This window comes from Microtus oregoni, unplaced genomic scaffold, assembly GCF_018167655.1.
Source record: "Microtus oregoni isolate MIOR12 unplaced genomic scaffold, Mior012 000004F_ref0000308, whole genome shotgun sequence".
Lineage (NCBI taxonomy): Eukaryota > Metazoa > Chordata > Mammalia > Rodentia > Cricetidae > Microtus > Microtus oregoni.
In genome coordinates, this window is record NW_024543063.1 from 62,738,167 (window position 1) to 62,860,062 (window position 121,896).

Here is a 121,896-nt window from a genome sequence, read left to right on the forward strand (position 1 = left end):
CCAACCAAGACTAGAGAAGAAGAGTGGGACATAAGCAGTGGTCAGCATCCTAACCCGGAAGAAGGGCAGGTACCAAATCTAGGGGGAGTGGGGAGAAAAGGGAAGAGGGGCAGGAAAAGTCGTCATCATTGGTGGTCCAGGTAAGCAGTAAAGAATGGACAGACAGAGGAGCCAGGGCTCTCTTTGCTGAAGTTGGGGGAATAGGGGAGTCACCCACAGGTGAGCAGCCACTTGCCACTGCCCGGGACATGCAATCCCACCAACCCAGCTGCCAGAGGGGAGTCCCCATGCCCCCTATTCATTACCTGACATAACTAATTGCCTGGTGACATTTCCCATATTATAGACAAATGTGAGTTATGGGCCCAGCTGCTCCCTCTCTCATCACCAGGAATCGGTTGATAAATATGTTTATTCGAGGTCAGCCTGGCCTCATCCATTAGAAATATTGTTTTTCTAAACATTACATTGATTTAATTTAACTCTAATCAATTTAAAATGGTTCTGACAATTAACAAAAGCTTCAAATATGACCTTAAAGTAATAGGATTCATTAGCTATGTTTAGGATTAAACTTACCCTAATAGGGCAATTTTTCTTCCAAGGGTATTTGGTAAGCGACTAGTGGTCAGTCAAAATGAAATCAATTATTATAAATTATACAGTTAAAGTTGATTATGTATCCCCTGCTAATTTGTATAAATAAGGGTCTCTGACAATGGGAGTAATTTATTAATAACTATCTCTCCCCCAGCCTGGATCACACTTCATGTTCCAGCTGCCAGGGCATCTGTAACACATGAAGTATTATTTTCAGGGCTGCTCTTGATGTATGCTAATTAAACCATAATTAATTGGAGCAGTTATAGTTAAAGACAATGCTGGTGCCCTTTGCTCTGTTATTCATGACAGTTAACTCATTCAAAAGGCAACCTGATCAAAAATGCATATGCTATGCTGGCCTCCAGTCAACTCACAAAGAGTCCCGGTGACATGACAGCTGGCAAACCAGAAGGGTGACACACAGGCAGAACTCTAACCTGCGTGGGTCTAGATTTCACACCCTGCTGCCACCAGTCTGGGCCTGGATAGGAGATGTGACCTCTCAGAGTGGCAGAGATCGTGTGAAGATCACACATCGCTGGTCCATCAGTTCAGGAGAAAATGACTGTCGGAACCTGACAAATGGGGAACTCTCTGGAAAACTGTATTTGGAAAAGCAGAGCAGAAAGACTGTGCTTGCTCCCTCTAACTGCACAAACCCCATTCCTTCACTACAGCATCAGCCTGGCCCTCACGGGCACCCGAAGTTTAAGAGTCATGAGCTAGGGTGCCTTGCTTAACAGCGGAAGGTCAGCATGCGGCCAGCCTAGCCCTGTCACTCAGGCAACACCCAGCATGCACCCCAGGAAGAAGTCCATCTGGGGGGAGGAGCCTCAGAGTCTGAGCTTCACAGCAATGCCTATGCTTCTCTGCAAACACAGGGTGGGAGGGCTCACCTACTAAATCCTGCTCCAGCCCTGCCTCTGACTCACCGGAGGTCCTGGGTGTGCTCACCCCAGGTGAAGGGGTGCCTGTTCAACAGAGCCCTGCCAGCAAGGAAGGAGAGCTTCTGGCAGAATGTGACCAGTCCAGTGACAACCACAGACTCCACCTCAGCGTGCAAGACCACAGACTTCCACACAATGACATACATTTGGTTGTGACAGGAGCCAGAATGGTGGCTGTGGTGTGCTGGGATTGACACTCGCCTGCAGGAGCAAAGGAACCTGGTCTCAGAGTGGATGTCCCCAGGATGCCGTGTGACCTGAATTCAGGACAGGGGGATGCAGAAACCCCATATAGAAGACTTGCTCTGGCCAGTGACATGCCATTAACAGAGAAGAGACAAAACCACCCTGTGTGTCCCTGTGGCCCAAGGCTGGAGCCACACAAGGGGCCTTCCCTTCCCATGGCCTTTCTACAAGTAGATCCTGCCGAAACCACCATGACCAAGCACTTCTCTCCTATTTTAGAGTCAAGGCCAAGCCTCTAGAGCCAAGTTCAAGTCTCATGGCTTTGTCAATGCCTCTATTTCCCCATCTGAGAAAAGGGGACGAGAGCTTGAGCCAGAGACTGATGTTTTCCCCTGCTTTCTCATTTGCTTCTCCTCTGTCAGCTTTTGCCCTAGCTCCTTCATCCTTAGCATCCTTCAAAACATGTAGCCTAGCCAGGCGGTGGTGGCACAGGCCTTTAATTCCAGCATCAGGAGGCAGAGACAGGCAGATCTCTGTGAGTTTGAGGCCAGTCTGGTCTACAAGAGTTAGTTCCAGGACAGGCTCCAAAACAGAGAAACCCTGTCTCAAAAAACAAAAACAACAACAACCCCCCCCCCCCCCACACACACACAAAGCACATATCCTGAATCCCTAGTGTGTCTATCTGGTCAGTCCTTCCCTGTCCCTATCTGTCCCTATCTCAGGTGTCCAGGTTATACATGTCTACGCACAGGCGTCCTTTTTCCGCCCACACTGTCTGTGTCTCAGCACTTCCTCTATCCACACAGTGTGCTCAGCCTCGTTCTGCTCCTCCTGGGTACCCCTTGTCCATGTCGACCTTCTCTCCAGAACCCCAACACCGTTGGCTGGGAAAGAGAAAGACATTTAGGTAAGGCAGCAGACCCATAGTGTCTCCTCTCCAGGCTCCCAGATAAATGTGGCCACAGATTGACCCTCTTGGACTATGGATGGTTTCAGTCACAAAGACAGTACCCCAGAGTCCTGGCACCACACACATGAGGTCAACGGACTTCTCCTCTCCACAAGGCCACACAACCCACCCTCCATCCCACTATTGCTTTTCACGGGCATGGGCCTCTTTCATTGCAAACCTGAGGGCTCGCTGGAAACCTGAGGGAAACGTGCCCAGGCCTTGCCATCCCAGTGGCCTCCAGAATTCCTGTCGTGCATTCCCCAGCATCTGGAGTATCATGTAGCACGTGATCTACAGTTGACAAGGTTTCTGTTACCTCCGCTGCCACACCCTGCCACACTCCCTGAACTCCTGCTGCTCAGTTCAGATGAGCTGGATGAGAGAAGAGCAAACTCACACACCATCCACAGCCAATGAGAGCTCTGGAGACAGTGCGGTGTCAGAGGCCTATTCGACACACATGCGTGCATGTGCAAGTGTGCACACACACACACATTCTTATAAGCAAAATGAGGCCCATTGTGATATGTGAGCTTTTATAACCCACTTCTTTCACCAAATATTTTATGAACCTTGGCTTGTATCCTTCAGAATAACTGTCCATAGGCTGGGGAGATGGCTCAGTTGGTAGAGTGTACCCTGTACAAAAATAACAAGCTGGGTATGGAGATGCACCCCTGTAATTCCAGTGCCGGGGAGGCTGAGACAGGAGGATCCTTGTGGCTTGCTGCAGCCAGCCTAGCCAAGACACTCAGAGTCAACCTCTGAGCTACACACACACACACACACACACACACACACACACACACTTCAGAAGAATCATCAGACATTGCACCATACTCCAGGGTCTACTTCTACCATAAAGTATCCAGATCCTGAACATGCAAACTTCTCCAAGTTCTCATTATAAACAATGTTACCAGGGTTTCCATCCTACCTTAGGGCAGATGTGTAACCGCCAATCCCCTCAAAAGGGTTCCCAGTGATATACTTGCTGACGACAAAGTTTGCAGGACACGAAGACCTTTGATCCGTGACTCCCAGTTTGTGAACTATTATCTAGGAGCAGGGAGCTGAAGAAGAATCAAAACACAGAAAAGCCAGTAGCCCGAGGAGAACTAGACCCCCAAGCCACCAGAGAGGTACCTGGAGCTCACTAATGGAGACCTCCAATGCCAGAACTGGACGGGACAGTGCAGAATGTGGTCCAGTTCCCGTGTGCAGGGTGTGTACAGATGCTCTGGGAGAAGCCGTGAGGAAGGGCATGAGATCGTAAGAGGATTTTTCCAGCAAAGCCCTGTCTATTGTTTATAGTGAGCCCTGCTCAGGGCCCCCACAAATGGAGCTGCATGCTATCCTTTCCAGTCCCAAGCCAAGTAGGAGTGGGAGGAGGCTGGCGCAAACTGGGCAGTCCATGGTGGCCAAACACAGGGACTGGAGCAGCCGTTACGTGTAGGAACTCCTGTGGCATGTCAAGCCTGAACCAAGGGTCACTTATCACTTGATGCATGTCATAAAATGAACACGGAGGAGCACCGTGGCTCTCCAAGGGCTGCCTGTTCACACACACACACAGAAAGCAGTGCCTCAGCGTCTTTTCCACGTCTAAACTTTGGGTTTCTTGGGAGATAAAAAGTGTTCTCCATCCTAGCAGGAATTAGCTAGCACACAGCCTACCTGGTGAGGAGGAGAGGGCTGGTTCTGTCTGTCAGTTCTGCGCGGGACCTCCACCCCTGCCTTCCGTAATCTCTCACAGGCAGGCGGCCCACAGACTACTCTAGACTCTGATGAAGTACACTGTGGGGACATTAGTGCAACTGATAGCTTCAGGCTGAAGTCTAGAGGCAGAGGCAGGCGGATCTCTGGGAGTTGAGACCAGCCTGGTCTACAAGAGCTAGTTCCAGGACAGGCCCCAAAGTTACAGAGAAACCCTGTCTCGAAAAACCAAAAAAAAAAAGAAAAATTTTACCTCTAAGCTGTTATACTTAGTAGCATACACTAAGAACTGGGAATCTTGTGGGTACTATCACAAGATAGTTGACAATTTTTTAAGTGTTTATAATTACAATTGGCAGTGTTAACGTTTAATATAGGAAACTTAAAATCTTCTAAGATATGAAGTCCAGAATAATGACTTGTAAGTTTCTACCGTAAGAGATAACTTTTTAAAGTTTTCAAGAATTGTCTTTATATCCTCTCAATTTATCATTAAATAAATTTGGGGGCTGGACTATAGCTCAGAGGCAGAGGGTCCTGAGGTCCATCCTGAGAACTGTACTAAAAACAAACAAACATAAAACACAAATCTTATAAAGGGGAAAATATGTGCTCGTGGTCTCTCGCTCACGCGCACACTCGCTTTCTCATACGCTCTCTCTCTCTCCTTCTCTCTCTCAAATGTCCTAGCAAACTTACCAGCAATTCTACTCCAAAGAAAATCCCTGACACTGTCCTGTCCGCTAATAACGGTCCTCTGAAGCGCACAACTCCTGGAAATTTCTCTTCCCCAGATCGCAGCTGTACTTTCACAGGGCTGCCCACATCTACCTGGAGGCCTTTAGTTAGTCGAATTCTGTTTCTAAATAGGCTGAGCCTCTCCTCACAGTTGGTAATTGCCAACAGTAACTCTGTAAATTTCTCAGTGATTTCTACAACATCCTTTTCATCAACAAATAGAACTGCGTGTGATTGCTCTAAGATTTTTAATCCAATCTGATTTTTCTTGCCTTTTGCAGAAGGAACTCTTGAATGACCCACAGAACGGTCTTGGATGTACTGTCCTATACTTCCTTTGGGTACTTTTAGGAGTTTCTGTGTCTGTTTGTCTGTTACACTGCATTCTTGAAGAAGCAGATAAAAAAATCCGTTCTTCGCAGTAAGGTGAAGTAACTTTCTCTTGGCTCCATAGGCCTGAACTCATTGTGACAGTAACTTCAGAACATCAACTCACAAAAAGGAGCCACTAGCAAATCTGTCATAAAATCCCCAAAAATGAAGTTACTGGAATCCTAAAGCAAGTTGTTAACAACCTGGTGTCCATGCTGTAAAAAGACAGCAATTCAAAGTGCCTGGCAAACAAGCAAAACAAACTTTAGACTCTACTCAATACAATCTTAAAATAAAACTAAAGATGTTTTTAAAATCTCATTTGACTATATAAATATCTCAGAGCTAAACGACCCATAGGACTTGTGTCCACTGTTTCTGCGTTTTTAAAGAACTCCAGCTACAAAGCATCCATAGAAACAATAACGACTTTTCCAAAATTATAAAATTAGATAGAATCTAACAAAAACTTTAAGATTACCCTAATATACAGACTCTGAGACTTTTTTAAACTTTACAAAGTAGCCTTTCTGTCTAACATGAATGAATAAGATACAATATTTGAGAAAATGCACATAATCTTATAAATTAAAAAGGCTATTTCTAAACATGTAACTTAGAAAGTAACACATTACAGTATCGAACATCTTTTATCATTTAAAAATATGACAATATTACATTCTGAAACTTTATCCACAATTCATTTATCTATATGCTTCATTCTGGTAATGGAACATTATCTCCTCAATTTTATTTTTTAGACATTTTATTTTTATTTACATATATATGTTGTATCTCTGTGACTGTATGGCACATGTGTGTACTCCCAGAGGCCAAAAGGGGGTGGTTAGATCCTCTGCAGCTGGAGTTATAGGCAGTTGTGAGCCACCCACCATGGGTGAAGAGAACTGAATTCAGGTCCTCTGGAAGAGCAGTACACACTTTTAAGTGCTGACCAATCCCTTTAGCCACTCAATTTCATTTTCACATACCTTTTGTGCTTAGACAAGGAGATATTAACTATACTAGTTATAACTACTATTTTATTTCTACAATCACAAGCATTAAATATAATCTTGAGTGTATATATATATACACATATATATGTTAGGAAATGATTTGTAGATCAAAAGTTGGATAGTGCAATAATGACATATGACTATATTACATTGCTCTAAGATTTTTAGTCCCATCTGATTTTGATGTTTATGTCTATAAATTATACTGAATTATAGATGCTTATATATATAAATTGTGGGCTTTATACCACAATTTTAACTATGTATAAAGGGAAAAACATACAAGTGATTATTTTTCAGCTCTAACATGCATTTAAAACTGTTAGAAAAATAATTTTACAATTTGTAGCCTCATTTTTAAAGACAACTTTAAATAATGATTTAAAACAACATAACTTCAAGTGCTGTAAATGACATGCTCATTGTCAACACCAGGCTAAATGGAGAAAAGTTTGAAGCTATCCCACTAAATCAGGAGCAAGGCAATGTTGTCCACTCTTGTAACACAGAAATACCACAGTTCACATGTAAAGGTACAAGGACAACACAGGAATTGGTTCTCTCTGTCTACCATGTAAGCTCCAGGAATCGAATTCAGGCTTGGCAGCAAGCACCTTTACCTGCTAAGCCACTTTTCCAGTCAAATATATACTCTTTCATAAGGCAATTTAGAAATATAAGTTAAAAGAAAATTAGCTTCATAAGGGAGATATCCTGCTTGACTAAATAATGCTACCCCTGGAAGTCATGGTTATTAAACGAAAATTCCACCCAGTGCCAGATGTAGGAATACCTTCTTAAGAATTGTTAGGCAGGGAGCTTCCAAATGCCCCCAAGACAGTCCAGACTCTTGCCAGTCCTCTTGGTTGCCCACCAGAACTAGATGATGAGATTCTATTACTTAAGACACCATATTCCTTAGCTGTAAGATACAGAGAAACCAAGAAACGAGGCTAGAGCTGGGATGGACACGTCTTCCTCTTGCTAGCTTTCACAGTGCTGAAAGGTGCTATGCAGGCTGGGTAGGCAGAGTGGGACGTCAGTGGTCTTGGCCAGCTGGGAATCCTATGGACTACAATACTAACCAAGCAGGCAAGACTATGATGGACTCAGTCAACCATGCTCTATTGAATGTGAGGCCTGCTCTGGTAGAGGGAATCCATGCCAGGTATTATAAACCAGTTTAGAAACCCATGGCATAGAGGCTAACTGCCAAAGGAAAATTTTAAAAACTCAATTTCATTCCTTAAAATTAAGGACTTATTTAATTATCTCCATGAAAAGAATGGTTTCCATGTATCTCTGCCATAAGATTATAGCTACTTGATTCACAAATACAGTTCATGTTTGTTTCATCCTTCTTTGAGACAGAGATATCCTTCTCCAGCCCTGTGCTTATAGGCAGAAATTAATAACATTATACTATGTAAGAATTTTATTCTTGTAATTCAAATCAAATAAACTTAAAACTAAAGCATCAAACTGTATTATTTAACTCAATGATTAAGCAACCTGGCAATTCAACACACAGTAACAGTTCCCTTAGAAAACACTTTTAGGTGATGAAGTGTCCCATCACGGTAACATTTTCACAAGTCTGTCCCTCTGTAAGCCCAAATGAGAGACACAAATCACCCGAGACAGGCTAAAGTCAGCACTCCTCCAATCCACCATCACTTAAAGCATCTGTGCGATATTTGGTGAAGATGGATGAAGGCCATGGCAGCTTGAGCGGCTCCTCTTTCTGCTTCCTTTTGTAATGTGTCTTTAACTCCACTTGAGGGCACTGTCTACTTCAACAGAAATGGAATCAATCTATAGCTGCCACTTACACAACACACCTGTGGACACCTCAATCTTAGCCCCACATAAACAAAATCCCTCAAAAAAAGCACCAAAGAAGCTACACAACCCTTTAATGTGGCTCTGTGCCTCCAAGATAAAGTGTTTGGTCTTTTGTTGTTGTTTTGTTTTACTAAAATGCTATTAATATGTCAGCATTTTTCAAGAAAGAAAATTACTTTTTTCTCAATCGCTAAGAATCATTAGGAATATAAATTATTATTAGTGAGCCTCAAAATATATGTCTGTTTATTATTTCATTAAAAAGCTTTCCATCCTGTCCTCTGACTCCCTTTCCTGTGTTCTACAAATCATACTCTATAGTATACTGTCCCTCTTGCAATCAGCCATTTTCTGTGGTTTCCTGCAGTCTGTCTTTGACTCTTTTTGTGGCCTCCTTGCTTTCCAATTTACTATTTCTAATCAGTTCTAAGAAGTGAGGTGATGAGGTATGTTTCTGTGTCTGAAAAAGCAAAGCAACAAAAACAAAAGGGACAGACAAATTCTAGAAGGGTCTTGAAAAATAAGGGGCATAAAGCCTTATTACAAAGATATTCTTGAGACTGTTCCCAGAGGTTGAGGCAGTCAAAAAGCAGTGACTTATTGTTTGAGGATCTCTTTAAAATGCAAAATTTTTGGCCAAAACCATTTCACAGCTATTTTATTTTTAAAGTATTTTTTTCTAAAACCAGGTATCTTTAAAGAGTAAGCTGGAAACTGCATATTCTATTGATTCTCTAACTTAACAACTAATGCTGCAACTTGAAATAAAAATATAAGTGTTAATGAAGCATTATCAAATCAAAACAAATCATTTTATTTGTTTTACGATATTATATTTTAAATGAATTTGGTTACAGAATTGCCTTTTGCAACTCATTAATGGAGGTAGTCCACAGTTTTAAAAAAAAAAAAGGAAAAAGATAGTTTCTTGGTTAGTAAAAAGGTTCCTGGAAACAGAAGTTTTAAAACACCATTTTTAAAGTGAACTAGCAGAGAGTGACGAAGTCGGCCAACTTGTTGCACAAGTGAACCTGAGTTTATCCTCAGTAATGGGGGAGGTCACAACTAGAATAGTCAAAGCAAACAAAACAAAATACTTTTTAAGGTATTATCCAAATATAAGAAACACGCGTGACCTTCCCTCTTTACAAGATTCATTCTTCAGACCTGGGCTGGGACTCCCCAACCTGTCTTCCTGGGTTCTCCCAGTAGATGGCGCTAACTCATTTCAAATGCGGCTTTAGAGGCGCCAGAAAACTCCAGCTGGAGTCAGAACTAGGGCAGAGCCAATTAGGAAAGAGGACAGAGGCAGCAGAAACGGCCAGAACCACCATCTGCCTTTAAGTCACACGGGGGAAGCTTAAGACTTCCTGCGTGTCATTTAGGATGTGTCACATAGCCCCCAAGGCCAGGTTTGCTTCCAACATCACCTGCTCCCTCCACACCTACAGTCTGACTACTTGGGAGCGATCATGTATTTTTGTCATAACCTAATGTAACCACAAGATGGTGCTGCTGCCGCAGGACAAGATGCTTAGGGAATCCGAATTTTACCAAGCAGCATGAAGACTTGCTGAGGCAGTAGAGGGGAAAGGCGGGGGCGGGGGGGGGGGGGCGTTAAATAATCTTGCAAGGCTAAGTTCGTGTTTGTATTTCCATTATGTTCGACTGCTACTAGTGAGGAGTTTCTAAGCACCAGGCATCGATCGCGCTCACTTTATAAACATGGCTTCATTCAATGTCTGCTTCAGAAAGCCTTCTGGGGAAGATCTGCGATGTCTCCAAGAAATGTGTCATGGGGCAGCTGGCGATGGGAGCCTCTTGCACTTTCTCAGAAGGACTGAAAGTGATCCTCTGACTGTGTCCACAATAGTGAATAGAACGGCTTATCTTGATAAGCGGCTAACTGCTCCGTGCCCCCATTCAAGCCTCTGAGGGTCTGCTTTGTGTCAGGCTAGCAGGAAAGGGACCACAAAACCAGAGAAAGCCCTGCTGCCAGTTCTGAGACCGCAGCAAACAACAGGTCAGAGCAAATGTTCTAGGAGGGTGAAGAGGGCAGGGAGAACGTTCCTTCCGTGCAGGGCATCGGAGGAGTCCGTGGTAAACAAGAATGCACGCAAGGGGCCCCTGAGAAGCGAGAGTTAAATCTTCAGGGATGGACAGCAGTGGGCTATGTCTTTAACACATCTATTATGGAAGTTAAACCGAGGCAGGTTTAACTTGATTCACACCTGTAATCCCAGTACTCAGAAAACCGAGGCAGGAGGATTATGGCAAATTCCAGTTCACCCTAGGCTATTTAATGAGACCTTGCCTCAAAGAGAGAGAGAGAGAGAGAGAGAGAGAGAGAGAGAGAGAGAGAGAGAGAGAGGAACAGAGGAGAGAGATGCATAATTAATTACATGTACAAGACGACCAGCCTTTAGAGACTCAACCCTTCCTTTACGTATCTGTCTTACCAAAGCCGTAGCAGCAGCGGGTAGATTTTTCTGGAACTATCCAGAGAGTAAATACTTTAGGCTGTGCGGGCTTCAAGTTTTCTGTAAAAGTTCCACAATTCGGCTGTTGCCAGACCCACGCAGAATAGGTGAGTGGGTATGATCGTGCCCCACCACACTGCCACTTGGGAAAACGGTATTGGGCTAGGCCCGCTTCCCAGGCAGTGTGCAGAGCCCTGGTCCAGACCCTAGCATTTGGAGTGGACATGCTCTGCACTTTTCTGAAGAACCCTTCTGTGCCCATTTCCAGTTCCAGCTGCTGAGCTCTGATAGCTTGCAATGGCCACGGTATGGAGTCTGCCACAAAACAAGCAGAGGAAACCATCAGGGTTGCTCCCATGTCCCCCACACTCTGAGCTCAGCTTCCCATCCTCCAGGCCCGCAGTCGCTGTCTTCAAGACCTCCCGTAATGCTTCTCTGGGGGAACCTCTGACTTAGCAGGTCTGCCTGCTGTGTCACACCTCATGACAACCCCTAACAGCCTTGATCCTCTGTGGCTAGTGGAGCACAGAGCTGGGAAGCGTATATTCCACAGGCTGGTGAGACCAACCGGCCACCAAGCAGAGCCCACCACAGTGACATACAGTCTTGAGAAGCGGTAGTGTCGACTGATAAAATCCTTGCAGATTTTAGTCCCTCTTGTAACAAGAGCTCCTTGCTAAGTGAAATCACCCAGTTCCCATAATTTGCAGGTCAGTCTTCAATCACCTCCCGGCTGTAATCAGATCCCAGGAACAACCCCTTCCATCAAAACTGAACACTGTAAAGCTGTTCCCCACCATGGCTGGCAGGCCACTGAGATCTGCTGTTTACCAACAGGTGAAGACAGGCAGGGAACTGTCACAAACTGTTGCTCCCTATAACTGGTGGGTTGTTCTTTTGAATGACATCAGAAACAACACGTGGAATTCACACACACTTTGGAATGTTTCCCAAACAAAACACATAGCATCCTCACAGTGCCCATATTGGCATTCTAAATTTTTTAATCTTTGCTTTTATGTGCATAGGTGTTTGCCTCCATGTATTTCTGTGCACCGATGTTGCCTTCAGAGTCCAGAAAATTCCTCTGGGAATGGAACTTCCAATGGCTGTGAGCCACCATGTGGGTGTAGGGGGTTTGAACTCAGGTCCTGGGGAAGAGCAGCCAGTGCTCTTAACCACTGAACCATCTCTCCTGCCCCAACAGTATTCTTTATTCAAACTAAACTCAACTCTCCTACATCCAACACACACCTCCCCTACCTTTCTTCAAAGGCTGAGTCAGCAGCTTTCCCATACTTTTCTACTTCCCTCCGGAACTTTCACCCACAGCCTGTCTTCCACTGGAGCAGAAGGTTCCCAGAAGGGATGATGTGAGGATTGCTTCCCTTGAAAAACTCTGTCCATAAGTGGTTCCTACTTGGCTGCACAAGAGACAAATACCTCTGAGTCACCTTTGGATATTCCCATGGGCCTACGTCCAGCCATGAGCACCATGGGAAAACATCCTTGTGCAGACCCGACCTCTAGCCAGGATGGAAACCCCTTACTGACAGTGTGTCCCATTCTTCAGACTGTGTCAGGGAGCCTGGTCATAAGTCAAGGGTAGATTCGGAGTTCCTCTGGCTAGGTCAGCTTTCTTCATCAAAGACTGGATCTTCACTTGACTGTTCGTATACACAGATGGGCAGTGCAATGCCTGTCACATCAATATGCCCAAATGCAAGAGTAAAATCTCTGAAAGTGTTTGCCAACCTCTGAATTCAGCAGGAAAAAGTAGAGCTGCGGCATGCTGTTACCAGCATGGTCATGTTGTAAGCTGTGTGTTTTCTAAACAGAAACCTTGACATACTACAGCAGCAATAAAACTCAGATCAGTCTAGTGTCCCTTCCTGTACGCAGTGAGGGGCTTAGTCTCCAAGGAAGGAGGACTTCTCATGCATTTTATTATCTAAAAGAAGCCTGGAGTAAAAACCAGTTCCTAAAATGTCATGGGATCATTCCCTGGGCATTACAGAGAAGCAGCCACATCCTTGGCAGTTCTTAGGCCCAGCACGCACCCTGTGAAACACACAGCTCTGGACCACATACCTGCAGGTGAAATAGCATCTTGGGAGGAGTAAGCTGTGTCTGGAGGCTTAGAGATGGTGGTGATGAGCCATAGCCAGCACATATTCAGAGTGGGTAGAGGCCATGCTATGGCCCAGAGTCAAATGGCGACACCCTAAAACATGCCCTAGACACAATGTGTGCCTGGAAGCTTGATGAAGAACCAACTTCTATGTTCCCCCAACCCAAGACCCTTCCGCTAAAGAAATCAAAGAGAAAGAACCATAAAAACTGCGTTTTAATGATACAGAAATAGTACATGGTACATATCTTTCCATAACAGCACTTCAATCGTCTCGTTTAACAAAGTTAAGGCTACATTGGAGCATTCTGACAGAAAGGGACTGTTTTATACAATGTTATTTATGTTTTCACAAACAAAAGAATATTCTTCAGGCAAAAAATTTTTAACAAGATACAAGTAAAGGAAACGGAATACAAAATGTGTTCCTTTGGGTCAGCCTGATAATAGCCACACACCCCTAGGGAGTATCAGGGGATTTTTTTTTAATGAATACTTTGAGTATGAGGGCGACTCTCCAGAGTTAACATCCCACAATACAAGGCTATTTCATAATATAAAACCAAAGAAGCTGCGTCTCCCGCATAATCCCTTTAGACTGAATAACTAGTGAACATCAACAGTAGTTAAAAGCACAAGAGAACTGTGCAGAGGCCTACAGTGCCTGGAAGGACCATCCCTACATCAACAGACCTTCTCCCTCAAATCCGTTAGGAAGAAAATAAGAAACCAAAATCTGATGACACTAAACGGTCAGCACTGCCAGGAGAGTGGCCAGGACCCTGCGGTACTCTTGAGGATAAATTAACGCCATTTAAGGCCACCCACCAGCAAGGGTTTATCCCCAGTATTTCCACTGTTCACTACTCCTGGCCATCTCTGCTTCAGCTTGTCACCACATTTGGGCCCAAGAGAAACCCTTTAGGATCTAGAATAAGACAAAGCATAGACCCTCAACAACTCCAGCCAGTCCCCCACCTGAGACAACAGCTCACACAGGAGCCTAATTCCTTGCCAGGAAGTCACACTTTGACATCTTGATAAGAGGGCCAAGGCCCAAAGCCACAGAAGTTTGCCTCCACAAGTCCTGCCCTCTGCTGTGATGGGCGGCTCACTGCCTCCTCAGGCCACTTTCTGCTCCCCAGTTTCCACCATTCCATCTTCTCCGCCTATCCCAGCTGCATTAGGGAACTAAACAACCATCTCCCTGGTGAAGCACTGGGAGTGGTGCCGGTCTCATGACCTATCTACTCTGAGAAGGATATACTTGGTCCATAAGAAGAAATATTTACTTACATCCTCAATGGACTACAAGATTTTAGACGTCACAATTAAAATTGTATCTTTCCAAAAATATTATATTATCAATGCAATAAACTCAATAAACTTAAAGAAAACAAAACAACTTCATTTAAACTAAACTTCATTTAAACTTTTAAAAAACAAACAAAACATACTTCCTAGAGTGCAAAATGCTTATTAAATACTTCAAGAACACAAAAGTAATTTGTTTAAAAAGACAGAAATCCTTTGCTAAAGGGCCATCAACACAAAAGACACCCATTGCCGGCAATGGGTGCCAGCTGGACGAAACATGGTGTTAAGCTTTGTGCTTGGCCTCTGCCCCTTTCTGATGACATGTTATTTGTACAAGCTCATGGTTGGACTCTGGTACATGCACATGTACGCATCACAAAGAAGTCTGCGTGCACAGCCTCGAATCCTTCTGGAATCCAAGGAGTGTAGCTCCTCCAGAGACATCTTCAAGTACTCTCCCACTTCGGGGCAGGGTGTCACTTGTGGGATGTTGAAGCCATTTTCACCCCCTAGGGAGAGAGAGAGAGCTCTCATTAGGGCAGCGAACTTCTAAGTCCTCTTCGCAGCCTGTCCAACCAGAACAATTTTACTATCCTAGAATTTAGTGTAGACTGACTCCCAGAATCAAAAACAAAACAAAACAAACAAACAAAACTTTGTTTGACTTTCAGTTTCTAGAATTACGGTCTCCTTTTATTGGCTTCTGAGAGGGCTCAAGCAGAGAAAAGTGAAAAAAAAAAAACAAAACAAAACCTGGTAAAAGGACAGGCACTTAGGAAAAGCTGCAGTCCCGATTTGCAGACTGCTACTCTAGGCCCCTCAGGCTTTTCTGTCCTTCCCAGACACTAGCAGCCTGACTCTTTTCCACTAGAAGCCAATTGTGAGCACTACTGTTTCCCTATGTTTTAAGAACATACTTGCATACCTCTAGCGCGGCTGATTTAGATACTAATAATCAGAACGCGCATGTGCTCTGATGATCAGATTTGCTCTCCCAGGTGCGTTCCCAAAAGTCATGCTGCTAATGCTGAGTGAAGCGCACACGGGTGGGCTGTGCCCTCAGGCATCAGAGCTATGCAGAAATGAAGAACTGTTGGTCTACAGCTTGGGCCTCTGGTCAAGAAGCTGTCACTCGGTGCCTCTGGTTATTAAAGTGTCACACCTGAAGACCTGGGGAACTAGGGCTTGGAAAAAGAGCTGTAGAGTAAATGGGGTATGGACAGGTACTGTGACAAGTACCTTACTACCAAGACCCCTGTCACTCAAGTGTGTACTAAGTAATGACTAAGCTTCCTAAAAACATCTCAATGAGTAAAGGTGTCTTCCTGAAATAAAATGCATGAGATCAGGAAGACTGAGTTAAATACAAACCATGCAACCTTCACCACCTTTAACGTTAGCTTAGACAATAGAAAAACAGGCATGATTTCCATGACCAAAGGATTCCCACAGAGTTTGGCATTTATGTCCTCAATAAATGGCTACTCTACTGTATATAAAAATGCAAAGAAGAAGATGGTAAAATCAGCTCTAAATAAATTTTAGAATTTTTTTTTTCTTTTGAGGTGGGACAAATTGAAACAGGTTCTCACTATGCAATACAAACTGACCTCTGATTCACAATCCTCTACTTCCCAAGTCTGGGATTATGGCTAGGATTCTTTAACAAATCCACGTAAAAACCAAGATGGCACAACATTATTGCTCCTTAGTTTGAGGAGCAGAATTAGTAATACCCTTTGAAGAATAAAGTCCGTCCCACTGTGGTATTCTTTCAAGAATCTGCTCACAAAATACCCTATTACCACAAACACATGCTCTCACTAGGAAGCATCTCCCTCCAAAAGACAAGTTTTAAATACCATCTCGATCAGCCATGCTGTCAAAGAAGAGCCAGGCTGAATCATCCTTCCCATACTTCACAAAAGCAACATAGTGGCTCGTTTCTATGCAGAGAACAGCAAATAACTCCATCTTCTGGCAGGGGATGCATCCGTGTCTCCAGTCCCAGTCAGGCAAGTCTTTGGGAAGTGATACTGGGTGATAGGTATGATTCATTCTCTTCGGATGGAGGTGAACCTAAAATGGACCATGAAGAAAATACAAGCGAGCTAAATGCCATGTTTCAAGGGCAGACTCTAATCACTTTCATTGACCACCACAGCCAAGTTCTACACACACACACACACACCGGCAGAAGAGACATGAGCAATAACATTTACTGTGAATGTTTAAAATGCCCTTTGACTCTGACTGGTGCAGTGAGTGTGGATTACCTGAGTGCAGCAGGTCTTACAGAACTGCTTGATCTTCCCTGCTGTGATGTCGGGGTCTTCATAGCAATCTCTACATTCGAACATCGCAAGTCCTCCACAGATGCGACACTCCCTGGGAGCTAGGCAAAGAGGGAAGGAAGAAGCCTTTTTAAAAGACATTCTGTCGTTAAAAGTAAAAGCTATACTTTGAAAACAAGAATGCTTGGGGGTTGGGGAGAAGAAAGGCCTAGTCCTCTCTGACCCTCTTAAAATTTCATTTGGATTTTTTTTTTTGTACCTGAAGTATTTTTAAGGACTTTTTTTCATATAGCCATTTTTGTTAACCTATTCTAGAATTGTTCTTCTGGTCATGAAATGTTCAAAGATATAAAGTAAGTATTTAAGACTAATAGCACATATGATCTTAAGTCAGTAACAATCACTGGCATTATGAACTTTCTGTAACAATTTTCTGTCTGAATATTTATAAAAGTATGTGCACCCAGGTACATGTGTATCTCAAGCTTCTCTCATCTAGTCTCTCAATGCTTTCCCTTCCACTATAACTACCACACACTGTTTTCACATAGGTCTATTGTTTAGACATATGATCCAGTTAACCACTTCCCTCTTATTAACATTTCTTGTCAGATAGTAAGTAAATTTGCATTTAAATTATTTATTTTTACCTCTTTTTTTTTAAGAATAAATTCTAGCAGTCAAATTATTGAGTTAGTATGTTTAAGCTCTTCAAATACTGAATTACCTGTCAGAAGTACTATACCCATAACTAATGAAAAGTCCAGGCCAACTATTTCTAAAACAAAACAAAACAAAAAACAAAGAAAGGACTATATACTTACTGTCTTCAAGCAAATCCGTTATATTTAATTCTAGAGAAGGGAAAATTTTTTTGAACATTTTGAAGTCTTTTCCAAACCGAGGCATCTGAATAATCAAGCATGATGGTGCCTTAAAAAAGAAAAAAAAAAGGCACATCGCTTTAGAAACCAAAATCTTAAGGAGCTGGGGACTTAGCTCAATATACTGCTTACTTAGCATGTCCAAAGCCTTGAGTCCTAACCCCTGGACTAACGAGTTTCCCTATGAAACTGAAATAGTCATAGCTGTCAAACCCAGTAGTGGTTTCAGCAGGGCTGTTGGCCCATGAAGCAGAGCCCACTTGTGAATGTGCAGTGTGGATGCAGAGCAGCAATAAGCTACAGATTTTCCAGACTCCCCCAAAGACGAACATGATAAAACAGACCACGGCATGCACTGCAGAGATCACAAATTCTGACAGTCAAAGAGACGTTTCTATTGCATTCATTAGCAAACCCATACACAAGAATTTATTGGTATTTTCTCTCTTAACAGAGGGAGAAAAAATAACATTACCTTTGACATGTTTAGATACTATGCATGGGAAAAATGACAACTGAAAACGTAAACATGTATGTACACATATCTTTGCATTAAGCTACTTTAAACTTAAAAATTAGCTTTTGTTCCCTTTGCAAACCAAATCCAAAACATTCCAATTTCAGCTAAGCGGATATCTTTAAAAAGAAACAAAGTTAGAATACCTTTTTTTTTTTTAAAAAAAAAGTGTCTTCTTAACTATTTCTTCAAACTATTCTTGGTTAAAGCACAGTGATAGCTAGGTGTGGTTCAGTGGGGCAGCACTTGGGGTAGTGTGTACAAAAGGCCTGAGTTTAATATCTAGCATTGATAAGAAACAAAATAAAGTAGCAGTACAAGTCCAGTTAGAATCACTAACCTCTGCAAATTTCAGGTTACTGTTGAAAAAAGACCATTCTAGTAACTGTTGAGTTGTAGGAACTCCAACTTTCTCATTTTTTTCCACAAAGATCTGATAGAAGTCGCAGTCTTGGACTTTCTGACCTGCTGATCTGGGAGCACACAGGAAGAAATGCATATAAGCCGTCTACCAAATGCCTGAATCGAGTATGAAGCGTCTGACAGACCTGAGGACACAGCATCATGATGCTCGTGTCCAGCTTTGGATTGTCCACACACCAGGTGAAAGACAATGATTCGGATGAGATAATTAAATGTGCTTATGCAGAAGACCTCATAAATTAGTTCTTCTGCCTTCTTCATAAATTATTTGAAAGATCTCTTGCCATCAAAAGAAAAATGTAGAATAATATTCCAGACAAGAAACACTATATGAACAATAATCAGTTCTTCTCCCTCCAAATCTAGAAAGTAGCAGATACTCTTTTTTAAAAAATTAATTTTTATTTTATGTACATTGGTGTTTGACCACGGATGTCAGGTCCCCAGGAACTGAACTTACAGACAATTGTGAGCACTGCTTTTACTGACTAGAGCAAATGCTACAATGCCTCAGTGACGGATTCTTAGACCTTCTAAATCAAACTTCTTTACTTCTTAAAATAAAAGCCCTGGGAGGGAGGGAGAGAGGGAGGGAGGGAGGGAGGGAGGGAGGGAGGGAGGGAGGGAGGGATACTTTTCTAGCAAGTCAAAGCAGGGCAAGGTGTGACTCCCAGGAACCCTAACAACTATCCTCTAGGCTTTCAGCTACCAGCAGCTCTTTAGATGCTCACCCACCGACTTGACAAACACCAGGTAAATGGTCACGGTGAAACATGAGGTGTCCAACATCTCCCTTCCCTTATCAGCTTACTAGTAACCATTAAAACTAACTCTACTGAGAAAAATTGATTTTCATCTTTCAGCTTACCGCTTATCTTTTTAGCCAAGTTTCTGGGTTTAGAATCAGATTATTTAAATGTATGTCTAGATTTCAAGAGTTTTAGAAAAAAAAACTATCAGCAGTTCTTATCACAAAACTTCTGTAATTCAGGGAGCAGCTTATTGTGATCTTCAGCTGCTCCAAGCAAATTATGTCCTGAATTTACAAAACATAAAATCTGGTAACTAGCTACAGCACTCTTGAGAACTCAAAGCTAATAAGAACAGATTATAATTCAAGAAACTAGTAGTTATTCTAGAATAACATTTTAATTGGTTGTTGACTACAAAAAATCATAGAAAAAGTCATAGAAAAAAGTCATAGAAAAAATTCATAGTTAAAAATAGCATAGAAGAGAAAACAAAAATAATGGAGGTAAAAAAAAATCACACCCAGAAAAATCAAGGATGGCCAGGAGGAGGCATGGCAGCTAGTTAATGGAGGAAAGATACATAGTGTCCTAACACTGTAGCAGAAAACTGGGAGGAACAACAGCCACTCGAAACTCACTTCCAGGGCCAGGCATGGTGGTGCACACTTTTAATCCCAGCACTCAGGAGACCGAGGCAGGTGGATCTCTGTAAGTTCGAGGCCAGCCTGATCTATAAAGCAAGTTTCAGGACAGTCAGGGCTATATAGAGAAACCTGTCTCAAAAAATCAAACCAAATCTAAAATGAAAAACAAAACAACAAAAATCACTCCTCAAATCATATGCACAGGGGAGTCCTTTTAACCATAAAGAACAAAGTATGTCAGTAATAAAAAATGGATACAACTGGAAATAAACATACTAAACAAATTAAACCAGTCCCATAAAGAGAAACAATGTATGTTTTCTCCCATTTATGGCTCCTAGATCTTCTACAGATAGACAAAAAGCATTAATTTGTATATGACATGAAAGTAGACGTGATGCTGCCTAAGGAACAAAGGAACTATGAGGAGGGAGACATGGAAAGGGATAGAAAGTATGGAGGTACAGGGGAAACATACTCAATATACAATATGGGGTTTATGAAAATTTTAGAAAATGATAAAAATAATTAAATAACCCCACGGCTAGTGTTTTAGAAGTTTGGAAACCTACAGAATCATAACCAAGTTGTGAAACTGTACCAATCCATGATAGTTGGGTTGTATTTTCCACCAGGGACAATCCAAGGGCACAAGAATACAAATTTGATGAATTTTAAAAAGTGGATATTGACATTTTACAAACATGAATATAAAAACATTCACGGATTGGTGTGGTCTGGACCATAATAGGTGAGTCCTGAGGTCCTATACTCATTCCAAAATCCTGCAGCTCCATGATGAGCTTGTGAAGCTTGTGACGTCACTGCCCAGCCACAAGGAGCCTGGGTCGCCCTGCCTTCATGCTCTTGTTACTCTTGTTTGGTCTGACCTTTCTTTGCTTGCTTTGCCCCCAACTCCTTTCTTTTGGGATGAGAACCAACCCTGTGCCACTGTAAGCTGGAAGTATAAAATTTGTTTATTGGTTTTTCAGGAACTCATGGTTAAAAAGACTATTTTTGAACAGTGTTGGAACATTAAAAATTATGGAAACTTCTGAAGTTAGAATGAATGTATTCTGCATTAAAGATGATCAAGAACCTATCGGGACAAAAAGTAGAAAGTAATAGCTTTAAAATCATATGTTTAAGTCGGGTGTGGTGAAGCATGCACTTAATTTGAGCACTCAGGGGACAGAGGCAAGCGGATCTCTGTGAGTTTGAGGTCAGTCTGGTCTACAAAGTGAATTCCAGGACAGCCAGTAGCCAAGACTGTTACACAAAGAAATCCTGTCTCAAAAAACTTGGGGCCTAAGAGAGAGAGAGAGTTCAGCCATGAAAAAAAAACCCAAAAACAAAAACAAAAAAAAAAAAAAAAACTAAGGCTCTTAACCAAAAGTGGTAGGAAATGTCTCAGCTATCAAGAGGTTAAGACAGCACACTGCCCTTACAGAGAACCAAAGCTCAGTCCCCAGAACCCACAACAGGTAGTTCGCAACTGCCTGTAATTCCAGCTTAAGGAAATCTGACATCCTCTTCTGGCCTCTGTTGGGACTGAACTCATACACACAATTAAAAATAAAATTAAATGTATTTTTATTTTTTTTATTTTTTAAATTTGTTTATTAAGGATTTCTGCCTCCTCCCCGCTACCGCCTCCCATTTCCCTCCCCCTCCCCCGATCAAGCCCCCCTCCCTCATCTGCTCAAAGAGCAATCAGGGTTCCCTGACCTGTGGGAAGCCCAAGGACCGTATATTTGGGTATCAAGTTGACAATAAGTGGTCTTGTGATGTTAACATTGTTAACTTGACAGGATCTGGAATCATCTATGAGATAAACCTCTAAACATAACTGTAAAAAGTTTGGTGATTGGGTTGAGGTGAGAAGATCCACCCTAAATGTGGGCAGCACAATTTCACAAGTTTGGGCCCCAGAATGAGAAGGAGAAAGTGAGCTGAGCACCTGCATTCATCTCCATCTGCTTCCCTTGCAGAAGCAGGGACACCGGCTGAGGTACAGTCCCACTACAAATGCACCAAGATGGACCGCACCTCACACTCTCAGCCTCAACCCAACCAGAAAACTTTTTTACAGATATGTTTAGAGGTTTATCTCACAACAAAACTAAGAAGAAGAAAAAAAGAAAAGAAAAATAAACCAACCCCCAAAAAACTGACCTTTTCTTCCCAAACTAACTACCATATATCCTATATCATGCTATTTTTTCTTTCAATGCTATTGAGTTTTCTACTCAAGTCTACTGATAAATACTTCTAATTATATACTGTTTTAATGTTTATTGCTTTGCCTTTACAAATTACAGTAGAATTCTTTTTTTAAATAAAAGAACCCGCCAACATTTTTACCCACTTCATTTTGTAGAAAACTCTAAAATCATTTTTTTTTTGAGTTTTTAGAAAAGGTAAAGACAATAGGTTAAGATTCTGTCAATATACATTCCTATCAGTGGGAGTAGGGGCTGTCTCTGACTCTTCTGCCAGTTTTGGGAACTCTATTGGATTGCCTTTTCCAGCCTTAATACAAGGGAGGTGTCTAGTCTTGATATGCAACTTGATGTTCCATGTTTGCTTTATCTCCATGGGAGGCCTGCCCTCTTCTGAATAGAAATGAAAGAGGAGAGGATGGGGGGAGAGGGAGAAGGTGGGAGGGAAGGACTAGGAAGAGAGAAAGGAGGGGAAACTGGAGTTGGAATGTAAAAATCATTAAAAGAATAAAACAAACCAAAATATTAACATATTTAATTATTTACTTTTTCTCACTAATTAATCAAATCTGCCTTGTAGCTCAGCATAAATCTTTTTTAACTCTGTCTTTGAAACCAATGATTGCTTATCTTTCTTTCCTAAAACATAAAATATTCCTTTTTCTATATGCTTGAAGGAATAAAAAATGTTGTTGGTTTTCCATGATTAATTTTTACATGGCTAGACTATAATAAATTCTTTTCTTAAATCTTTGTAGATAATTCTCTAGGATTTTCTAGGTACATAGAAAGCGATTCCCAACTTGGACTTGCTAATAAGTTTGCACACCCAATGCTTATGCATTATGCCAGTTCACTAGTTAGAGATTTCTGAAGAGAACCAAATTTAACTGTGATACTTTCCTTGCTCCCACAATCAGTTTAATCCTGGTTCAAACTGCATTGCTTAGACACAAGAGGAAAGAGAACTCATCAGTGTGGGTTCTTAAGGAAGTAGGCAGCACACTCCTAAGATTTTCACCAGAGACAGCAAGACTGAAATCAAGAGGGGCCCACCATTCAAATGACCTGGGAAGCACAGACATTTCAAACATCCCACTAAGAACTGTATCGCAGTAAACTCAGGTGTTCTTTCAATATGGGGAGAAGGAAGATCTAAACTGAGAACGAAAGAGCTAACTTAAGGCTAACTATAAGTTATGGGAAGCAAAAACAATGCTCTCCCTGTTTTTTTTCTTTTTTCTTTTTTTAAATTCAGTTAAAGTAAGATTCCTTTTAAAAGTTCACTAACTGAACTTTCAAAAATATTACTATTCAGTTTCATAAGTAATTAAATTGTGGGCACATCTGTCACTAGGGCTAATTAAAAGGACAGGTTCACTTGTGCCCTGGAAGTTAAGTGTAGCTAGAGAGAGGACAGCAGCTAGTGAAACCCACATCTATGCTAGCAACATTTAGCTACTGGGCAATGGCAGTGTAAAAGAAGGTCTACTTCTGAAATGCTTCTAGACAGCTTGAGACCTACCTTATTTTTAACAATGGCTCAACCCTTAAAATATCATGAAACAGGATATTTAGAAATTCCTCAGGATCTAGGAGAAAACAAAAAAAAAAACCTAAGTGAATCACAGAGAATATTTAAAAACCATTCAATTCTTTAAGAGTGACATATTAATTCAAAGTTTAGTTATTTCAGGTTCTCTTGAGAAGGGAAAACTTATAATAAAATATTACTTTTTCATTTGTTGTCATGATGCCCTATTTAACAGAATATACTCATTCACACACAGTGAAATCATTTTTGTCTTTTGGGGGGTTCAGTAGAATATACCTGGTATATGTCCTATTTTTTCTTCTATTTTAGTAATAGCCATGTGTATAAATGCCACAGCTGGTTATAGTATACAGTTAACAAACTAATTCAGGAGTTGAATCTGAGCAAATTCTTCAGTTGTAAGCAGACAGAAGTGCTGGCCAACTGCTCCACAGCCCCTTTCAACAGGGAGCACAGTGAGAAACTGAGTGCTGGGGACGCTCCCTATCACAGGAAGAGAAGCAGCTCCGAACAGCACTGCTGAGGACAAGGACAGCTCTTTACTTGGTCATCTTCTGTAGAGCCAGCCGGCTGGCCTCTTAAAGACTTCTTCCACATCACATCACTTCAGAAGATTCACAAAATCAGGAGAAATATGCATGTCACATAGAAAAAAAACTTTTCATATTTTTGCAGTGCTGGGAATCAAACCCAAGGCCTCTTACATACTCCACCACTGAGTATACTCCTAGCCCTCTCAAATAATTCTAACTTAAATTTAATCCTCTAAACTAAATAGGTATATTTCAGGAAATAATTTAGCATATTACTAGATGATAAACTTTCAAGTTATTTTCAATGCATATATTATAAATTAAAAGGGTCACCTTTTTCTTCAGAGGTAAATCCTGATGCAGCAGGAACTTTTTCAAGTATTTTCCTCAGTTTCATAATTTTTGTGGCACACACATATCCATATCTGTTGATAAAAGTGAATTAACTGACACTGGCACAGTGAGTCATATGGCACATCTTAATAATCAAGTACTTTTCATACAATTCTAACATGTTAAAAAACAATAGACAAGGCATTTATTTTTAAGAAACAACTGTAGGCTTCTTACAGAACTTTGAAAAGTGAAAGTCTGAGAATCAGAGTTGTTTCCAGATACTAGTAAACACCTTAAAAATAACTACCATGTACTAATACAATTCTCAACTCTTTATGAAGCCTGGGTGAAGCAATTTTTAAATGGCATTTGCTTATTATATTAAAACACTTATTTTATAAAATAGGATATCCAACTTTGAGAAAGCCCTTCTTATACACAGGATAAGAGACATGGAAAAGGGCACTGATGAGATACTAAAAATCTAAAGTCTGAAATCAAACAGTCAACATAATTATGACATTCTCTTTGTTTGACTATAGGAGACCATGGGCTTACAAGAACAAGTCAGAGCCAGCTAATCATACTGTGTACCTGCTTTTTAGAGCGACTATCCACTTACTTGGTAGCTCTTTGCAGTCAGCAAACACTAAACACCTACCACTTGTGTAATGCTATATATAGGGCACCAAAAATACAAAAGGAGACTAAAGAAACCTAACAACAACAACAAAAAAAAAACAAATAAACAAAACAGGATCTCTGCCTGTGGGAGCTTCCAATACAGAAAGCAAAACCTCTGTCCAAACAACAGATATGACATTTGCAGACACAAGAAATATATCTCAAATTTCTGAGCTACTGATCTTGCCTTAACCTCTTGAGCTATCAAGTGCTGGGATTACAGGTATATCCCACCATGCCTGACAAGATGCACCTTGGTCTCATAGGCCATGCAGCAAGTGTTTTCTATAGACTGGTGACAAAATTAGAATAACTATGATTCTGGACTAGTTGGGCAATCGTATGCAAAAAACGTTTGCTGATGGATTGACAGTATTTTAAAAAGAAGGAAGGTTGTGATAATATGCCTTGTGGTTAAGATTTGACCTGTGCTGTTCTAGTGTCATTTACATAGGGAAAGAAAAATCTGAGAGTTTAAAATTTGTGTAAGACTAAATAATTAATATTAAAATCAAAGCACATAATTAAAGGATAAGATGATTAGAAAAGTAAGGCAAACAAGTATCTAGAGAAATTTGTTTCACTTTTCATTTACTTTCTTAGCTATGTGACACAGTACGTCGTTTGGAATACTCCTTATAGTTTCATATTTTGTTATTTTTAAATATATTGTGTTAATTTTTATTTTCACTGTTGAGAAAAGTGCATCACAAACTTTAAATTGATCACAGTTGGACTTTAAATTGTATAGTTTGTTCTCTATGTCCCTGAGCTATCTGTTTCCTGATCACTGGCTAACCTAACTCTTCATCACATAAACGCCTTGTGAAGTCATCACACATCACCATCATGTATCAAAGTCTTCCTACATGGTCTTCTGCACATTTACAACTACCTTAGTAAAGGAGTAAAAGAAGACCTAAATAAATTCTTTTAAACAAACAAAATACCATGTCACTTTAATATACCTCACTTGTTTCTAGTGCAATGTCATTGCTACCTTGTAGTGCATGACTCCAAATGAGTCCCATCATTTTACAGAATGCACTGCCCAGACTAAACAACACATAAACAGAGGACAAAAAATAAAGGTTTTAAAAAGTAAGTATTTCATGAGAACTAAATTCTTTCTTTTTTACTACATGAGTCCAGAGCATAAATTAGTTACTATACAAGAAAACAGTAAACAGAACACCAACTAAAGACAAAACACATGTCTCTACTTACATTCTCAGAGGATTGACTATTGCTGTCCTCAGTAGCTCCTGGGTCTCACTATAATACTCAATATCATTCTTTCCTTTGGGTCTCAGCAACACAGTATCCAGGACAGAACTAAAAGCAAATAAGCTGCAAAATAAAAGAATATTTTCCTCATGTTATAAAAACAATAATATTTGAGAAAGATTCATATTTTTTTATTTTTTTATATTTTATTTTTCGAGACAGGGTTTCTCTGTAGCTTTTGTTTCCTGTCCTGGAACTAGCTCTTGTAGACCACGCTGGCCTCGAACTCACAGAAATCCGACTGCCTCTGCCTCCCGAGTGCTGGGATTAAAGGCATGTGCCACCAATGCCCGGCTGATAAAGATTCTTAAAGGAGTAGGAAGAGGCAAAGCGATAAAGTGTAGGGAACCACTGGTCTAAGAACTCATGGACAGACCACACAGGCCCTGTGCTCAGTACCCAGAGACCCTGCAGATCCAGAACAGAAACACCAAGACTGCACCATACAAGTGAAGGTTGAAAACACGCCAGAGAACATTATGAAAGAAGCTTGTTTACATAAACCAAGAGAGGCCTGGAAATCGGTCACACACACACAGACAACATAGGGCGAAAGTCAGAGACTGGTCAAGACCAGATCAGACTAGTCAGGACAAATTCATCTCATTATCATAAGATAGGCATTTCCTTATAATAACTTGTGAGAGATTAGCAATAAAAATTTGCTGGTATCAAAGAAAATAAATTTAGTTAAAATAAATTTTTATCAGCAAATCTAAGGAATATTATAGTAATGCTTGCTTGTTTGTTTAATCAAAAGTATTCCAGCAACGACAAGACCCACCTTTATTGTGCTCTCTCCTTTAAAATTCTAACTTCCATACTAACTTCCTAACTCTTGTGGCACAGCCTACGGAGTGGCAGATCCACTTCACTGGCAGTGCACAACCCTTACGGCTACAGATTCAGTCTTCATAGCCTAATGATCCTTGCTGTTCAACTTGATCCACTTTAGGGAAAACTACACAAAGGAGGGCAACAGTGATCCCATGGAAAGTAATTTTTAATATTAAGAATTTTTATGATCATCTCGATATTCCAGAACACACGCAGCACGCAATGCCAATAGCTTGCTGCAGGTTACTTGGCACACGTGCCATCATCTACACTGGAGGCAGATGTCCTCAGAGTATCTGTTCACTCAATATTCACTGCAGTATTTTTATATTAGTGCTTTGGATCTAGGAATAGGATATGAAATTCTTTAGTCACTAAGGACCAAATCTCATGATCTTTCCTAACTCTGTCAGTTTCTCTACTCAAAGGCAACTGGCACCTTCTTCCATATACACACACACACACACACATACCTGTCTCCCCTCTCCCCCACACAGCACTATTTACACTTACTGCAGAAAATAGGAACTTACCTGAATAAAGTTGAGTCCAAGTAACAAGAATTGTAATAGCCCTGGATGCCTTTCTTCTTTCCAACCATTATCTCTAAACCTTCTTTTTCCATCTTTGGTGGAGTATTTTCTTCTACTACTTCACTTAAGTAGCCTCCAAATACTGAAAAGATAAAAAATAAAGATAATTCTTTTAAATCATGACAGTATATATTCATATGCATGTACATATATATCATTTAAAGTATATTTTGGCATCTTCTGCATTTTTTTTACTTTAGTTTACTGATATTTATCTGCACTTATAAAAATTCAATTATTCACTTTCAACATCATTCCTGTCATATAGAGTTTAGAAAATTAAGTCAATTAAGCATCTGTCAAAGAATATTTTGTTACTTGTCCAAAATGTTTCATTTTCAAGTATAAAAACAAAACAAGTTTCCAAAATACTCTTCAACATTAAGAAAAATGTTTTTCATAAAGATGTTTTCCCTATTTCCCCCTGCTTGACTCTCACTATTGTTAAGGGTAAGGCCAGCATCAGCAAGCTAGTGACAATGAGAAGAATTGTCCTCCATCTGTCAAGCCAACTGCATCCCCAGACTGTATCAGATTTCTTCATAAGGACATCCGAAATGAGGTACTTAAAAAGATGCGGAGGGGGAAGTTATTGCTAAAGGGACCACATTTTCATTTCTACCACCCACACTGCCAAAAATTTAATGTCTATAATCAATAAAAGAGAAGAAAAAACACCGCCTTTCAGTCTTTAGACCCTAAACACTTTTCCTAACTCTTCTTTCAACATATCTCCTCTTAGGACAACTCTCTTATGCACCAAGTAAGAATCTTTACCAACTTCGAAACTTCATGAACACTGGCAAGTAAATAAAACATTTAAACACTGTCACCCTCAGATGCTAAAATGTAGCAAGAAACAGTCATTCCAGATGGGTAAATAAATTAAAAGTATCCAATTACCTAAAGAATTACACCTTTCAATCTGATTATAAACAGGCTCCAGAAAATCAAACCTAGAGTCCGGTCTGCAGCTCTTCAATTTCACAAACAGAGCCTTCTTCACGTCGCAGGTGAAATAGCGCGTGCCCCTGAACGTGCCATCTGTACAGCCCGCACATTCATCCTCCTGAAAAAGAAAGGTTTTGGTATGTGTTACACCGGGAAGAGCTATGGAGTTTTCACTTTTTCTGAATTTCTCTTTCAAATCTTTTCTGAACAGATCAGCACGAAGGAAAAGGGACTGACTAACTGGTGCTTTGGCCCTCAGCTGGTGGTTTAAGAAAATAATTCTTTAGCCCTCCAGGAAGTATTTGATGCATTTCCTTTCAAAATACATGCTTAGAACTTCCTTGGTTTACTGAGTTTCCCTGAGCCATTTCAAAAGTATTAAAATCAAGGGGCAGGAGTAGATAAATTGCCTAGTTCCTCAACAGCAAGAAGACAAGTGAAAAAAAGTTAAAAACTATATTTAGGCAATAGCTAAATTTATTCAAATTCTCCCTCCTGGTTATGAAATATCACACAATATACTTTTTTTAGAGCCAAAAATAAAACCTTCCCCTCTCCCAAAGACTCCAAACATGATTAATTTTAAAGTCAGTCACATCCCTGAACTGACTGCAATGGGAGGAGGCTAAAGAATAAGAAGGAGAACTGGTCACTGAACTGCTTTCTTTGCTGCATTCTGTTTGTATGTGGAGATTACATGTTCTAGCCTAAAAATCAATCTATTCCTTGATCACAAACAAACATGAGGAATAAGTGAGTGAGAAGCCTTAGCAATGGCAAAGGGTGAAGGCAAGCAATACTATATTTCCTCTACTACTGAATTTTTTTTGAGAAAAAATAACTACCCAATAAATTATCTAATAGAGGAAAACGTAGTTTTAAAACCCATGAAGAAAAGTTGTAGATTTCAAGCCAAAACAAATTACCAGTTCCAGCCCAGCTAGCACGTCACTGAGCCCAGGCGGCTGGCCAATCCAACGGATAACCCCATAGAACGGGGGATTCTTTTTCACTTCAGCCAGTGAGCCCACCTCTAGGCCGTATGCATTACCAGAAGAGATGGGCAAAGGTGGACTCTTCTGGACAGGCAAGCTGTTCAGCTCGCCCATCACACACTGCACTGACAATGACAGTGGGCTGTGAGCAATGCTGCCGTTAGTATTGGGCATCTTGGTCAGGCTGAACGGTAGAGAGTGCAATCTGTTCTCGCTGGATAAGGAGTTCATGGAAGGAGGTTGTGGTGGAGGTGATGAATGTCCAAAGTCTGGAGACAGCTCTGTAAGTGACTTTGCAGGATCTTCTGCAACTATGAAAAATTGTCCTTAATTAGAAAAGGCTGTTCAAGAACATTAAATATGACTGCATCTTCTAAAAACAATACAAAGTTCTAGTCTAACTGATCACATGATCCCTTTGCAAGTCTGCTTGAAAGCACTGTAAACTCATTGGCTCTGAATAATATTTTTGCTCCTCTTCTCGACCTCCACAGATTCCTGTCTCAGTAATCTGGCATTGGTATCTAAGTCTAGTCAGTATCACATGGATTATATTCTTTCCCATAATGTGATTAAATTAGAAATTAGTATAAAGAGATATAAAAATTAAATAATAATTCTAAATAACCTCTGGAAGAACAGACAGTGCTCTTAATCTCTGAGCCATCTCTCCGGCCCAGGATGAATGAATTCTTGAGAGAGGCAGGTCATGCTGCCTATGCTCACAAAACCCCACTCAGTGCGAGAATCAGATGTGGCAAATACCCACTCAGGTCACTTTCTGTGTAAGTATATATGTAACCTATAGTATCCAACTGTAGACTGTACTGTGTGTTTTAGCTTATAACTGAATCCATGTCATAAGCAGTCATCATAGAGACTTAGAACACTATATTTTCATTTAGTTTACTGAATCTCCTGAATACAAAGCACTGTAGAAGCACTAGGAACTTATAGAAAATCAGGCAAAAAACCAAAACAACTTCAGGGACACTTAACCTAACCTAAGAGAGTGAGTGAGTACAGCGGGAGGAAAGGTTTCAGTTTAAGAGGTGAAGAGCAGTCAGCCAGACCATTGAACTGGAAGAACTAGAAGGATTTCCAGGTAATTAACTTGCACAGATGAAGGAAATAAATACATGAAAGGAGAATGATATCTAGGAAACAAGGAAAGGTAGTGTGTTTTGAAGAAAGTAAGATAGGCAAGGCTTTAAATGAGTCACTTCATTTCTAGAAACAGTTGAATCTAAGCAGAGGTATTAAGAGATAAGAACAAACTGCTCAGCATAGTGGTGTACACTTTTAATCTCAACACTCAGAAACCAGAAGCAGGTGAGTCTCTGTGAGTTCGAGGCCAGTCTGCTCAACAGAGCAAGTTCTAGGACAGCCAGGACTTTTTATACAGAGAAACTCTGTCTTGGGTAAAAAAAACAAAGCAAAACAAAACCCAGACTACTAACATATTTCAAATGTATCCTCAACCCTAATAACAGTGTAGTTGAAACTATGTTTAATATTTTAGTTCAGCAATATTGTCATATTAGCTATGATCTATTCACTGTTTCCAAAATTAACAAATATTGATGAAAAAGTCATTTCCCCTTACATATTAAACAGAGGGTACCATTATAAAGAGGACTAAAATTATAGATTACCTTCATCTATATACAATGAATTTTTGGATTTGGATTGTTGTTGTGAATCAACAGATGACCCACTTAAGGTATAAAATAATTCAGAACTGGTTCTACTTCCAGGGTCTGAGGTAGATCCTATGGAACAAGAAAAGTTCCTTTTTTAAAAAGCCAATATGTTATAAAAAGAAATTTTATAAATAAATTAACATGCGTATGGTAGAACAACTGCTCACACAACTAATATACATATACATAGTATTGTATTGTCTTTGGCTTTAAAAGTTTGGTAATTAGTCAACACAGAAGAGAGTAGGAGCTATAAAATTAATATAAAAGTTAGCCGTTTATATTAAAGCTCTAAGAAACCATTCTGGTGGTCAGTGGTGACACGAGCCTTTAATCCCAGAACTTAGTAGAGGCAGACACATCTGAGTTTGAGGCCATCCTGGCCTATTGAGCAAGTTCCAGGACACTACAGACTATCTAAAGAAATCTGGACAAAAAAAAAATCATTCCATGTAGTCTATTTTTCAATGTCACCTCTACTTTGATGAAATTACTGGCTCACGAATATCACCTCTATCATTCATACCATATAACAGTGGTTTTCCACCTTCCTAATTCTGCCATCCTTTATATATACCTCAAACTGTGGCAAACCCCAACCAGAAAATTATTTTCGTTGTTACTTTATAACTGCAATTTTACCACTGTTATGAATTGCAATATAAATATCTTTCTTTTCCAAAGGTCTTAAACGACCCCAATAAAAGGGTCATTCAAACCCCAAAGGGGTCACGATCCACAGGATGAAACCCCGTTGCAGTCAACAAAAGAACATCCAGCAGTGTTATAGAGCCTAGACATACACAAAGTTCTTTCACCAAGGTTTGTGAAGTGCATTCTATGATGGTCACATGATGTGGGATTCTCCTCCGCATGCTGTGAATACCATTGGTTAATAAAGAAATTGGCATGGCCTGATAGAGTAGAACAGAGCTAGGTGGGGAAAACTGAATGCTGGGAGGAAGAAGGGCAGAGTCAATGAGAAGTCATATAGCCCCACAGGAGATGCCAGAACTATACCTGGTCAGCCACAGCCTAGTAGCAATACACAGATTAATGGAGATGGATTAATTTTAGATGAGTTAGCCAGAAATATGCTTAAGCTATTGGCCAAACAGTATTGCAAATAATATGGTTTCTGTGTGATTATTTTGGGGCTGAGCAGCTGGGAACAAACAAGAGGTCTCGTAAAAAAAAAAGTCACACAAGAAAACAAACTGCTGAATGATGCACTTATCAGAACTCATCCCAGTAATAAGTGACTCATCATTATAATTTCCCTTCATAAACTTCAAATGTGATCATACAAGCTGATGAACAAATTAAGTTAAAAAACATTCAGGTTTTGGGTGGATATATGGCTCAGGAGTAGAGTCCTATTTTAGTTTGTGTAAGATGCCAGATTTGATGCAAGCACCAAAAAATAAAAATAAAAAAGTAATCTCACTGTCTGGAACAATACCTGAGTAAAAAAGGACTTACCTAGCTTATAAGTTTCTGTTGACTTTGATCCCCAACATTACAAAAGAAATAATATATTTTTTTTAGATTTACAATATAAACATCTTAGAATTTTATTAACACAATTTCTTGTTCTTTGTAGTTTAGGAGGATGGACCTCCGAGGCTCTGTGCCCTCATTAGGGATGTGGTGGAATATTCGGCCTGTGCCTGTCAATGGCCTGACAATGCAGCCCACGACCCATATGACCAGGGGTACTTTCCTCCTTTCAGGAGAAGGCCAGGATCAGCTCAAGCACCAAGACTAGGAAGCCTGATGACGACAAGAAGACATGACTTCGAGTCTAGCATCTCTCATGCACTGCTTGAGCTGGAGATGAACTCAGATCTCAAGGCACAGCTTAGAAACTCAGTATCACCCACCACAGCCAAGGAAACTGAAGCTGCTGATGGTCAGAAAGCAATCCTCATTTTAGCACCAGTTTCTCAGAAGAAATCTTTCCAGAAAATCCAAGTCCGGATGGTTCATGAATTAGAGAAAAAGGTTAGTGGCAAGCATGCAGTCTTCACTGCTCAAAGAAGATTCTGCCCAAGCCAACTCAGAAAAGCTGTACAAAAAAATAAGCAAAAGCACCAAAAGCTGCACCCTGGCAGCTGTACATGACACCATCCTTGGGGACTTGTTCTTCCCAAGTGAAACTGTGGATACTCCGTGTGAATGCATGGCAGTCAGCTCCTAAAGGTTCATTTAGACAAAGCTCAGCAGAACAAGCAGAACACAGGCTGAAACTTTTTCTGGTGTGCATTAGAAGCTCCCTCCCTTCCTCTCTCTCTCTCTCTCTCTCTCCCCCTCTAGTGTTTTTCGCTGGAACTTGCTCTGTCAACCAGGCTGTCCTCAAACACAGAGATCCACCTGCCTTTGCCTCCTGAGAGCTGGGATTGAAGGCGTGTAACACCGCCAGCTGTTCTCTCTCTTATCCAAATAAAAAGCTCCCTCCACAGCTCATAGGCTGGCCATTTCAGTGGTTTCTTTACTACATCCTCACTTAAAATCATGTACATAAAGGATAGGCACAAACTATATGTATACATATATATACATATATACAAATACACACACACATTAACATATAGCTTATTTAACATCTTGGAGAATCATATTATCATATTGTAAACTACCAAGAATGGGCTCCATACCTGTAACCTTTGGTTCATTAATACTAGATGAACCTTTGTCACCATCATCTCTTGACATAAAGGCAAGTTTGGGAGGCCTCATTTCCGGTGTCATGCTCTCTGAAATAGTAAACATACTTTTTAACTATATATGGAAGAAACATAGTTTAGCATAAAAAACAAAGAAATCCTTTCCAACAAAAAAGGCACAATCTTTATAGTCTTACAGATTCTCTTTAAAGACTCCACAGTACTGAAAGGTAATTTCTCAGGTGAAAAAAAATCAACACTGTACTTAAAAATATAATTTCTGTAAGAAAATATAATCATCAGTTATCTAAATGCTTTAATTTTTGAAAAGTTAGTCAGAAGCAGTCAATTTTATTTGAAGTTTTTAAAAGCTTTAAAGAACACCTTATTCATACTTTTCGTCACATTTTCCAGATCAGCATGACCAAAACAACCCTACACATTACAGTGTTTTATATTCAAGAATTTATGGAGGGTTTCAAGATAAATATGGACAATCTTGTTTACTGTAAAAACCGGAGCCTTTACATGCCCACGTGCCTGGATAACCTCTAACCAATGTGCTGCACTAAACTGACTTGATAAAACTTTCTCAGCCACCCAAGTATGCTGGATCAGTGTATTTCACAGAACACAGCTTGATAAAAACCTGGGTAGGAGACAAATCAGAGTTAGGAATGGACTCAGTACTAGTATGATTCCACTTTTAAGCATAACATGCATTAAGAATAATAGATATGTATACAAACAAATGCAAACAGGAAAAGCAGAGAATTACACACAAATCAATAATGCAAGTTCTAGGACAGCAAGGACTTTCTATACAGAGAAACTCTGTCTCGGGTAAAAAAACAAAGCAAAACAAAACCCAGACTACTAACATATTTCAAATGTATCCTCAACCCTAATAACAGTGTAGTTCAAACTATGTTTAATATTTTAGTTCAGCAATATTGTCAAATTAGCTATGATCTATTCACTGTTTCCAAAATTAACAAATATTGATGAAAAAGTCATTTCCCCTTACATATTAAAAAGAGGGTACCATTATAAAGAGGACTAAAATTATAGATTACCTTCATCTATATACAATGAATTTTTGGATTTGGATTGTTGTTGTGAGTCAACAGATGACCCACTTAAGGTATAAAATAATTCAGAACTGGTTCTACTTCCAGGGTCTGAGGTAGATCCTATGGAACAAGAAAAGTTCCTTTTTTAAAAAGCCAATATGTTATAAAAAGAAATTTTATAAATAAATTAACATGGGTATGGTAGAACAACTGCTCACACAACTAATATACATATACATAGTATTGTATTGTCTTCGGCTTTAAAAGTTTGGTAATTAGTCAACAAGAAGAGAGTAGGAGCTATAAAATTAATATAAAAGTTAGCCGTTTATATTAAAGCTCTAAGAAACCATTCTGGTGGTCAGTGGTGACACGAGCCTTTAATCCCAGAAATTAGTAGAGGCAGACACATCTGAGTTTGAGGCCATCCTGGCCTATTGAGCAAGTTCCAGGACACTACAGACTATCTAAAGAAATCTGGACAAAAAAAAATCATTCCATGTAGTCTATTTTTCAATGTCACCTCTACTTTGATGAAATTACTGGCTCACGAATATCACCTCTATCATTCATACCATATAACAGTGGTTTTCCACCTTCCTAATTCTGCCATCCTTTATATATACCTCAAACTGTGGCAAACCCCAACCAGAAAATTATTTTCATTGTTACTTTATAACTGCAATTTTACCACTGTTATGAATTGCAATATAAATATCTTTCTTTTCCAAAGGACTTAAACGACCCCAATAAAAGGGTCATTCAAACCCCAAAGGGGTCACGATCCACACGATGAAACCCCTTGCAGTCAACAAAAGAACATCCAGCAGTGTTATAGAGCCTAGACATACACAAAGTTCTTTCACCAAGGTTTGTGAAGTGCATTCTATGATGGTCACATGATGTGGGATTCTCCTCCGCATGCTGTGAATACCATTGGTTAATAAAGAAATTGGCATGGCCTGATAGAGTAGAACAGAGCTAGGTGGGGAAAACTGAATGCTGGGAGGAAGAAGGGCAGAGTCAGTGAGAAGTCATATAGCCCCACAGGAGATGCCAGAACTATACCTGGTCAGCCACAGCCTAGTAGCAATACACAGATTAATGGAGATGGATTAATTTTAGATGAGTTAGCCAGAAATATGCTTAAGCTATTGGCCAAACAGTATTGCAAATAATATGGTTTCTGTGTGATTATTTTGGGGCTGAGCAGCTGGGAACAAACAAGAGGTCTCGTAAAAAAAAGTCACACAAGAAAACAAACTGCTGAATGATGCACTTATCAGAACTCATCCCAGTAATAAGTGGCTCATCATTATAATTTCCCTTCATAAACTTCAAATGTGATCATACAAGCTGATGAACAAATTAAGTTAAAAAACATTCAGGTTTTGGGTGGATATATGGCTCAGGAGTAGAGTCCTATTTTAGTTTGTGTAAGATGCCAGATTTGATGCAAGCACCAAAAAATAAAAATAAAAAAGTAATCTCACTGTCTGGAACAATACCTGAGTAAAAAAGGACTTACCTAGCTTATAAGTTTCTGTTGACTTTGATCCCCAACATTACAAAAGAAATAATATATTTTTTTTAGATTTACAATATAAACATCTTAGAATTTTATTAACACAATTTCTTGTTCTTTGTAGTTTAGGAGGATGGACCTCCGAGGCTCTGTGCCCTCATTAGGGATGTGGTGGAATATTCGGCCTGTGCCTGTCAATGGCCTGACAATGCAGCCCACGACCCATATGACCAGGGGTACTTTCCTCCTTTCAGGAGAAGGCCAGGATCAGCTCAAGCACCAAGACTAGGAAGCCTGATGACGACAAGAAGACATGACTTCGAGTCTAGCATCTCTCATGCACTGCTTGAGCTGGAGATGAACTCAGATCTCAAGGCACAGCTTAGAAACTCAGTATCACCCACCACAGCCAAGGAAACTGAAGCTGCTGATGGTCAGAAAGCAATCCTCATTTTAGCACCAGTTTCTCAGAAGAAATCTTTCCAGAAAATCCAAGTCCGGATGGTTCATGAATTAGAGAAAAAGGTTAGTGGCAAGCATGCAGTCTTCACTGCTCAAAGAAGATTCTGCCCAAGCCAACTCAGAAAAGCTGTACAAAAAAATAAGCAAAAGCACCAAAAGCTGCACCCTGGCAGCTGTACATGACACCATCCTTGGGGACTTGTTCTTCCCAAGTGAAACTGTGGATACTCCGTGTGAATGCATGGCAGTCAGCTCCTAAAGGTTCATTTAGACAAAGCTCAGCAGAACAAGCAGAACACAGGCTGAAACTTTTTCTGGTGTGCATTAGAAGCTCCCTCCCTTCCTCTCTCTCTCTCTCTCTCTCTCCCCCTCTAGTGTTTTTCGCTGGAACTTGCTCTGTCAACCAGGCTGTCCTCAAACACAGAGATCCACCTGCCTTTGCCTCCTGAGAGCTGGGATTGAAGGCGTGTAACACCGCCAGCTGTTCTCTCTCTTATCCAAATAAAAAGCTCCCTCCACAGCTCATAGGCTGGCCATTTCAGTGGTTTCTTTACTACATCCTCACTTAAAATCATGTACATAAAGGATAGGCACAAACTATATGTATACATATATATACATATATACAAATACACACACACATTAACATATAGCTTATTTAACATCTTGGAGAATCATATTATCATATTGTAAACTACCAAGAATGGGCTCCATACCTGTAACCTTTGGTTCATTAATACTAGATGAACCTTTGTCACCATCATCTCTTGACATAAAGGCAAGTTTGGGAGGCCTCATTTCCGGTGTCATGCTCTCTGAAATAGTAAACATACTTTTTAACTATATATGGAAGAAACATAGTTTAGCATAAAAAACAAAGAAATCCTTTCCAACAAAAAAGGCACAATCTTTATAGTCTTACAGATTCTCTTTAAAGACTCCACAGTACTGAAAGGTAATTTCTCAGGTGAAAAAAAATCAACACTGTACTTAAAAATATAATTTCTGTAAGAAAATATAATCATCAGTTATCTAAATGCTTTAATTTTTGAAAAGTTAGTCAGAAGCAGTCAATTTTATTTGAAGTTTTTAAAAGCTTTAAAGAACACCTTATTCATACTTTTCGTCACATTTTCCAGATCAGCATGACCAAAACAACCCTACACATTACAGTGTTTTATATTCAAGAATTTATGGAGGGTTTCAAGATAAATATGGACAATCTTGTTTACTGTAAAAACCGGAGCCTTTACATGCCCACGTGCCTGGATAACCTCTAACCAATGTGCTGCACTAAACTGACTTGATAAAACTTTCTCAGCCACCCAAGTATGCTGGATCAGTGTATTTCACAGAACACAGCTTGATAAAAACCTGGGTAGGAGACAAATCAGAGTTAGGAATGGACTCAGTACTAGTATGATTCCACTTTTAAGCATAACATGCATTAAGAATAATAGATATGTATACAAACAAATGCAAACAGGAAAAGCAGAGAATTACACACAAATCAATAATGCAAGTTCTAGGACAGCAAGGACTTTCTATACAGAGAAACTCTGTCTCGGGTAAAAAAACAAAGCAAAACAAAACCCAGACTACTAACATATTTCAAATGTATCCTCAACCCTAATAACAGTGTAGTTCAAACTATGTTTAATATTTTAGTTCAGCAATATTGTCAAATTAGCTATGATCTATTCACTGTTTCCAAAATTAACAAATATTGATGAAAAAGTCATTTCCCCTTACATATTAAAAAGAGGGTACCATTATAAAGAGGACTAAAATTATAGATTACCTTCATCTATATACAATGAATTTTTGGATTTGGATTGTTGTTGTGAGTCAACAGATGACCCACTTAAGGTATAAAATAATTCAGAACTGGTTCTACTTCCAGGGTCTGAGGTAGATCCTATGGAACAAGAAAAGTTCCTTTTTTAAAAAGCCAATATGTTATAAAAAGAAATTTTATAAATAAATTAACATGGGTATGGTAGAACAACTGCTCACACAACTAATATACATATACATAGTATTGTATTGTCTTCGGCTTTAAAAGTTTGGTAATTAGTCAACAAGAAGAGAGTAGGAGCTATAAAATTAATATAAAAGTTAGCCGTTTATATTAAAGCTCTAAGAAACCATTCTGGTGGTCAGTGGTGACACGAGCCTTTAATCCCAGAAATTAGTAGAGGCAGACACATCTGAGTTTGAGGCCATCCTGGCCTATTGAGCAAGTTCCAGGACACTACAGACTATCTAAAGAAATCTGGACAAAAAAAAATCATTCCATGTAGTCTATTTTTCAATGTCACCTCTACTTTGATGAAATTACTGGCTCACGAATATCACCTCTATCATTCATACCATATAACAGTGGTTTTCCACCTTCCTAATTCTGCCATCCTTTATATATACCTCAAACTGTGGCAAACCCCAACCAGAAAATTATTTTCATTGTTACTTTATAACTGCAATTTTACCACTGTTATGAATTGCAATATAAATATCTTTCTTTTCCAAAGGACTTAAACGACCCCAATAAAAGGGTCATTCAAACCCCAAAGGGGTCACGATCCACACGATGAAACCCCTTGCAGTCAACAAAAGAACATCCAGCAGTGTTATAGAGCCTAGACATACACAAAGTTCTTTCACCAAGGTTTGTGAAGTGCATTCTATGATGGTCACATGATGTGGGATTCTCCTCCGCATGCTGTGAATACCATTGGTTAATAAAGAAATTGGCATGGCCTGATAGAGTAGAACAGAGCTAGGTGGGGAAAACTGAATGCTGGGAGGAAGAAGGGCAGAGTCAGTGAGAAGTCATATAGCCCCACAGGAGATGCCAGAACTATACCTGGTCAGCCACAGCCTAGTAGCAATACACAGATTAATGGAGATGGATTAATTTTAGATGAGTTAGCCAGAAATATGCTTAAGCTATTGGCCAAACAGTATTGCAAATAATATGGTTTCTGTGTGATTATTTTGGGGCTGAGCAGCTGGGAACAAACAAGAGGTCTCGTAAAAAAAAGTCACACAAGAAAACAAACTGCTGAATGATGCACTTATCAGAACTCATCCCAGTAATAAGTGGCTCATCATTATAATTTCCCTTCATAAACTTCAAATGTGATCATACAAGCTGATGAACAAATTAAGTTAAAAAACATTCAGGTTTTGGGTGGATATATGGCTCAGGAGTAGAGTCCTATTTTAGTTTGTGTAAGATGCCAGATTTGATGCAAGCACCAAAAAATAAAAATAAAAAAGTAATCTCACTGTCTGGAACAATACCTGAGTAAAAAAGGACTTACCTAGCTTATAAGGTTCTGTTGACTTTGATCCCCAACATTACAAAAGAAATAATATATTTTTTTAGATTTACAATATAAACATCTTAGAATTTTATTAACACAATTTCTTGTTCTTTGTAGTTTAGGAGGATGGACCTCCGAGGCTCTGTGCCCTCATTAGGGATGTGGTGGAATATTCAGCCTGTGCCTGTCAATGGCCTGACAATGCAGCCCACGACCCATATGACCAGGGGTACTTTCCTCCTTTCAGGAGAAGGCCAGGATCAGCTCAAGCACCAAGACTAGGAAGCCTGATGACGACAAGAAGACATGACTTCGAGTCTAGCATCTCTCATGCACTGCTTGAGCTGGAGATGAACTCAGATCTCAAGGCACAGCTTAGAAACTCAGTATCACCCACCACAGCCAAGGAAACTGAAGCTGCTGATGGTCAGAAAGCAATCCTTATTTTAGCACCAGTTTCTCAGAAGAAATCTTTCCAGAAAATCCAAGTCCGGATGGTTCATGAATTAGAGAAAAAGGTTAGTGGCAAGCATGCAGTCTTCACTGCTCAAAGAAGATTCTGCCCAAGCCAACTCAGAAAAGCTGTACAAAAAGATAAGCAAAAGCACCAAAAGCTGCACCCTGGCAGCTGTACATGACACCATCCTTGGGGACTTGTTCTTCCCAAGTGAAACTGTGGATACTCCGTGTGAATGCATGGCAGTCAGCTCCTAAAGGTTCATTTAGACAAAGCTCAGCAGAACAAGCAGAACACAGGCTGAAACTTTTTCTGGTGTGCATTAGAAGCTCCCTCCCTTCCTCTCTCTCTCTCTCTCTCTCTCCCCCTCTAGTGTTTTTCGCTGGAACTTGCTCTGTCAACCAGGCTGTCCTCAAACACAGAGATCCACCTGCCTTTGCCTCCTGAGAGCTGGGATTGAAGGCATGTAACACCGCCAGCTGTTCTCTCTCTTATCCAAATAAAAAGCTCCCTCCACAGCTCATAGGCTGGCCATTTCAGTGGTTTCTTTACTACATCCTCACTTAAAATCATGTACATAAAGGATAGGCACAAACTATATGTATACATATATATACACATATATACAAATACACACACACATTAACATATAGCTTATTTAACATCTTGGAGAATCATATTATCATATTGTAAACTACCAAGAATGGGCTCCATACCTGTAACCTTTGGTTCATTAATACTAGATGAACCTTTGTCACCATCATCTCTTGACATAAAGGCAAGTTTGGGAGGCCTCATTTCCGGTGTCATGCTCTCTGAAATAGTAAACATACTTTTTAACTATATATGGAAGAAACATAGTTTAGCATAAAAAACAAAGAAATCCTTTCCAACAAAAAAGGCACAATCTTTATAGTCTTACAGATTCTCTTTAAAGACTCCACAGTACTGAAAGGTAATTTCTCAGGTGAAAAAAAATCAACACTGTACTTAAAAATATAATTTCTGTAAGAAAATATAATCATCAGTTATCTAAATGCTTTAATTTTTGAAAAGTTAGTCAGAAGCAGTCAATTTTATTTGAAGTTTTTAAAAGCTTTAAAGAACACCTTATTCATACTTTTCGTCACATTTTCCAGATCAGCATGACCAAAACAACCCTACACATTACAGTGTTTTATATTCAAGAATTTATGGAGGGTTTCAAGATAAATATGGACAATCTTGTTTACTGTAAAAACCGGAGCCTTTACATGCCCACGTGCCTGGATAACCTCTAACCAATGTGCTGCACTAAACTGACTTGATAAAACTTTCTCAGCCACCCAAGTATGCTGGATCAGTGTATTTCACAGAACACAGCTTGATAAAAACCTGGGTAGGAGACAAATCAGAGTTAGGAATGGACTCAGTACTAGTATGATTCCACTTTTAAGCATAACATGCATTAAGAATAATAGATATGTATACAAACAAATGCAAACAGGAAAAGCAGAGAATTACACACAAATCAATAATGCAAGTTCTAGGACAGCAAGGACTTTCTATACAGAGAAACTCTGTCTCGGGTAAAAAAACAAAGCAAAACAAAACCCAGACTACTAACATATTTCAAATGTATCCTCAACCCTAATAACAGTGTAGTTCAAACTATGTTTAATATTTTAGTTCAGCAATATTGTCAAATTAGCTATGATCTATTCACTGTTTCCAAAATTAACAAATATTGATGAAAAAGTCATTTCCCCTTACATATTAAAAAGAGGGTACCATTATAAAGAGGACTAAAATTATAGATTACCTTCATCTATATACAATGAATTTTTGGATTTGGATTGTTGTTGTGAGTCAACAGATGACCCACTTAAGGTATAAAATAATTCAGAACTGGTTCTACTTCCAGGGTCTGAGGTAGATCCTATGGAACAAGAAAAGTTCCTTTTTTAAAAAGCCAATATGTTATAAAAAGAAATTTTATAAATAAATTAACATGGGTATGGTAGAACAACTGCTCACACAACTAATATACATATACATAGTATTGTATTGTCTTCGGCTTTAAAAGTTTGGTAATTAGTCAACAAGAAGAGAGTAGGAGCTATAAAATTAATATAAAAGTTAGCCGTTTATATTAAAGCTCTAAGAAACCATTCTGGTGGTCAGTGGTGACACGAGCCTTTAATCCCAGAAATTAGTAGAGGCAGACACATCTGAGTTTGAGGCCATCCTGGCCTATTGAGCAAGTTCCAGGACACTACAGACTATCTAAAGAAATCTGGACAAAAAAAAATCATTCCATGTAGTCTATTTTTCAATGTCACCTCTACTTTGATGAAATTACTGGCTCACGAATATCACCTCTATCATTCATACCATATAACAGTGGTTTTCCACCTTCCTAATTCTGCCATCCTTTATATATACCTCAAACTGTGGCAAACCCCAACCAGAAAATTATTTTCATTGTTACTTTATAACTGCAATTTTACCACTGTTATGAATTGCAATATAAATATCTTTCTTTTCCAAAGGACTTAAACGACCCCAATAAAAGGGTCATTCAAACCCCAAAGGGGTCACGATCCACACGATGAAACCCCTTGCAGTCAACAAAAGAACATCCAGCAGTGTTATAGAGCCTAGACATACACAAAGTTCTTTCACCAAGGTTTGTGAAGTGCATTCTATGATGGTCACATGATGTGGGATTCTCCTCCGCATGCTGTGAATACCATTGGTTAATAAAGAAATTGGCATGGCCTGATAGAGTAGAACAGAGCTAGGTGGGGAAAACTGAATGCTGGGAGGAAGAAGGGCAGAGTCAGTGAGAAGTCATATAGCCCCACAGGAGATGCCAGAACTATACCTGGTCAGCCACAGCCTAGTAGCAATACACAGATTAATGGAGATGGATTAATTTTAGATGAGTTAGCCAGAAATATGCTTAAGCTATTGGCCAAACAGTATTGCAAATAATATGGTTTCTGTGTGATTATTTTGGGGCTGAGCAGCTGGGAACAAACAAGAGGTCTCGTAAAAAAAAGTCACACAAGAAAACAAACTGCTGAATGATGCACTTATCAGAACTCATCCCAGTAATAAGTGGCTCATCATTATAATTTCCCTTCATAAACTTCAAATGTGATCATACAAGCTGATGAACAAATTAAGTTAAAAAACATTCAGGTTTTGGGTGGATATATGGCTCAGGAGTAGAGTCCTATTTTAGTTTGTGTAAGATGCCAGATTTGATGCAAGCACCAAAAAATAAAAATAAAAAAGTAATCTCACTGTCTGGAACAATACCTGAGTAAAAAAGGACTTACCTAGCTTATAAGGTTCTGTTGACTTTGATCCCCAACATTACAAAAGAAATAATATATTTTTTTAGATTTACAATATAAACATCTTAGAATTTTATTAACACAATTTCTTGTTCTTTGTAGTTTAGGAGGATGGACCTCCGAGGCTCTGTGCCCTCATTAGGGATGTGGTGGAATATTCAGCCTGTGCCTGTCAATGGCCTGACAATGCAGCCCACGACCCATATGACCAGGGGTACTTTCCTCCTTTCAGGAGAAGGCCAGGATCAGCTCAAGCACCAAGACTAGGAAGCCTGATGACGACAAGAAGACATGACTTCGAGTCTAGCATCTCTCATGCACTGCTTGAGCTGGAGATGAACTCAGATCTCAAGGCACAGCTTAGAAACTCAGTATCACCCACCACAGCCAAGGAAACTGAAGCTGCTGATGGTCAGAAAGCAATCCTTATTTTAGCACCAGTTTCTCAGAAGAAATCTTTCCAGAAAATCCAAGTCCGGATGGTTCATGAATTAGAGAAAAAGGTTAGTGGCAAGCATGCAGTCTTCACTGCTCAAAGAAGATTCTGCCCAAGCCAACTCAGAAAAGCTGTACAAAAAGATAAGCAAAAGCACCAAAAGCTGCACCCTGGCAGCTGTACATGACACCATCCTTGGGGACTTGTTCTTCCCAAGTGAAACTGTGGATACTCCGTGTGAATGCATGGCAGTCAGCTCCTAAAGGTTCATTTAGACAAAGCTCAGCAGAACAAGCAGAACACAGGCTGAAACTTTTTCTGGTGTGCATTAGAAGCTCCCTCCCTTCCTCTCTCTCTCTCTCTCTCTCTCTCTCTCTCTCTCTCTCCCCCTCTAGTGTTTTTCGCTGGAACTTGCTCTGTCAACCAGGCTGTCCTCAAACACAGAGATCCACCTGCCTTTGCCTCCTGAGAGCTGGGATTGAAGGCATGTAACACCGCCAGCTGTTCTCTCTCTTATCCAAATAAAAAGCTCCCTCCACAGCTCATAGGCTGGCCATTTCAGTGGTTTCTTTACTACATCCTCACTTAAAATCATGTACATAAAGGATAGGCACAAACTATATGTATACATATATATACACATATATACAAATACACACACACATTAACATATAGCTTATTTAACATCTTGGAGAATCATATTATCATATTGTAAACTACCAAGAATGGGCTCCATACCTGTAACCTTTGGTTCATTAATACTAGATGAACCTTTGTCACCATCATCTCTTGACATAAAGGCAAGTTTGGGAGGCCTCATTTCCGGTGTCATGCTCTCTGAAATAGTAAACATACTTTTTAACTATATATGGAAGAAACATAGTTTAGCATAAAAAACAAAGAAATCCTTTCCAACAAAAAAAGCACAATCTTTATAATCTTACAGATTATCTTTAAAGACTCCACAGTACTGAAAGGTACTCTCTCAGGTGAAAAAAAATCAACACTGTACTTAAAAATATAATTTCTGTAAGAAAATATAATCATCAGTTATCAAAATGCTTTAATTTTTGAAAAGTTAGTCAGATGCAGTCAATTTTATTTGAAGTTTTAAAAAGCTTTTAAGAAAACCTTATTCATAATTTTCGTTACATTTTCCAGATCAGCATGCCCAGCAAAACCCTACACATTACAGCGTTTTACACTCAAGCGTTTATGGAGGGTGCCGAGATAAATATGGACAATCTGTTTACTGTAAAAACCGGAGCCTTTACATGCCCACGTGCCTGGATAACCTCTAACCAATGTGCTGCACTAAACTGACTTGATAAAACTTTCTCAGCCACCCAAGTATGCTGGATCAGTGTATTTCACAGAACACAGCTTGATAAAAACCTGGGTAGGAGACAAATCAGAGTTAGCAAGACACTCAGTACTAAGTATGTTTCCACCTTTAAACATAACATGCATGAAGAATAACAGATATGTATACAAACAAATGCAAACAGGAAAAGCAGAGAATTACACACAAATCAATAATGCAAGTTCTAGGACAGCAAGGACTTTCTATACAGAGAAACTCTGTCTCGGGTAAAAAAAACAAAGCAAAACAAAACCCAGACTACTAACACATTTCAAATGTATCCTCAACCCTAATAACAGTGTAGTTGAAACTATGTTTAATATTTTAGTTCAGCAATATTGTCATATTAGCTATGATCTATTCACTGTTTCCAAAATTAACAAATATTGATGAAAAAGTCATTTCCCCTTACATATTAAACAGAGGGTACCATTATAAAGAGGACTAAAATTATAGATTACCTTCATCAATATACAATGAATTTTTGGATTTGGATTGTTGTTGTGAGTCAACAGATGACCTAATTAAGGAACAAAATAATTCAGAACTGGTTCTACTTCCAGGGTCTGAGGTAGATCCTATGGAACAAGAAAAGTTCCTTTTTTAAAAAGCCAATATGTTATAAAAAGAAATTTTATAAATAAATTAACATGCGTATGGTAGAACAACTGCTCACACAACTAATATACATATACATAGTATTGTATTGTCTTCGGCTTTAAAAGTTTGGTAATTAGTCAACAAGAAGAGAGTAGGAGCTATAAAATTAATATAAAAGTTAGCCGTTTATATTAAAGCTCTAAGAAACCATTCTGGTGGTCAGTGGTGACACGAGCCTTTAATCCCAGAACTTAGTAGAGGCAGACACATCTGAGTTTGAGGCCATCCTGGCCTATTGAGCAAGTTCCAGGACACTACAGACTATCTAAAGAAATCTGGACAAAAAAAAAATCATTCCATGTAGTCTATTTTTCAATGTCACCTCTACTTTGATGAAATTACTGGCTCACGAATATCACCTCTATCATTCATACCATATAACAGTGGTTTTCCACCTTCCTAATTCTGCCATCCTTTATATATACCTCAAACTGTGGCAAACCCCAACCAGAAAATTATTTTCGTTGTTACTTTATAACTGCAATTTTACCACTGTTATGAATTGCAATATAAATATCTTTCTTTTCCAAAGGTCTTAAACGACCCCAATAAAAGGGTCATTCAAACCCCAAAGGGGTCACGATCCACAGGATGAAACCCCGTTGCAGTCAACAAAAGAACATCCAGCAGTGTTATAGAGCCTAGACATACACAAAGTTCTTTCACCAAGGTTTGTGAAGTGCATTCTATGATGGTCACATGATGTGGGATTCTCCTCCGCATGCTGTGAATACCATTGGTTAATAAAGAAATTGGCATGGCCTGATAGAGTAGAACAGAGCTAGGTGGGGAAAACTGAATGCTGGGAGGAAGAAGGGCAGAGTCAATGAGAAGTCATATAGCCCCACAGGAGATGCCAGAACTATACCTGGTCAGCCACAGCCTAGTAGCAATACACAGATTAATGGAGATGGATTAATTTTAGATGAGTTAGCCAGAAATATGCTTAAGCTATTGGCCAAACAGTATTGCAAATAATATGGTTTCTGTGTGATTATTTTGGGGCTGAGCAGCTGGGAACAAACAAGAGGTCTCGTAAAAAAAAAAGTCACACAAGAAAACAAACTGCTGAATGATGCACTTATCAGAACTCATCCCAGTAATAAGTGACTCATCATTATAATTTCCCTTCATAAACTTCAAATGTGATCATACAAGCTGATGAACAAATTAAGTTAAAAAACATTCAGGTTTTGGGTGGATATATGGCTCAGGAGTAGAGTCCTATTTTAGTTTGTGTAAGATGCCAGATTTGATGCAAGCACCAAAAAATAAAAATAAAAAAGTAATCTCACTGTCTGGAACAATACCTGAGTAAAAAAGGACTTACCTAGCTTATAAGTTTCTGTTGACTTTGATCCCCAACATTACAAAAGAAATAATATATTTTTTTTAGATTTACAATATAAACATCTTAGAATTTTATTAACACAATTTCTTGTTCTTTGTAGTTTAGGAGGATGGACCTCCGAGGCTCTGTGCCCTCATTAGGGATGTGGTGGAATATTCGGCCTGTGCCTGTCAATGGCCTGACAATGCAGCCCACGACCCATATGACCAGGGGTACTTTCCTCCTTTCAGGAGAAGGCCAGGATCAGCTCAAGCACCAAGACTAGGAAGCCTGATGACGACAAGAAGACATGACTTCGAGTCTAGCATCTCTCATGCACTGCTTGAGCTGGAGATGAACTCAGATCTCAAGGCACAGCTTAGAAACTCAGTATCACCCACCACAGCCAAGGAAACTGAAGCTGCTGATGGTCAGAAAGCAATCCTCATTTTAGCACCAGTTTCTCAGAAGAAATCTTTCCAGAAAATCCAAGTCCGGATGGTTCATGAATTAGAGAAAAAGGTTAGTGGCAAGCATGCAGTCTTCACTGCTCAAAGAAGATTCTGCCCAAGCCAACTCAGAAAAGCTGTACAAAAAAATAAGCAAAAGCACCAAAAGCTGCACCCTGGCAGCTGTACATGACACCATCCTTGGGGACTTGTTCTTCCCAAGTGAAACTGTGGATACTCCGTGTGAATGCATGGCAGTCAGCTCCTAAAGGTTCATTTAGACAAAGCTCAGCAGAACAAGCAGAACACAGGCTGAAACTTTTTCTGGTGTGCATTAGAAGCTCCCTCCCTTCCTCTCTCTCTCTCTCTCTCTCTCTCCCCCTCTAGTGTTTTTCGCTGGAACTTGCTCTGTCAACCAGGCTGTCCTCAAACACAGAGATCCACCTGCCTTTGCCTCCTGAGAGCTGGGATTGAAGGCGTGTAACACCGCCAGCTGTTCTCTCTCTTATCCAAATAAAAAGCTCCCTCCACAGCTCATAGGCTGGCCATTTCAGTGGTTTCTTTACTACATCCTCACTTAAAATCATGTACATAAAGGATAGGCACAAACTATATGTATACATATATATACATATATACAAATACACACACACATTAACATATAGCTTATTTAACATCTTGGAGAATCATATTATCATATTGTAAACTACCAAGAATGGGCTCCATACCTGTAACCTTTGGTTCATTAATACTAGATGAACCTTTGTCACCATCATCTCTTGACATAAAGGCAAGTTTGGGAGGCCTCATTTCCGGTGTCATGCTCTCTGAAATAGTAAACATACTTTTTAACTATATATGGAAGAAACATAGTTTAGCATAAAAAACAAAGAAATCCTTTCCAACAAAAAAGGCACAATCTTTATAGTCTTACAGATTCTCTTTAAAGACTCCACAGTACTGAAAGGTAATTTCTCAGGTGAAAAAAAATCAACACTGTACTTAAAAATATAATTTCTGTAAGAAAATATAATCATCAGTTATCTAAATGCTTTAATTTTTGAAAAGTTAGTCAGAAGCAGTCAATTTTATTTGAAGTTTTTAAAAGCTTTAAAGAACACCTTATTCATACTTTTCGTCACATTTTCCAGATCAGCATGACCAAAACAACCCTACACATTACAGTGTTTTATATTCAAGAATTTATGGAGGGTTTCAAGATAAATATGGACAATCTTGTTTACTGTAAAAACCGGAGCCTTTACATGCCCACGTGCCTGGATAACCTCTAACCAATGTGCTGCACTAAACTGACTTGATAAAACTTTCTCAGCCACCCAAGTATGCTGGATCAGTGTATTTCACAGAACACAGCTTGATAAAAACCTGGGTAGGAGACAAATCAGAGTTAGGAATGGACTCAGTACTAGTATGATTCCACTTTTAAGCATAACATGCATTAAGAATAATAGATATGTATACAAACAAATGCAAACAGGAAAAGCAGAGAATTACACACAAATCAATAATGCAAGTTCTAGGACAGCAAGGACTTTCTATACAGAGAAACTCTGTCTCGGGTAAAAAAACAAAGCAAAACAAAACCCAGACTACTAACATATTTCAAATGTATCCTCAACCCTAATAACAGTGTAGTTCAAACTATGTTTAATATTTTAGTTCAGCAATATTGTCAAATTAGCTATGATCTATTCACTGTTTCCAAAATTAACAAATATTGATGAAAAAGTCATTTCCCCTTACATATTAAAAAGAGGGTACCATTATAAAGAGGACTAAAATTATAGATTACCTTCATCTATATACAATGAATTTTTGGATTTGGATTGTTGTTGTGAGTCAACAGATGACCCACTTAAGGTATAAAATAATTCAGAACTGGTTCTACTTCCAGGGTCTGAGGTAGATCCTATGGAACAAGAAAAGTTCCTTTTTTAAAAAGCCAATATGTTATAAAAAGAAATTTTATAAATAAATTAACATGGGTATGGTAGAACAACTGCTCACACAACTAATATACATATACATAGTATTGTATTGTCTTCGGCTTTAAAAGTTTGGTAATTAGTCAACAAGAAGAGAGTAGGAGCTATAAAATTAATATAAAAGTTAGCCGTTTATATTAAAGCTCTAAGAAACCATTCTGGTGGTCAGTGGTGACACGAGCCTTTAATCCCAGAAATTAGTAGAGGCAGACACATCTGAGTTTGAGGCCATCCTGGCCTATTGAGCAAGTTCCAGGACACTACAGACTATCTAAAGAAATCTGGACAAAAAAAAATCATTCCATGTAGTCTATTTTTCAATGTCACCTCTACTTTGATGAAATTACTGGCTCACGAATATCACCTCTATCATTCATACCATATAACAGTGGTTTTCCACCTTCCTAATTCTGCCATCCTTTATATATACCTCAAACTGTGGCAAACCCCAACCAGAAAATTATTTTCATTGTTACTTTATAACTGCAATTTTACCACTGTTATGAATTGCAATATAAATATCTTTCTTTTCCAAAGGACTTAAACGACCCCAATAAAAGGGTCATTCAAACCCCAAAGGGGTCACGATCCACACGATGAAACCCCTTGCAGTCAACAAAAGAACATCCAGCAGTGTTATAGAGCCTAGACATACACAAAGTTCTTTCACCAAGGTTTGTGAAGTGCATTCTATGATGGTCACATGATGTGGGATTCTCCTCCGCATGCTGTGAATACCATTGGTTAATAAAGAAATTGGCATGGCCTGATAGAGTAGAACAGAGCTAGGTGGGGAAAACTGAATGCTGGGAGGAAGAAGGGCAGAGTCAGTGAGAAGTCATATAGCCCCACAGGAGATGCCAGAACTATACCTGGTCAGCCACAGCCTAGTAGCAATACACAGATTAATGGAGATGGATTAATTTTAGATGAGTTAGCCAGAAATATGCTTAAGCTATTGGCCAAACAGTATTGCAAATAATATGGTTTCTGTGTGATTATTTTGGGGCTGAGCAGCTGGGAACAAACAAGAGGTCTCGTAAAAAAAAGTCACACAAGAAAACAAACTGCTGAATGATGCACTTATCAGAACTCATCCCAGTAATAAGTGGCTCATCATTATAATTTCCCTTCATAAACTTCAAATGTGATCATACAAGCTGATGAACAAATTAAGTTAAAAAACATTCAGGTTTTGGGTGGATATATGGCTCAGGAGTAGAGTCCTATTTTAGTTTGTGTAAGATGCCAGATTTGATGCAAGCACCAAAAAATAAAAATAAAAAAGTAATCTCACTGTCTGGAACAATACCTGAGTAAAAAAGGACTTACCTAGCTTATAAGGTTCTGTTGACTTTGATCCCCAACATTACAAAAGAAATAATATATTTTTTTAGATTTACAATATAAACATCTTAGAATTTTATTAACACAATTTCTTGTTCTTTGTAGTTTAGGAGGATGGACCTCCGAGGCTCTGTGCCCTCATTAGGGATGTGGTGGAATATTCAGCCTGTGCCTGTCAATGGCCTGACAATGCAGCCCACGACCCATATGACCAGGGGTACTTTCCTCCTTTCAGGAGAAGGCCAGGATCAGCTCAAGCACCAAGACTAGGAAGCCTGATGACGACAAGAAGACATGACTTCGAGTCTAGCATCTCTCATGCACTGCTTGAGCTGGAGATGAACTCAGATCTCAAGGCACAGCTTAGAAACTCAGTATCACCCACCACAGCCAAGGAAACTGAAGCTGCTGATGGTCAGAAAGCAATCCTTATTTTAGCACCAGTTTCTCAGAAGAAATCTTTCCAGAAAATCCAAGTCCGGATGGTTCATGAATTAGAGAAAAAGGTTAGTGGCAAGCATGCAGTCTTCACTGCTCAAAGAAGATTCTGCCCAAGCCAACTCAGAAAAGCTGTACAAAAAGATAAGCAAAAGCACCAAAAGCTGCACCCTGGCAGCTGTACATGACACCATCCTTGGGGACTTGTTCTTCCCAAGTGAAACTGTGGATACTCCGTGTGAATGCATGGCAGTCAGCTCCTAAAGGTTCATTTAGACAAAGCTCAGCAGAACAAGCAGAACACAGGCTGAAACTTTTTCTGGTGTGCATTAGAAGCTCCCTCCCTTCCTCTCTCTCTCTCTCTCTCTCTCTCTCTCTCCCCCTCTAGTGTTTTTCGCTGGAACTTGCTCTGTCAACCAGGCTGTCCTCAAACACAGAGATCCACCTGCCTTTGCCTCCTGAGAGCTGGGATTGAAGGCATGTAACACCGCCAGCTGTTCTCTCTCTTATCCAAATAAAAAGCTCCCTCCACAGCTCATAGGCTGGCCATTTCAGTGGTTTCTTTACTACATCCTCACTTAAAATCATGTACATAAAGGATAGGCACAAACTATATGTATACATATATATACACATATATACAAATACACACACACATTAACATATAGCTTATTTAACATCTTGGAGAATCATATTATCATATTGTAAACTACCAAGAATGGGCTCCATACCTGTAACCTTTGGTTCATTAATACTAGATGAACCTTTGTCACCATCATCTCTTGACATAAAGGCAAGTTTGGGAGGCCTCATTTCCGGTGTCATGCTCTCTGAAATAGTAAACATACTTTTTAACTATATATGGAAGAAACATAGTTTAGCATAAAAAACAAAGAAATCCTTTCCAACAAAAAAAGCACAATCTTTATAATCTTACAGATTATCTTTAAAGACTCCACAGTACTGAAAGGTACTCTCTCAGGTGAAAAAAAATCAACACTGTACTTAAAAATATAATTTCTGTAAGAAAATATAATCATCAGTTATCAAAATGCTTTAATTTTTGAAAAGTTAGTCAGATGCAGTCAATTTTATTTGAAGTTTTAAAAAGCTTTTAAGAAAACCTTATTCATAATTTTCGTTACATTTTCCAGATCAGCATGCCCAGCAAAACCCTACACATTACAGCGTTTTACACTCAAGCGTTTATGGAGGGTGCCGAGATAAATATGGACAATCTGTTTACTGTAAAAACCGGAGCCTTTACATGCCCACGTGCCTGGATAACCTCTAACCAATGTGCTGCACTAAACTGACTTGATAAAACTTTCTCAGCCACCCAAGTATGCTGGATCAGTGTATTTCACAGAACACAGCTTGATAAAAACCTGGGTAGGAGACAAATCAGAGTTAGCAAGACACTCAGTACTAAGTATGTTTCCACCTTTAAACATAACATGCATGAAGAATAACAGATATGTATACAAACAAATGCAAACAGGAAAAGCAGAGAATTACACACAAATCAATAATGCAAGTTCTAGGACAGCAAGGACTTTCTATACAGAGAAACTCTGTCTCGGGTAAAAAAAACAAAGCAAAACAAAACCCAGACTACTAACACATTTCAAATGTATCCTCAACCCTAATAACAGTGTAGTTGAAACTATGTTTAATATTTTAGTTCAGCAATATTGTCATATTAGCTATGATCTATTCACTGTTTCCAAAATTAACAAATATTGATGAAAAAGTCATTTCCCCTTACATATTAAACAGAGGGTACCATTATAAAGAGGACTAAAATTATAGATTACCTTCATCAATATACAATGAATTTTTGGATTTGGATTGTTGTTGTGAGTCAACAGATGACCTAATTAAGGAACAAAATAATTCAGAACTGGTTCTACTTCCAGGGTCTGAGGTAGATCCTATGGAACAAGAAAAGTTCCTTTTTTAAAAAGCCAATATGTTATAAAAAGAAATTTTATAAATAAATTAACATGCGTATGGTAGAACAACTGCTCACACAACTAATATACATATACATAGTATTGTATTGTCTTCGGCTTTAAAAGTTTGGTAATTAGTCAACAAGAAGAGAGTAGGAGCTATAAAATTAATATAAAAGTTAGCCGTTTATATTAAAGCTCTAAGAAACCATTCTGGTGGTCAGTGGTGACACGAGCCTTTAATCCCAGAACTTAGTAGAGGCAGACACATCTGAGTTTGAGGCCATCCTGGCCTATTGAGCAAGTTCCAGGACACTACAGACTATCTAAAGAAATCTGGACAAAAAAAAAATCATTCCATGTAGTCTATTTTTCAATGTCACCTCTACTTTGATGAAATTACTGGCTCACGAATATCACCTCTATCATTCATACCATATAACAGTGGTTTTCCACCTTCCTAATTCTGCCATCCTTTATATATACCTCAAACTGTGGCAAACCCCAACCAGAAAATTATTTTCGTTGTTACTTTATAACTGCAATTTTACCACTGTTATGAATTGCAATATAAATATCTTTCTTTTCCAAAGGTCTTAAACGACCCCAATAAAAGGGTCATTCAAACCCCAAAGGGGTCACGATCCACAGGATGAAACCCCGTTGCAGTCAACAAAAGAACATCCAGCAGTGTTATAGAGCCTAGACATACACAAAGTTCTTTCACCAAGGTTTGTGAAGTGCATTCTATGATGGTCACATGATGTGGGATTCTCCTCCGCATGCTGTGAATACCATTGGTTAATAAAGAAATTGGCATGGCCTGATAGAGTAGAACAGAGCTAGGTGGGGAAAACTGAATGCTGGGAGGAAGAAGGGCAGAGTCAATGAGAAGTCATATAGCCCCACAGGAGATGCCAGAACTATACCTGGTCAGCCACAGCCTAGTAGCAATACACAGATTAATGGAGATGGATTAATTTTAGATGAGTTAGCCAGAAATATGCTTAAGCTATTGGCCAAACAGTATTGCAAATAATATGGTTTCTGTGTGATTATTTTGGGGCTGAGCAGCTGGGAACAAACAAGAGGTCTCGTAAAAAAAAAAGTCACACAAGAAAACAAACTGCTGAATGATGCACTTATCAGAACTCATCCCAGTAATAAGTGACTCATCATTATAATTTCCCTTCATAAACTTCAAATGTGATCATACAAGCTGATGAACAAATTAAGTTAAAAAACATTCAGGTTTTGGGTGGATATATGGCTCAGGAGTAGAGTCCTATTTTAGTTTGTGTAAGATGCCAGATTTGATGCAAGCACCAAAAAATAAAAATAAAAAAGTAATCTCACTGTCTGGAACAATACCTGAGTAAAAAAGGACTTACCTAGCTTATAAGTTTCTGTTGACTTTGATCCCCAACATTACAAAAGAAATAATATATTTTTTTTAGATTTACAATATAAACATCTTAGAATTTTATTAACACAATTTCTTGTTCTTTGTAGTTTAGGAGGATGGACCTCCGAGGCTCTGTGCCCTCATTAGGGATGTGGTGGAATATTCGGCCTGTGCCTGTCAATGGCCTGACAATGCAGCCCACGACCCATATGACCAGGGGTACTTTCCTCCTTTCAGGAGAAGGCCAGGATCAGCTCAAGCACCAAGACTAGGAAGCCTGATGACGACAAGAAGACATGACTTCGAGTCTAGCATCTCTCATGCACTGCTTGAGCTGGAGATGAACTCAGATCTCAAGGCACAGCTTAGAAACTCAGTATCACCCACCACAGCCAAGGAAACTGAAGCTGCTGATGGTCAGAAAGCAATCCTCATTTTAGCACCAGTTTCTCAGAAGAAATCTTTCCAGAAAATCCAAGTCCGGATGGTTCATGAATTAGAGAAAAAGGTTAGTGGCAAGCATGCAGTCTTCACTGCTCAAAGAAGATTCTGCCGAAGCCAACTCAGAAAAGCTGTACAAAAAAATAAGCAAAAGCACCAAAAGCTGCACCCTGGCAGCTGTACATGACACCATCCTTGGGGACTTGTTCTTCCCAAGTGAAACTGTGGATACTCCGTGTGAATGCATGGCAGTCAGCTCCTAAAGGTTCATTTAGACAAAGCTCAGCAGAACAAGCAGAACACAGGCTGAAACTTTTTCTGGTGTGCATTAGAAGCTCCCTCCCTTCCTCTCTCTCTCTCTCTCTCTCTCTCCCCCTCTAGTGTTTTTCGCTGGAACTTGCTCTGTCAACCAGGCTGTCCTCAAACACAGAGATCCACCTGCCTTTGCCTCCTGAGAGCTGGGATTGAAGGCGTGTAACACCGCCAGCTGTTCTCTCTCTTATCCAAATAAAAAGCTCCCTCCACAGCTCATAGGCTGGCCATTTCAGTGGTTTCTTTACTACATCCTCACTTAAAATCATGTACATAAAGGATAGGCACAAACTATATGTATACATATATATACATATATACAAATACACACACACATTAACATATAGCTTATTTAACATCTTGGAGAATCATATTATCATATTGTAAACTACCAAGAATGGGCTCCATACCTGTAACCTTTGGTTCATTAATACTAGATGAACCTTTGTCACCATCATCTCTTGACATAAAGGCAAGTTTGGGAGGCCTCATTTCCGGTGTCATGCTCTCTGAAATAGTAAACATACTTTTTAACTATATATGGAAGAAACATAGTTTAGCATAAAAAACAAAGAAATCCTTTCCAACAAAAAAGGCACAATCTTTATAGTCTTACAGATTCTCTTTAAAGACTCCACAGTACTGAAAGGTAATTTCTCAGGTGAAAAAAAATCAACACTGTACTTAAAAATATAATTTCTGTAAGAAAATATAATCATCAGTTATCTAAATGCTTTAATTTTTGAAAAGTTAGTCAGAAGCAGTCAATTTTATTTGAAGTTTTTAAAAGCTTTAAAGAACACCTTATTCATACTTTTCGTCACATTTTCCAGATCAGCATGACCAAAACAACCCTACACATTACAGTGTTTTATATTCAAGAATTTATGGAGGGTTTCAAGATAAATATGGACAATCTTGTTTACTGTAAAAACCGGAGCCTTTACATGCCCACGTGCCTGGATAACCTCTAACCAATGTGCTGCACTAAACTGACTTGATAAAACTTTCTCAGCCACCCAAGTATGCTGGATCAGTGTATTTCACAGAACACAGCTTGATAAAAACCTGGGTAGGAGACAAATCAGAGTTAGGAATGGACTCAGTACTAGTATGATTCCACTTTTAAGCATAACATGCATTAAGAATAATAGATATGTATACAAACAAATGCAAACAGGAAAAGCAGAGAATTACACACAAATCAATAATGCAAGTTCTAGGACAGCAAGGACTTTCTATACAGAGAAACTCTGTCTCGGGTAAAAAAACAAAGCAAAACAAAACCCAGACTACTAACATATTTCAAATGTATCCTCAACCCTAATAACAGTGTAGTTCAAACTATGTTTAATATTTTAGTTCAGCAATATTGTCAAATTAGCTATGATCTATTCACTGTTTCCAAAATTAACAAATATTGATGAAAAAGTCATTTCCCCTTACATATTAAAAAGAGGGTACCATTATAAAGAGGACTAAAATTATAGATTACCTTCATCTATATACAATGAATTTTTGGATTTGGATTGTTGTTGTGAGTCAACAGATGACCCACTTAAGGTATAAAATAATTCAGAACTGGTTCTACTTCCAGGGTCTGAGGTAGATCCTATGGAACAAGAAAAGTTCCTTTTTTAAAAAGCCAATATGTTATAAAAAGAAATTTTATAAATAAATTAACATGGGTATGGTAGAACAACTGCTCACACAACTAATATACATATACATAGTATTGTATTGTCTTCGGCTTTAAAAGTTTGGTAATTAGTCAACAAGAAGAGAGTAGGAGCTATAAAATTAATATAAAAGTTAGCCGTTTATATTAAAGCTCTAAGAAACCATTCTGGTGGTCAGTGGTGACACGAGCCTTTAATCCCAGAAATTAGTAGAGGCAGACACATCTGAGTTTGAGGCCATCCTGGCCTATTGAGCAAGTTCCAGGACACTACAGACTATCTAAAGAAATCTGGACAAAAAAAAATCATTCCATGTAGTCTATTTTTCAATGTCACCTCTACTTTGATGAAATTACTGGCTCACGAATATCACCTCTATCATTCATACCATATAACAGTGGTTTTCCACCTTCCTAATTCTGCCATCCTTTATATATACCTCAAACTGTGGCAAACCCCAACCAGAAAATTATTTTCATTGTTACTTTATAACTGCAATTTTACCACTGTTATGAATTGCAATATAAATATCTTTCTTTTCCAAAGGACTTAAACGACCCCAATAAAAGGGTCATTCAAACCCCAAAGGGGTCACGATCCACACGATGAAACCCCTTGCAGTCAACAAAAGAACATCCAGCAGTGTTATAGAGCCTAGACATACACAAAGTTCTTTCACCAAGGTTTGTGAAGTGCATTCTATGATGGTCACATGATGTGGGATTCTCCTCCGCATGCTGTGAATACCATTGGTTAATAAAGAAATTGGCATGGCCTGATAGAGTAGAACAGAGCTAGGTGGGGAAAACTGAATGCTGGGAGGAAGAAGGGCAGAGTCAGTGAGAAGTCATATAGCCCCACAGGAGATGCCAGAACTATACCTGGTCAGCCACAGCCTAGTAGCAATACACAGATTAATGGAGATGGATTAATTTTAGATGAGTTAGCCAGAAATATGCTTAAGCTATTGGCCAAACAGTATTGCAAATAATATGGTTTCTGTGTGATTATTTTGGGGCTGAGCAGCTGGGAACAAACAAGAGGTCTCGTAAAAAAAAGTCACACAAGAAAACAAACTGCTGAATGATGCACTTATCAGAACTCATCCCAGTAATAAGTGGCTCATCATTATAATTTCCCTTCATAAACTTCAAATGTGATCATACAAGCTGATGAACAAATTAAGTTAAAAAACATTCAGGTTTTGGGTGGATATATGGCTCAGGAGTAGAGTCCTATTTTAGTTTGTGTAAGATGCCAGATTTGATGCAAGCACCAAAAAATAAAAATAAAAAAGTAATCTCACTGTCTGGAACAATACCTGAGTAAAAAAGGACTTACCTAGCTTATAAGGTTCTGTTGACTTTGATCCCCAACATTACAAAAGAAATAATATATTTTTTTAGATTTACAATATAAACATCTTAGAATTTTATTAACACAATTTCTTGTTCTTTGTAGTTTAGGAGGATGGACCTCCGAGGCTCTGTGCCCTCATTAGGGATGTGGTGGAATATTCAGCCTGTGCCTGTCAATGGCCTGACAATGCAGCCCACGACCCATATGACCAGGGGTACTTTCCTCCTTTCAGGAGAAGGCCAGGATCAGCTCAAGCACCAAGACTAGGAAGCCTGATGACGACAAGAAGACATGACTTCGAGTCTAGCATCTCTCATGCACTGCTTGAGCTGGAGATGAACTCAGATCTCAAGGCACAGCTTAGAAACTCAGTATCACCCACCACAGCCAAGGAAACTGAAGCTGCTGATGGTCAGAAAGCAATCCTTATTTTAGCACCAGTTTCTCAGAAGAAATCTTTCCAGAAAATCCAAGTCCGGATGGTTCATGAATTAGAGAAAAAGGTTAGTGGCAAGCATGCAGTCTTCACTGCTCAAAGAAGATTCTGCCCAAGCCAACTCAGAAAAGCTGTACAAAAAGATAAGCAAAAGCACCAAAAGCTGCACCCTGGCAGCTGTACATGACACCATCCTTGGGGACTTGTTCTTCCCAAGTGAAACTGTGGATACTCCGTGTGAATGCATGGCAGTCAGCTCCTAAAGGTTCATTTAGACAAAGCTCAGCAGAACAAGCAGAACACAGGCTGAAACTTTTTCTGGTGTGCATTAGAAGCTCCCTCCCTTCCTCTCTCTCTCTCTCTCTCTCTCTCTCTCCCCCTCTAGTGTTTTTCGCTGGAACTTGCTCTGTCAACCAGGCTGTCCTCAAACACAGAGATCCACCTGCCTTTGCCTCCTGAGAGCTGGGATTGAAGGCATGTAACACCGCCAGCTGTTCTCTCTCTTATCCAAATAAAAAGCTCCCTCCACAGCTCATAGGCTGGCCATTTCAGTGGTTTCTTTACTACATCCTCACTTAAAATCATGTACATAAAGGATAGGCACAAACTATATGTATACATATATATACACATATATACAAATACACACACACATTAACATATAGCTTATTTAACATCTTGGAGAATCATATTATCATATTGTAAACTACCAAGAATGGGCTCCATACCTGTAACCTTTGGTTCATTAATACTAGATGAACCTTTGTCACCATCATCTCTTGACATAAAGGCAAGTTTGGGAGGCCTCATTTCCGGTGTCATGCTCTCTGAAATAGTAAACATACTTTTTAACTATATATGGAAGAAACATAGTTTAGCATAAAAAACAAAGAAATCCTTTCCAACAAAAAAAGCACAATCTTTATAATCTTACAGATTATCTTTAAAGACTCCACAGTACTGAAAGGTACTCTCTCAGGTGAAAAAAAATCAACACTGTACTTAAAAATATAATTTCTGTAAGAAAATATAATCATCAGTTATCAAAATGCTTTAATTTTTGAAAAGTTAGTCAGATGCAGTCAATTTTATTTGAAGTTTTAAAAAGCTTTTAAGAAAACCTTATTCATAATTTTCGTTACATTTTCCAGATCAGCATGCCCAGCAAAACCCTACACATTACAGCGTTTTACACTCAAGCGTTTATGGAGGGTGCCGAGATAAATATGGACAATCTGTTTACTGTAAAAACCGGAGCCTTTACATGCCCACGTGCCTGGATAACCTCTAACCAATGTGCTGCACTAAACTGACTTGATAAAACTTTCTCAGCCACCCAAGTATGCTGGATCAGTGTATTTCACAGAACACAGCTTGATAAAAACCTGGGTAGGAGACAAATCAGAGTTAGCAAGACACTCAGTACTAAGTATGTTTCCACCTTTAAACATAACATGCATGAAGAATAACAGATATGTATACAAACAAATGCAAACAGGAAAAGCAGAGAATTACACACAAATCAATAATGCAAGTTCTAGGACAGCAAGGACTTTCTATACAGAGAAACTCTGTCTCGGGTAAAAAAAACAAAGCAAAACAAAACCCAGACTACTAACACATTTCAAATGTATCCTCAACCCTAATAACAGTGTAGTTGAAACTATGTTTAATATTTTAGTTCAGCAATATTGTCATATTAGCTATGATCTATTCACTGTTTCCAAAATTAACAAATATTGATGAAAAAGTCATTTCCCCTTACATATTAAACAGAGGGTACCATTATAAAGAGGACTAAAATTATAGATTACCTTCATCAATATACAATGAATTTTTGGATTTGGATTGTTGTTGTGAGTCAACAGATGACCTAATTAAGGAACAAAATAATTCAGAACTGGTTCTACTTCCAGGGTCTGAGGTAGATCCTATGGAACAAGAAAAGTTCCTTTTTTAAAAAGCCAATATGTTATAAAAAGAAATTTTATAAATAAATTAACATGCGTATGGTAGAACAACTGCTCACACAACTAATATACATATACATAGTATTGTATTGTCTTCGGCTTTAAAAGTTTGGTAATTAGTCAACAAGAAGAGAGTAGGAGCTATAAAATTAATATAAAAGTTAGCCGTTTATATTAAAGCTCTAAGAAACCATTCTGGTGGTCAGTGGTGACACGAGCCTTTAATCCCAGAACTTAGTAGAGGCAGACACATCTGAGTTTGAGGCCATCCTGGCCTATTGAGCAAGTTCCAGGACACTACAGACTATCTAAAGAAATCTGGACAAAAAAAAAATCATTCCATGTAGTCTATTTTTCAATGTCACCTCTACTTTGATGAAATTACTGGCTCACGAATATCACCTCTATCATTCATACCATATAACAGTGGTTTTCCACCTTCCTAATTCTGCCATCCTTTATATATACCTCAAACTGTGGCAAACCCCAACCAGAAAATTATTTTCGTTGTTACTTTATAACTGCAATTTTACCACTGTTATGAATTGCAATATAAATATCTTTCTTTTCCAAAGGTCTTAAACGACCCCAATAAAAGGGTCATTCAAACCCCAAAGGGGTCACGATCCACAGGATGAAACCCCGTTGCAGTCAACAAAAGAACATCCAGCAGTGTTATAGAGCCTAGACATACACAAAGTTCTTTCACCAAGGTTTGTGAAGTGCATTCTATGATGGTCACATGATGTGGGATTCTCCTCCGCATGCTGTGAATACCATTGGTTAATAAAGAAATTGGCATGGCCTGATAGAGTAGAACAGAGCTAGGTGGGGAAAACTGAATGCTGGGAGGAAGAAGGGCAGAGTCAATGAGAAGTCATATAGCCCCACAGGAGATGCCAGAACTATACCTGGTCAGCCACAGCCTAGTAGCAATACACAGATTAATGGAGATGGATTAATTTTAGATGAGTTAGCCAGAAATATGCTTAAGCTATTGGCCAAACAGTATTGCAAATAATATGGTTTCTGTGTGATTATTTTGGGGCTGAGCAGCTGGGAACAAACAAGAGGTCTCGTAAAAAAAAAAGTCACACAAGAAAACAAACTGCTGAATGATGCACTTATCAGAACTCATCCCAGTAATAAGTGACTCATCATTATAATTTCCCTTCATAAACTTCAAATGTGATCATACAAGCTGATGAACAAATTAAGTTAAAAAACATTCAGGTTTTGGGTGGATATATGGCTCAGGAGTAGAGTCCTATTTTAGTTTGTGTAAGATGCCAGATTTGATGCAAGCACCAAAAAATAAAAATAAAAAAGTAATCTCACTGTCTGGAACAATACCTGAGTAAAAAAGGACTTACCTAGCTTATAAGTTTCTGTTGACTTTGATCCCCAACATTACAAAAGAAATAATATATTTTTTTTAGATTTACAATATAAACATCTTAGAATTTTATTAACACAATTTCTTGTTCTTTGTAGTTTAGGAGGATGGACCTCCGAGGCTCTGTGCCCTCATTAGGGATGTGGTGGAATATTCGGCCTGTGCCTGTCAATGGCCTGACAATGCAGCCCACGACCCATATGACCAGGGGTACTTTCCTCCTTTCAGGAGAAGGCCAGGATCAGCTCAAGCACCAAGACTAGGAAGCCTGATGACGACAAGAAGACATGACTTCGAGTCTAGCATCTCTCATGCACTGCTTGAGCTGGAGATGAACTCAGATCTCAAGGCACAGCTTAGAAACTCAGTATCACCCACCACAGCCAAGGAAACTGAAGCTGCTGATGGTCAGAAAGCAATCCTCATTTTAGCACCAGTTTCTCAGAAGAAATCTTTCCAGAAAATCCAAGTCCGGATGGTTCATGAATTAGAGAAAAAGGTTAGTGGCAAGCATGCAGTCTTCACTGCTCAAAGAAGATTCTGCCCAAGCCAACTCAGAAAAGCTGTACAAAAAAATAAGCAAAAGCACCAAAAGCTGCACCCTGGCAGCTGTACATGACACCATCCTTGGGGACTTGTTCTTCCCAAGTGAAACTGTGGATACTCCGTGTGAATGCATGGCAGTCAGCTCCTAAAGGTTCATTTAGACAAAGCTCAGCAGAACAAGCAGAACACAGGCTGAAACTTTTTCTGGTGTGCATTAGAAGCTCCCTCCCTTCCTCTCTCTCTCTCTCTCTCTCTCCCCCTCTAGTGTTTTTCGCTGGAACTTGCTCTGTCAACCAGGCTGTCCTCAAACACAGAGATCCACCTGCCTTTGCCTCCTGAGAGCTGGGATTGAAGGCGTGTAACACCGCCAGCTGTTCTCTCTCTTATCCAAATAAAAAGCTCCCTCCACAGCTCATAGGCTGGCCATTTCAGTGGTTTCTTTACTACATCCTCACTTAAAATCATGTACATAAAGGATAGGCACAAACTATATGTATACATATATATACATATATACAAATACACACACACATTAACATATAGCTTATTTAACATCTTGGAGAATCATATTATCATATTGTAAACTACCAAGAATGGGCTCCATACCTGTAACCTTTGGTTCATTAATACTAGATGAACCTTTGTCACCATCATCTCTTGACATAAAGGCAAGTTTGGGAGGCCTCATTTCCGGTGTCATGCTCTCTGAAATAGTAAACATACTTTTTAACTATATATGGAAGAAACATAGTTTAGCATAAAAAACAAAGAAATCCTTTCCAACAAAAAAGGCACAATCTTTATAGTCTTACAGATTCTCTTTAAAGACTCCACAGTACTGAAAGGTAATTTCTCAGGTGAAAAAAAATCAACACTGTACTTAAAAATATAATTTCTGTAAGAAAATATAATCATCAGTTATCTAAATGCTTTAATTTTTGAAAAGTTAGTCAGAAGCAGTCAATTTTATTTGAAGTTTTTAAAAGCTTTAAAGAACACCTTATTCATACTTTTCGTCACATTTTCCAGATCAGCATGACCAAAACAACCCTACACATTACAGTGTTTTATATTCAAGAATTTATGGAGGGTTTCAAGATAAATATGGACAATCTTGTTTACTGTAAAAACCGGAGCCTTTACATGCCCACGTGCCTGGATAACCTCTAACCAATGTGCTGCACTAAACTGACTTGATAAAACTTTCTCAGCCACCCAAGTATGCTGGATCAGTGTATTTCACAGAACACAGCTTGATAAAAACCTGGGTAGGAGACAAATCAGAGTTAGGAATGGACTCAGTACTAGTATGATTCCACTTTTAAGCATAACATGCATTAAGAATAATAGATATGTATACAAACAAATGCAAACAGGAAAAGCAGAGAATTACACACAAATCAATAATGCAAGTTCTAGGACAGCAAGGACTTTCTATACAGAGAAACTCTGTCTCGGGTAAAAAAACAAAGCAAAACAAAACCCAGACTACTAACATATTTCAAATGTATCCTCAACCCTAATAACAGTGTAGTTCAAACTATGTTTAATATTTTAGTTCAGCAATATTGTCAAATTAGCTATGATCTATTCACTGTTTCCAAAATTAACAAATATTGATGAAAAAGTCATTTCCCCTTACATATTAAAAAGAGGGTACCATTATAAAGAGGACTAAAATTATAGATTACCTTCATCTATATACAATGAATTTTTGGATTTGGATTGTTGTTGTGAGTCAACAGATGACCCACTTAAGGTATAAAATAATTCAGAACTGGTTCTACTTCCAGGGTCTGAGGTAGATCCTATGGAACAAGAAAAGTTCCTTTTTTAAAAAGCCAATATGTTATAAAAAGAAATTTTATAAATAAATTAACATGGGTATGGTAGAACAACTGCTCACACAACTAATATACATATACATAGTATTGTATTGTCTTCGGCTTTAAAAGTTTGGTAATTAGTCAACAAGAAGAGAGTAGGAGCTATAAAATTAATATAAAAGTTAGCCGTTTATATTAAAGCTCTAAGAAACCATTCTGGTGGTCAGTGGTGACACGAGCCTTTAATCCCAGAAATTAGTAGAGGCAGACACATCTGAGTTTGAGGCCATCCTGGCCTATTGAGCAAGTTCCAGGACACTACAGACTATCTAAAGAAATCTGGACAAAAAAAAATCATTCCATGTAGTCTATTTTTCAATGTCACCTCTACTTTGATGAAATTACTGGCTCACGAATATCACCTCTATCATTCATACCATATAACAGTGGTTTTCCACCTTCCTAATTCTGCCATCCTTTATATATACCTCAAACTGTGGCAAACCCCAACCAGAAAATTATTTTCATTGTTACTTTATAACTGCAATTTTACCACTGTTATGAATTGCAATATAAATATCTTTCTTTTCCAAAGGACTTAAACGACCCCAATAAAAGGGTCATTCAAACCCCAAAGGGGTCACGATCCACACGATGAAACCCCTTGCAGTCAACAAAAGAACATCCAGCAGTGTTATAGAGCCTAGACATACACAAAGTTCTTTCACCAAGGTTTGTGAAGTGCATTCTATGATGGTCACATGATGTGGGATTCTCCTCCGCATGCTGTGAATACCATTGGTTAATAAAGAAATTGGCATGGCCTGATAGAGTAGAACAGAGCTAGGTGGGGAAAACTGAATGCTGGGAGGAAGAAGGGCAGAGTCAGTGAGAAGTCATATAGCCCCACAGGAGATGCCAGAACTATACCTGGTCAGCCACAGCCTAGTAGCAATACACAGATTAATGGAGATGGATTAATTTTAGATGAGTTAGCCAGAAATATGCTTAAGCTATTGGCCAAACAGTATTGCAAATAATATGGTTTCTGTGTGATTATTTTGGGGCTGAGCAGCTGGGAACAAACAAGAGGTCTCGTAAAAAAAAGTCACACAAGAAAACAAACTGCTGAATGATGCACTTATCAGAACTCATCCCAGTAATAAGTGGCTCATCATTATAATTTCCCTTCATAAACTTCAAATGTGATCATACAAGCTGATGAACAAATTAAGTTAAAAAACATTCAGGTTTTGGGTGGATATATGGCTCAGGAGTAGAGTCCTATTTTAGTTTGTGTAAGATGCCAGATTTGATGCAAGCACCAAAAAATAAAAATAAAAAAGTAATCTCACTGTCTGGAACAATACCTGAGTAAAAAAGGACTTACCTAGCTTATAAGTTTCTGTTGACTTTGATCCCCAACATTACAAAAGAAATAATATATTTTTTTTAGATTTACAATATAAACATCTTAGAATTTTATTAACACAATTTCTTGTTCTTTGTAGTTTAGGAGGATGGACCTCCGAGGCTCTGTGCCCTCATTAGGGATGTGGTGGAATATTCGGCCTGTGCCTGTCAATGGCCTGACAATGCAGCCCACGACCCATATGACCAGGGGTACTTTCCTCCTTTCAGGAGAAGGCCAGGATCAGCTCAAGCACCAAGACTAGGAAGCCTGATGACGACAAGAAGACATGACTTCGAGTCTAGCATCTCTCATGCACTGCTTGAGCTGGAGATGAACTCAGATCTCAAGGCACAGCTTAGAAACTCAGTATCACCCACCACAGCCAAGGAAACTGAAGCTGCTGATGGTCAGAAAGCAATCCTCATTTTAGCACCAGTTTCTCAGAAGAAATCTTTCCAGAAAATCCAAGTCCGGATGGTTCATGAATTAGAGAAAAAGGTTAGTGGCAAGCATGCAGTCTTCACTGCTCAAAGAAGATTCTGCCCAAGCCAACTCAGAAAAGCTGTACAAAAAAATAAGCAAAAGCACCAAAAGCTGCACCCTGGCAGCTGTACATGACACCATCCTTGGGGACTTGTTCTTCCCAAGTGAAACTGTGGATACTCCGTGTGAATGCATGGCAGTCAGCTCCTAAAGGTTCATTTAGACAAAGCTCAGCAGAACAAGCAGAACACAGGCTGAAACTTTTTCTGGTGTGCATTAGAAGCTCCCTCCCTTCCTCTCTCTCTCTCTCTCTCTCTCCCCCTCTAGTGTTTTTCGCTGGAACTTGCTCTGTCAACCAGGCTGTCCTCAAACACAGAGATCCACCTGCCTTTGCCTCCTGAGAGCTGGGATTGAAGGCGTGTAACACCGCCAGCTGTTCTCTCTCTTATCCAAATAAAAAGCTCCCTCCACAGCTCATAGGCTGGCCATTTCAGTGGTTTCTTTACTACATCCTCACTTAAAATCATGTACATAAAGGATAGGCACAAACTATATGTATACATATATATACATATATACAAATACACACACACATTAACATATAGCTTATTTAACATCTTGGAGAATCATATTATCATATTGTAAACTACCAAGAATGGGCTCCATACCTGTAACCTTTGGTTCATTAATACTAGATGAACCTTTGTCACCATCATCTCTTGACATAAAGGCAAGTTTGGGAGGCCTCATTTCCGGTGTCATGCTCTCTGAAATAGTAAACATACTTTTTAACTATATATGGAAGAAACATAGTTTAGCATAAAAAACAAAGAAATCCTTTCCAACAAAAAAGGCACAATCTTTATAGTCTTACAGATTCTCTTTAAAGACTCCACAGTACTGAAAGGTAATTTCTCAGGTGAAAAAAAATCAACACTGTACTTAAAAATATAATTTCTGTAAGAAAATATAATCATCAGTTATCTAAATGCTTTAATTTTTGAAAAGTTAGTCAGAAGCAGTCAATTTTATTTGAAGTTTTTAAAAGCTTTAAAGAACACCTTATTCATACTTTTCGTCACATTTTCCAGATCAGCATGACCAAAACAACCCTACACATTACAGTGTTTTATATTCAAGAATTTATGGAGGGTTTCAAGATAAATATGGACAATCTTGTTTACTGTAAAAACCGGAGCCTTTACATGCCCACGTGCCTGGATAACCTCTAACCAATGTGCTGCACTAAACTGACTTGATAAAACTTTCTCAGCCACCCAAGTATGCTGGATCAGTGTATTTCACAGAACACAGCTTGATAAAAACCTGGGTAGGAGACAAATCAGAGTTAGGAATGGACTCAGTACTAGTATGATTCCACTTTTAAGCATAACATGCATTAAGAATAATAGATATGTATACAAACAAATGCAAACAGGAAAAGCAGAGAATTACACACAAATCAATAATGCAAGTTCTAGGACAGCAAGGACTTTCTATACAGAGAAACTCTGTCTCGGGTAAAAAAACAAAGCAAAACAAAACCCAGACTACTAACATATTTCAAATGTATCCTCAACCCTAATAACAGTGTAGTTCAAACTATGTTTAATATTTTAGTTCAGCAATATTGTCAAATTAGCTATGATCTATTCACTGTTTCCAAAATTAACAAATATTGATGAAAAAGTCATTTCCCCTTACATATTAAAAAGAGGGTACCATTATAAAGAGGACTAAAATTATAGATTACCTTCATCTATATACAATGAATTTTTGGATTTGGATTGTTGTTGTGAGTCAACAGATGACCCACTTAAGGTATAAAATAATTCAGAACTGGTTCTACTTCCAGGGTCTGAGGTAGATCCTATGGAACAAGAAAAGTTCCTTTTTTAAAAAGCCAATATGTTATAAAAAGAAATTTTATAAATAAATTAACATGGGTATGGTAGAACAACTGCTCACACAACTAATATACATATACATAGTATTGTATTGTCTTCGGCTTTAAAAGTTTGGTAATTAGTCAACAAGAAGAGAGTAGGAGCTATAAAATTAATATAAAAGTTAGCCGTTTATATTAAAGCTCTAAGAAACCATTCTGGTGGTCAGTGGTGACACGAGCCTTTAATCCCAGAAATTAGTAGAGGCAGACACATCTGAGTTTGAGGCCATCCTGGCCTATTGAGCAAGTTCCAGGACACTACAGACTATCTAAAGAAATCTGGACAAAAAAAAATCATTCCATGTAGTCTATTTTTCAATGTCACCTCTACTTTGATGAAATTACTGGCTCACGAATATCACCTCTATCATTCATACCATATAACAGTGGTTTTCCACCTTCCTAATTCTGCCATCCTTTATATATACCTCAAACTGTGGCAAACCCCAACCAGAAAATTATTTTCATTGTTACTTTATAACTGCAATTTTACCACTGTTATGAATTGCAATATAAATATCTTTCTTTTCCAAAGGACTTAAACGACCCCAATAAAAGGGTCATTCAAACCCCAAAGGGGTCACGATCCACACGATGAAACCCCTTGCAGTCAACAAAAGAACATCCAGCAGTGTTATAGAGCCTAGACATACACAAAGTTCTTTCACCAAGGTTTGTGAAGTGCATTCTATGATGGTCACATGATGTGGGATTCTCCTCCGCATGCTGTGAATACCATTGGTTAATAAAGAAATTGGCATGGCCTGATAGAGTAGAACAGAGCTAGGTGGGGAAAACTGAATGCTGGGAGGAAGAAGGGCAGAGTCAGTGAGAAGTCATATAGCCCCACAGGAGATGCCAGAACTATACCTGGTCAGCCACAGCCTAGTAGCAATACACAGATTAATGGAGATGGATTAATTTTAGATGAGTTAGCCAGAAATATGCTTAAGCTATTGGCCAAACAGTATTGCAAATAATATGGTTTCTGTGTGATTATTTTGGGGCTGAGCAGCTGGGAACAAACAAGAGGTCTCGTAAAAAAAAGTCACACAAGAAAACAAACTGCTGAATGATGCACTTATCAGAACTCATCCCAGTAATAAGTGGCTCATCATTATAATTTCCCTTCATAAACTTCAAATGTGATCATACAAGCTGATGAACAAATTAAGTTAAAAAACATTCAGGTTTTGGGTGGATATATGGCTCAGGAGTAGAGTCCTATTTTAGTTTGTGTAAGATGCCAGATTTGATGCAAGCACCAAAAAATAAAAATAAAAAAGTAATCTCACTGTCTGGAACAATACCTGAGTAAAAAAGGACTTACCTAGCTTATAAGGTTCTGTTGACTTTGATCCCCAACATTACAAAAGAAATAATATATTTTTTTAGATTTACAATATAAACATCTTAGAATTTTATTAACACAATTTCTTGTTCTTTGTAGTTTAGGAGGATGGACCTCCGAGGCTCTGTGCCCTCATTAGGGATGTGGTGGAATATTCAGCCTGTGCCTGTCAATGGCCTGACAATGCAGCCCACGACCCATATGACCAGGGGTACTTTCCTCCTTTCAGGAGAAGGCCAGGATCAGCTCAAGCACCAAGACTAGGAAGCCTGATGACGACAAGAAGACATGACTTCGAGTCTAGCATCTCTCATGCACTGCTTGAGCTGGAGATGAACTCAGATCTCAAGGCACAGCTTAGAAACTCAGTATCACCCACCACAGCCAAGGAAACTGAAGCTGCTGATGGTCAGAAAGCAATCCTTATTTTAGCACCAGTTTCTCAGAAGAAATCTTTCCAGAAAATCCAAGTCCGGATGGTTCATGAATTAGAGAAAAAGGTTAGTGGCAAGCATGCAGTCTTCACTGCTCAAAGAAGATTCTGCCCAAGCCAACTCAGAAAAGCTGTACAAAAAGATAAGCAAAAGCACCAAAAGCTGCACCCTGGCAGCTGTACATGACACCATCCTTGGGGACTTGTTCTTCCCAAGTGAAACTGTGGATACTCCGTGTGAATGCATGGCAGTCAGCTCCTAAAGGTTCATTTAGACAAAGCTCAGCAGAACAAGCAGAACACAGGCTGAAACTTTTTCTGGTGTGCATTAGAAGCTCCCTCCCTTCCTCTCTCTCTCTCTCTCTCTCTCTCTCTCTCCCCCTCTAGTGTTTTTCGCTGGAACTTGCTCTGTCAACCAGGCTGTCCTCAAACACAGAGATCCACCTGCCTTTGCCTCCTGAGAGCTGGGATTGAAGGCATGTAACACCGCCAGCTGTTCTCTCTCTTATCCAAATAAAAAGCTCCCTCCACAGCTCATAGGCTGGCCATTTCAGTGGTTTCTTTACTACATCCTCACTTAAAATCATGTACATAAAGGATAGGCACAAACTATATGTATACATATATATACACATATATACAAATACACACACACATTAACATATAGCTTATTTAACATCTTGGAGAATCATATTATCATATTGTAAACTACCAAGAATGGGCTCCATACCTGTAACCTTTGGTTCATTAATACTAGATGAACCTTTGTCACCATCATCTCTTGACATAAAGGCAAGTTTGGGAGGCCTCATTTCCGGTGTCATGCTCTCTGAAATAGTAAACATACTTTTTAACTATATATGGAAGAAACATAGTTTAGCATAAAAAACAAAGAAATCCTTTCCAACAAAAAAAGCACAATCTTTATAATCTTACAGATTATCTTTAAAGACTCCACAGTACTGAAAGGTACTCTCTCAGGTGAAAAAAAATCAACACTGTACTTAAAAATATAATTTCTGTAAGAAAATATAATCATCAGTTATCAAAATGCTTTAATTTTTGAAAAGTTAGTCAGATGCAGTCAATTTTATTTGAAGTTTTAAAAAGCTTTTAAGAAAACCTTATTCATAATTTTCGTTACATTTTCCAGATCAGCATGCCCAGCAAAACCCTACACATTACAGCGTTTTACACTCAAGCGTTTATGGAGGGTGCCGAGATAAATATGGACAATCTGTTTACTGTAAAAACCGGAGCCTTTACATGCCCACGTGCCTGGATAACCTCTAACCAATGTGCTGCACTAAACTGACTTGATAAAACTTTCTCAGCCACCCAAGTATGCTGGATCAGTGTATTTCACAGAACACAGCTTGATAAAAACCTGGGTAGGAGACAAATCAGAGTTAGCAAGACACTCAGTACTAAGTATGTTTCCACCTTTAAACATAACATGCATGAAGAATAACAGATATGTATACAAACAAATGCAAACAGGAAAAGCAGAGAATTACACACAAATCAATAATGCAAGTTCTAGGACAGCAAGGACTTTCTATACAGAGAAACTCTGTCTCGGGTAAAAAAAACAAAGCAAAACAAAACCCAGACTACTAACACATTTCAAATGTATCCTCAACCCTAATAACAGTGTAGTTGAAACTATGTTTAATATTTTAGTTCAGCAATATTGTCATATTAGCTATGATCTATTCACTGTTTCCAAAATTAACAAATATTGATGAAAAAGTCATTTCCCCTTACATATTAAACAGAGGGTACCATTATAAAGAGGACTAAAATTATAGATTACCTTCATCAATATACAATGAATTTTTGGATTTGGATTGTTGTTGTGAGTCAACAGATGACCTAATTAAGGAACAAAATAATTCAGAACTGGTTCTACTTCCAGGGTCTGAGGTAGATCCTATGGAACAAGAAAAGTTCCTTTTTTAAAAAGCCAATATGTTATAAAAAGAAATTTTATAAATAAATTAACATGCGTATGGTAGAACAACTGCTCACACAACTAATATACATATACATAGTATTGTATTGTCTTCGGCTTTAAAAGTTTGGTAATTAGTCAACAAGAAGAGAGTAGGAGCTATAAAATTAATATAAAAGTTAGCCGTTTATATTAAAGCTCTAAGAAACCATTCTGGTGGTCAGTGGTGACACGAGCCTTTAATCCCAGAACTTAGTAGAGGCAGACACATCTGAGTTTGAGGCCATCCTGGCCTATTGAGCAAGTTCCAGGACACTACAGACTATCTAAAGAAATCTGGACAAAAAAAAAATCATTCCATGTAGTCTATTTTTCAATGTCACCTCTACTTTGATGAAATTACTGGCTCACGAATATCACCTCTATCATTCATACCATATAACAGTGGTTTTCCACCTTCCTAATTCTGCCATCCTTTATATATACCTCAAACTGTGGCAAACCCCAACCAGAAAATTATTTTCGTTGTTACTTTATAACTGCAATTTTACCACTGTTATGAATTGCAATATAAATATCTTTCTTTTCCAAAGGTCTTAAACGACCCCAATAAAAGGGTCATTCAAACCCCAAAGGGGTCACGATCCACAGGATGAAACCCCGTTGCAGTCAACAAAAGAACATCCAGCAGTGTTATAGAGCCTAGACATACACAAAGTTCTTTCACCAAGGTTTGTGAAGTGCATTCTATGATGGTCACATGATGTGGGATTCTCCTCCGCATGCTGTGAATACCATTGGTTAATAAAGAAATTGGCATGGCCTGATAGAGTAGAACAGAGCTAGGTGGGGAAAACTGAATGCTGGGAGGAAGAAGGGCAGAGTCAATGAGAAGTCATATAGCCCCACAGGAGATGCCAGAACTATACCTGGTCAGCCACAGCCTAGTAGCAATACACAGATTAATGGAGATGGATTAATTTTAGATGAGTTAGCCAGAAATATGCTTAAGCTATTGGCCAAACAGTATTGCAAATAATATGGTTTCTGTGTGATTATTTTGGGGCTGAGCAGCTGGGAACAAACAAGAGGTCTCGTAAAAAAAAAAGTCACACAAGAAAACAAACTGCTGAATGATGCACTTATCAGAACTCATCCCAGTAATAAGTGACTCATCATTATAATTTCCCTTCATAAACTTCAAATGTGATCATACAAGCTGATGAACAAATTAAGTTAAAAAACATTCAGGTTTTGGGTGGATATATGGCTCAGGAGTAGAGTCCTATTTTAGTTTGTGTAAGATGCCAGATTTGATGCAAGCACCAAAAAATAAAAATAAAAAAGTAATCTCACTGTCTGGAACAATACCTGAGTAAAAAAGGACTTACCTAGCTTATAAGTTTCTGTTGACTTTGATCCCCAACATTACAAAAGAAATAATATATTTTTTTTAGATTTACAATATAAACATCTTAGAATTTTATTAACACAATTTCTTGTTCTTTGTAGTTTAGGAGGATGGACCTCCGAGGCTCTGTGCCCTCATTAGGGATGTGGTGGAATATTCGGCCTGTGCCTGTCAATGGCCTGACAATGCAGCCCACGACCCATATGACCAGGGGTACTTTCCTCCTTTCAGGAGAAGGCCAGGATCAGCTCAAGCACCAAGACTAGGAAGCCTGATGACGACAAGAAGACATGACTTCGAGTCTAGCATCTCTCATGCACTGCTTGAGCTGGAGATGAACTCAGATCTCAAGGCACAGCTTAGAAACTCAGTATCACCCACCACAGCCAAGGAAACTGAAGCTGCTGATGGTCAGAAAGCAATCCTCATTTTAGCACCAGTTTCTCAGAAGAAATCTTTCCAGAAAATCCAAGTCCGGATGGTTCATGAATTAGAGAAAAAGGTTAGTGGCAAGCATGCAGTCTTCACTGCTCAAAGAAGATTCTGCCCAAGCCAACTCAGAAAAGCTGTACAAAAAAATAAGCAAAAGCACCAAAAGCTGCACCCTGGCAGCTGTACATGACACCATCCTTGGGGACTTGTTCTTCCCAAGTGAAACTGTGGATACTCCGTGTGAATGCATGGCAGTCAGCTCCTAAAGGTTCATTTAGACAAAGCTCAGCAGAACAAGCAGAACACAGGCTGAAACTTTTTCTGGTGTGCATTAGAAGCTCCCTCCCTTCCTCTCTCTCTCTCTCTCTCTCTCTCCCCCTCTAGTGTTTTTCGCTGGAACTTGCTCTGTCAACCAGGCTGTCCTCAAACACAGAGATCCACCTGCCTTTGCCTCCTGAGAGCTGGGATTGAAGGCGTGTAACACCGCCAGCTGTTCTCTCTCTTATCCAAATAAAAAGCTCCCTCCACAGCTCATAGGCTGGCCATTTCAGTGGTTTCTTTACTACATCCTCACTTAAAATCATGTACATAAAGGATAGGCACAAACTATATGTATACATATATATACATATATACAAATACACACACACATTAACATATAGCTTATTTAACATCTTGGAGAATCATATTATCATATTGTAAACTACCAAGAATGGGCTCCATACCTGTAACCTTTGGTTCATTAATACTAGATGAACCTTTGTCACCATCATCTCTTGACATAAAGGCAAGTTTGGGAGGCCTCATTTCCGGTGTCATGCTCTCTGAAATAGTAAACATACTTTTTAACTATATATGGAAGAAACATAGTTTAGCATAAAAAACAAAGAAATCCTTTCCAACAAAAAAGGCACAATCTTTATAGTCTTACAGATTCTCTTTAAAGACTCCACAGTACTGAAAGGTAATTTCTCAGGTGAAAAAAAATCAACACTGTACTTAAAAATATAATTTCTGTAAGAAAATATAATCATCAGTTATCTAAATGCTTTAATTTTTGAAAAGTTAGTCAGAAGCAGTCAATTTTATTTGAAGTTTTTAAAAGCTTTAAAGAACACCTTATTCATACTTTTCGTCACATTTTCCAGATCAGCATGACCAAAACAACCCTACACATTACAGTGTTTTATATTCAAGAATTTATGGAGGGTTTCAAGATAAATATGGACAATCTTGTTTACTGTAAAAACCGGAGCCTTTACATGCCCACGTGCCTGGATAACCTCTAACCAATGTGCTGCACTAAACTGACTTGATAAAACTTTCTCAGCCACCCAAGTATGCTGGATCAGTGTATTTCACAGAACACAGCTTGATAAAAACCTGGGTAGGAGACAAATCAGAGTTAGGAATGGACTCAGTACTAGTATGATTCCACTTTTAAGCATAACATGCATTAAGAATAATAGATATGTATACAAACAAATGCAAACAGGAAAAGCAGAGAATTACACACAAATCAATAATGCAAGTTCTAGGACAGCAAGGACTTTCTATACAGAGAAACTCTGTCTCGGGTAAAAAAACAAAGCAAAACAAAACCCAGACTACTAACATATTTCAAATGTATCCTCAACCCTAATAACAGTGTAGTTCAAACTATGTTTAATATTTTAGTTCAGCAATATTGTCAAATTAGCTATGATCTATTCACTGTTTCCAAAATTAACAAATATTGATGAAAAAGTCATTTCCCCTTACATATTAAAAAGAGGGTACCATTATAAAGAGGACTAAAATTATAGATTACCTTCATCTATATACAATGAATTTTTGGATTTGGATTGTTGTTGTGAGTCAACAGATGACCCACTTAAGGTATAAAATAATTCAGAACTGGTTCTACTTCCAGGGTCTGAGGTAGATCCTATGGAACAAGAAAAGTTCCTTTTTTAAAAAGCCAATATGTTATAAAAAGAAATTTTATAAATAAATTAACATGGGTATGGTAGAACAACTGCTCACACAACTAATATACATATACATAGTATTGTATTGTCTTCGGCTTTAAAAGTTTGGTAATTAGTCAACAAGAAGAGAGTAGGAGCTATAAAATTAATATAAAAGTTAGCCGTTTATATTAAAGCTCTAAGAAACCATTCTGGTGGTCAGTGGTGACACGAGCCTTTAATCCCAGAAATTAGTAGAGGCAGACACATCTGAGTTTGAGGCCATCCTGGCCTATTGAGCAAGTTCCAGGACACTACAGACTATCTAAAGAAATCTGGACAAAAAAAAATCATTCCATGTAGTCTATTTTTCAATGTCACCTCTACTTTGATGAAATTACTGGCTCACGAATATCACCTCTATCATTCATACCATATAACAGTGGTTTTCCACCTTCCTAATTCTGCCATCCTTTATATATACCTCAAACTGTGGCAAACCCCAACCAGAAAATTATTTTCATTGTTACTTTATAACTGCAATTTTACCACTGTTATGAATTGCAATATAAATATCTTTCTTTTCCAAAGGACTTAAACGACCCCAATAAAAGGGTCATTCAAACCCCAAAGGGGTCACGATCCACACGATGAAACCCCTTGCAGTCAACAAAAGAACATCCAGCAGTGTTATAGAGCCTAGACATACACAAAGTTCTTTCACCAAGGTTTGTGAAGTGCATTCTATGATGGTCACATGATGTGGGATTCTCTTCCGCATGCTGTGAATACCATTGGTTAATAAAGAAATTGGCATGGCCTGATAGAGTAGAACAGAGCTAGGTGGGGAAAACTGAATGCTGGGAGGAAGAAGGGCAGAGTCAGTGAGAAGTCATATAGCCCCACAGGAGATGCCAGAACTATACCTGGTCAGCCACAGCCTAGTAGCAATACACAGATTAATGGAGATGGATTAATTTTAGATGAGTTAGCCAGAAATATGCTTAAGCTATTGGCCAAACAGTATTGCAAATAATATGGTTTCTGTGTGATTATTTTGGGGCTGAGCAGCTGGGAACAAACAAGAGGTCTCGTAAAAAAAAGTCACACAAGAAAACAAACTGCTGAATGATGCACTTATCAGAACTCATCCCAGTAATAAGTGGCTCATCATTATAATTTCCCTTCATAAACTTCAAATGTGATCATACAAGCTGATGAACAAATTAAGTTAAAAAACATTCAGGTTTTGGGTGGATATATGGCTCAGGAGTAGAGTCCTATTTTAGTTTGTGTAAGATGCCAGATTTGATGCAAGCACCAAAAAATAAAAATAAAAAAGTAATCTCACTGTCTGGAACAATACCTGAGTAAAAAAGGACTTACCTAGCTTATAAGGTTCTGTTGACTTTGATCCCCAACATTACAAAAGAAATAATATATTTTTTTAGATTTACAATATAAACATCTTAGAATTTTATTAACACAATTTCTTGTTCTTTGTAGTTTAGGAGGATGGACCTCCGAGGCTCTGTGCCCTCATTAGGGATGTGGTGGAATATTCAGCCTGTGCCTGTCAATGGCCTGACAATGCAGCCCACGACCCATATGACCAGGGGTACTTTCCTCCTTTCAGGAGAAGGCCAGGATCAGCTCAAGCACCAAGACTAGGAAGCCTGATGACGACAAGAAGACATGACTTCGAGTCTAGCATCTCTCATGCACTGCTTGAGCTGGAGATGAACTCAGATCTCAAGGCACAGCTTAGAAACTCAGTATCACCCACCACAGCCAAGGAAACTGAAGCTGCTGATGGTCAGAAAGCAATCCTTATTTTAGCACCAGTTTCTCAGAAGAAATCTTTCCAGAAAATCCAAGTCCGGATGGTTCATGAATTAGAGAAAAAGGTTAGTGGCAAGCATGCAGTCTTCACTGCTCAAAGAAGATTCTGCCCAAGCCAACTCAGAAAAGCTGTACAAAAAGATAAGCAAAAGCACCAAAAGCTGCACCCTGGCAGCTGTACATGACACCATCCTTGGGGACTTGTTCTTCCCAAGTGAAACTGTGGATACTCCGTGTGAATGCATGGCAGTCAGCTCCTAAAGGTTCATTTAGACAAAGCTCAGCAGAACAAGCAGAACACAGGCTGAAACTTTTTCTGGTGTGCATTAGAAGCTCCCTCCCTTCCTCTCTCTCTCTCTCACTCTCTCTCTCTCTCTCTCCCCCTCTAGTGTTTTTCGCTGGAACTTGCTCTGTCAACCAGGCTGTCCTCAAACACAGAGATCCACCTGCCTTTGCCTCCTGAGAGCTGGGATTGAAGGCATGTAACACCGCCAGCTGTTCTCTCTCTTATCCAAATAAAAAGCTCCCTCCACAGCTCATAGGCTGGCCATTTCAGTGGTTTCTTTACTACATCCTCACTTAAAATCATGTACATAAAGGATAGGCACAAACTATATGTATACATATATATACACATATATACAAATACACACACACATTAACATATAGCTTATTTAACATCTTGGAGAATCATATTATCATATTGTAAACTACCAAGAATGGGCTCCATACCTGTAACCTTTGGTTCATTAATACTAGATGAACCTTTGTCACCATCATCTCTTGACATAAAGGCAAGTTTGGGAGGCCTCATTTCCGGTGTCATGCTCTCTGAAATAGTAAACATACTTTTTAACTATATATGGAAGAAACATAGTTTAGCATAAAAAACAAAGAAATCCTTTCCAACAAAAAAAGCACAATCTTTATAATCTTACAGATTATCTTTAAAGACTCCACAGTACTGAAAGGTACTCTCTCAGGTGAAAAAAAATCAACACTGTACTTAAAAATATAATTTCTGTAAGAAAATATAATCATCAGTTATCAAAATGCTTTAATTTTTGAAAAGTTAGTCAGATGCAGTCAATTTTATTTGAAGTTTTAAAAAGCTTTTAAGAAAACCTTATTCATAATTTTCGTTACATTTTCCAGATCAGCATGCCCAGCAAAACCCTACACATTACAGCGTTTTACACTCAAGCGTTTATGGAGGGTGCCGAGATAAATATGGACAATCTGTTTACTGTAAAAACCGGAGCCTTTACATGCCCACGTGCCTGGATAACCTCTAACCAATGTGCTGCACTAAACTGACTTGATAAAACTTTCTCAGCCACCCAAGTATGCTGGATCAGTGTATTTCACAGAACACAGCTTGATAAAAACCTGGGTAGGAGACAAATCAGAGTTAGCAAGACACTCAGTACTAAGTATGTTTCCACCTTTAAACATAACATGCATGAAGAATAACAGATATGTATACAAACAAATGCAAACAGGAAAAGCAGAGAATTACACACAAATCAATAATGCAAGTTCTAGGACAGCAAGGACTTTCTATACAGAGAAACTCTGTCTCGGGTAAAAAAAACAAAGCAAAACAAAACCCAGACTACTAACACATTTCAAATGTATCCTCAACCCTAATAACAGTGTAGTTGAAACTATGTTTAATATTTTAGTTCAGCAATATTGTCATATTAGCTATGATCTATTCACTGTTTCCAAAATTAACAAATATTGATGAAAAAGTCATTTCCCCTTACATATTAAACAGAGGGTACCATTATAAAGAGGACTAAAATTATAGATTACCTTCATCAATATACAATGAATTTTTGGATTTGGATTGTTGTTGTGAGTCAACAGATGACCTAATTAAGGAACAAAATAATTCAGAACTGGTTCTACTTCCAGGGTCTGAGGTAGATCCTATGGAACAAGAAAAGTTCCTTTTTTAAAAAGCCAATATGTTATAAAAAGAAATTTTATAAATAAATTAACATGCGTATGGTAGAACAACTGCTCACACAACTAATATACATATACATAGTATTGTATTGTCTTCGGCTTTAAAAGTTTGGTAATTAGTCAACAAGAAGAGAGTAGGAGCTATAAAATTAATATAAAAGTTAGCCGTTTATATTAAAGCTCTAAGAAACCATTCTGGTGGTCAGTGGTGACACGAGCCTTTAATCCCAGAACTTAGTAGAGGCAGACACATCTGAGTTTGAGGCCATCCTGGCCTATTGAGCAAGTTCCAGGACACTACAGACTATCTAAAGAAATCTGGACAAAAAAAAAATCATTCCATGTAGTCTATTTTTCAATGTCACCTCTACTTTGATGAAATTACTGGCTCACGAATATCACCTCTATCATTCATACCATATAACAGTGGTTTTCCACCTTCCTAATTCTGCCATCCTTTATATATACCTCAAACTGTGGCAAACCCCAACCAGAAAATTATTTTCGTTGTTACTTTATAACTGCAATTTTACCACTGTTATGAATTGCAATATAAATATCTTTCTTTTCCAAAGGACTTAAACGACCCCAATAAAAGGGTCATTCAAACCCCAAAGGGGTCACGATCCACAGGATGAAACCCCGTTGCAGTCAACAAAAGAACATCCAGCAGTGTTATAGAGCCTAGACATACACAAAGTTCTTTCACCAAGGTTTGTGAAGTGCATTCTATGATGGTCACATGATGTGGGATTCTCCTCCGCATGCTGTGAATACCATTGGTTAATAAAGAAATTGGCATGGCCTGATAGAGTAGAACAGAGCTAGGTGGGGAAAACTGAATGCTGGGAGGAAGAAGGGCAGAGTCAATGAGAAGTCATATAGCCCCACAGGAGATGCCAGAACTATACCTGGTCAGCCACAGCCTAGTAGCAATACACAGATTAATGGAGATGGATTAATTTTAGATGAGTTAGCCAGAAATATGCTTAAGCTATTGGCCAAACAGTATTGCAAATAATATGGTTTCTGTGTGATTATTTTGGGGCTGAGCAGCTGGGAACAAACAAGAGGTCTCGTAAAAAAAAAAGTCACACAAGAAAACAAACTGCTGAATGATGCACTTATCAGAACTCATCCCAGTAATAAGTGACTCATCATTATAATTTCCCTTCATAAACTTCAAATGTGATCATACAAGCTGATGAACAAATTAAGTTAAAAAACATTCAGGTTTTGGGTGGATATATGGCTCAGGAGTAGAGTCCTATTTTAGTTTGTGTAAGATGCCAGATTTGATGCAAGCACCAAAAAATAAAAATAAAAAAGTAATCTCACTGTCTGGAACAATACCTGAGTAAAAAAGGACTTACCTAGCTTATAAGTTTCTGTTGACTTTGATCCCCAACATTACAAAAGAAATAATATATTTTTTTTAGATTTACAATATAAACATCTTAGAATTTTATTAACACAATTTCTTGTTCTTTGTAGTTTAGGAGGATGGACCTCCGAGGCTCTGTGCCCTCATTAGGGATGTGGTGGAATATTCGGCCTGTGCCTGTCAATGGCCTGACAATGCAGCCCACGACCCATATGACCAGGGGTACTTTCCTCCTTTCAGGAGAAGGCCAGGATCAGCTCAAGCACCAAGACTAGGAAGCCTGATGACGACAAGAAGACATGACTTCGAGTCTAGCATCTCTCATGCACTGCTTGAGCTGGAGATGAACTCAGATCTCAAGGCACAGCTTAGAAACTCAGTATCACCCACCACAGCCAAGGAAACTGAAGCTGCTGATGGTCAGAAAGCAATCCTCATTTTAGCACCAGTTTCTCAGAAGAAATCTTTCCAGAAAATCCAAGTCCGGATGGTTCATGAATTAGAGAAAAAGGTTAGTGGCAAGCATGCAGTCTTCACTGCTCAAAGAAGATTCTGCCCAAGCCAACTCAGAAAAGCTGTACAAAAAAATAAGCAAAAGCACCAAAAGCTGCACCCTGGCAGCTGTACATGACACCATCCTTGGGGACTTGTTCTTCCCAAGTGAAACTGTGGATACTCCGTGTGAATGCATGGCAGTCAGCTCCTAAAGGTTCATTTAGACAAAGCTCAGCAGAACAAGCAGAACACAGGCTGAAACTTTTTCTGGTGTGCATTAGAAGCTCCCTCCCTTCCTCTCTCTCTCTCTCTCTCTCTCTCCCCCTCTAGTGTTTTTCGCTGGAACTTGCTCTGTCAACCAGGCTGTCCTCAAACACAGAGATCCACCTGCCTTTGCCTCCTGAGAGCTGGGATTGAAGGCGTGTAACACCGCCAGCTGTTCTCTCTCTTATCCAAATAAAAAGCTCCCTCCACAGCTCATAGGCTGGCCATTTCAGTGGTTTCTTTACTACATCCTCACTTAAAATCATGTACATAAAGGATAGGCACAAACTATATGTATACATATATATACATATATACAAATACACACACACATTAACATATAGCTTATTTAACATCTTGGAGAATCATATTATCATATTGTAAACTACCAAGAATGGGCTCCATACCTGTAACCTTTGGTTCATTAATACTAGATGAACCTTTGTCACCATCATCTCTTGACATAAAGGCAAGTTTGGGAGGCCTCATTTCCGGTGTCATGCTCTCTGAAATAGTAAACATACTTTTTAACTATATATGGAAGAAACATAGTTTAGCATAAAAAACAAAGAAATCCTTTCCAACAAAAAAGGCACAATCTTTATAGTCTTACAGATTCTCTTTAAAGACTCCACAGTACTGAAAGGTAATTTCTCAGGTGAAAAAAAATCAACACTGTACTTAAAAATATAATTTCTGTAAGAAAATATAATCATCAGTTATCTAAATGCTTTAATTTTTGAAAAGTTAGTCAGAAGCAGTCAATTTTATTTGAAGTTTTTAAAAGCTTTAAAGAACACCTTATTCATACTTTTCGTCACATTTTCCAGATCAGCATGACCAAAACAACCCTACACATTACAGTGTTTTATATTCAAGAATTTATGGAGGGTTTCAAGATAAATATGGACAATCTTGTTTACTGTAAAAACCGGAGCCTTTACATGCCCACGTGCCTGGATAACCTCTAACCAATGTGCTGCACTAAACTGACTTGATAAAACTTTCTCAGCCACCCAAGTATGCTGGATCAGTGTATTTCACAGAACACAGCTTGATAAAAACCTGGGTAGGAGACAAATCAGAGTTAGGAATGGACTCAGTACTAGTATGATTCCACTTTTAAGCATAACATGCATTAAGAATAATAGATATGTATACAAACAAATGCAAACAGGAAAAGCAGAGAATTACACACAAATCAATAATGCAAGTTCTAGGACAGCAAGGACTTTCTATACAGAGAAACTCTGTCTCGGGTAAAAAAACAAAGCAAAACAAAACCCAGACTACTAACATATTTCAAATGTATCCTCAACCCTAATAACAGTGTAGTTCAAACTATGTTTAATATTTTAGTTCAGCAATATTGTCAAATTAGCTATGATCTATTCACTGTTTCCAAAATTAACAAATATTGATGAAAAAGTCATTTCCCCTTACATATTAAAAAGAGGGTACCATTATAAAGAGGACTAAAATTATAGATTACCTTCATCTATATACAATGAATTTTTGGATTTGGATTGTTGTTGTGAGTCAACAGATGACCCACTTAAGGTATAAAATAATTCAGAACTGGTTCTACTTCCAGGGTCTGAGGTAGATCCTATGGAACAAGAAAAGTTCCTTTTTTAAAAAGCCAATATGTTATAAAAAGAAATTTTATAAATAAATTAACATGGGTATGGTAGAACAACTGCTCACACAACTAATATACATATACATAGTATTGTATTGTCTTCGGCTTTAAAAGTTTGGTAATTAGTCAACAAGAAGAGAGTAGGAGCTATAAAATTAATATAAAAGTTAGCCGTTTATATTAAAGCTCTAAGAAACCATTCTGGTGGTCAGTGGTGACACGAGCCTTTAATCCCAGAAATTAGTAGAGGCAGACACATCTGAGTTTGAGGCCATCCTGGCCTATTGAGCAAGTTCCAGGACACTACAGACTATCTAAAGAAATCTGGACAAAAAAAAATCATTCCATGTAGTCTATTTTTCAATGTCACCTCTACTTTGATGAAATTACTGGCTCACGAATATCACCTCTATCATTCATACCATATAACAGTGGTTTTCCACCTTCCTAATTCTGCCATCCTTTATATATACCTCAAACTGTGGCAAACCCCAACCAGAAAATTATTTTCATTGTTACTTTATAACTGCAATTTTACCACTGTTATGAATTGCAATATAAATATCTTTCTTTTCCAAAGGACTTAAACGACCCCAATAAAAGGGTCATTCAAACCCCAAAGGGGTCACGATCCACACGATGAAACCCCTTGCAGTCAACAAAAGAACATCCAGCAGTGTTATAGAGCCTAGACATACACAAAGTTCTTTCACCAAGGTTTGTGAAGTGCATTCTATGATGGTCACATGATGTGGGATTCTCCTCCGCATGCTGTGAATACCATTGGTTAATAAAGAAATTGGCATGGCCTGATAGAGTAGAACAGAGCTAGGTGGGGAAAACTGAATGCTGGGAGGAAGAAGGGCAGAGTCAGTGAGAAGTCATATAGCCCCACAGGAGATGCCAGAACTATACCTGGTCAGCCATAGCCTAGTAGCAATACACAGATTAATGGAGATGGATTAATTTTAGATGAGTTAGCCAGAAATATGCTTAAGCTATTGGCCAAACAGTATTGCAAATAATATGGTTTCTGTGTGATTATTTTGGGGCTGAGCAGCTGGGAACAAACAAGAGGTCTCGTAAAAAAAAGTCACACAAGAAAACAAACTGCTGAATGATGCACTTATCAGAACTCATCCCAGTAATAAGTGGCTCATCATTATAATTTCCCTTCATAAACTTCAAATGTGATCATACAAGCTGATGAACAAATTAAGTTAAAAAACATTCAGGTTTTGGGTGGATATATGGCTCAGGAGTAGAGTCCTATTTTAGTTTGTGTAAGATGCCAGATTTGATGCAAGCACCAAAAAATAAAAATAAAAAAGTAATCTCACTGTCTGGAACAATACCTGAGTAAAAAAGGACTTACCTAGCTTATAAGGTTCTGTTGACTTTGATCCCCAACATTACAAAAGAAATAATATATTTTTTTAGATTTACAATATAAACATCTTAGAATTTTATTAACACAATTTCTTGTTCTTTGTAGTTTAGGAGGATGGACCTCCGAGGCTCTGTGCCCTCATTAGGGATGTGGTGGAATATTCAGCCTGTGCCTGTCAATGGCCTGACAATGCAGCCCACGACCCATATGACCAGGGGTACTTTCCTCCTTTCAGGAGAAGGCCAGGATCAGCTCAAGCACCAAGACTAGGAAGCCTGATGACGACAAGAAGACATGACTTCGAGTCTAGCATCTCTCATGCACTGCTTGAGCTGGAGATGAACTCAGATCTCAAGGCACAGCTTAGAAACTCAGTATCACCCACCACAGCCAAGGAAACTGAAGCTGCTGATGGTCAGAAAGCAATCCTTATTTTAGCACCAGTTTCTCAGAAGAAATCTTTCCAGAAAATCCAAGTCCGGATGGTTCATGAATTAGAGAAAAAGGTTAGTGGCAAGCATGCAGTCTTCACTGCTCAAAGAAGATTCTGCCCAAGCCAACTCAGAAAAGCTGTACAAAAAGATAAGCAAAAGCACCAAAAGCTGCACCCTGGCAGCTGTACATGACACCATCCTTGGGGACTTGTTCTTCCCAAGTGAAACTGTGGATACTCCGTGTGAATGCATGGCAGTCAGCTCCTAAAGGTTCATTTAGACAAAGCTCAGCAGAACAAGCAGAACACAGGCTGAAACATTTTCTGGTGTGCATTAGAAGCTCCCTCCCTTCCTCTCTCTCTCTCTCTCTCTCTCTCTCTCTCTCTCTCTCCCCCTCTAGTGTTTTTCGCTGGAACTTGCTCTGTCAACCAGGCTGTCCTCAAACACAGAGATCCACCTGCCTTTGCCTCCTGAGAGCTGGGATTGAAGGCATGTAACACCGCCAGCTGTTCTCTCTCTTATCCAAATAAAAAGCTCCCTCCACAGCTCATAGGCTGGCCATTTCAGTGGTTTCTTTACTACATCCTCACTTAAAATCATGTACATAAAGGATAGGCACAAACTATATGTATACATATATATACACATATATACAAATACACACACACATTAACATATAGCTTATTTAACATCTTGGAGAATCATATTATCATATTGTAAACTACCAAGAATGGGCTCCATACCTGTAACCTTTGGTTCATTAATACTAGATGAACCTTTGTCACCATCATCTCTTGACATAAAGGCAAGTTTGGGAGGCCTCATTTCCGGTGTCATGCTCTCTGAAATAGTAAACATACTTTTTAACTATATATGGAAGAAACATAGTTTAGCATAAAAAACAAAGAAATCCTTTCCAACAAAAAAAGCACAATCTTTATAATCTTACAGATTATCTTTAAAGACTCCACAGTACTGAAAGGTACTCTCTCAGGTGAAAAAAAATCAACACTGTACTTAAAAATATAATTTCTGTAAGAAAATATAATCATCAGTTATCAAAATGCTTTAATTTTTGAAAAGTTAGTCAGATGCAGTCAATTTTATTTGAAGTTTTAAAAAGCTTTTAAGAAAACCTTATTCATAATTTTCGTTACATTTTCCAGATCAGCATGCCCAGCAAAACCCTACACATTACAGCGTTTTACACTCAAGCGTTTATGGAGGGTGCCGAGATAAATATGGACAATCTGTTTACTGTAAAAACCGGAGCCTTTACATGCCCACGTGCCTGGATAACCTCTAACCAATGTGCTGCACTAAACTGACTTGATAAAACTTTCTCAGCCACCCAAGTATGCTGGATCAGTGTATTTCACAGAACACAGCTTGATAAAAACCTGGGTAGGAGACAAATCAGAGTTAGCAAGACACTCAGTACTAAGTATGTTTCCACCTTTAAACATAACATGCATGAAGAATAACAGATATGTATACAAACAAATGCAAACAGGAAAAGCAGAGAATTACACACAAATCAATAATGCAAGTTCTAGGACAGCAAGGACTTTCTATACAGAGAAACTCTGTCTCGGGTAAAAAAAACAAAGCAAAACAAAACCCAGACTACTAACACATTTCAAATGTATCCTCAACCCTAATAACAGTGTAGTTGAAACTATGTTTAATATTTTAGTTCAGCAATATTGTCATATTAGCTATGATCTATTCACTGTTTCCAAAATTAACAAATATTGATGAAAAAGTCATTTCCCCTTACATATTAAACAGAGGGTACCATTATAAAGAGGACTAAAATTATAGATTACCTTCATCAATATACAATGAATTTTTGGATTTGGATTGTTGTTGTGAGTCAACAGATGACCTAATTAAGGAACAAAATAATTCAGAACTGGTTCTACTTCCAGGGTCTGAGGTAGATCCTATGGAACAAGAAAAGTTCCTTTTTTAAAAAGCCAATATGTTATAAAAAGAAATTTTATAAATAAATTAACATGCGTATGGTAGAACAACTGCTCACACAACTAATATACATATACATAGTATTGTATTGTCTTTGGCTTTAAAAGTTTGGTAATTAGTCAACAAGAAGAGAGTAGGAGCTATAAAATTAATATAAAAGTTAGCCGTTTATATTAAAGCTCTAAGAAACCATTCTGGTGGTCAGTGGTGACACGAGCCTTTAATCCCAGAACTTAGTAGAGGCAGACACATCTGAGTTTGAGGCCATCCTGGCCTATTGAGCAAGTTCCAGGACACTACAGACTATCTAAAGAAATCTGGACAAAAAAAAAATCATTCCATGTAGTCTATTTTTCAATGTCACCTCTACTTTGATGAAATTACTGGCTCACGAATATCACCTCTATCATTCATACCATATAACAGTGGTTTTCCACCTTCCTAATTCTGCCATCCTTTATATATACCTCAAACTGTGGCAAACCCCAACCAGAAAATTATTTTCGTTGTTACTTTATAACTGCAATTTTACCACTGTTATGAATTGCAATATAAATATCTTTCTTTTCCAAAGGTCTTAAACGACCCCAATAAAAGGGTCATTCAAACCCCAAAGGGGTCACGATCCACAGGATGAAACCCCGTTGCAGTCAACAAAAGAACATCCAGCAGTGTTATAGAGCCTAGACATACACAAAGTTCTTTCACCAAGGTTTGTGAAGTGCATTCTATGATGGTCACATGATGTGGGATTCTCCTCCGCATGCTGTGAATACCATTGGTTAATAAAGAAATTGGCATGGCCTGATAGAGTAGAACAGAGCTAGGTGGGGAAAACTGAATGCTGGGAGGAAGAAGGGCAGAGTCAATGAGAAGTCATATAGCCCCACAGGAGATGCCAGAACTATACCTGGTCAGCCACAGCCTAGTAGCAATACACAGATTAATGGAGATGGATTAATTTTAGATGAGTTAGCCAGAAATATGCTTAAGCTATTGGCCAAACAGTATTGCAAATAATATGGTTTCTGTGTGATTATTTTGGGGCTGAGCAGCTGGGAACAAACAAGAGGTCTCGTAAAAAAAAAAGTCACACAAGAAAACAAACTGCTGAATGATGCACTTATCAGAACTCATCCCAGTAATAAGTGACTCATCATTATAATTTCCCTTCATAAACTTCAAATGTGATCATACAAGCTGATGAACAAATTAAGTTAAAAAACATTCAGGTTTTGGGTGGATATATGGCTCAGGAGTAGAGTCCTATTTTAGTTTGTGTAAGATGCCAGATTTGATGCAAGCACCAAAAAATAAAAATAAAAAAGTAATCTCACTGTCTGGAACAATACCTGAGTAAAAAAGGACTTACCTAGCTTATAAGTTTCTGTTGACTTTGATCCCCAACATTACAAAAGAAATAATATATTTTTTTTAGATTTACAATATAAACATCTTAGAATTTTATTAACACAATTTCTTGTTCTTTGTAGTTTAGGAGGATGGACCTCCGAGGCTCTGTGCCCTCATTAGGGATGTGGTGGAATATTCGGCCTGTGCCTGTCAATGGCCTGACAATGCAGCCCACGACCCATATGACCAGGGGTACTTTCCTCCTTTCAGGAGAAGGCCAGGATCAGCTCAAGCACCAAGACTAGGAAGCCTGATGACGACAAGAAGACATGACTTCGAGTCTAGCATCTCTCATGCACTGCTTGAGCTGGAGATGAACTCAGATCTCAAGGCACAGCTTAGAAACTCAGTATCACCCACCACAGCCAAGGAAACTGAAGCTGCTGATGGTCAGAAAGCAATCCTCATTTTAGCACCAGTTTCTCAGAAGAAATCTTTCCAGAAAATCCAAGTCCGGATGGTTCATGAATTAGAGAAAAAGGTTAGTGGCAAGCATGCAGTCTTCACTGCTCAAAGAAGATTCTGCCCAAGCCAACTCAGAAAAGCTGTACAAAAAAATAAGCAAAAGCACCAAAAGCTGCACCCTGGCAGCTGTACATGACACCATCCTTGGGGACTTGTTCTTCCCAAGTGAAACTGTGGATACTCCGTGTGAATGCATGGCAGTCAGCTCCTAAAGGTTCATTTAGACAAAGCTCAGCAGAACAAGCAGAACACAGGCTGAAACTTTTTCTGGTGTGCATTAGAAGCTCCCTCCCTTCCTCTCTCTCTCTCTCTCTCTCTCTCCCCCTCTAGTGTTTTTCGCTGGAACTTGCTCTGTCAACCAGGCTGTCCTCAAACACAGAGATCCACCTGCCTTTGCCTCCTGAGAGCTGGGATTGAAGGCGTGTAACACCGCCAGCTGTTCTCTCTCTTATCCAAATAAAAAGCTCCCTCCACAGCTCATAGGCTGGCCATTTCAGTGGTTTCTTTACTACATCCTCACTTAAAATCATGTACATAAAGGATAGGCACAAACTATATGTATACATATATATACATATATACAAATACACACACACATTAACATATAGCTTATTTAACATCTTGGAGAATCATATTATCATATTGTAAACTACCAAGAATGGGCTCCATACCTGTAACCTTTGGTTCATTAATACTAGATGAACCTTTGTCACCATCATCTCTTGACATAAAGGCAAGTTTGGGAGGCCTCATTTCCGGTGTCATGCTCTCTGAAATAGTAAACATACTTTTTAACTATATATGGAAGAAACATAGTTTAGCATAAAAAACAAAGAAATCCTTTCCAACAAAAAAGGCACAATCTTTATAGTCTTACAGATTCTCTTTAAAGACTCCACAGTACTGAAAGGTAATTTCTCAGGTGAAAAAAAATCAACACTGTACTTAAAAATATAATTTCTGTAAGAAAATATAATCATCAGTTATCTAAATGCTTTAATTTTTGAAAAGTTAGTCAGAAGCAGTCAATTTTATTTGAAGTTTTTAAAAGCTTTAAAGAACACCTTATTCATACTTTTCGTCACATTTTCCAGATCAGCATGACCAAAACAACCCTACACATTACAGTGTTTTATATTCAAGAATTTATGGAGGGTTTCAAGATAAATATGGACAATCTTGTTTACTGTAAAAACCGGAGCCTTTACATGCCCACGTGCCTGGATAACCTCTAACCAATGTGCTGCACTAAACTGACTTGATAAAACTTTCTCAGCCACCCAAGTATGCTGGATCAGTGTATTTCACAGAACACAGCTTGATAAAAACCTGGGTAGGAGACAAATCAGAGTTAGGAATGGACTCAGTACTAGTATGATTCCACTTTTAAGCATAACATGCATTAAGAATAATAGATATGTATACAAACAAATGCAAACAGGAAAAGCAGAGAATTACACACAAATCAATAATGCAAGTTCTAGGACAGCAAGGACTTTCTATACAGAGAAACTCTGTCTCGGGTAAAAAAACAAAGCAAAACAAAACCCAGACTACTAACATATTTCAAATGTATCCTCAACCCTAATAACAGTGTAGTTCAAACTATGTTTAATATTTTAGTTCAGCAATATTGTCAAATTAGCTATGATCTATTCACTGTTTCCAAAATTAACAAATATTGATGAAAAAGTCATTTCCCCTTACATATTAAAAAGAGGGTACCATTATAAAGAGGACTAAAATTATAGATTACCTTCATCTATATACAATGAATTTTTGGATTTGGATTGTTGTTGTGAGTCAACAGATGACCCACTTAAGGTATAAAATAATTCAGAACTGGTTCTACTTCCAGGGTCTGAGGTAGATCCTATGGAACAAGAAAAGTTCCTTTTTTAAAAAGCCAATATGTTATAAAAAGAAATTTTATAAATAAATTAACATGGGTATGGTAGAACAACTGCTCACACAACTAATATACATATACATAGTATTGTATTGTCTTCGGCTTTAAAAGTTTGGTAATTAGTCAACAAGAAGAGAGTAGGAGCTATAAAATTAATATAAAAGTTAGCCGTTTATATTAAAGCTCTAAGAAACCATTCTGGTGGTCAGTGGTGACACGAGCCTTTAATCCCAGAAATTAGTAGAGGCAGACACATCTGAGTTTGAGGCCATCCTGGCCTATTGAGCAAGTTCCAGGACACTACAGACTATCTAAAGAAATCTGGACAAAAAAAAATCATTCCATGTAGTCTATTTTTCAATGTCACCTCTACTTTGATGAAATTACTGGCTCACGAATATCACCTCTATCATTCATACCATATAACAGTGGTTTTCCACCTTCCTAATTCTGCCATCCTTTATATATACCTCAAACTGTGGCAAACCCCAACCAGAAAATTATTTTCATTGTTACTTTATAACTGCAATTTTACCACTGTTATGAATTGCAATATAAATATCTTTCTTTTCCAAAGGACTTAAACGACCCCAATAAAAGGGTCATTCAAACCCCAAAGGGGTCACGATCCACACGATGAAACCCCTTGCAGTCAACAAAAGAACATCCAGCAGTGTTATAGAGCCTAGACATACACAAAGTTCTTTCACCAAGGTTTGTGAAGTGCATTCTATGATGGTCACATGATGTGGGATTCTCCTCCGCATGCTGTGAATACCATTGGTTAATAAAGAAATTGGCATGGCCTGATAGAGTAGAACAGAGCTAGGTGGGGAAAACTGAATGCTGGGAGGAAGAAGGGCAGAGTCAGTGAGAAGTCATATAGCCCCACAGGAGATGCCAGAACTATACCTGGTCAGCCACAGCCTAGTAGCAATACACAGATTAATGGAGATGGATTAATTTTAGATGAGTTAGCCAGAAATATGCTTAAGCTATTGGCCAAACAGTATTGCAAATAATATGGTTTCTGTGTGATTATTTTGGGGCTGAGCAGCTGGGAACAAACAAGAGGTCTCGTAAAAAAAAGTCACACAAGAAAACAAACTGCTGAATGATGCACTTATCAGAACTCATCCCAGTAATAAGTGGCTCATCATTATAATTTCCCTTCATAAACTTCAAATGTGATCATACAAGCTGATGAACAAATTAAGTTAAAAAACATTCAGGTTTTGGGTGGATATATGGCTCAGGAGTAGAGTCCTATTTTAGTTTGTGTAAGATGCCAGATTTGATGCAAGCACCAAAAAATAAAAATAAAAAAGTAATCTCACTGTCTGGAACAATACCTGAGTAAAAAAGGACTTACCTAGCTTATAAGGTTCTGTTGACTTTGATCCCCAACATTACAAAAGAAATAATATATTTTTTTAGATTTACAATATAAACATCTTAGAATTTTATTAACACAATTTCTTGTTCTTTGTAGTTTAGGAGGATGGACCTCCGAGGCTCTGTGCCCTCATTAGGGATGTGGTGGAATATTCAGCCTGTGCCTGTCAATGGCCTGACAATGCAGCCCACGACCCATATGACCAGGGGTACTTTCCTCCTTTCAGGAGAAGGCCAGGATCAGCTCAAGCACCAAGACTAGGAAGCCTGATGACGACAAGAAGACATGACTTCGAGTCTAGCATCTCTCATGCACTGCTTGAGCTGGAGATGAACTCAGATCTCAAGGCACAGCTTAGAAACTCAGTATCACCCACCACAGCCAAGGAAACTGAAGCTGCTGATGGTCAGAAAGCAATCCTTATTTTAGCACCAGTTTCTCAGAAGAAATCTTTCCAGAAAATCCAAGTCCGGATGGTTCATGAATTAGAGAAAAAGGTTAGTGGCAAGCATGCAGTCTTCACTGCTCAAAGAAGATTCTGCCCAAGCCAACTCAGAAAAGCTGTACAAAAAGATAAGCAAAAGCACCAAAAGCTGCACCCTGGCAGCTGTACATGACACCATCCTTGGGGACTTGTTCTTCCCAAGTGAAACTGTGGATACTCCGTGTGAATGCATGGCAGTCAGCTCCTAAAGGTTCATTTAGACAAAGCTCAGCAGAACAAGCAGAACACAGGCTGAAACTTTTTCTGGTGTGCATTAGAAGCTCCCTCCCTTCCTCTCTCTCTCTCTCTCTCTCTCTCTCTCTCTCCCCCTCTAGTGTTTTTCGCTGGAACTTGCTCTGTCAACCAGGCTGTCCTCAAACACAGAGATCCACCTGCCTTTGCCTCCTGAGAGCTGGGATTGAAGGCATGTAACACCGCCAGCTGTTCTCTCTCTTATCCAAATAAAAAGCTCCCTCCACAGCTCATAGGCTGGCCATTTCAGTGGTTTCTTTACTACATCCTCACTTAAAATCATGTACATAAAGGATAGGCACAAACTATATGTATACATATATATACACATATATACAAATACACACACACATTAACATATAGCTTATTTAACATCTTGGAGAATCATATTATCATATTGTAAACTACCAAGAATGGGCTCCATACCTGTAACCTTTGGTTCATTAATACTAGATGAACCTTTGTCACCATCATCTCTTGACATAAAGGCAAGTTTGGGAGGCCTCATTTCCGGTGTCATGCTCTCTGAAATAGTAAACATACTTTTTAACTATATATGGAAGAAACATAGTTTAGCATAAAAAACAAAGAAATCCTTTCCAACAAAAAAAGCACAATCTTTATAATCTTACAGATTATCTTTAAAGACTCCACAGTACTGAAAGGTACTCTCTCAGGTGAAAAAAAATCAACACTGTACTTAAAAATATAATTTCTGTAAGAAAATATAATCATCAGTTATCAAAATGCTTTAATTTTTGAAAAGTTAGTCAGATGCAGTCAATTTTATTTGAAGTTTTAAAAAGCTTTTAAGAAAACCTTATTCATAATTTTCGTTACATTTTCCAGATCAGCATGCCCAGCAAAACCCTACACATTACAGCGTTTTACACTCAAGCGTTTATGGAGGGTGCCGAGATAAATATGGACAATCTGTTTACTGTAAAAACCGGAGCCTTTACATGCCCACGTGCCTGGATAACCTCTAACCAATGTGCTGCACTAAACTGACTTGATAAAACTTTCTCAGCCACCCAAGTATGCTGGATCAGTGTATTTCACAGAACACAGCTTGATAAAAACCTGGGTAGGAGACAAATCAGAGTTAGCAAGACACTCAGTACTAAGTATGTTTCCACCTTTAAACATAACATGCATGAAGAATAACAGATATGTATACAAACAAATGCAAACAGGAAAAGCAGAGAATTACACACAAATCAATAATGCAAGTTCTAGGACAGCAAGGACTTTCTATACAGAGAAACTCTGTCTCGGGTAAAAAAAACAAAGCAAAACAAAACCCAGACTACTAACACATTTCAAATGTATCCTCAACCCTAATAACAGTGTAGTTGAAACTATGTTTAATATTTTAGTTCAGCAATATTGTCATATTAGCTATGATCTATTCACTGTTTCCAAAATTAACAAATATTGATGAAAAAGTCATTTCCCCTTACATATTAAACAGAGGGTACCATTATAAAGAGGACTAAAATTATAGATTACCTTCATCAATATACAATGAATTTTTGGATTTGGATTGTTGTTGTGAGTCAACAGATGACCTAATTAAGGAACAAAATAATTCAGAACTGGTTCTACTTCCAGGGTCTGAGGTAGATCCTATGGAACAAGAAAAGTTCCTTTTGTAAAAAGCCAATATGTTATAAAAAGAAATTTTATAAATAAATTAACATGCGTATGGTAGAACAACTGCTCACACAACTAATATACATATACATAGTATTGTATTATCTTCGGCTTTAAAAGTTTGGTAATTAGTCAACAAGAAGAGAGTAGGAGCTATAAAATTAATATAAAAGTTAGCCGTTTATATTAAAGCTCTAAGAAACCATCCTGGTGGTCAGTGGTGACACGAGCCTTTAATCCCAGTACTTAGTAGAGGCAGGCACATCTGAGTTTGAGGCCATCCTGGTCTATTGAGCAAGTTTCAGGACACTACAGACTATCTAAAGAAATCTGGACAAAAAAAAAATCATTCCATGTAGTCTATTTTTCAATGTCACCTCTACTTTTTTTTCCTTTTTTTTAAAATTTTTTTTTTATTGCACATCACTCCTTTATTATACTGATCTGGAAAAGAAGATTTAGTATGCCCAAAACAATTTCTGGACCCACATGGTAGGGTCAAGCAGCTGGAACATGATTCAGACAGCGAAAGACAAAACGCTGGACATGATCAAGGGGCACTTCACCTCTACAAGACAAGGTAGAGGGGTCCTAACACACAGTAAGAGACACTCCTGTCCCTTGAGGACAAGGAGTTTATCCCACTTGATATGAGGAATGGCTTATTTTCTGGTGACCACATAGACTATTTCAATCACCACTAGAAACCTCAGAGGGATTTTTGTGTACTGATAAATATGTATGTACTTCTGTTTTTGTAAAAGTAAATGTAACACATAGACTTGACAGGACTGATCCCAACCTTCGGGGGCCAGCAGCTCCTTTAGGGTCAGAGAGGAAGGTAATCTTTTAAATGCAGGCATCTTTTAAATGCAGGCTACTTTCACCTTCCACTGGAATGACTAAAGCCCCCAGTTACCAACTGCAGAAGAGTGCAGGACAGGCTTCTCACTGGTCAGGCCACGGCATGGTTCCTCCCTGACCTCCTAAAGCAGACCCTTGTAAACAAAGGACTAAGAAAACTGTAATTACTACCTCTCAATTCTCCTGGGAGGGAGCCGTCCCTGGATGTGGACCAAGTACCTGCACCCTAGAGGTGTTACTCTGACTAGATTCTATGAAGGGAGTGGGTGCAGGGGATAAAATACTAAAACGAAATGGGAGCCACTGGTCCCCATCTGCAGCTACAACTTAAACTTAAGATCCTAAACATGGAGTCAGTGACGGGTGCTGGGAAGGGCGCAGGAGGCAGACAGGCAGGAAGGAGGGTCTCGGGGCAGAAGTCTGTCTGTGCGCCTTCACTTCTTGGCCTTGCCCTGCGCGGCCACAGCTTCCATGGCTTTCGGCACGGTCTCTTCATCTCCCAGGAACTGCATGGGTTTAACGGGCTTCAAGTTCTTGTCCAATTCATAGACAATGGGAATGCCAGTTGGCAGGTTCAGCTCCATGATGGCCTCTTCTGAGAGACCCTCCAGATGCTTGACGATCCCCCGAAGGCTGTTGCCATGGGCTGCAATCAGGACTCTCTTCCCCTCTTTGATCTGGGGGGCAATCTCTTCATTCCAGAAGGGCAGTGCTCTGGCAATAGTGTCCTTCAGGCTCTCACAGGACGGTAGCTGGTCCTCAGTAAGGTCTGCGTACCTGCGATCCTTACTGATGTTGCTGTAGAAGGGATGGTCAGGCTCCATTGGCGGTGGTGGGACATCGTAAGATCGCCTCCAGATCTTTACCTGTGCCTCACCATGCTTAGCAGCAGTTTCTGCTTTATTGAGACCAGTCAGCCCCCCATAGTGTCGCTCATTGAGGCGCCAGGTCCTGACCACTGGCAGCCACATCTGGTCAATAGCATCTAGGACTGTCCAGAGGGTCCGGATTGCTCTCTTCTGCACAGAGGTGAAGCAGATGTCGAATTCATAGCCAGCATCTCGCAACGCCTGTCCGCCGCGCTTCGCCTCCTCGTGGCCCGACGGGCTCAGGTCGGCATCGAACCAGCCTCTGAAGCGGTTCTCCAGGTTCCAGGCGCTCTCGCCATGCCGGATGAGGACCAGCTTGTAGGCAGCCATGGCGGTAGGCAAGGGGATGCAGCAGAGACTGAGGCTCGCTGAGATTCCACTCACAGCCCGCCCCACACTCGCGCCTGCGCACTTGCACACGTCCGACCCTCTCCCGCGCACTTTCTTCCCCGAAATCTTTCCACTCGCTCTTCTGACCTCCTGTCACCTCTAACTTTGATGAAATTACTGGCTCACGAATTTCACCTCTATCATTCATACCATATAACAGTGGTTTTCCACCTTCCTAATTCTGACACCCTTTAATACAATACCTCAAACTGTGGCAAACCCCAACCAGAAAATTATTTTCGTTGTTACTTTATAACTGCAATTTTACCACTGTTATGAATTGCAATATAAATATCTTTCTTTTCCAATGGTCTTAAACGACCCCAATAAAAGGGTCATTCAAACCCCAAAGGGGTCACGATCCACAGGATGAAACCCCTTTGCAGTCAACAAAAGAACATCCAGCAGTGTTAAAGAGCCTAGACATACACAAAGTTCTTTCACCAAGGTTTGTGAAGTGCATTCTATGATGGTCACATGATGTGGGATTCCCCTCCGCATGCTGTGAATACCATTGGTTAATAAAGAAATAGGCTTGGCCTGATAGAGTAGAACAGAGCTAGGTGGGGAAAACTGAATGCTGGGAGGAAGAAGGGCAGAGTCAGTGAGAAGTCATATAGCCCCACAGAAGATGCCAGAACTTTACGTGGTCCGCCACAGATTAGTAGCAATACACAGATTAATGGAGATGGATTAATTTTAGATGAGTTAGCCAGAAATATGCTTAAGCTATTGGCCAAACAGTATTGCAAATAATATGGTTTCTGTGTGATTATTTTGGGGCTGAGCAGCTGGGAACAAACAAGAGGTCTCGTAAAAAAAAGTCACACAAGAAAACAAACTGCCGAATGATGCACTTATCAGAACTCATCCCATTAATAAGTGGCTCATCATTATAATTTCCCTTCATAAACTTCAAATGTGATCATACAAGCTGATGAACAAATTAAGTTAAAAAACATTCAGGTTTTGGGTGGATATATGGCTCAGGAGTAGAGTCCTATTTTAGTTTGTGTAAGATGCCAGATTTGATGCAAACACCAAAACATAAAAATAAAAAAGTAATCTCAGTGTCTGGAACAATAGCTGAGTAAAAAAGTACTTACCTACCTTATAAGGTTCTGTTGACTTTGATCCCCAACATTACAAAAGAAATAATTTATTTTTTTTAGATTTACAATATAAACATCTTAGAATTTTATTAACACAATTTCTTGTTCTTTGTAGTTTAGGAGGATGGACCTCCGAGGCTCTGTGCCCTCATTAGGAATGTGGTGGAATATTCGGCCTGTGCCTGTCAATGGCCTGACAATGCAGCCCACGACCCATATGACCAGGGGTACTTTCCTCCTTTCAGGAGAAGGCCAGGATCAGCTCAAGCACCAAGACTAGGAAGCCTGATGACGACAAGAAGACATGAATTCGAGTCTAGCATCTCTCATGCACTGCTTGAGCTGGAGATGAACTCAGATCTCAAGGCACAGCTTAGAAACTCAGTATCACCCACCACAGCCAAGGAAACTGAAGCTGCTGATGGTCAGAAAGCAATCCTCATTTTAGCACCAGTTTCTCAGAAGAAATCTTTCCAGAAAATCCAAGTCCGGATGGTTCATGAATTAGAGAAAAAGGTTAGTGGCAAGCATGCAGTCTTCACTGCTCAAAGAAGATTCTGCCCAAGCCAACTCAGAAAAGCTGTACAAAAAAATAAGCAAAAGCACCAAAAGCTGCACCCTGGCAGCTGTACATGACACCATCCTTGGGGACTTGTTCTTCCCAAGTGAAACTGTGGATACTCCGTGTGAATGCATGGCAGTCAGCTCCTAAAGGTTCATTTAGACAAAGCTCAGCAGAACAAGCAGAACACAGGCCGAAACTTTTTCTGGTGTGTATTAGAAGCTCCCTCCCTCCCTCTCTCTCTCTCCCTTCCCCTCTAGTGTTTTTCACTGGAACTTGCTTGGTCAACCAGGCTGGCCTCAAACACAGAGATCACCTGCCTTTGCCTCCTGAGAGCTGGGATTGAGGCGTGTAACACCGCCAGCTGTTCTCTCTTATCAAAATAAAAAGCTCCCTCCACAGCTCATAGGCTGGCCATTTCAGTGGTTTCTTTACTACATCCTCACTTAAAATCATGTACATAAAATTTTAGTTGACATAAAGTGTAGGAACAAACTATATGTATACATATATATACATATACACACACAAACAATAACATATAGCTTATTTAACATCTTGGAGAATCATATTATCATATTGTAAACTACCAAGAATGGGCTCCATACCTGTAACCTTTGGTTCATTAATACTAGATGAACCTTTGTCACCATCATCTCTTGACATAAAGGCAAGTTTGGGAGGCCTCCTTTCCGGTGTCATGCTCTCTGAAATAGTAAACATACTTTTTAACTATATATGGAAGAAACATAGTTTAGCATAAAAAACAAAGAAATCCTTTCCAACAAAAAAAGCACAATCTTTATAATCTTACAGATTCTCTTTAAAGACTCCACAGTACTGAAAGGTACTTTCTCAGGTGAAAAAAAATCAGCACTGTACTTAAAAATATAATTTCTGTAAGAAAATATAATCATCAGTTATCAAAAGGCTTTAATTTTTGAAAAGTTAGTCAGATGCAGTCAATTTTATTTGAAGTTTTAAAAAGCTTTTAAGAAAACCTTATTCATAATTTTCGTTACATTTTCCAGATCAGCATGCCCAGCACAACCCTACACATTACAGCGTTTTACACTCAAGCGTTTATGGAGGGTGCCAAGATAAACATGGACAATTTGTTTACTGTAAAAACCGGAGCCTTTACATGCCCACGTGCCTGGATAACCTCTAACCAATGTGCTGCACTAAACTGACTTGATAAAACTTTCTCAGCCACCCAAGTATGCTGGATCAGTGTATTTCACAGAACACAGCTTGATAAAAACCTGGGTAGGAGACAAATCAGAGTTAGGAATGGACTCAGTACTAAGTATGTTTCCACCTTTAAACATAACATGCATGAAGAATAACAGATATGTATACAAACAAATGCAAACAGGAAAAGCAGAGAATTACACACAAATCAATAATGCAGAAAGCCAGAGATACAGAACTAAATTTTTTGATGGAAGCATTCCAAGTTTCACTTCAAAACACAGGAAAAAAAATTTTGACAAACTTCTTTTAAATTCAAAGATCTTTCTAACTATTAAAACCTGATAACACTCATCCGACACTCATAACACTGATCTAATAAAAACAGAGGAGTCAAGATGAAAGGCTTCCCCTCAGGAAGTTTAACAGCACATCCATGAAGTGCAATACAATTGCTGAGCCCCATACCTGATAAAAGTGTTATCAGCCAAAACAGTATCACACACAGTGGAATTTTAAGGACAAAAAGAAAAAATAAGAAAATTTTTATGTGTTAAATATAAAAGGTAACAAAATAAAAGTCATACTGAATTAACTGTATGTAAATAATGCTTGATATCTTTTTATCATGACTGGAGGAGGAGGAAAATATATATTAAACTATATATCTTAAACACTTCAAAATATGATCAAATAGAATACTGAGATATCATTTCAATTAAAAATATACTGACTAACCATAATTTCAAAAATGATACAATGAAAGAAATACTATAAATGTTTTATGACATTACCATTCAGATATTTACAAATGTTATCTATGACAGTTTTTGTAGAAAAATAACCATCACTGGAGGAAGGTTCCTAATTAGAGCATATAAGCTGACTAAAGATTACTAATGCCCACTGTCAATTGTAACTGAGAGTTTGTAACTCCATTTGAAAAAGAGCACAACCATATGGATACCACAATATATGTATATTACACAGGTTGGGTCTTATAACAAATGCAGCCAGGGGTCCTCCCTTTGTACTCTGTTAAGATGGCTAAGCAAATTATCCCCAAAAGGATGAGGCATGATGCAAGCTCTGCTAGTGATGCTGGAGGTGATGCTCCAAGTTCTAGGAGTGTGAAAACTGTAATTACCCTCCACCAAAGCCTTTAGGCATAGGGTCTGTTTGGATGGAAGCTTCAACCCAACCCCTAGCATCCATATATCCAAAGAGTCTGGAATGTTCAGATGGAAGCTCTACCCCGAGCCTCCCCCTCCAATTGCCTCAGACCAGGTTCCACCCAAGAAAGCCCATCAAATGATGACCCCTCCCCAAAGATGCTCAAGACCATTCTCACAGGGTTTTTAAACTGCTCCCCACAGAACAAACATGTGGTTTTCTAGTCTTTCTTTCCCTTCTCCTCTCTGGAGGACTAGAAAGCCATCCGGGAGCATGCTATCTATTAAACATGGGCTTTTTCTAATTCGTTTTGATTTGGTCTGATTTGGATTATTGTGTCAGTGGAAAGGGTTATGGGGTGCAGAAACTTTGCATCTGGAGGTTCCACCAAAGGGCTGTTTTTCTCACTGCCCGGGGCCTCATGGTGGGAAACACCCTTCTCCCCTGCTCCTGCCCTCAGCCAGCTAAGATCAGCTTTCAACTGGGTAAGCTGTCGTTTCCAAGTCACTACCTTAGAGGCCCAGGGCCTCTTGCGATTCTCAGGGTATCCTGCCGAAGACATGGCCGTGCCAGGCTCCCAACCTGTTACCGGGACATGAACCTTCTTTGCCCTGTGGGACCCCTTTTTCAGAAGATGTTCTGTTCAAGGGAATTTCCTACACCCCCTATTTTTGATCCAACGCTTACCAGAGTGGATGCACTGCACTCGGCTTTGGGTCCGGCATAGACTTGCGAAATGGGCACCTGCAATTCAAAGCCTGATCCCCAAACACCATTGGACTGCCTTTTACAAGTCTTTTTAAATTGGGGATGGCTGACACCAATGTCCTAAATGCCTAAAAATTTTTGCCGGCATGAGGACCAGTGGACAGAACTCCCATATGCCCATGGTTTCTGGTTACTGCAATCCCACCCTTCCTTCCCTCAGTGGTCAGTGTCTCACCGCACTTGTCTTAGTTACCAGGGGCATGGCACCTGCAGATTCCCGCCTATCTGGGAATCGGAATCCTGAAAGTTCTGCCCTGACCATGCTGCTGGAGACACTGGCCACTGCATATGCACGCACGCACGCACGCACGCGCGCGCGCGCACACACCCACACACACACACACACACACACACTTCTCTTGCTGTTTGTCTGCATCTCTGCACTCCTGTCTCTCATTCCTGGCATGTGATCTGGTCATGCTGGGATTCTCCCTGCCACGGATCTGTTCCCCCTGCCCTACTACTCTGACCTGCATAGGTGTTCTGTCCTATGTTGGGTTTCTGTTCTCCCTTATAGCATCTGCTGATCTAGCCCTCAACGGGACCACCTGTGTGCTTGCCTGGCTCCTGCAGCCTACTCCAGGATTTTAAAGTTGGTCAGCTGACACAGTTTCCTGGAAAAATTTTGTTCATCTCTTAATAAATACATGTAAATAATGTGGTCACAGTATGCTTGCTTTGTGCCTGTGTGCGTTTGTGCGCATGTTTTAAAATCTGTAAAACTTGTAACTCCAGATTACAACTGCTCTGAAAAAGTACAAACGCATAGATAACCACCATTTTGGTTAAGTTCAAAACCTCAGTCCCATCCTTATTAAGGGTACCCACATGCGCTGGTCCCACCAAGGAAATATTCCTCTCCCATATGCTTTGACTTACAATGTATTTCTGTATAATTCCTGTCCTGTTCATAAAAAACAAGGTTTATAACTATGCAAATTTACTGAGATATTAAGGCTTCACCTCTACATTCATGTACAAGAACACATGTTGCTAGCAGTCAGATTTTTTATTTTTATTTTTTTTAAAGATTTAATTATTTATTATGTATAGTGCTCTATCATTCTGTATGTTTGCTGGCCAGAAGAGGGCACCAGATATTACAGATGGTTGTGAGCCACTATGTGGTTGCTGGGAATTGAACTCAGGACCTCTGGAAAAGCAGTCAGTGCTCTTAACCTCTGAGCCATCTCTCCAGTCCCCAGCAGTCAGATTTTTTAACTTAAGAGTAAACCCCTTGATATTGATTTAAAACACTAAATTGTTTACAATGTTAAAACTTGGTTCTGCCTTCTACAGATTAGGATTATACTCTCTGTCTTAGAACCACAGCTAAAAAACTACATATTCCTTCTAATCTTCTTGCCTCTAGTAACATTGGTAAACTGTAACTGTTTGGGTAAACTATATGTCCAAATTTAACTTATATATGTCTAATTTAGATATCCCTGACAGGTAAAGGTACCCTGATCCTCAGGTGCCTTTACAGATCTGAGAATATGCTGCTGAGGATGTGGAAAACTGGGTCATTCATATATTTCCAGTGGTCATGTGACACCATACAATCATGCTGTAAAACAGTGTAGCTGTTTCTCTAAAATCTTACTGTAAATAGTGGTACCCTGTGTGGGTAGATCAAGTTCCTTTCAGAAGCCACAGTCTCAGCTGGTGGTGGGGTTTCATACCTACTCCCCACTCCCTACAGGCTGGGATTTTGTCTGGACTGAAGCTGCACAGGTCGTGAACACATCATCACAATTCCTGTAAGATTATATATACAACTGCCCTGCTGCATCCAGAAAATTCTGTTTTCTTGAAGTTGACCTCTACCTCTGGCTCTTAAGAACTTTCTGCTCTCTCTTCTGCAAAGTCCCTGAGCCTTGGTGGGAGGAATGCAAATGTACGTGCCCACTTAAGGCTGCAGACTCCACAGTCTCTTATTCTTGCACCTGAACCAGTTGAAGGTCTCTGTGTTGACATCTTCTGCAGGAAGAAGCTTTTCTTAAGGTTGAGATGTACTGGTCTATGGCTATATTATCAATTTTATCAATTATATTGCTACAAAACTGTTACCATTTTTAAAGGTTATAAACCATGAAGACATGCAACACAAAGAAAAAACTGATCGGGAAGGATACAAAAAGAAATTATGAGTTTGGGATCAGCCTCAGGAGGAAAGGGTCCCACTAAATGACTTCCTTTTCAAATTTCTGTGAATGTGCACATACTGTGTCGTCTGAGTTGTTGTTGATAGTTGCATTATACTCTTAAGCTTCACAACGACAGACACAGCTCAATGCATTACTTTGATACTCAAAGAAATGCATACTTTGGGAGTGTCACAAATTGGCATACTTCATCGCAACTTTACAAACCTGGATGTGCTGTCTCAGCAGCTTTAATGCTTTGGACCATCAGAAACAGCAGTGCAAAGAGGGACACTTTAACAGCGGGGTGAAGCAAAGGTTTCCAGATACCAACAGGAAGAAATATTTCACTGGGGAGAATTCTTCCCAAATCTCACCAACTGTTCAGCTGCTCCAAAAACAATCTTTCCTACGTGCTAGAAATGTTAATTCTGTCCCACAAATGGATGTAATTGGGCAAGAAAAAATAAATAAACTAAGGAACTAAAGGAGACACTGTCACGCTTTTTCCCCTCAAGAAAAGAATGTTAATGATACAAAATATAGATGAAGGCTTATTCAAATATACCAAATTAATTTTCATTTAAATAATTTTACTTTTTAAAAGTCTATTTGCAAGCTTTATTTTGTTGGCAAATACGTGTAATTTATGTGTATAAAAGCAGTATCGTTCTTAATTATCTACTATTCAAGGTTTATGAATATCAATGGCTATGAAAGAGAAAAAGCATTCTCTTCCTTTCTTACAACTGCTCTAAACCAGCAATAACATCAATGACAAGCAGGAATCTTGAAGATCTTGACAAGGGACTTCCAAGTCATGAAACTCGTGTTTTGTTTTGTTTTTGGTTATTTTAATTCTATACCAGTGTTGAAATAGAAGATAATTAAAATGTTTTTATGGTGGGTACTGCTAAAAAAATTTCCTTGTAAGGTTACAGTCCAATTCCAAAACAGTTTTACTTTTCTTTTTTCTATTTATTATGTGCTACTGCAGAATCTAAGACAATTTACAGTTCAAACAAATTTAGAGTTGCAATATAAACATATATTAGTCACATACATACATATATAAAGAAAGAAAGCTGAGAACACATCAATCTTTAATTTACAGAAGACTAAAAACACGCAATCAACTCTGCATCCCTGAGCTTCACAGCTCAGGAATCTTATTCCTTCTTTTTTTAATATTTTATTTATTTATTATGTATAAATATTCTGTCGGTGTGTCTGCCTGCAGGCCAGAAGAGAGCATCAGATCTCATTTCAGATGGTTGTGAGCCACCATGTGTTTGTTGGGAATTGAACTCAGGACCTTTAGAAGAGTAGGCAGTGCTCTTAATCACTGAGCCATCTCTCCAGCCCCTCTTCTTCCTTCTTGAATGGTTATACTAACAATGATTTTCCCAATCCCACAACATACTTCATTCAGCTATAAAATGTAAAGCCCAAGACAATGCAATTAAGATAGCTAAAAATTGAAAATTACATTCTCACAAAAATGTCGCAGGTTTTAAGGTTTCAAAAGCACCATTGGACAGTTCCCTGGGGAAAAAAAATCCTTAAAAAATGCCCAAATATACTTGTTTGCCAACTAAAGTGGAATTTGTGGGATATTGTGAAATCAGTGAGACATGAGTATAGAGAAGCAGTTTACTATGAATTGGCTCCTGTGGAAAAAAAACTCATAAATAAAAGAAAGAATTACAAGGGCTTATTCCCAGCCATTCAGCAAGTTAGCATTATAAAGTCAGCATAACTCTCCAACTTTTAGAACAGGCCTTCTTAGTTCAGCTCCCAAATAATTTCTTGTGTGTGCTGCTCAAATGTCTCCTGCAGAGGTCTGTGGGAGCACACGAATGTGACAGGGCAACCCCCCATCCTCTTTACCCCTTGTTTGACCATTCTCCATCCTCATCACCATCTTACTGGCCACAGATTCTGTTCATTTACTATCTATCTCAACTTATTAAATGAAAGTTCTACATAGGAATTACTTTATTTTAAAAATTTTTAGTTAATTTATCACTCTGTGTGTGTGTGTCTGCACACGCACCCATGTGCCATAGCATGCATGCATAGATCAGATGATAATCTGCAGGAGTCATTCTCTCCTCCTAGCACGTGAGTTCCAGGAATCAGTCTTGAGGGCAAGTGCCCTTACCCACTGAGCCATCTTGCTACCCCTAATCATCACTTTTGTTCAGTGCGGAGACTGGAACTTACAGCTTCACTGAAGTACTCTAACCATGGAGCTACAGTCTCAACCCCAAGAATGCTTATGTGCTTTGCCTCCTAAACATCCACATCTAAGGAAGTCTACCTGAGGGCTTTCTACTATCTGAATGAATGGTGCTTTTACACTGCTGTATTTTAAACAATAAGCACTCGTTGTAACATTAAAAAAAGCATTTAAATTCACAAACATCCCAAACTGTGCTGTCTATAAAGCATGGATGAAAAGGAAACACAACTAATTAACATAAGGACACATATGTTTTCCCTGAATATAAACCATTTGTTTCCAAAAAGTAAGAAAGGGAATTAGGAGTGGGAGACCCAGGAGGAGTTGGGGAGGTATTATAATCAAAATACATTATATGCATGTATGAAAATTTTCAATAACAAATATATCTTAAAAGAAATCAAAAGTAAAGTATGTCAGACTTTTTCAGAGCAGATCTGTCATATGAACCTCATGCCTCCTGCTACAAAACTAAAAGCTGCGTGGGAAGCATGTTCAAATTGTAGAACAATTTATGACTTGACACCAACAGGCAGACAGGAAGGGTAGAATGCAGGTTAGGAGCCTTCAGTTTCCATTTCTATGAAATAAGGAATTCAGGGCCTAAAATAAGCTATAAAAATAAATTGAAAAGCATTTTGTTGTCAACATTACCAATAATGGGAAAACACTAGAAGAAAAAGTACAGTGTGTTGCTCACTTATAATTCTCGTTACAGTAAAATCATCTTTTATAGAACCAGAAATGAAATCTCCATCTCCATGAAAATAATATCCCCTAGTATGTGACACTAAGAAATACAGGTTTTTGTGCAGATGTTCACAATGCAAGAGTACTCGTAGGATATGGGATTTGTTGGGGACTAAAGAGAACACAGGTTCATAATCAGATGAGTTTTGGACTTTGGTTCTGCCACTCACTTTCATCATAGATAATTTAAGTCTGATTTGAGCCCCGGGTTTTTTATTTTGTTTTGCTTTTGTTGCTTTTGCTGTTTATTCTGCTTTATATATTTTTAATATTTATTTATTTATTTTATGTATGTGAGTATTCTATCTGCATGTATGACTTTGTGCCAAAAGAGGGCATCAGATCCCACTACAGATGGCTGTAAGTTACCATGAGAATTGGACTTAGGACCTCTGGAAAAGCAGTCAGTGTCATAACTACTGAGCAATCTCTCCAACCTCCCTGTTTTGTATTTTTAAGCAGCAAAATATATATTAAGACCTATCTTATAAATCTGTTCACGACATAGAGATAGCATAAACCATCTAATTCCAGGCCTGGCACATCCCTGGTTATGGCTTGTGGACAGCCCTATTTCTGAATGCCTCTATTGGCTTCAATGCACTAGCCTATCACTGGGAATTCTAACAGCAGTGGTTGGTGTTACTACCATTGTCAATCACCTCATAGCAGCCAAAGAAGATACTTATTTGAGGCAAAACAAAAGGTTCTTAAGTTTTGGGGGGGGATGTTTATTGTTTTTCATTTTTGGGTGGTGTTTTTATTTTCATTTATTTTTTAAGTTCAGGGGCTGTGCTGTAGCTCAATGGTAAAGTGTTTTACCACTGTACCAATTATACCAATGGAAAACACTCTGTGTTACATACCCAGCAGTGTGTGTGTGTGTGTGTGTGTGTGTGTGCGCGCGCGCGTGCAAGTGCCTTTACCCACTGAGCCATCTTGTTGGCCCTAATTATTATTTTGTAGTAAATAATATATGCAGTAAAATACTAAGAATAACAGATATAATAAAACTATGTAATAGTTTCTGACTACAGTTATGAAGCATGATCTACCATAATAGCATCTTAAAACAAAAAGAACTTGGAGGGGGAGAATGATGAAAGAGTTGTCCCGATGAGGGTGCACTTCGGGGTCAGGAAGAAACCTCATGTCAGGGAAATTCAAGGAATTCACAAGGATGGTCCCAGCGAGGACTCCTAGCCATAGTAGAGAGGGTCCCTGAACTGGACATCTCTTATATTTAGATTGATGACTACCTTAATTGTCATTAGAGCGTCTTCATCCAGTAACTGATGGAAACAGATGCAGAGAACCATACCAAAGCACTGGGCCAAACTCCAAGTATCCTGTTGAAGAAAGGGAGGAACCCACGGAAACAACTAATCTGGGCTCATAGGAGCTCACAGACTCTGGACCAATAGTGAAGGATCCTGCATGGGACTGAACTAAGCCCTCTTCACATGTGTGACAGTTGTGTAGCTTGATCTACTTGTGGGACTCCTAACACTGGGATCCTTAACTCTTAAGCTAAGTTTTGGGAACCTATTCATCATATTGGGTTGCCTTGCCCAGTCTTAATAGAAGGGGAGGAGCTTAGTCCTACCTCAACTTGATATGCCATACATAACACCCACAGGAGGCCTGCCCTTCTCTGAACAGAAACAAAGGGGAGGCAACCAGGGCCAGGGGCGGGGGGGGGGGGGTAACAAGAGGAGAGGAGGGAGGGGAAACTGAGATCACCATGTAAAATAAATGAAAAAATAATTAAAAACAACAAAAAAGGAACTTCAGCCATCATTTAATAAGAATCCTGAATCCTCTGTGGAGTTTAGATGAGATAAACAATTTTTTTAAAAGCTTCTAGCTTCATCTCTTACTCCAAGAGACAGCATTTTTTGTATTTTTGAACCTTCCAATTACAAGACAGGATTTCTTTCTCTATTAAAATGTCTAGGAGAAGACAATGTAAGAGATAATGTATAAACTTCACTATACTTACATACTTTTAGAAATAACCTTTATTGCCTTGGTTCGGGAGAAAAGAAAGGTTAGTCTATATAATGACAATTCTACAATATAAAGCCAACTTCAAAAGATCCATCTTTAGTATATATTTGCATTCTCATAACAAAATACATGTTAGAAACTATCTTCTGAATACATAAAGGAGACATACCTGGAATGATATCATTGATGTGCAGAAGAATTGTACTTTCAACACTTGCAAAACTACAAAGTTGTACTCCATCAAACATTCCATCCCAGTTGCCAATAGGGTTATCCTTGAAATGCCAAAAAAGTAAACCTTTATATACCTTTGTCAATAAATATAAAAGTGAACACCAACATTTCTTTCCAAAGTATTACCTAAGATATCTTTCATAGAAAAATGTTAACTATTTTGCCCAAAAGGAAGGCTGTATTAGAAATATCTGCTAAAGTAACAATGTTTTACAATAAAAATAATAACAATCAACTTACAGCAAACACACAAAATAATGAATCAAAAGCGTTTTTCATACTTTAGTCTGCAGTAATAACACCAGCTGAGGTTTAAAGAGACATTGTCTGCAAAAGAAAACTTACTAGGATTGCATTATTTTACCCAGAAACCTACCCTTAAAGTTAATCACACATCTGCATCCCCTGGGCACTTTGCTCACTGTATTACTGTGTGTCTTTTTATAAACAGAAGAGCAGTTACTTCAGAATTCTCTTGTTATCTGTGGGTATACAAGACTTTCCTCAAAAAATGGGGAAAGTCTTGATTTTCTAAGTTATTCTCTACTGTGTCACCAGCACAGGAGTTATTCGTGAGGCACAAGCAGATGGCCATGAAACAACTGCCCTGAGAACCAGTGAGGAATGTTAGCGTGTCCCTGGAAACAGACAGCCATGAGTAAAGTTAGGATCGACGAACTTTCTTATCAAGAAGTCTAACGGGACTGTTTGGAGCTGATGCTCGCATAAATCAAACAATGGACAGAACTTGTGTGGAGCTGGCAGGCAAGTCTCAAGACAGCCTGCCTGGGCTAAATAAGATGACCTCCTAGGTCACCATTAGGAAGGGAGAGGACCCAAACAGTTCCTGTAACATCTAAAGCCTGGCCCAAGAAACCTATATAGCAAGGGGAGACTAAGTCCAAAAACTAATGGCCTTCTTTCTCCAACATTCTCTCTACCCAGTCTACAACTCCTCTGAAACACTAAACTCTCATTTAGAGAATTCTTGTTCTTAATTATTAACGATTCTGAGAGACCCACGGGTCTTACTCTGGCTCTAATTTCACATAGCGAGAGTCTGGCAAATTCTTATTTTGTACCTAACTAATGAGCCATCTTACACAATTTCTAAGTACAAGGCAACAGAAACACACTGGAACATTCATACCCAACCATCTCTGTAGAGCATTTATGAATAAATAAAAATGATTATTAAAAATATTCACTGTGTGAGTCTGCTGCTCATAATCCTCTCCCAACACACCCTGGTAAGAACAATTATGAAGGAATCTCCTTTATCCATAATGAACTTTTGCCTATACTTTCAGTCTAAGATAAAAATGTTCTCAACTTCTTTCTCCTCATTCTCTTGGGGCCACGTTAATTCACTATGTGCACTGGAATGCATCCATTGTTAACGAGTATGGTTATTCAGTAATAAAATGAGTGACACAAACAAAAGGAGTCATATTATACCATATGACCTCACTTCTGAGGTACCTACAGCAGGCAAACACCCAGTCTGTAGTTACCACGCATGGGCAAACTGGGCAGAATTTATTTAATCGAAACAGAGCACAGCACAGGATGATGAAAAAGTTCTGTAGACAGACAGTGGAGAGGCCATGATGAGAATATGCCAAATGATTTGAACTGTTAGTGTAACCATGGTTACACTGGAGCCTTTCTTCTACACAGTTTGCCGCAATAAGAAAACAGTTTTTAGACAGTGAAAATCCTGTGGGAATACTCTGTCAACTCAAAAAGCAGTATGGTTCTTTTCCTGAGTATTTTCTATTAATAACTTTCTACATTCATTATTATGAGAAAATTAATTAAACTTTAGCAAATATACAAAAAGTATCAAAAGTATTTTTAAATTAAAGGAAAACACAGTATCATACAATATATTTGGACTTAGTCAGAGAAATGTCAGTTTGTTTTATTGTTTTGGTTTGGTTTTTGTTTTTGTCTACTGGTCAGTTAAAATAAGGATAATTAAAAGACTGAGATTATTATCCCAGTTTCTTAAAACACGAAAAAATTTGGGAAATGTATTGTTTCTGCTCACATTCCTACTGTAATGTTCCTGTACGAAAGACAAACTGGAATATCTTCTTTAAAATACTGTAAATTTGAAGAATACAAAGTGTTCAATTTATTTCTAAATTAATAATAAAATTAATATATATATTCACAATAATAAAACTCAAAAAATCCTTACCATGTCCACACCAACAAAATATCCTAGACTCTCTATTTCTGGCAAAACATCACAGAATATTACTTTTCCAGATTCAACACTTTCTCCGACCTTCAAAGATACTCTGGAGTTTTTTTCCAAAGGGGGAGGTTCAGCCTGCATGGTATCCCCTAGGGCTGCAAAATCACTTTCCACTCCATTGTCATCATCGTCTATGGGCTCCAGCTTGTCCAATGCCACAAACACGCCACAATCTTCATCACACTGAAAAAGCTGTTTCTCTTGATATACCCCATCAGTGAAACCTTGGCCAAGATGTTCTTCCTAGTTTTCAAAGTTTTTTTAAAAAGACATATAAAAAGATTATCCATTAAAGGGATTTCAGGAAATTACTTTGGAAAAACTCTAAATTATATCCATAATATGAAATATGACTAGCAGCTGCTGTTGGGTTTAGGGTGTTTAAAGAATAAAGAAGCTGTATCTGATGATGAAACTAACTCATAATTTCAGATCATAATTCTTTTGAGAAAGAGTGAGGATTAAATTTACGACATAGTACTACCACGACTTTTGTCATGAACAGGCATTCAACTTTAACCAAACAGCAGCATCAGCTCCATTTACTGAGAACAAACTGTAACCATCTACAGCCATCCACCGTACAACTACTATAAGCCATGTGTGCTCTAAGCACTTCACAGATGAGGAACAGGTTAGGAGAACTTGATGTAGGTTAAGTAGCTGGCAACCCTGCTAGTACATACCATAGCTGGCAGTCACAGCCTAATTATTTCACTGCTCGAAAAGCCAAATCAAGAAGCAAGTAAAGCGCGACCTCTCTCTACTCCTGAGAGTGTCCAAATGTGAACCAATAGTCAGTTTGGAATATAGAATTCTTAGATATGTTGCCACGGCACATAAGTTCCAAGGCAGTTTATACATTCTGGGGATAAGCATGAGCAAACTGAAATTGCTGCAACACACTTCAAAAATTTTACCTCTAAACTGTTATACTTAGAAGCATACACTAAGAACTGGGAATCTTGTGGGTACTATCACAAGATAGTTCACAATTTTTTAAGTGTTTATAATTACAATTGGCAATTGTCTTTATATCCTCTCAATTTATCATTAAATAAATTTGGGAGCTGGACTATAGCTCAGAGGCAGAGGGTCCTGAGGTCCATCCTGAGAACTGTACTAAAAACAAACAAACATAAAACACAAATCTTATAAAGGGGAAAATATGTGCTCATGGTCTCTCGCTCACGCGCACACTCACTTTCTCATACGCTCTCTCTCTCTCCTTCTCTCTCTCAAATGTCCTAGCAAACTTACCAGCAATTCTACTCCAAAGAAAATCCCCGACACTGTCCTGTCCGCTAATAACGGTCCTCTGAAGCGCACAACTCCTGGAAATTTCTCTTCCCCAGATCGCAGCTGTACTTTCACAGGGCTGCCCACATCTACCTGGAGGCCTTTAGTTAGTCGAATTCTGTTTCTAAATAGGCTGAGCCTCTCCTCACAGTTGGTAATTGCCAACAGTAACTCTGTAAATTTCTCAGTGATTTCTACAACATCCTTTTCATCAACAAATAGAACTGCGTGTGATTGCTCTAAGATTTTTAATCCAATCTGATTTTTCTTGCCTTTTGCAGAAGGAACTCTTGAATGACCCACAGAACGGTCTTGGATGTACTGTCCTATACTTCCTTTGGGTACTTTTAGGAGTTTCTGTGTCTGTTTGTCTGTTACACTGCATTCTTGAAGAAGCAGATAAAAAAATCCGTTCTTCGCAGTAAGGTGAAGTAACTTTCTCTTGGCTCCATAGGCCTGAACTCATTGTGACAGTAACTTCAGAACATCAACTCACAAAAAGGAGCCACTAGCAAATCTGTCATAAAATCCCCAAAAATGAAGTTACTGGAATCCTAAAGCAAGTTGTTAACAACCTGGTGTCCATGCTGTAAAAAGACAGCAATTCAAAGTGCCTGGCAAACAAGCAAAACAAACTTTAGACTCTACTCAATACAATCTTAAAATAAAACTAAAGATGTTTTTAAAATCTCATTTGACTATATAAATATCTCAGAGCTAAACGACCCATAGGACTTGTGTCCACTGTTTCTGCGTTTTTAAAGAACTCCAGCTACAAAGCATCCATAGAAACAATAATGACTTTTCCAAAATTATAAAATTAGATAGAATCTAACAAAAACTTTAAGATTACCCTAATATACAGACTCTGAGACTTTTTTAAACTTTACAAAGTAGCATTTCTGTCTAACATGAATGAATAAGATACAATATTTGAGAAAATACACATAATCTTATAAATTAAAAAGGCTATTTCTAAACATGTAACTTAGAAAGTAACACATTACAGTATCGAACATCTTTTATCAATTAAAAATATGACAATATTACATTCTGAAACTTTATCCACAATTCATTTATCTATATGCTTCATTCTGGTAATGGAACATTATCTCCTCAATTTTATTTTTTATACATTTTATTTTTATTTACACATATATGTTGTATCTCTGTTGACTGTATGGCACATGTGTGTAGTCCCAGAGGCCAAAAGGGGGCAGTTAGATCCTCTGCAGCTGGAGTTATAGGCAGTTGTGAGCCACCCACCATGGGTGAAGAGAACTGAATTCAGGTCCTCTGGAAGAGCAGTACACACTTTTAAGTGCTGACCAATCCCTTTAGCCACTCAATTTCATTTTCACATACCTTTTGTGCTTAGACAAGGAGATATTAACTATACTAGTTATAACTACTATTTTATTTCTTACAATCACAAGCATTAAATATAATCTTGAGTGTATATATATACACATATATATGTTAGGAAATGATTTGTAGATCAAAAGTTGGACAATGCAATGATGACATATGACTATATTACATTGCTCTAAGATTTTTAGTTCAATCTGATTTTGATGATTATGTCTATAAATTATACTGAATTATAAACTGGGCAGTGGTGACGCAATGTTTTAATCCCAGCACTCGGGTGGCAGAGGCAGGCGGATCTCTGTGAGTTCGAGGCCAGCCTGATCTACAAGTGCTAGTGCCAGGACAGGCTCCAAAGCTACAGAGAAACCTTGTCTCAAAAAACCAAAAAAAAAAATTATACTGAATTATAAATGCTTATATCTATAAATTGTTCACTCTATACCACAGTTTTAAATATGTATAAAGGGAAGAACATACAAGTGATTATTTTCCAGCTCTAACTTGCATTTAAAACTGTTAGAAAAATAATTTTACAATTTGTAGCCTCATTCTTAAAGACAACTTTAACTAATGACTTAAAACAACATAACTTCAAGTGCTGTAAATGACATGCCCATTGTCAACACCAGGCTAAATGGAGAAAAGTTTGAAGCTATCCCACTAAATCAGGAGCAAGGCAAAGTTGTCCACTCTTGTTACACACAAATACCACAGTTCACATGTAAAGGTACAAGGACAACACAGGAATTGGTTCTCTCTGTCCACCGTGTAAGCTCCAGGAATCGAATTCAGGTCATTAGGCTTGGCAGCAAGCACCTTTACCGGCTAAGCCATTTTTCCAGCCAAATATATACTATTTCATAAGGCAATTTAGAAATATAAGTTAAAAGAAAATTAGCTTCATAAGGGAGATATCCTGCTTGACTAAATAATGCTACCCCTGGAAGTCATGGCTATTAAACAAAAATCCCAGTGCCAGATGTAGAAATACCTCCTTAAGAATTGTTAGGCAGGGAGCTTCCAAATGCCCCCAAGACAGTCCAGACTCTTGCCAGTCCTCTTGGTTGCCAACCACAACTAGATAACGAGATTCTATTACTAATGACACCACATTCCTTAGCTGTAAGATACAGAGAAACCAAGAAATGAAGCTAGAGCTGGGATGGACACGTCCTCCTCTGGCTAGCTTTCACAGTGCTGAAAGGTGCTATGCAGGCTGGGTTGGCAGAATGGGACGTCAGTGGTCTTGGCCAGCTGGGAATCCTATGGACTACAATACTAACCAAGCAGGCAAGACTGTGATGGACTCAGTCAACCATGCTCTATTGAATGTGAGGCCTGCTCTGGTAGAGGGAATCCATGCCAGGTATTATAAACCAGTTTAGAAACCCATGGCATAGAGGCTAACTGCCAAAGAAAAATTTTAAAAACTCAATTTCATTCCTTATAATTAAGGACTTATTTAATTATCTCCATGAAAAGAATGGTTTCCATGTATCTCTACCATAAGAATATAGCTACTTGATTCACAAATACAGTTCATGTTTGTTTCATCCTTCTTTGAGACAGAGATATCCTTCTCCAGCCCTGTGCTTATAGGCAGAAATTAATAACATTATACTATGTAAGCATTTTATCCTTGATTTTCAAATCAAATAAACTTAAAACTAAAGCATCAAACTGTATTTATTTGACTCAATGATTAAGCAACCTGGCAATTCAACACACAGTAACAGTTCCCTTAGAAAACACTTTTAGGTGATGAAGTGTCCCATCACGGTAACATTTTCACAAGTCTGTCCCTCTGTAAGCCCAAATGAGAGACACAAATCACCCGAGACAGGCTAAAGTCAGCACTCCTCCAATCCACCATCACTTAAAGCATCTGTGCGATATTTGGTGAAGATGGATGAAGGCCATAGCAGCTTGAGCGGCTCCTCTTTCTGCTTCCTTTTGTAATGTGTCTTTAACTCCACTTGAGGGCACTGTCTACTTCAACAGAAATGGAATCAATCTATAGCTGCCACTTACACAACACACCTGTGGACACCTCAATCTTAGCCCCACATAAACAAAATCCCTCAAAAAAAGCACCAAAGAAACTACACAACCCTTTAATGTGGCTCTGTGCCTCTGAGGCACCAAGATAAAGTGTTTGGTCTTTTGTTGTTGTTTTGTTTTGTTTTACTAAAATGCTATTAATATGTCAGCATTTTTCAAGAAAGAAAATTACTTTTTTCTCAATCGCTAAGAATCATTAGGAATATAAATTATTATTAGTGAGCCTCAAAATATATGTCTGTTTATTATTTCATTAAAAAGCTTTCCATCCTGTCCTCTGACTCCCTTTCCTGTGTTCTACAAATCATACTCTATAGTATACTGTCCCTCTTGCAATCAGCCATTTTCTGTGGTTTCCTGCAGTCTGTCTTTGACTCTTTTTGTGGCCTCCTTGCTTTCCAATTTACTATTTCTAATCAGTTCTAAGAAGTGAGGTGATGAGGTATGTTTCTGTGTCTGAAAAAGCAAAGCAACAAAAACAAAAGGGACAGACAAATTCTAGAAGGGTCTTGAAAAATAAGGGGCATAAAGCCTTATTACAAAGATATTCTTGAGACTGTTCCCAGAGGTTGAGGCAGTCAAAAAGCAGTGACTTATTGTTTGAGGATCTCTTTAAAATGCAAAATTTTTGGCCAAAACCATTTCACAGCTATTTTATTTTTAAAGTATTTTTTTCTAAAACCAGGTATCTTTAAAGAGTAAGCTGGAAACTGCATATTCTATTGATTCTCTAACTTAACAACTAATGCTGCAACTTGAAATAAAAATATAAGTGTTAATGAAGCATTATCAAATCAAAACAAATCATTTTATTTGTTTTACGATATTATATTTTAAATGAATTTGGTTACAGAATTGCCTTTTGCAACTCATTAATGGAGGTAGTCCACAGTTTTAAAAAAAAAAAAGGAAAAAGATAGTTTCTTGGTTAGTAAAAAGGTTCCTGGAAACAGAAGTTTTAAAACACCATTTTTAAAGTGAACTAGCAGAGAGTGACGAAGTCGGCCAACTTGTTGCACAAGTGAACCTGAGTTTATCCTCAGTAATGGGGGAGGTCACAACTAGAATAGTCAAAGCAAACAAAACAAAATACTTTTTAAGGTATTATCCAAATATAAGAAACACGCGTGACCTTCCCTCTTTACAAGATTCATTCTTCAGACCTGGGCTGGGACTCCCCAACCTGTCTTCCTGGGTTCTCCCAGTAGATGGCGCTAACTCATTTCAAATGCGGCTTTAGAGGCGCCAGAAAACTCCAGCTGGAGTCAGAACTAGGGCAGAGCCAATTAGGAAAGAGGACAGAGGCAGCAGAAACGGCCAGAACCACCATCTGCCTTTAAGTCACACGGGGGAAGCTTAAGACTTCCTGCGTGTCATTTAGGATGTGTCACATAGCCCCCAAGGCCAGGTTAGCTTCCAACATCACCTGCTCCCTCCACACCTACAGTCTGACGGGGACTGACTACTTGGGAGCGATCATGTATTTTGTCATAACCTAATGTAACCACAAGATGGTGCTGCTGCCGCAGGACAAGATGCTTAGGGAATCCGAATTTTACCAAGCAGCATGAAGACTTGCTGAGGCAGTAGAGGCTGAAAGGGGGGGGGGGGGGGGGGTTAAATAGTCTTGCAAGGCTAAGTTCGGAATTGTATTTCCACTATGTTGCCGCTTCGGCTGCCTCTAGTGAGGAGTTTCTAAGCACCAGGAATCGCGATCAAGCACTTTATAAACATGGCTTCGTTCGACATCTGCGGAAAGCCTTCTGGGGACCATCTGCGATGTCTCCATGAACATGTGTCATGGGGCAGCTGGCGATGGGAGCCTCTTGTACTTTCTCAAAAGGACTGAAAGTGATCCGATTCTGACTGTTTCCACAATAGTAAATAGAACGGCTTATCTTGATAAGGGGCTAACTGCTCCGTGCCCCCATTCAAGCCTCTGAGCGCCTGCTTTGTGTCAGGCTAGCAGGACAGGGACCACAGAACCAGAGAAGGCCCTGCTGCCAGTTCTGAGACCGCAGCAAACAACAGGTCAGAGCAAATGTTCTAGGAGGGTGAAGAGGGCAGGGGGAACGTTCCGTGCAGGGCATCGGAGGAGTCCGTGGTAAACAAGAATGCACGCAAGGGGCCCCTGAGAAGCGAGAGTTAAATCTTCAGGGATGGACAGCAGTGGGCTATGTCTTTAACACATCCGTTATGGAAGTTAAACCGAGGCAGGTTTAACTTGATTCACACCTGTAATCCCAGAACTCAGAAAACCGAGGCAGGAGGATTATGGCAAATTCCAGTTCACCCTAGGCTATTGAATGAGACCTTGCCTCAAACAGAGAGAAAAAGAGAGAGAGAGAGAGAGAGAGAGAGAGAGAGAGAGAGAGAGGGAGACAAGGAGAGAGATACATAATTAATTACATGTACAAGACGACCAGCCTTTAGAGACTCAACCCTTCCTTTACGTATCTGTCTTATAAAGCCGTAACAGCAGCGGGTAGACATTTCTGGAACTATCCAGAGAGTAAATACTTTAGGCTGTGCAGGCCTCAAGTTTTCTGTAAAAGTTCCACAATTCGGCTGTTGCCAGACCCACACAGAATAGGTGAGTGGGTATGATCGCGCCCACCACACTGCCACTTGGGAAAACGGTATTGGGCTAGGCCCGCTTCCCAGGCAGTGTGCAGAGCCCTGGTCCAGACCCTAGCATTTGGAGTGGACATGCTCTGCACTTTTCTGAAGAACCCTTCTGTGCCCCTTTCAGTTCCAGCTGCTGAGCTCTGATAGCTTGCAATGGCCACGGTATGGAGTCTGCCACAAAACAAGCAGAGGAAACCATCAGGGTTGCTCCCATGTCCCCCACACTCTGAGCTCAGCTTCCCATCCTCCAGGCCCGCAGTCGCTGTCTTCAAGACCTCCCGTAATGCTTCTCTGGGGGAACCTCTGACTTAGCAGGTCTGCCTGCTGTGTCACACCTCATGACAACCCCTAACAGCCTTGATCCTCTGTGGCTAGTGGAGCACAGAGCTGGGAAGCGTATATTCCACAGGCTGGTGAGACCAACCGGCCACCAAGCAGAGCCCACCACAGTGACATACAGTCTTGAGAAGCGGTAGTGTCGACTGATAAAATCCTTGCAGATTTTAGTCCCTCTTGTAACAAGAGCTCCTTGCTAAGTGAAATCACCCAGTTCCCATAATTTGCAGGTCAGTCTTCAATCACCTCCCGGCTGTAATCAGATCCCAGGAACAACCCCTTCCATCAAAACTGAACACTGTAAAGCTGTTCCCCACCATGGCTGGCAGGCCACTGAGACCTGCTGTTTACCAACAGGTGAAGACAGGCAGGGAACTGTCACAAACTGTTGCTCCCCATAACTGGTGGGTTGTTCTTTTGAATGACATCAGAAACAACACGTGGAATTCACACACACTTTGGAATGTTTCCCAAACAAAACACATAGCATCCTCACAGTGCCCATATTGGTATTCTAAATTTTTTAATCTTTGCTTTTATGTGCATAGGTGTTTGCCTCCATGTATTTCTGTGCACCGATGTTGCCTTCAGAGTCCAGAAAATTCCTCTGGGAATGGAACTTCCAATGGCTGTGAGCCACCATGTGGGTGTAGGGGGTTTGAACTCAGGTCCTGGGGAAGAGCAGCCAGTGCTCTTAACCACTGAACCATCTCTCCTGCCCCAACAGTATTCTTTATTCAAACTAAACTCAACTCTCCTACATCCAACACACACCTCCCCTACCTTTCTTCAAAGGCTGAGTCAGCAGCTTTCCCATACTTTTCTACTTCCCTCCGGAACTTTCACCCACAGCCTGTCTTCCACTGGAGCAGAAGGTTCCCAGAAGGGATGATGTGAGGATTGCTTCCCTTGAAAAACTCTGTCCATAAGTGGTTCCTACTTGGCTGCACAAGAGACAAATACCTCTGAGTCACCTTTGGATATTCCCATGGGCCTACGTCCAGCCATGAGCACCATGGGAAAACATCCTTGTGCAGACCCGACCTCTAGCCAGGATGGAAACCCCTTACTGACAGTGTGTCCCATTCTTCAGACTGTGTCAGGGAGCCTGGTCATAAGTCAAGGGTAGATTCGGAGTTCCTCTGGCTAGGTCAGCTTTCTTCAGCAAAGACTGGATCTTCACTTGACTGTTCGTATACACAGATGGGCAGTGCAATGCCTGTCACATCAATATGCCCAAATGCAAGAGTAAAATCTCTGAAAGTGTTTGCCAACCTCTGAATTCAGCAGGAAAAAGTAGAGCTGCGGCATGCTGTTACCAGCACGGTCATGTTGTAAGCTGTGTGTTTTCTAAACAGAAACCTTGACATACTACAGCAGCAATAAAACTCAGATCAGTCTAGTGTCCCTTCCTGTACGCAGTGAGGGGCTTAGTCTCCAAGGAAGGAGGACTTCTCATGCATTTTATTATCTAAAAGAAGCCTGGAGTAAAAACCAGTTCCTAAAATGTCATGGGATCATTCCCTG

General features: G+C 39.0%; 2 protein-coding genes across 2 annotated transcripts; both read right to left on the reverse strand.

Annotated features, from left to right (window-relative positions):
- Positions 1-14,597: 14,597 nt before the first annotated feature.
- On the reverse strand, positions 14,598-114,439 carry LOC121447497 (ubiquitin carboxyl-terminal hydrolase CYLD-like). Its single transcript, XM_041650774.1, is given in 17 exon segments — positions 14,598-14,818; positions 16,172-16,388; positions 16,586-16,704; positions 17,428-17,536; positions 18,345-18,477; positions 23,571-23,637; positions 24,467-24,558; positions 26,381-26,503; positions 27,811-27,952; positions 28,774-28,939; positions 29,748-30,127; positions 92,150-92,266; positions 100,496-100,594; positions 110,344-110,449; positions 112,615-112,917; positions 113,935-114,378; positions 114,380-114,439. Coding segments are annotated over 17 exon segments (2,862 nt in total). The 3' UTR covers positions 14,598-14,633.
- LOC121447498 (phosphoglycerate mutase 1-like) lies at positions 97,017-98,279 on the reverse strand. Its single transcript, XM_041650775.1, has one exon. The coding sequence runs from the start codon at positions 98,151-98,153 to the stop codon at positions 97,389-97,391; it is 765 nt and encodes a 254-aa protein (XP_041506709.1). The 5' UTR covers positions 98,154-98,279; the 3' UTR covers positions 97,017-97,388.
- Positions 114,440-121,896: the final 7,457 nt, after the last annotated feature.

Bases quoted from the DNA above. Each gene is read 5' to 3' on its own strand.
- LOC121447498 (XM_041650775.1), bottom strand. From the start codon at position 98,153: ATGGCTGCCTACAAGCTGGTCCTCATCCGGCATGGCGAGAGCGCCTGG.